The sequence below is a fragment of the Amphiura filiformis genome, chromosome 5 (assembly GCF_039555335.1).
Source record: "Amphiura filiformis chromosome 5, Afil_fr2py, whole genome shotgun sequence".
NCBI classification, from domain to species: Eukaryota; Metazoa; Echinodermata; class Ophiuroidea; order Amphilepidida; family Amphiuridae; genus Amphiura; species Amphiura filiformis.
The window spans coordinates 63756379-63890090 of record NC_092632.1 but is presented as its reverse complement, the minus strand read 5'-3'; the positions used below and the strand labels follow the sequence as shown (position 1 = coordinate 63890090).

The 133712-nt window shown below is 36.9% G+C and overlaps 2 protein-coding genes across 7 annotated transcripts; one reads left to right on the top strand and one right to left on the bottom strand.

Moving 5' to 3' along the window:
* Positions 1-22945: 22945 nt before the first annotated feature.
* Positions 22946-92001, bottom strand: LOC140153523 (E3 ubiquitin-protein ligase pellino homolog 2-like). 5 transcript variants are annotated; one of them, XM_072176303.1, is made up of 12 exons: positions 91730-92001; positions 91315-91494; positions 65507-65674; positions 56278-56407; positions 50952-51053; positions 44775-44972; positions 43076-43261; positions 40486-40584; positions 30939-31049; positions 28876-29004; positions 25537-25652; positions 22946-24554 (listed from the first exon to the last, which is right to left on the bottom strand). In XM_072176303.1, the coding sequence occupies exons 2-12, from the start codon at positions 91344-91346 to the stop codon at positions 24428-24430; spliced, it is 1398 nt and encodes a 465-aa protein (XP_072032404.1). In that variant the 5' UTR covers positions 91347-91494; positions 91730-92001; the 3' UTR covers positions 22946-24427. The 5 variants fall into 5 exon arrangements, with proteins under 5 accessions (XP_072032404.1, XP_072032403.1, XP_072032401.1 ...); XM_072176302.1 differs by having other exon boundaries at positions 91764-92001; XM_072176300.1 differs by having other exon boundaries at positions 91797-92001.
* Positions 92002-98131: 6130 nt separating this feature from the next.
* On the top strand, positions 98132-115853 carry LOC140153518 (fibrous sheath-interacting protein 1-like). Of its 2 annotated transcripts, none has more exons than XM_072176291.1 (12): positions 98132-98242; positions 99679-99864; positions 102463-102523; positions 103274-103530; positions 105655-105799; positions 107636-107791; positions 108450-108583; positions 109693-109797; positions 111533-111688; positions 112382-112537; positions 113333-113672; positions 114948-115853. In XM_072176291.1, the coding sequence occupies exons 2-12, from the start codon at positions 99685-99687 to the stop codon at positions 115730-115732; spliced, it is 2475 nt and encodes an 824-aa protein (XP_072032392.1). In that variant the 5' UTR covers positions 98132-98242; positions 99679-99684; the 3' UTR covers positions 115733-115853. The 2 variants fall into 2 exon arrangements, with proteins under 2 accessions (XP_072032392.1, XP_072032391.1); XM_072176290.1 differs by having other exon boundaries at positions 114945-115853.
* The last annotated feature ends 17859 nt before the right edge of the window (positions 115854-133712 follow it).

The window sequence follows — 133712 nt, the reverse complement described above, 5'->3', positions numbered from 1 at the left end:
AACTGTGCCTCTGATAGATGAACATGTTGTGGATCCTAGTGTTTGGGTGCAGGTGGCACCCTATGTGTTGTCCATCCCCATCCGACTCCACAGGAGACATGCATGCTTTGGTGTTTTTTGGACAATAGTCGCATTGTATGGGCTTATGCAGCTGATTACTATTATTGCCCATTTGACAGATTACAGTATAGTATGTTGAAAAAAAAGGAGAAACAAAATTGAGTGGTTTCCAAAATTCTGATATTATACAACAATATTTCATACTGTAAAGAATGATTTAATACAAACTAAGTTGACTTCTTATGACCATATCATGACTCATACAATTGATTTATTATTTGTTTGTGAAGTTCTGACATCTTACACAAATTTGTCAATTAATTGACTTCAAATTGATGAAAGAAAAATCATGTGAAGCACATTTAACCCCATGAGAACTACCTGCCTATTGGTCTAAAAGAAGTTTCCATTATCAATTGGACCAATCAGCAACATTGTTACAATAATTTCACCATGCAAAAAAATGGGACAAATTATTTGCAAAACTCCATTGATTGGTGATTAAAATGAAGATATCATTTAATTGACCAATCAGAGGTAATGTTAGATCGGCAGGTAGTGCTCAGGGGGTTAATGTTGTGTTTCATTATTCTTAATAGACTGCTAATAAACATGTAAATGGCAAACATAACAGCAGTTTGATAAAGACATCAACATTAAGGATGAGAAAACAGAGTGTACTATTGCACAAGCGAGGCTGCTGAATTCGGAAACTGGTTTACATACAAACATGAGCAGACAACACTTTTGATATACATTGGTTGGCCTAAAGTTTGATAGTGACATAGGTGCATATTTTGTTGTTTGCAGAATTGATCACGCATATAAACTTAATCGTGCAGAAGGTACACCACGCATGTGTACAAGAGCAGTTTGTCAGCATGCTTGCGGCACAACCGTGAAAATGCATTGATGTCACTACCAAACTTGAGGTGAACCGAGAATTGTTCTTGGTTTATAGAAAGTAACACTCATACTATGAGTTGTTTGCAATGTTTTGTGAAATATGCATGCAGGAGCTATTATGATCATTGATCAAAATTGCCTCTTTATGCATTTTAATCATTAGGTGCATCAGTGATAGTAGAAATTTTATTTGAATGAACACAGCTGCCAACAGCGCGCAGCGTGATGATTCCCTGTGTACATTTTGTGATGAACACCTGCGTGTACGCAACACGGAGCGGCAGAAGTGAATCTTACCATGCCAACTTAATTAGTATTTTCATTATTGTATCCTTGGTCGTGCGTTCATATTTTGAAATAAATATGCCACATATGATCGCAGTTGGATCGCGTACAGCTGTTGGCAGCTATGTTCATTCAAATGAAATTTTTACTGTAGACAAAATGTTTTGAACAGTAAAATTTTGATTACCACTTTGTGGTTAATTGCTGTAAACCGTTGACAAGAGCATTTTCTACTTTGTACATCACATATTCACTGCTTTAAACGTGTTTGTCTCTGATTGGCTGCTGATGCGATCTGCTGGTGTTGAGTCACTGAACTGTGCATGGTATGCATTGTTAGTTCCGCCTTATCAACATCGCTGAAGTACGCTTTCATAAGTTTAAAGCAATTTACTATGATAGTTCACTTTGTCAAATTTATGAAAGAAAACTGCTGTGAAGTAATGTTGTTTTACAGCATACCGTAAAAACTCGATAGTCAGCATATGTGCTTACTATCGAGCGCTTTTAAAACATGCAAACATGAAGAGCCCCATCCACAAAAGTGTAAAAGGGTTTTGAGCAAATCGTTGATACACATAGTTATATGCAAACAAGTAAACCTGCAAATGTGTGTCTCAACCCCATTAGCTCAGTTGGTAAAGCGCCGGACTTTGGTATAATTTCATATTTTCAAAAGCGCTCAATAGTAAGCACCTCATGTACTTTTGGCCCTTGAACATGAATAAAGCCTTGTAGGTGTATACTTTATATTGAAGAGTTTGCTTTATCCATGTTCAAGGGCCAAAGTACATGCAAGAAAAAACTCATTTACTTTTGGCCCTTGAACATGGATAAAGCCTTATAGGTGTAGACTTTATATTGAAGGGTTTGCTTCATCCATATTCAAGGGCCAAATGTACATATGAGGTTTTTCCCACCCAGTGACGATATGAGATGTCATACATTCCACAAAATTAACAACTTGCAGCCTTTGAAATAAGAAAAATCCATGTATGAAGATAACAGTTTGTACAGTGTAGAGATGATGGCAGTATTATGATGTAAAGAAAATGGAGAGAGAGGGATTGATGACTATTCTTTGACAATATTGCCATTGCTTTTGTGGTCACAATGTACAAAAGGATAACACCATCATCTTTAACAGACCGGCTGGATGATAATTGCCATCAATCTTTTTCAAAGATCACTCTTTGAAGTTTGATTCAACAAAAAGTTGGTGTCATTCTTGTAAGGAAAAGTCACAAAAATAACATGTGATGAGGTGAAAATGCTGCACAATATGTGGCAAACCCTGGTTTGCTGGATTTAAAGGATTGAGTTTTAAATTTTTTTGAATTCTGCTGTGTAGAGTGTACAGCATTTACTGCAAATGGCACATCAGTAACAGAGCTGTAGGGAGACCTTCCAAGACCCTCGGAGAAGATCAGAGAAAGAAGGACATGCTTCACTGGACATTGCTTCAGGTGTAAGAGTGAACTCTGCCGCCAATCGGATCAATAGGACACATAAGCTTGGAGCAAGAATGATGGACCATTCCTTACATATGTGACCTGATCCAGTCCACTCGGGCTAAAGTATTATTTTTTCATAATTGAGTTATTAACAGATTTATATGAGGTAAAAAATTCCAAAAATTCCAAAACCCCATGTTTATAACTGATTTGGTTGCAAGGTTAAAACATCTTTAAATATTGATACTAAAGCCTTAACCTATTCTGGCTTTATCGGTTTTGTATTTCCCAACAACATAAGCCTGAGCTGACTAAATTGGGTCATATACGTACACATACTCAAGCAGGACACTGGACTGGAAGCATCTGACCTGCAAACTGCAATGTACATTATAGGACAGGATACGGACAGCTGACGTGGTTCATGAAAACCACCCGAAATTAGCAAAGGCATGGCAAGTACAATGTATAGTGATAATACAGTACTACACAATGTAAATATGTCAATTCTGTGTGTAGTAAAAACAGGTTGGTTCAACACAGTGTTCGAAATATGCCTCAAAAAGTTACAGGCCAGCCGGGCTTGACCTTAAAAAGTTACTGGCCAGCCGTGCCGACAACTATAGATGCCAGTCAGAAAAGTTACCAGCCATGCCAAAAGTTACAGGCCAATGGCCGGCTGACCGGCCCTATTTCGAACGCTGGTTCAACAACAAGAAAATGATTCAAAGAACAAAATCAAAGTACTATTATAGGTACATACATCAAACTGATAAATGCTATTAACACTCGCCATGTGATGTGGGTGTTGACTGCAGACGACACATTTCAAATTTTGCTTAAAAAATCAAAAAAATTTCAGGCATGTAAATTTTCATGACCAGATTTGGAATCAGCATGAAAAGTGCATTAAAATGAGTACAAACAAGCCTAGTATTCAGGGTTCGCAGGTTTTTGCCGCAGGTGGAAAAACCCGCGGTTTTTTCCACTTGGCAAAAACAGTTTTTGCCGGCAAAAATGGCAAAAACTAAAAAACTGATAAATGTTTCACTTCTTATCATTTCAAAACAAATTATTAAGTCACAAAAATAATTTCCTAGATTTAATACAGCAAGATTTGGTAATTATAAGTAACATTTTACAAAATTAAATGTATGGATTTTCATTGCTCACTAGTGCACTTAGCATGCTTAGTGCATAAGTGTCATATCAAATTCAAAATGTTTTCATTTTAAGGACTTGATAAGACAAAAAATATGTTTTAAATGATTACTGTTACTATTTATGAGCTTTCTGTGTTACTTTTTAATACTTGACTGACTATATGTGAGTTTTTGCCAGGTTTTGCCGGTTTAAACCAGGCAAAAACTGGCAAAAACAGGTTTTTGCCAGTTTTTGCCACTTTTCCGGCAAAAACAGGTTTTTGCCGGCAAAAAACCGATCCCTGCTAGTATTGGTTCAGTGGTTCTTAAGATAGCTTTTGATATTTTGAGAAAATATCTCAAAACTTTGGACTTTTTATGTTGAAGCCTATATGGTTAGCACGCAGAGTATTAAACTCATATCATTGTGGGTGTGTATGTCAGCGATTTCAGTGAACGCTAGCGATTTGAAGGTGTGACCGATTAAATGCATGTTGACGTCACATCAGAGTGGAAAATTATCGTTCACATTCCTTAAATTGACATTTACCTATAAATATTAGAGAAAGATGGTTTACATCCCAAAGAAACTCACAACATTTTGACTGGTTAAAGTATTATTCAGTTAAAGGTTTTAACCTTTAACCTTAAAAGGTCTGTGACTCTGGTGGTGCAAGAGGTCCTAGGTTCAATTCTTGGTGGAGACAAATATTTTTTTTAAATTTAACTGCTCTCATCATTACTGCATTTAAATTGTGGGGCAGATGTAGTGTTTAACAAAGATCTCCCTGCCAGTTCCTATCAGGGTAACATCTGAATGATTTACTCAGGTTAAATAAGGATTTAAATCGAAAATAAAAATAAATAAGTGAATGTAATGTTTTAATTGTCCAAAAAAGTATGCTGATACAAGTCTTTCACAAATAGTGGGGCTAAAAAATCTTGGTACACTTTGTTTGGCAAATTAAAGCATTAGCGGTTGATGCACAATAATATAGATTATACACACAGTTTGGTGCTGGGGCAGTACCTACTTTGTACTTACTTTGTACTTTTGCTGGTTTCCTCCGGAATATTCATCTTGGGAACTTGGCTAGGAGCTCGCTAGAGTGGTATCTTGGCTAGGAGACCTGTAGCTAGAGGCTAAAGTACCCATGCTAACTGGTGCATACTTTGGAAATATTTATGTAAGTAGGAACTTCATCAATGAAGTGTATATTCACAAAACCAAACAACTGCCAATTACATTGGTGTTGTACATATGTATGCCAAACAAAGTAGCCTATACTTGTCAAAGAGGCATGGGTTAAGGTTCACTTTCATCAACACAGTTGTGTAAGTTTATCGTAACAAGGATTTACGGTGAAATTGAAGAAAATGTATAAAATTACCTGCCATGTAGGACAAATTGAAATAATGCTTTTGTATGTTTAGCCATCCAAATGATGGTATGGTTTCAATTCAATAGAGTACCGAAGTGTGATGTCATAAAATTTTCTTTTTTTGCATTCAGCATTTTCATGACCATATTTCAGTAGAACATAATGAAAAACATCCACAGTCAAATTTGGTGGGAATCGATCGGATCATGAGGGTCCGAGATATGGCGCATGAATACCTAATTAGCCCCATTGAAATCAGTGTAAATTGGCCTGGTTCATAACTGTTTGGAACCAGGCCAATTTACACTGATTTCAATGGGGCTAATTAGGTATTCATGCGCCATATCTCGGCCCTCATGATCGGTTTCCCACCAAATTTGGACTGCGGATGTATTTCATCATGCTCCACCGATACATGGTATTCAAAACACTAAAATGCTAAAAAAAATTTCTATGACGTCATCACTTCGGTACTCTATATGAGGTGGTTTTTTAACTGAGAATAAGATTAAAATTGTGTGATTTATACTTGTAAATATGAGATATATCTGTATAGCGAGAACTATTTTTACATGTACATGTACTGTTATTATATTACCATTGATTACCACTATAATAACAAGGAAAATTTCCAACTGTGCCTTCCATTTAGGGTGTAATTAGTGCGCTAATCAGCTACATTGGGCTATTCCATTTAAAATCCATACTACCCCTGTGGAAGATTTTAGAAATATCTTTTACAGAGGGAGTATGAATTTCAAATGGAATGAGCACATTAGGCAGAATTAAATTTGAATTCCAAACACCCTCTGAGAAAGATTCAACCTGGATCTTCCACAGAGGGAGGGTGAGTTACAAATAGAGCTACTAATGTGTTCATTCCATTTGAAATTCATACTTTCTCTGTGTAAGATATTTCCACAATCTTCCACAGGGGTAGTGTGGATTTTAAATGGAATAGCCCATTTGCCTTTGTTTATCATAGTAGAAATTAGTTTATTTGGTCATTGCTTTCATAGAGAAAATCATGCCTGTTACTTCGTGTTGTAGCCAGAGATCAGCCCTGGGTTGACAAAATTTCAGTCCATTTTGCAGGCATTTGCACTTGAAAAGTCACACAAATGCCATTGCAAGTCTATTTTGTCTAAAATTTTATGATTTTTTTGTGATTCTTTATCCAAAAGTTATTTTCAAAAAACTAAATGATTTACTGTTTCAGAATTAACTGAAAAGGGCTAAATTTGAAGTGGCCATATCAAGCTTGGCAGGCACAGCAGCTTTTGCCCACCAGACTTGCAGGCTAAGCCTTTTGTCAAATTGTGGGGCAATAGTTCAAACTTGTCCTATAGGCTAATTGGGCTACCAAATTGGGATTTTGGCAACTCTGGATCTGCCTACAAATATTTTTGATGGATAGTCATAAAAATGGTCAGCAGGAAACGGCACACAAGACCTTGCATCTAATTGGAAATGATATAAAATATGTTTATGCACTATGTGATAGGAACACTTTGTGATCCTTGAATTTTTATTTTTTTATTTTTCCCAAATGCATGAAATGTTTACATTACCAAGCACTTTGGTCCACATCTTGTATGTATGTATGTATGGATATATTATAATCTTACAGCGGAGGGGAGCATTACCTAGCGGTGTCTATGCTCAAATATTGAGACAAGTAAATATGATACTCTATAGGAAAGGTATGGGTTCTCTATAGAAGATCCCAAGGCTTGATAGGAGTGTCATTTCTGCCCCATGTCCATGATTTTTTCTTTGAGAGAAGGAAACATCCGAAACTTTTGTTCTGGTATTTTTTCGTTATGTAATGCAGGCCCTATTTAAGAGTCCCATCCACAAAAGTGTAAAGGGTTTTTTAGCAAATCATTGATACCCATGTAGTTATATACGAACAAGTAAACCTGGAAATGTGTGTCTCAACCCCATCAGCTCAGTTGGTAAAGCACTGGACTTCGGTACAATTTCATGTTTTCAAAAGTGCTCGATAGTAAGCACATATGCTAACTATCGAGTTTTTACGGTAAAGCATTTATACAGCTATACTATGTTCAACATGTAATAGTGGAAATAAGTTCTGTCCCCAATTGTATGTTTGTCATTGATTACATGTATGTCTTCGCTTATTACAAGTTGAACGAACTAGTGCATTTTATTATGTTTCGCAAGGTCCTTTTTAAGCTCAAGTCGTCGCATATACACACGCGGCGTCAAATGGTGTGTGCATAGGACCTTGTGCATAATGGTGCACTGGATGGTTAGCAGTATGCTTTTAATTTGTAAAAGGAACTCGGTAAAACATTTTTATAGGGGTCTATAGTAAGCTGTTTTGCTGTTTGCCCTTTCTTCACCAGTGCATTGTGGACAGGTGCTGTTTGTTTTGCATGGGAAATACTGATGTTTTGATTCATTGTGTTGATGGCATGCTCTGCTTCTGATATCACGTGCCGTTTGATGTGTTGGACAGGAGAGGGCGGTTTTAATATTTGATCATGATTTAAAGTTTGTTCAAGCTTCTTACTTTTTTAAGAGACTCAATTAGGATATTATTTTGCTGTATTTTAAAGGCTGATTTGCCCTGAATTATGCAGTTCACAAATTGCCCATGGAGACCCATTATTTTGTAGGATTTGTGCATGATTTAGTAGACACAAACGTTTCCAAGCTGACCACCCTATCAGGCACATTATGAATAGAATACATGCTTTTATATATTGATCGCCACCCTGCTACGATAATTGCATTTAACTAACTTTTCAGCCGAGTGAGCCTTTTGCCTAAATCATGTATCTATTAAAATAGCATGTGCACTTGCTGTAATAACACCACTGACATTGACCAATCATAAAGGAGATTTTTTAACACCAGAATTTAATCTGAAGATTTTTCTGATTTTTGCCTAAGTCACAGGCTAAAGTCACTGAAAGTCACATGCCTCAGTTATGTAATCACCCTAATCGTTTCGATTATTCCTTTTAATTTGTCTCGTTATCATTTGTTCTTATCAAAAGATTGGTGAATAAATATGTTTATATGCATCCTTGAACCATATTTTGTACTTTTTCTCAAAACTACAAAAAATGAGTTGGGCAATTATTGTAGCAGGGTAACAATATTATTGTGACAATGCATGATTTAGATGTAAAATAGATTTGGCAAATCATTACATTAAGAAGCTTCATTGGGCTATTTCATTTAAAATCCACACTACCCCTGAGGAAGATTTTGGAAATATCTTCCATATGGGGAGTATGAATTTCAAATGGAATGAACACATTAGTAGCTCCATTTGAATTTCATACACCCTCTGAGAAAGATTCAACCTGAATCTTCCATAGAGGGAGTGTGAGTTTCAAATAGATTTGATTAATGTGCTAATTCCATTTGAAATTCATACTGTAGAAGATATTTCCCAAATCTTCCACAGGGGTATAGTGTGGATTTGAAATGGAATAGCTCATTTAGCTTGTGGCCAAACTTTTGATTTATTTCAACTTTGTGCACTGTTGTAAACATTTTCTTTGTTGTACAGATAACAATATTGTAATTAATTTTTAAATATCTGTACATAGAGAAACTACTACTTGCTGTTCAGTGAATTTTATTGAAATATATATTATGAATAACTTGTTTATGTAATCTGTTTTCTAAACATCTCTATTGCACAATAAATGTGTATACACTTAACAAAGTTTTGTAAATTATGTGTTTTTCTCTGAATCTGAGGTCTCTCCACCCCCAAGAGTTTGAGAAGCCATTAGTGCACATCGTCATCATCCCTATATCTTTGTGTTAAAAATTGCCGTGATAGTACAGCGAATCCTCGTTTTTTAACAGCTACGCATCGCGATTTTGTTCGAGATAGGCCGAGCGACTCAGGCTAAGCATACCATGACTATCATATGAGATACCACAGCATTTCTATATTCTACACATTATTACGATTTGTGCATGCTCTAGTACCCCATATGATGTTTCTATTACAAGAAAAAAATTTGTTTTCAGGTAAAACCAGGGTTTTGTTTCCAGTACACTCACTCGAAAAGCAATACACTAATTAGCGGGGCCTTGCAGCTTGCTGTGGATATCTTTTACTGCATTTTTAAAGTAAAAATTTTGAAATCCAAAGTAAAAATTGAGATATATTTAATTTTGAGAATGACAATTACCAAATACGGTATACTTTATAGGTATAAAGGAACGCGTTTAGCCCATCAGTTAAGTTCCAGGTGCATGTCCTATAACACAATGCATATGTAAACTTTCTTTATCTGTGTCAATAATAGAATATTGATTTCAACGGAGTATTGAGCTGTATGGAAAAAATATTTATAATACAGGGTGTTGACACTGTGTAGTGTCTATGACAAGTTATATTTGTAAGCTTCACTCCTGGTGAGAAAAAGTAACAGTGAATTAACATTTTCAGAAATGTCACGGAAGTACAAATGAATCAATGCCGAATCAATACGATATTACAAATCTTTCATGGTTTTTCATTTTTCGCACACGGTGAGCCCTTGTCAGCCAGCACCGTCAGGGGGAAGTATGGGCGTCATTTCTGTGATTATTGCCTTAATTAATTTTTTTAATCGTTCATGATTTTGGCAGAACGCTGAATAATGATTCGTCTGTTTGTTAAAATCAAGTTATGCATGTATCACTTAAATTAGAGAACTGGGATCAGAAGATGCAGCACTGCACCATTAACTAGCCCTGTATGCTGCCCTCTGTAGCCAGGGTCTTAGCTAGGATTTGACAAGTGCCTGTCATTTTCACCAAAACTTCCTGTCCAAAATTTAACACTGAAAACATAAACCACTGTTTTAAAGATATCGTGAAAGCCAAGGTTTCCATTTTGCTGGATCTAATTTTTAACAAACTAAAAACAAATAAAACAGGTTTTCTAGTTGAATAATTCTATATTTGGAAACACATATTAAAATCTATTCATAAACTCTTCGATATCAAGAACTAATTGGAGCCTATGTTTAAAATTGCGAACCATGCATTGATTGTGTATATGCAGGGGTACGTACCCGTGTTTTTTTCTTGTGGGTTAATGCATTTTTATTTGCTTTTATAGTTTTTAGTGACAATTTTTTTCTTGTGTATGAAATAGGTTAAGAAATGTGTATCACTTGTTACTCGAGTTGTACAAAATAATGCACTTGTACTAAGATGCTGATGTTGATGCATCTAATGCAAGAGTCCCGCAAGGGGAATGCATTAGGCGCATCAACATCTCAGTACATGTGTATTATTTTGTACAATTTCACTCCTAACAAGTGATATGCATTTCTTAACCAATAATTAAACCGGTTGTTATATTCTAATTTGTGTTGATGCTGCAGAAAATCAGGAACACACTGGGCTATACCAGTTGAAATCCATACCCCTTATGTCTTTCTGATATCAAATAATTTTCATTTTTGAAATTCACGATATAATACAAATTTTATGACAAATTATTAAAATTTGATATTTTTCAAATTTTGATATATAACAGTCCTCGAAATAATTTTTTATAAATCTAATGATATATTCTTTAAGTGTATGTAGCTGGGAAAAGCCGACAATCAATTGAAAATTTTGATCATATTGAAGATATGGATTTTTTCCCCCAAAAGACCTATTTTTTTTTGGTGTTTTGGGAAAAAAAATCCATATCTTCAATACGAAAGGTCAAAATTTTCAATTGATAGTCGGCTTTCATCCCACCTACATACACTTTAAGTATAAATCATCAGATTTATAAAGTTTACTTCAAGTACTGTTAAATATCAAAAATATCAATTTTAATGATTGTAATTTCAAAAATCAAAATTATTTGATATCATCAGGACATTCTTCGTATTCAGAATGCAATTCGATATGTCTGATGTGCTCTAATGTCCCACAATAAATACTGTCCAAACGTTCATACCACAGCCCTTAACCTTCCACACAGGGAGTGCAAATTTCAAATGGGGTTACCAAAATGGGTGACTCCATTTGAAATCTACACTTCATGTGGGAGATTAAGTGTATGTCTTCCATAGGGGGTGTATGGATTTCAACTGGAATAGCCAATTTATACGGTCCTAGGATGTAGAAACAGTTTCTTTCATGACATTTTAAAGAACACCATAATCCTCAATAATAAAATTTTAAATATTATGTCTCAGTTACTTGATATTGAAAGGGTCAGGGAAATAGGCCCACATTAGCCTATTATAAGTACTAGCACTGCTGATTTACACACACACCCCCTACGTGCGCAGGCATTCAATGCGAGGACATGTGATACACTTGTGTGTACTGTGTGTCTGTCCCGGCATTCAAAGCGAGGACATTTTTACGAACAACGCATTCAAAGTGAGGTAACCTCACTTTGTCTGTAAACACGCATACAAAGGCCTATACCCCCTATAGGAAGAGTGCTATCCAATCAGGCCCGTATGCAGGATTTCATTTGGGGGGTGCTGCTTTTGAAAAAGTGGACTTTTTTTTTTTTTTTTCCAAGGGGGGGGGATGATTTTGTGAAAAGTTGACTTTCTTCCCAAAATTTGTACCTGTTTTGTCCAAAGAAGCGTACAAAAAACCCTGATTTTTTTGTGGGATACAATATCTTGTTCTTGCTTTGAATTGCTCGGCGAACACACACACACACCGACTCCTCCCTGGAAGAATACAGTGCTAGTAATAATGAAAGCAAAAAATTAACACAAATTTGAATCACACATTCTGAAAAATGACATCCATTTTATATTTCACTCTTAAAACAACAGCTGTACTATACATATCAAGGGAAAATGTCCAATCCTAACTATATCATGCAATATTTCAACTTATTTCTTCTTGAATGTCTAATAATGTAATGAAATTACTAAAACTTTATTAAATAAAGTGTTTTAGTTGGCTTGCAAAAAAACACCCAACATTTGATAAAAATCTTACCCCACATTAAGTTTCCTCTCTGTTTTAACAGCATTGTTATTCCCACAAAGAATTTCACTACTTCAAAGTCTTCTTTTATGATTCAAATTTTCACCCTCAAAAATAGCCTGCCTCATATTTTCAGAGGTAAAGCAATAAATAATTTCATAAAAATAAGATGGCTCTCTATTTCTATCAGCAAAGCAAAATGCTGATGGAACAGATGCCTTATGTAAAGACAAATTTTTTTCAGAACATTTCAGTACAGTATTACAATTTGTTAACTCCCATAGAATAAATTATGTTTAAAACTAGTTGCAATCTTTATCTGACAATATCTTAGTTCACAGCATATTATGTGAAAATCTGATCTAATTGGACTGAAGACACCAATTGTGAAATTGAGATGCAAGAAAATACCATCCAGGAAGCATTCTTTTGCAACTATAGTATTCGGTAAGGTCCTTCAGCGGTGTCCAATAATTGCTCTTCCTGATTATCGCATGAAAATAACTAGGCGAATGAGGTGCTAATGTGATGATGACGTGATTCAATTAGCTAATCAGAATCCCACTTTCCAGCTTACGCTGTCAATGGCGTCAAATTGGTAGACCGCTGAAGAACTGGGATATAAAGATTACAGCATTACTTTATTGGTTACATGACAAGTTCATCAGGGCTGTAGGAGTGGAAGTGGCAACAATGGGCCACCCAAATTTTGGGTGTGTCCGTGGTATAAGATATTCATGAGTTAGACTTGTGTAAAGACTCCATTGAGGAATTTAGCAACTTCAAAATAAAGCTGTATAATCCTTCAATAGAAGACTTCTGTGCTAGGCTAATTCTGGGCAGTATTATAGTAAGGATAACCCCAATTTTAGAATAATTTGTTATATATTTCTTAATATATACCACATTTCGTCAAATAGTCACCCCCTCAAATAAACGCCCCCCCACCACTTTTTTTTTCAACCAAGATGTTTCAAAAATACCGATATTTCCATGCTAATTGTGTAGTAAGCTTACCAAGTCACCCACATGGTCGATTATAGCGTCACTTTTTGGCGAATATCTGGATTGGAAACCCGGAAGTGAACCAGAAGTCAGTGTTTCTAGTTCATAGTTCGTCATTATAGCGTGAGTTTTAAGTTTACCTAATGATTTTAACGGGAATTATCGTTCTAAAATTGACCTTGAATAAACGCCCCCTCTTAGGAAAATGTAACGCCCCGGGGGGAGTTTATTTGACGAAATACGGTATTTCTTAATATAACATCAGGTCAATTTGGACACAAAAGCTTATATTGGCTGCCCCAATTTTTGATGGCAGCCCAATATTTTCCACCTTGCCACAGGCCCTAGAGTTCATGATAAGCTAAATTTTCAAAAGTGTCTCCTTTGGTCCAATTAGATCAGATTGTCACAACTGCTTTGTCATTTCTACACTTGTTGGCTTCAGTGTCTTAAAACTATATTTTGTATCATTCAAACACAGCAAGAGTGTGACTATGCAAACAGTATGCAATCTCAGTCATATTTCCAGTATTTATAAATCAGTGCTTGAGTTTTGAGAACACTCCTAAAAACCACCATGTTAAATCAGGTTGTTCCAGTTAAAATCCATACACCCCGGAAGACATGGCCTTAATCTCCCACACAGGGAGAGTGAATTTCAAATAGGGTTACCTGAATGGGTGACTCTATTTGAAATCTACACCCAGGGTTTAGGCCCTGTATCCATAGGCTGTTCCCTTGTGGCGTGTGCCCTTGTTCCCATGTGACCTGCCACACAGACAACGAACCTTTGTTTTGCTTAGTGGCCGTATCCATAGGTCTGTGTGGCAGATCACATGGGAACAAGTGAACACGGAACAAGGGCACACGCCACAAGGGAACAGCCTATGGATACAGGGCCTTAAGGGATTAAGGTCACATCTTCCATAGGGGGGATAGCTTTCAACTGGAAAAGCCAATTGATTAGGAGTGTGATTCAAAGCTGTATGTTGCCAAAAGAAATATTAGGCAACTTGTAATATTTTACTGAGAGCTCTCCTTGATAACTCTTCTGAACAAAACCAGGCGAGCAATGTGTCAACCTCCTACAACTTTCAAAACCCAAGCACTGATGACTCATATCTTCCCTGAATATTGCCTTTCAACACACGGCCTCCAATAAAATACATCATTTACATATTTATAGTGCTTCTGACATTGCAATATGTTACAAACTTAAGGAGGCATCTGCATGTATCAAAGTCAGGTTAATTTTATAATGTATTTGAAGATTTGACATATATTTTTTGCTAATCGTACAATTATTGATGTTTGGTAACTTTTAGTTTTACGTTACAATGTGAAATACATGTACATGTTAAAAATAGCAGTGCCTTTTCACTATACGCTGACTAAGTGACGTAATAAATTGGATTAACTACCATAGCAATAGGTGAAAACAATTTTGAATATATCGGGCTGTACTACAAGCATGTTACACTCATCACCTGTGTATGTCTGCAATCATAGGTTGAATACAATGCCGGTCTTTTACAGGTGCGAGTGATCAGCATGATGTGGTTCAATGCAGCGGTGCAGTGTGAACGTACCAGTGCAGGGCGGTATATTGAAAAATTGTTTTCACCTATTGCTATGGTAGTTAATCCGATTATTACATAACTTCGCCAGTGTATATGTAATACTTTTGAATCTTGGCTGATTACAACCCAAGATCCTGCTTTTATTTATAATAGTTACATGATCATCTTGAAACGATGGCTTTTATATCATATTGCATTTATAATACTGTTAATCAACCAATGAGATGCCAGCTATCATGCCTCAATTCCAACATGATCATCCATCAACCAATGGGAAGCTACCTATCATGCCTTGATTCCAACATCAACCAATGGGATGCCAGCTATCATGCCTCAATTCTATCTCCATATTTATGCACTTTACACACTACATTGGTGAAAATCTACTCAAGAATTATGATGCACAATAACAGTCCTTCAATGTTTGACTGTGATAAACATGTGTGGAAAATGTGTTCATTTATTATTAGTAGTATTATGCGAACAGCCCCAAACTGCAGAATTCCCCAACACTTCTTAATTAAAGCCATATTATAACATTTCTTTAAAAATAGATTAGTATTAATTTTCAATAAAATGTTAGCATTTACTGTCAGATATGTCCCTTTTAATTTTGAGCCGAACAAGTGAGGTAAAGCAAAGAAAATCGAATTTACAACTAGCGCCAATGCATGTCACGCTTGGCGGTTGTAATATGGTACGACCCTCTGGCGTGTGTGTGTGTGTGTCCCAGACGCCGTGTAATACGTAGTACTGTGTTGACATCGCATGCTGCGTTCGACTAATATTTCAATCGTAATAATAAAATGCTGATTCAGGCGGTTTATTCAAAATCTTGGATTTTGACAAAACTACAGCACCTAAAGTCTTGATTTTTGCAGAGAATCTTTGTTTACTAAAGTACATTACAATCGTGTAAAAACCTGAATTTAAAAAAATTTTGAGAGCGTTCTCCTCAGCAAATGTTATAATAATATGGCTTTAATATGTATTTCTAAAATTGACAGGCAATAATTTCCCTCCAAATGCCAACATTTCCCTGGACCATGGTTCCAAAGTTCCCAACTTTTTCCAGGCATGGTGAAAAACACTGATCCCTACCTAAGTATGTTTATGCTTATTTTGCGTGCATGTGAAAGAACATGGATGGATCAGATGATAGCTAAGTATCATAATATTGGTTTAAATATAAGTACAGTGCTTGCTTGCCTACATTAATCCATACAGACATTTATCAAAATGATTGGTACCCATCAGTTTTCAGTGATTATGGACATGACAATACTGCAACATAAAAACCACCTTGTTTGTCGATTCATATACATTGTGGAGCCCAATTCACAAAGCCTTACGGTAAATCTTATGTTTGATTTACCAGACATAACCCCATAATAATGGGCTATTCCAGAAATTAAAGGCACCCCCCCCCCTAAAGAAGACATGGGATTCCCAAAAATATTCACCATTTTTTGCTCTGGGAATTCTCCCCCAAAATGGTCATCTTTTCACAACCCTAAAAAAGACATGGGAATTCCCAAGAAAAAGACACCTTTTTATTTTAGGCTTGGTAATTCCCAAAAATGTTGGCAAAATTCCCAGGGACACTGGGAATTCCCAATTCTTAAATCATTTTATTGTCAAAATGGGAATTCCCATTTTTTTGGGATAAAGTTTTGGTCTGGGAAATCCCAAAAATTTATGGTACAAACTTACATGTCTTCTTTAGGGGGGTGGGGTGCCATTAATTTCTGGAATAACCCAATCCAAGCGTAAGATCTATCACAAGTCTTGTGAAACTGCACATTCATGAGGATCCGACCATGGTTGCATTCTAAAGAATCAGGCTTTAACATTATCTTCAAAACTGATGGGTACTCATCATTTTGATGCAGCCTGTACTCTGGTCCTTTCCTAATGCTTACAAGAGCACCACCAGTGTTCAAAATAGGGCAGGTCAGCCGGCCATTGGCCTGTAACTTTTCTGACTGGCTCTAGTTGCCGGCCCGGCTGGCCGGTAACTTTTTAAGGTCAAGCCCGGCTGACATGTAACTTTTTGAGGCATATTTCGAACACTGAGTACATCCCATCAGCTCTTGCTGATAAAAGAATGCTGATTCATTGTCTACGCCTGCTACATTATATTTTGGTTGTGTATAGTTGGCTTGTTTCAACAATTTAAGCAATATTTAATTCTCCAAAATTACATAATTACTGCTTTTCACCAGTTTTATATATTACACCCTTGAAACTTATTTTGATTCATAATCTATTTGCCAAAATGTTGTTCTTTTTAGTATGTTTAATTATGTTTCATTCTTTTTTTTCTATATTTATTGCTCTAATTCCATTGATTTATTGAATACTTTTAAGCACCAAAAAAATACTCATTACACTACAAATGTATCACTTGGACATTTACAATCCTCTGACATACACATCATGGCTATCATGATGTTATATCTTCAATAGTATTAAATATAAATTTGGATGCATTGTTCTCACTTAAGTTGATCCTTAGGGCAACATTAGACTATTCCAGTTGAAGACCATACAACCCCTATGGAAGACATGGTCTTAACCTCCTACACAGGGAGTGTAGATTTTTAATGGAATCACCCATTCAGGTAACCCCATTTGATATTATTCACATGCCCCACATGTGGTATAATTGAAGACCGAACTAAAAAGACTAGTTTGAGTCTGACGTCCTGTAAACCAGACCAAAAATGCTGTACTGCGCAGTTTAGCAACCAATCGCACTGCGCCGTTGCCCTGACGTCCAACGCAAACTAGTCTTTTTAATTCGGTCTTCAATAGATTAAGGTCATGTCTTCCATAGGGGGTGTATGGATTTCAACTTAAATAACCCATTACCATTTCCCACCAACAAAGGAGAATAGACTTAAAAGCTAATGAACTCACAATTGCCTCCTAGATTGGTTTGTCACACATGGATACTAAAATAGTGTACCTCTGGCATTAATCAGGAATGAGAATATATTTCAATGGAAAAACAGGAAAATAAAGAAAAAAGGGGGGAGTGCATAAATTACGACAAAAATGCTCAAAACAGGCTAAAAAGAAATAAAAACACAGCAATTTGGGCAACAAAAAGAAAGAGGAAAATCCTCATGCCTGATTAATTGGCACACACTACCGGCATCAACACATAAACAAGCACAAAGTACTTGTCAGGTGCATGCCGTAATAATTGGTACATACACTATTTTGTCCTCCATGAGTGACACACAAACATGGCAGAGTCCAGTATTGTTTGATTAAGTCCAATCTCTTTTGTAGAGCAACTTATGTGTGAATATTGCCAATTGGATAATATCCTCTTAAGAGTCATACCAAAAGATTCATGAAGTCATAATAAACTGAGCTCAAAAAGAAACTTATATTTTTTTACAACTTGTGAATCACAAGGTCATATCTTAAAATACTGTCAATCAAAATGAACCAAAATTACACACAGGATTACTTTAATACTCTACTCGAAACACATGTCAGTAACCAAGCAGTTGTCCAACTGACACAACAGCAAAATGCACTGTCATGGGACAGCTTCCTGGACTTCCTCCACTTCCACAGCCCAACATTTGACACACAGCACAAAAAATCTGTGAGAATGCACACAAGATCCTTGCACAGATGATAAAATGGTGCTGCTTTCTGCTTTTCATACACTTTTTTCATGAAACAGGGCTGGGCTGTGAATGTGGTCCAGGAAGCTGTCCCATGTCAGTGCATTTTGCTGTTGTGTCAGTTGGATAACTGCTTGGTTACTGACATGTGTTAAGAGTATTGAAGTAAACCTGTGCGTAATTTTGGTTCAATTTGATGGACAGGATTTCAAGATATGACCTTGTGAAAAATTATAAGTTTCTTTTTGAGCCCAGTTTAGTTTCATATCACCTCCCTCCTGTGGAACTAAACTGCAAGTAGGTCAGCATTTTTTCAGTATATTCAAGAAATTTTTAACACCCCTCCCTCCCTAAAACATCAGTGTATGCCAGAAACACAATTGTATCCCCTCCTCATAACAAAACTAATTTTGTTCATAGGACCAGTGGCGTAACTGGGGGGCTGGCTACCCTTAGGGGGCGCCAAACTGACCAATTCAGCATCGATTCTGCGCCCCTCCAAGCAATGAAAGTCAAAATTTGTGCATGATTCGCGCGCATTTCAACACAATATCAATTGAAAGAACATTTCAAGACCAATATTCAACTTCTAGTAACCAAAATTAATTAGTGGTAGGCCTTATTTGTCCAAAATTTTGCAATTGTTTCAAGAATTGAGGGGGGGGGGGCTTTTATGTATCCTTAGCCCTGGGCTCCACAACCCCCTAGCTACGCCACTACCCGCGTCTAAGGGGCTGTGCAATAATTATGAGCCCCCCGGGGTAAAATTTCCAAACAGCTCGCCAAAAATCGCTTGCCCTCCCCTCTCGGCCTTCCAAAAAATTGCTTGCCCCCCCCCCCTGCACATGCCAAATTTTTGGGATCCCAATTTGCAAACCTTAAATGATCTGTATACATGTTGCGGCGAAAGGTAGAAAGTAGCAGGAAAATTTGCATATTTAAGCGTGTCCGTACAGTTTTCCTACGCCTTTTTAGAGCGTTTTATTTCAAAGGCGCCCCAAGAATGTGTGCTAAAAATCACTTGCCCCCTCCTCTCGGCTTGCAAAAATTGCTTGTCCCACCCCCTTTTGGCGCGCCTTAAATATTTCTTGCCCCCCCCAATTTTACCCTCTCCCAGGGCTCATAATTATTGCACAGCCCCTAAGATATTCTAGGGTGGGGAAGGTAGGGGCGCCAATTTTGTTTCTTGCCCCGGTTGCTACCAACCCTAGTTACGCCACTGCATAGGACTAGATCAATCTTTTGGTTTGTTCCCTAATACATCCACCAGTCCACAAGGCCAACATAACTATTTATAATCCACTCTCATCAGCATTGGGTTGACATTAGAGGACATTACCATTGTATATGCACATTACCATTGCATTATGCACAGATATGTATATTTCAGCCTCGAGGGAGTCCTTTAATGAACTGCACATTACATTTAATACATTACATAGAACAGACCCTGATATAAGATTCAAAACACTCAGAAGCACCTACAACTAGTTCACAGAATAATGTGCAACTTAGCGATAATACTGACAAGCAGACACCAACAAATAATAAAAAAAAAAAATTGGTTGGTATCTATCTAGACTAGAGTGGCAAGTTTTCCGTATCACGGAAAACCGGTCAAATTCACGGAATTTAAGAAAAAAAACGGAAAACACGGAAAACGTGTTGTTCCCCGAGAAAAAGAAAAATAAAGAATAATGAGATGTGAGGTTGAAATAATGAAAATGAAGTCCGTTTTCAAACATATCAGGCTTAAAAAAACTAAAAAGATAATGCTAGTAACTTCTTTTTACCCCGAATGTGAACACGGAATTGAAATTAAATCACAGAATTTAGTATTTAAAACAACGCACGGAAAATCATGGAATTCTGTGCTTTAAATCACGGAAAACTTGCCACTCTAATCTAGACCCCAGTTAATCAAACTGGTTGAAAATAAGAAATCAGATTGCACCACAGACACACTCGTTAGATCGAGTCTATGGACCCATCAGACACTATTCTATTTTCCCACAATGTGCATGTTTGTTACCAATAAATGGTGTCATTTGGTGCTTGGGACTCAATTTGTAATGCACAAAACAAGTTTTAGACCTGGCCTAACTAAGGAGATTAGTCCTATTGAGAATTTTTTTTTTGTATTACATACCCTTGATCTATATTATTGTAGATTCTATTAAGAGCAAATACATGTAGCTTAATATTAGATGGTTGCAAGAGGAAGAGGAATAGAAACAAGTAAAATGATCCCTCCCTAAGTCCAACCTCCACAGGACTCACATTAGACCTGGTCTAACTTGTTCTGTGCATTAGGGAAATACACTATTCCACAGGGTACGTCAGTTTGCAATATTCTCATGTCTGCGTTTCAATGACTGATTTTATGAAAGTATGCAACTCCACGGAATAGTGTATGATGAGAAATAGGGGAAAAGTCTATTGTTATAATCGTAGCTTGAGATAAATAGAAACTTAGTTTTTTTGTGAAGGCACCAAGTCAACAATGCCTAGAAAAGTTGCTTTTTGCAAGTACCAACATAATTCGCCATTTCTGTGATTCCTTTTATTAGGGCAACAGATGAATCAACTTCCCTTTATGCACTAATAAGCAATCGCAAGCTGTGGGGAATTTGATTGACAGGATCATCAGATGTAAACAAGTTTCATTATCTCTGGCTCTGATTATAACATGCATAACATGTAGTAAACTTAGAATAATGCATGATGGGAAAAAAAGAAGAAGGGACAAGAGATCAACAGCAGGTCCAGCCCAATACGGCAAATTTTCAACAATTATCACAATATACCAAACAATGAGCATCATTCTCATTTCCCAGTATCATATCTTGGACAAAGCTCCTACATTTTTCTGGACAAGGGCCACATTGGATTGGACCAACTATAGGAATAACCCTGCATGATTTGTTTTCAGTATTAATTATTATAGTATTCACAAACACACATAAACAAACAAACAAACAAACAAACAAAAAGGTCACAGGAATTACTACATTACCGTATTCGTCCGAGTATAGTCCCACGTTTTAGTATAGTCCCACCCCCCCTCCCATTTTTCGAAAAATTCCAGAAATTGTAAAAAAAAATAAAAAAATTTTTAAAGTTTTTTTTTTTTCGGTTTTGAGTGTCCCTGGACCTAGACCTACATGTAGATGTTAGATTCATTCATGGTTGACCTAAAAAAAAAAAAAACTCTATTAATGATTTCAAAATGCATTCAAATTTTTTTTTTTTAGGTCAACCATGAATGATCCTAGGTCTAGGTCTAGGGACACTCCAAAACCGAAAAAAAAAACTTTACTTTTTTTTTTTTTGAAATTCAAGTATAATCCCACCCCCAATTGTGAACAATTTTCACCTAAAAAACGGGTGGGACTATACTCGGACCAATACGGTATATCAGAAAAACAAGGATGAAAGTTAACTCACTTCCAGTCTAGTCTATGCCGCTAGACCCTGTTCACTTTCAATCCTTCTCCTGACACAACAGCACTTGGTGCTATGACATTGGTGACTCACTTCAATAAATGGCATCTAGTGAAACTGCCTTCCCTCCCCAAACATGCCCAATTCCTAATCATTTGCATTCACCCGATTAATGGGTTCATGGAAGTGAGCCACCAATGTCAGACAATTATGATAGTAATTTAAAAGTAAATTAATCATGGTAATGGGATTTTGTGATGAAAAAAGTTAAAAAAGAAGCCATTTAAAGAGAATATATGTTCAATGTAGGGGGGGCATATGTAGATCATGTTAAACCTTTCATTTAATATATCAGCCACTGAGATAAAGGAGAGGAAAAAGAAACAGGAATTACAGGTGTAAATCTGCACAAGTAATATGAAGACAATGGCAGCAGGTTAAATCAACTTACTACTTATACCAGCCCAACAGTTGAGATTGGCAGCTTTAATGTTGGCCTGGTAAAATTGCAAATTTACATGCCCGACTGGCTACATGTCGTTATTCATTCCTTTCGGACTGCTAACTTTTATTAGTTATACAGTAAACTGTCTGACCGGTTAGTGTCACTGATTAGATTTGCATGTTCACTTTAATTACCAGCAGTTTACAGCAATGAATGTGTCAACTTGTTTCACAAACTATGTTCTCAAAAAATAATGCAATAAAACTGAAGAAAACAAAAGTTAACTTATAAAATTAAAGATGCAAGCTCTAAAAGGGGGTTAAGGGGGTACTACACCCCTGGCCAATTTTGTGCCTATTTTTGAATTTTTCTCAAAAATTATAGCGTATTACTGACAAGTAAGATATGTATATTATAGGGGCAAGGACTACAACTACTATACTGGAAATTTTATTTCAGCACAGACAACAGTTGTGGAATTACAGTCAAAAATGAGGGAAACCCAATATTTGATCAATAAATCAATAACTACCTGCCTTTGAGTTGCTGAATTTTCAGTACAGTAGTTGTAGTCCTTGCCCCTATAATATACATATCTTAAATGCAAAAATAGGCACAAAATTGGCCAGGGGTGTAGTACCTCCTTTAGTCACAAAATCATGCAAATGGGTCAGTTTCTGCTACAAGGGGTTATATACACCCTGTCACCCTCTGTGCAAGATTCATAGTGAAATAATGTTGTAGAGCATTGAAAACCACCTCCTTGCATTGAAACTACATAGCCATAAAAACCTTTTTCACATTTATCTCCAATTCCACTTGATGTGACTTAAAACCCTTTTAGAACTACAATCTTCAATGGGCTATTCCAATTGAAATCCACACTACCCCTGTGGAAGATTTTAGAAATATCTTCCACAGGGGGAGTACGTTTTTCAAATGTAATTGGTCAGAGTTGATCATTTTGATATCCCATACTCCCCTGTATTATAGCTTTACCTATATCTTCCACAACTGGAGTGAGTGTTTCAAATAAAAGTTACCCAACTGTCTATTCTAATTGAAATTTATACTCCCTCTGTGGAAGACTTTAGCTAAATCTTCCACAGGGGTAGTGTGGATTTTAAATGGAATAGCCCAATTGTCCTAATATTACTTGATCATAAAAAGTGTGTCAATTAAATCTTAGTGCATTACATGTAAAATGCAAATTTCCAGTCTTTCCATCCTCCAGGGGAAATCAGTCGGGTTTAGTTCTCCAATGGCAGCATATGAACCATGACTATCTCAGTCTCAGTGTTGTTGCTTCCCACATGTAGTTATTCCAAGACACTATGGACCACAATCGCCTCATCCTAATGGCATAGTTCAACAACCTCAATAAACAATCATAGTGCAAAATTTGATCTCAAGTTGCAGAGTATGAGTTTTTGTACCCAAATTGTCAAAGTTCATTCAATGAATGTGCAGATGATTTGGGGTTAAAGAACTGTGCCTGATAGATGAGCATGTTGTGGATCCTAGTGAGAATCTGGCCAACCACAACATGAATAATCATATTACAACTTGGAGCCACTATTAACATATTGGCAGGCCAATTGTCGTGACTTGGACCCATAAAAAACAGTTGTGGCTTACTCATATCTGGCAGTATTGATTATAAAAAAAGACATCAAATCTTCTTCTGCAAGTCATCGATGCAGCAAAAAACCAACATAGAAATTCATTCAGCAACAATAATAATAATATTAATAATTAATAATAGTAGTAATTACATACACAGACATTGATTCCATGAATCTTGATTAACAAAGTTCATTGCAGTGTTAAGTTGGTGGTCCGATCACACTTATTTTGGCCAGTGGGAGAGGTTTTTTTTATAAGCTAGCTGTTCCTTCCTCGAATAAAATCGCTCATGTTGAGTCCGATCACTTGGATGCAAAGTACAATTGCACACATCCTGATACACTTGTGAAAAGTGCACACACAAAAGACGATCCGATATATGCACACACATAACTGCTGACCATATGTTCAAACAGGTGCATCAAGCAATAGCATCCCAGGCTTCAAGGAAGCTTGCTATGACTAGCTAGCTAGCATCAGGGAGTTGAGCCAAGAAACTCTGGATGTTAATCGATAGCTTCTTGGAAGATGAGTTTGATAAAGCCTTGGTCTCCTGCTAGTGGTGTGGCACAGAAAGGACAGGCAGCCTGGAATGCATGAGTTCCATGGGGTAGGGGAACTTGTGACCAGTACCTGAAAGGAGAAAAATAATACAAAAAATATATATTATTTTCAAAGTCATCAAAATTACTTCCCTATGTGATTTTTACAATTAGTTTCCAAATGAAGAATGAAGTGAAGTAATTCTACACAGCCAGTTTCGCCAAACGTTCAGCAAAAAATTGCCGATCACAAACGTTTATCAAACATTTTCGTAACTTACGTTTGTGATCACTAAATGTTTGCCAAAAGTTTGGCAAAAGTGGCTATGTAGAGTGCAATAATTGAGTTAAAGAATGTCAACCATTTTTTCACAGAAAACACTGTTGACCATAATATTAACTCTTGTTTATTTGAAATTTGTGGTGTTAACAGCTCTTATTTCATTTATGCCTACAAGTATGTTTGAAAACATGGATGTTTATGACCCATTCAAATTTGAAAAGATTGGACAGTTTAATTTAGAGAAATATTTCTGAATATGTGAGTATTTCTTCCACTACATTTTTCAATTGGTACAGTTTTTACATGTACAACAGAGCATCCTTAGTGAATAATATTTACAACTTGAAATGATCAACAATCCTGGATACAAAATCCACAGATAATCCTGGATCTAACATTCATGGATTCAGAGGCCTTGTGTGGATTTGGCATAGTGCGATATAAATTGCTAAAGTTTCCTTCTTGTTAACTATAAGCACAAAGTTAAAGATACCTAACACCATGTCTTACACTTCTATTATTTGTTTGGTCACTTTTTTTTCAATACTGAAACTATTGTCATTTTCACCAAAGACAAATTCAAGGATCGGTGATACTCATTTAAAGTTGCAGGATTTTACCAGGGAAAATATGTATATGGAAAAGAAACATAATATTCAATTAAAATGTAAACTTTGGATCATACCCCCAAGATTTTTGCAATACAGCAATAATTATACTGAATTTTACACACAAAACCTAAAGGAACAAACTTCACGGCCTACAAGTTGCGACCTAGGTTTGTACTTACTTTGTTGTCTTTTCAGAGCAGACATGGCCACACGGGCAAAAGGCATGTGTCGGTGAGCTGGAATCCACATAAAAGCTTGCCTCATTTCCCATTGTAAGTGCCTCATATGGACCAATCTGTGAATGAATTGATGATTGAATACAGAGGTGAGAAGAATATTTCAGGAGGGAATGGTATCCAAGATTTGACATGTAACAATAAGCAGAGCTAAAAGAGTCCAATGTCTGCATCATATTACTCCTGATTCCAGAAAAAGACCGCACAATTTTTTTTTAATTAAAAAAATATTATCTTGTTTGATAAATGCAACAGGTAGCTAAATCCTAATCCTTTAGTTGGTTCTAGCTAGCAATAAAAGTCAAATTTTAATTTTGCAATCCAAGGGAAAATGGTCTTAAAACATGCAAATATTTTGCCGGTTTTCTTTAATTTTCTAAGATTTGGCACAAGTCAAAATTTTGATAATAGGTTAATATTTAGCTCATAATTTTAATATTTGAAAATATTTTATCCAATTTTTTTTCCTGGTGTCCGCAAGTAGTATGGGCATTAGAAATAATGGGAATTTAGACGCAATAACTCAGTAAGAACTGTGGAAAGGTCTAGTGTAGGTCCATATGGCCAAGCCCCAAGAAGTTCTGGGAATTTACTGAAATTGAAGGGCAAAAACCCAACTAGAAATTATAGAAATGTATACAAGAATACAAATAAGCCTGCAGGCATTTACACTCAATAAAAAGACATTCAGCCTAAAAATATTTTAAATCTGGGTAAAAATAGAGAGTATAGGGCTTTAAAAAAACTATATATAAGGAAAATAGGTTAATCCTGAAAATATAGGAAATAGAGGGCCACAATTCAATTCACAAAAAAAACTTTCATGCAAATATATGACTGACACTGTCTGCTGCACGCAACATTGGAATTTGCAAATAATGTTATCCATGGCTGCTTCGTATGAAATGAAATACTCTCACACTATGAAACTGTCTCACATCACATACAGTGAGGCAAGGTGTTTGTTTTTTGTTTTACTCAATGAAGGCTGTGATGCCAATGACTTTTAAACAATCCGTAATGCATGCATACCGATGCGATTCCCTGTGCACAAATTAGGGAATTGATGATAGGAATTTTTGTTTTTACTCTTCCTCTACCGTGTGATAGACGACATTGCGCTAAAATATTGGACCTGTCGTCATCTATCATATGGTAGAGGAAAGTAAAAGCAAAAATTTGTATCACTTATGCTCATTCTTAGTCAGTAATAATTAGTTATGTAATAACTATAACCTACTTTATTGAGCAAAAATTATGTACCATCATAAAACTCCCCTTATTCTAAAATGAATGAAACTTCACGTCTTCAGTTGCGCATACTGCAAATGTATTATGCACTAAGTCTATGCATACGCACTTTATACGCCTTTACAAGGGTGTTACACATTATCAATACACAAGATGATGTGGTGTCATCTATAGCCTGATAGACGACACCTGAAATCATGCGATTGTCCAATCAGATTATCTGTCTACTAAATAGACCCCTCCCACTGACTAAGAATGTACTGTATTCATTCCACTAAGTTAGTCAGTATTGGTGGGCAACAGGGATTGAGTGTGATCGCACACCTTAAATTGCCTGTCCAAGAGCAATTTATAGCACACCTCACTTCCTGAACTTCTTACAGAGTGCAATTCAATAGCACACCTGACAGCCCACCTTAACATTTCCAGAAGCGCAATTTATAGCACGCCTGTTATTTTCAAAACTCAACCCCCGGGGCACTCAATTTTTCCATTATTTACAATCATAAATCCCCAACTATAACCATCTTGGCTCCAGTCGGGTGCCATCTATTGAAAGGGACATTTTATGGCCTTTTTGGTTGCTGCAAATATGGCAACAGCGACAGAAAGTGTTATGAAAAAACACAATGATGAGGTTAAAATGCCATGCAATTTGTATTTTGACATGAAAATTCATATTTTATAATATGGCTCCTCTCATGAATGGAATCTCCACTATAAATATGCATCATTTGGAAGTTTTAATGAGGAATTTTGGCTGGCAAATATTCATGTTAAATGGCCATTACTTTGCTTGGAAAGTAAGTTTATGGAATTAATCGGAGAGGGCGGCACTTAATAATGGCATGTTTTGCACGTAGGTAAGTCACTGGGTGGGCATGGGCATTTAACGGATTGGGGAGCACAGTTGTACTTACATCTCTACACATTGGACATGTCCTGTCTGTCCTTTCAGACAGGACATTGGGGAGCACAGTTGTACTTACATCTCTACACATTGGACATGTCCTGTCTGTCCTGTCAGACAGCACATTGGGGAGCACATTTGTACTTACATCTCTACACATTGGACATGTCCTGTCTGTCCTTTCAGACAGGACATTGGGGAGCACAGTTGTACTTACATCTCTACACACTGGACATGTCCTGTCTGTCCTTTCAGACAGGACATTGGGGGGTACAGTGTACAGTAGTACTTACATCTCTACACATTGGACATGTCCTGTCTGTCCTTTCAGACAGGACAATGGGGAGCACAGTTGTACTTACATCTCTACACATTGGACATGTCCTGTCTGTCCTTTCAGACAGGACATTGGGGAGCACAGTTGTACTTACATCTCTACACATTGGACATGTCCTGTCTGTCCTTTCAGACAGGACAATGGGGAGCACAGTTGTACTTACATCTCTACACATTGGACATGTCCTGTCTGTCCTTTCAGACAGGACATTGGGGAGCACAGTTGTACTTACATCTCTACACATTGGACATGTCCTGTCTGTCCTTTCAGACAGGACAATGGGGAGCACAGTTATACTTACATCTCTACACATTGCACATGTCCTGTCTGTCCTTTCAGACATGACATTGGGGAGCACATTTGTACTTACATCTCTACACATTGGACATGTCCTGTCTGTCCTTTCAGACAGGACATTGGGGAGCACAGTTGTACATACATCTCTACACATTGGACATATCCTATCTGTCCTTTCAGACAGGACATTAGAGAGCACAGTTGTACTTACATCTCTACACATTGGACATGTCCTGTCTGTCCTTTCAGACAGCACATTGGGGAGCACAGTTGTACTTACATCTCTACACATTGGACATGTCCTGTCTGTCCTTTCAGACAGCACATTGGGGAGCACAGTTGTACTTACATCTCTACACATTGGACATGTCCTGTCTGTCCTTTCAGACAGGACATTGGGGAGCACAGTTGTACATACATCTCTACACATTGGACATGTCCTGTCTGTCCTTTCAGACAGGACATTGGGGAGCACAGTTGTACTTACATCTCTACACATTGGACATGTCCTGTCTGTCCTTTCTTGGTTTGAGTTGCTATCCCACTGGTGATATCCATGTACATGGCCACACTTTAGATACGCATACGGTTGCTTGGAATTTTCTTCTAAAAACTGCTGCTCAGCAGGAGATGGAAGGAAAAAAGAAAGAAATTTTATGACGAAATTGTTAAATAAGAATTTTAACTTACGTAAATTTGACGCGATCCAAGGAGAATAAGTCCAATGTTTCAACTTAAGCTATTGGCAAATATGGTGCCTATTATATTCTTTTGTTTCTTATTTGTTTTTGGCTCTGATAGCTCTGATGAATTTCTCATAGCTTAATAACTGGATGTTCAATTTTAATGGGGGTGTCTTCAAAATGTGCTATTATGCAGTCCAATCCACCACAACTGTTTGGAGTAACCTATGTATTATTATCAATTGATGTGCTCACTGACTTCATACTATGCAGTTAGGAGGAGATCAATTAATACTTGATTCCGTTACCTTTTTCGGACAAAAGTCAAGGTCCAAAATACCCTTTAACCTTTTCCCAACACTCCCAATGTATTATGAATCTATAAGGGTAACTGATGCTAAAAAACTTGAAATTGAATCTTTTTGACATTAGGCTCATTTTTCTTGACCCATGTCACACATACGAACAGTAGAAAACTGGTGATGATGATGAACAATGATGATATTGATTATATGCAAATTTAAATCTAATTAAATACATGAAAATTGTGCAAACAGGATTGATATCTCATAATTATTTATTATTTCCAATGAGTCGGCAACAGATAATAAATTCTACGAGTCTGTTCTTGCCAGACATTAATCAAGGGCACTGAACACATTACAATTGATTTTCTATGGTCTTAATGGTTTTAATATGCAAATCATTGTATAATGATACTGCTGATATACAAAATCAATGCATATTAACTCTTTCGGGTATGAGACAAAATCAACATTTTTACCCATCTCTAAGGAACAGAAAAACAACATGCTGTCAAGTGTTTTATGGATACAATATAATAACAGGATTGTACATGTTGTACATCATTAGTTGAAATTAACAACAAATTGAAGTCCAAATCAGGAAGATAAAATATTTTGAAAAGCTGTTGCCCATTTGTGCCACCTGCTAAAAAAAAGCCTTATCCTATGAGAACTACGTGCCGATTGGCCAAAAAGAAATTTTCATTGTCAATTGGACCAATCAGCAACATTGTTTGAATAATTTCAAAAAAAAAAAAAATGGGGTGAATTATTTGCAAAGCTCCATTCTGATTGGTGATTCAAGTGAAAATATCATGTAATTGACCAATCAGAGGCAATGTTAGATCGGCAGGTAGTGCTCAGGGGGTTAAATGGCTATTCCATTTGAAATCCATACACCGTATTTGTTCCATTAACCGCCCAGGCCGCTTCACAAAATCATTTTGGGTGGGCGCTTAATTTTTTACATTGTTTAGCCCAACAAGACGTTTAAAAGGCCCAAAATATTCATCTGTCGTCATCAGTGTGTCATGTTTCAGACCATGATTTAGATTTGCATAGGCAGTTAATAAACTAATATCAGTTTGCTTGTTGTAAAGTCACTGGGAGTGGGGCACTTATAGGGGCATGGGCAGTTAACAGCATGAATATAGTACTTCCTATGGAAGACATAACCTTAATCTTCCACACAGGGAGTGTGAATTTCAAATGTGGTTACATGAATGGGTGACTATTTAAAATATACACTGTAGGAGATTAAGATCATGTCTGCCATGGGGGTTGGATTCAACTGTATTTAGACCACTAATCATTATTTGACAAAATTTATAAAATATTTTCATATGGGTACAAACCAACCTTGTATTTATTCAGTGAGTTTTCACATCCCATGTACAAGGACTGGGGGAATCTCACACAGCGGCAATCTTTAATGCCAAATTTACATTCTTTTATACAGTCATGTGCATATAGTATTCAATACACCCTAGCATTGAATAACATATGGTGTGACACTGTTCAATCTCTCCATGTTATTTTTCCTTGTGGCACATAATACTTACTTTAGCTGTTTGATGTCTATGTTTTGGTAAGACTAATGTGTTGAATCCGATAGGACACTGCGGTCTTGAGTCGTTTATTCCTTGTCGTAACTGCTCTAGATGCTTTTGTGTCTGTAAAAATATCAGATTTCAACATTTTTTAGTGTTATAACTCAGCCATCTTGAATATTTCATAGAATGTACTTCTTGTAAACAAACTGTGAGAAAAAGAAAGGTTAATTATATAGCTGCCTCAGGGCAAACTGAATGCAAGAAAGCTAAATAGCTGCTTTTTGCGATTAAATTGGAGGTAAAGGGTTGGTAAAAATTCCTTTTTCAAGGTATACGCATCTGCCATCATTGTGTATTGACTGGGCATGCCTAAATGCTCGTGCCGAAATATCATGCCATGAGCAACAAATCAGGTGCACCGAGTAATTACACAACATTTTTGAGTTGGCTTAAAGGAGGATTTCGTGATCCTAACATCCTCTTTTTATTACATTTTTCAGTAGATATTCACGAATCCGATTTTGCGTTTGTGAGTTATGCATGATTATGTGTATTACACTGCTCCATAGGCGAGTGTTGTAATTTCGTTCTTTTTGGTACATAAACATTATATAGCCAGAGGTTTCCAGTTGTATAAAAATCTCAACTCTTTTTGAAAAAAGTGGGGGGGGATGAGGCTGTGGATCACTTAAATGCCCTTTTAAGATTTGTTTTCTGTATATATATTATTTTCCAAAGATACCCAATTTTTAAAAAAGTAGTTTAGATTTGTGGCACAATGTACTTCAAATCCAACCAATTCATTGTCAACATCTGTGCTAAGTAGGTTAGATGTAAAAAATATACCTATTAGGAAAGCTAGATTGATTTCAGACATTTATATTGATTTCATCTCATTTGCACGTCACAAACTAATGTTATTGGGCATTTTATTCAGGAAAATTAAATTTTCTATGGTTTGCAAATGCAGTAAAATTGTTCCAAAAAAACAAAGTGTACAAGCCCTACAAGAAACAAATTTTGTTTTATTTAGCTTTATCTGGTGAAAGGAAATTGGGCTATTCCAGTCTAAATCCACATGCCCCCTGTGGAAGACATGTCCTTAATCTCCCACACAGGAGGTGTAGATTTCAAACAGAGTCACCTGTTTAGGTAACCCCATTTGAAATTTGCACTCCCTGTGTGGAAGATTAAGTTCATCTCTTCGATAAGGGGTGTATGGATTTCAACTGGAATAGCCTGATGTTAATAAACCTAACAGTGATTCTTAAGATACTTCCTTCAAATAATTTTTTTTTTATTCCCAACTTGGTATTTTTATGGTATTTTGAGAAAAAAAGTCTGATTTTCGCCGACTTTTTCTGGAAAAAAATAAAAAAATAAAAATTTTGAAATAAAAATTTTTCTGCATTTCTTTTTTTCAAATCGCACAATTTTACAAATGCGTGCGCAAGCTTTGAGACAGACCTTTTTTTGGCCTAATCAAGGATAGAAGCAACTATTTTAATTTTCCACAAGTTTCATTCATGCAAATCTAACACACTGAAATTCCAACTGATATTGGACTATATGGAATAAACCAAAGGATCGATGAAGCCCTATGTACGAAACTAGTTTTATTAGAGAATGACGGGCCTTTAACTGGCAATTACATTTCTCATGTATACTAATAAAATATCAGCCATGTTATTCTGACCCATTTCTGGTTTCATTACTAGGTGGGAGAATGTCAGAATTATATTGTTTACATGGCTTAATCTACTATTTAAGTTGTTCCTTTGCATTTGCTGGGTAACAAATAATGCACCAAAAATATAATAAAGAATTAAACTGTTCCTTTGGTCACATCTCAAACCAATTTGGGCCAACGAGCTATTCCAGTTGAAATCCATACACCCTCCTATGGAAGACATGACCTTAATCTCCCACTCATAGATTTCAAATGGAATAGCCCACTCAGGTAACCTCATTTTAAATTTACACTCCCTGCATGGACAAATAAAGTCATGTCTTCCATAGGGGTGTATGGATTTAGCCCAATCATCTCTCTTGATGTGTGTGACACAAAGCACCCACTGCCTATGTGACTCTGTTACTCCAACGTAACATTTTAATCCATATTATAACCATTCTGAAGTAAACATTTAATACTACGTCATATTTATGCATCATAAGTACATTATTTCTCTTTCTTTTTAATTTTCAAAATCACTCCCACCTCTAATTAATTCTACTTGTGTTTCCCACCCACTCATAAGTAACATGATGTAGTACTTATGTCCCATTTCAGTGGCGTGTTGGGGGGGGGGCTTTGGGTGCAAAAGCCCGCACTTTGTTAAAAATCATGTAAAATCAGCCGCCGTTTTTTGGTGATTTTACCCATTAAGCCCCCTGCATAAATCTGAAAGAGGGGCTGAGCCCCCTGCAGGAAAAGATCCTGGACATGCCGGTGCATTTATACATGTCTGCTCTCAGGAAAAAAACACAATAACACCAAAAATAAGAACACATTGAAGAATTGGTTATATATTATCATAATTATGCTCCATGAAGTAAAATGTAATACTCATGTCATGCTGTTGCATAATAGCTAAATTAACCATACATTTTCACGGCAATTGCTTTACTACTACAGAATGAAACTAAAATATTACATAACTGCTCTACATAAGAATGTACTGCATCTAATCAATGATAATGTGGGCTAATATATTATGCACCCCATCTTTGTTAATAAACAGTGGGTAACTTCACACGAAAGCTTGGTCCGCATTAAAACGTTTCAATGCGATCTCATACTGTGCATTCATAGTAGCAAAGTGTCTACACGTCACTCAAATCCGCATCCGGTTAATGATCGTGTAGAGCACACATTTCTTTAAAAGTGCATTACAGTGCATGTAGGGTGCTCACAGTGCATAGGGTGATCACGGCGCAATACCATGTGCATGTAGTGTGAAGGCAGCTCATGACACAATGTCGTCTGATCACACAAGATGAGATCACAATGAAATGCATCACAGGAATCTATTCCAATGAGCTATTCCATTTAAAATCAACACAACCCCTGTGGAAGATTTTGGAAATATCTGCCACAGGAGGAGTAAGAATTTCAAATGGAATGAGCACATTAGGCAGCTCCATTTGAATTTCATATACCCTTGAGAAAGATTCAACCTGAATCTTCCCCTTAGGGAAGGTGAGTTTCAAATGGAGCTGCTGTGTAATTCCATTTGAAATTCATACTCCCCCTGTGGAAGATATTTCCAAAATCTTCCACAGGGGTAGAGTGGATTTTAAATGGAATAGCCCAATGCGCATCACACCACTTGTGTGAAGTAACCCAGAATCTGTGATAACGCATACTTTCCTTGGGTACAATTTTAATATGAACTACCCCAAGGCATACTCTATGATGAGGAAAGGTATGGAATTTGCAGTTGTATTTTATTTACAACTATTATGTTGTCATATGTGAAAAAGAAGTCGTATCACAACCTATGTGTAACACAACTGATTTATTAAAAATTGTCTGTACATATAGATGTCCACATTTAACATGTGTGTTGTACATTTTAACATATGTTTTCTAATCTGCATCTGTGTTTTGAATGTATTGAGCCATTTGTACTTTTGATACTGCATGTATTAAAGGTGATGCTCACCAGTTCAGCTCTTGTAACTGTTATTTCACATAAAGGTCTTATACTTTACTTTTATTGCATCATGGGACCAACTCATGATCTTATATTGTATGTCAGGAAAGTTATAACTTCTGGACAGTGCCGGAGCAAAAATAAATAAGACTTGAAAGAATACAAGGCGGTTCTTGAACCACGAGTCTGGAATCCTTTTGCGCCCGCCTACTTTTATGATTACCTTTGGTTACTTATTACAGAAGAAACAAAATAAGGACAAGGGTCTCAAATAGATCGTCAGAATAGGTGCAATATTACACTTTATAGCAATTTATATATTAAAAGTAAAATTTTGGTCTGAAAAATGGCAACAATTTAATGTAATACACACAATAAAATTTATGAGTTGTACACAGAAGGTCGTCACAACAACATCAGTGTTGATAAAGAAATCTGACAGATTTTGAAACGTCCACAGTAAGTGCTGTTTTATTGGACAAGAACTATGAAATACATCTCTAAATTCTGTCTCTATCAAATATGTTGAGGTCTTAAGTAATAAATTTTGTAATGATGATTTAAATGGTAAATTTGTTCATAAAAACTCATAGTAAAGTTGATAAAAACATTGCCCTCCATGTTATCTCTATGGTATGTGTATAGTTTACCACTGAAAAGTGCATGTCATCCTGGGCTTCATATAACAATCAATGCTATGCAGTTATACAGCAGAACCTTGGACAAGTAGTTCATGTTTAGAATACACAATATCGAGAGTTCAGGCACACAATGGACTATTCCAGTTGAAACCCATACACCCCCTGTGGAAGACATGACCTTAACCTCACACACAGGGGGCATAGACTTCAGATGGAATCACCCATTCAGGTAACCCCATTTGAAATTCACACTCCCTGTGTGGAAGGTTAAGGTGGTATCTTCCATAGAGGGTGTAAGGATTTCAATTGGAACAGCCCAGTGTTATGTATGCAATGTGTTGCTCATGATACTTTCATGATCAATATATTGCTATTCACAAAGTGTAAAAATTGTTTTATTGTTAATAAATTGTTTAAAAGCGAAGGATTAGTGGTTAAAATTGTCATTTGGTATTTTTGAAATGAAAAATTTGGCAAAAAATGAAGAAAACAGCAGTATTGACAAAGTGGAAGCTCTTTTCAAATACATGTAGCAAATTTATATACTGTCAGTATATAAATGACATATGTAAATGTCTTGTTTTGTCTGAAATACACAGCTTTCGGCTGAACCACTAGCAGGCAATGTTAGCACATCTATGACAATGACAAAGGTACCAAGATCTGAATTTCAATGATTTTTATTATCGTCCTGATGAGCAAATCAATGAATGGACCTTCAAATAGTGTTTATTTTTAATGTCATGAAGGTTTTAGTAAGTACTGTATTCATACTAATCGGTGCCACTCCCTAAATTAAATGAGTGCTTACAAACCATCTCATTTAATAAAATTATTATTACCCTAATCTCTCTCCAGTTGGTTTGGGTGGAGGTACCCTAATGTGTTGTCTGCCTCCGCCCTACAGAGTTGGGTTTTGTTGGACTGAGGCGACTTATGATTATTAAATTAAGGGGTGTGACCCAATCAACAGCGTCATCCCCCAATTTTTTTCTTTATCAAAAATGAAATTTTGGTATCAGAAGCAAGCTCATATGTGACCATCCATGACGAACCCAGTGTAAAGTTGCAATTTTGAGTATCTTGAGTATTATTGAACAGTTAAAATCTCCAGAAAACAATCTTTAAAATGATATTTCACTTGTCATTTGTGTGGGAAATCAAGTTTGCTCTTGAAATTCTGTTATGTTCTGTTGATTTCTACAATGCTCATTGGTCCATATCTCTGAATAAGCACTGGCGACTTTACACTGGGTTTGTCGTGGATAGTCACACATAGTTTTCATTACCCCAGTAAAAATTTACCATCCAAGATATGTTTCGTTTAGATGTTGTGAACAAAAATGATGTGAATTGTGGCAACCAAGACTGGAAGTATGTACAATCCTCGGGCATTGTTGTGTTTTTGTTTCTCATATCAACATTGCTGGAGCGTAACTCAACATTTAATTTGGAAACATTGTTTTAATGGTAGGCCTCAATGTAAGATAGAAAACAGAACAAGAACAAATCAGACCATGCCTCTTTAAACAAATAAAGCAGCTTTCAGATATATCTCTTCACATGACATGGAAATGTATCGAGATGTGCAACATTTTATATAATTTTTTGAAATGTAAATGAAGTTATGTCCTAGATGTTAGCAATGATATCAATGTTATAAAGTGCACCTGCATCACTGCATTTAAAAAAATGCAAATTTCATATTTTATCAATGTTTAATGAGCCCAGGGCATCCATCGAATATTGGGCTAATCCAGTTGAAATCCACACTACCCCTGTGGAAGATTTTGGAAATAAGATTTTGGAAATATCTTCCACAGGGGGAGTATGTTTTTCAAATGTAATTGGTCAGAGTTAATCATTTTAAAACCCATACTCCCCCTGTATTGTGGCTTTACCTATATCTTCCACAACTGGAGTAAGTATTTCAAATGGAAGTTACCCAATTGTGTATTCTATTCAAAATTGACACTCCCTCTGTGGCAGACTCTACCGAAATCTTCCACATGGGTAGTGTGGATTTTAAATGGAACAGCCCATTTAACAGATACTGAAGATAAAATATTAAACAAGACATAAATATGCACTTTTAATCTGAATAATATTTAAGTGACTGTGAGAATCAAAACTTCCCTGTATGATTGAAGTAACACTTTGAAAAATGACACCTGATCATATGATAAAACTTTAATGCAGATTTTTGTTTTGTTTCTTTACATGCATTTCAGATTGTGAATTACTAATGTAATGCAACATTGAAAATCTTTTTATATTGAATAAATCTTAACAAATTATAAATAGACATTTTTAAGTTAATTACTACACTGAATTTAAAATCAAGCCACAAAAAAATCCCCAACATACATTGCACAGTGTCTTCGACCCTATATCTTCACGGCAGGAATCGCCATGGTAGGTTAAATCCACAGCCACGATTAGCCATTTGGTTCAAACCTTTAAAGCTCTTTTAAACTAATAATTAGTCGAGGGACATAACTAAGGCTACTCACAATAGCCGGGTAATCGATCTTGGTTGTGCGTGATTAAGCTTGTATACCCCATTGAGGTCAATGGTCATCGACTTTTATACTGCCTACAGTGAGTGCAGCTGTACTACACGCTGCACGCTGTAGTCCATAACAGGACCAACGCAATATAAAATGGTCAAATTTTGAGTTCAAAGCGCACGGCCAATTTTCAAAGCGCATTCTAGTGACTATCATATCTGTTCAACACGTATTTCCAAGTTTATGAGACCAAATCTGGTTTCTTGAGAAAAAAATCATGACGGAGATATTCATCATTTTCTAACCCGGTATCAGAAGATTTTCGTCTGATATCAAAATCGTGCATAGCAATTCACGTGTATCGATCCCGTGTATTCATTTTAGTGTCCCTTCTGCACCAAATAATTATTAGCCAGGCGGTGTCGGTGTGCATTGTACAGTACTTCGACAACGTTACTGGTTTATGCATGTAGCCACTTTTTGTCACATCAATAGCTTTTCACATCCCAGTACTGCTCAAAATCCAGGGGTTTCAGTGCAACAGACTTGATCTCTAGACTACGTTGAAGTCTTTCAAGCATGTCTACAAACAAAATACACTGCAGTGTGTACACATCAGTTACAATAAGAGAACTTTTTTAAGTCTAGTCAAATCAAGTGAGTCAAGTGACTCAGTGGATGTATGTACAATATGACCAGTTTCATCGAGGGATAACAAAAAAAAAATTCTGTCAAAACAATGACTGGAAAAAATAGTAAGACAATCAAATATCAAACCACACATCATGAATAATCGGATTTCTAATATTATCTAATATCCTGGGAAGTAAAAATCAGGCTGTTGTAATTTCAACTCAGTAGTGTCATGAAAGTCCCATGTGGGCCTGAATCTAAAGTTGTCATTCCACATGTATATACGGAATCAAAAGCTTAAGCTTATAGAGCGAACCTCATTACTGGCTAATGCCAGGGTTGCCAAAAGATTTCAGCCCGAATCGCGGGTCAAATAATCGAAAAGTCACCCAATTTTTTTTCTTTACCATTGGTTTCTATGGGACAGGAAATTATCGGAAGTCATGAGCCAATGTTGAAAAGTCGCCAAATTTTTTCTTAACCGTTGGTTTCTATGGGACAGGAAATTGTCAAAAGTCATGAGGAAAATCTTCAAAAGTCGCCTAATTGGGCTACCAAATCATGGGTTTGGCAACCCTGGCTAATGCTTGTTATGATCCCTATTATACATATGGGTATTGAAACACATACTAATAATATTCCATGTTGTAATCCTATGTATGATAACACATTCCAAAGCGGCTTATCAACAACATTTATTAGACTATGTTGTAATATTACTGCACAAGGGTTTCGCACATATGTAGAATAGTGCAAGTCATTGAGGCTCATATGCAGAATGATACATACTCCCACCCTCACTCCCCCTAAACCCCCCCCCCCCCCCCAAATGTTGATCTAAACGAGTCATACACAGGTATTTTTTTTATATAGCAGGTATACCTGACTTTATAGTGGAACTATAGAAACAAGTTTACACATGAACTTGTCACATTTCCCACCCCGGAGGCTATAGGCAGACTCCGATGAGGTCCCTGGGGCATAGTAGGGGTTTATAATGTGGGTCTGACTGAGCTGCACCAAGACTATGCAAACACGTTTCTTAAGAGTACCTGTTACGTTCTCCAGCCCCCAGGCTAGGAAAGAGCAGACGAGGAGGAGGAGGATCAACCCTGGAGAACGGGGTAACATAGGTGTTGTGAGCTACGTTTATTGACAAGGATTATTTAGTTTCATCACTTGATACTGTAAATCACATTTATTTGGTTTTCATTAACACAATTGGCGAGATGTTTCTTGGGAGGGGAGACAGGAAACAAGTAACAAAGAGATATAGAGAAGACAATATAAAGAGAGGAAAAGAGGTGCAAAAGAGAGAGAAAAGGAAAGGAAAGGAAAGGAAAGGAAAGGAAAGGAAAGGAAAAGAAGAACATTTGACAAATTAGTGGTAAGACGACGAAAAATGACAACCCAAATTTCAACAAATATCAGAAACAACTTTTTTTGTATTTCCCCAAATTGCAAAATATTACAGATTTTGTTGATTTTTGGGGTCATTTTTCAACAAAAAAGGCCTAACCGATCGACCCTACTTGAAAGGTCCATCTGCCCAAGGTTTTTTTTTTGTTGCCAAAGTGTTAAGGTTTGAGAATCTCCTGCTATTTTAATATGCTCACTGCTAGATAAAGTAAAGACCATCATCCTGGAATACTTTTGATGTAAAAAGGATTTTTTCTGTGTTATGTTTATTTTTGCGTATTTCCCAACTAAATCAGAATTAATTTTAAAATATACTGGTAATATTTTACGTAATTTATGTAGAGTGAAAAATTAAACTCAGAATTCAAGTAGGCGAACATTTATCTTCTATCATAGCACTTAGATCATAATTCTCAAACGTGTCATAAAATTTAATGAAATGAATGGTCTGAAATTGCCAAAAAAAGTGCTTAGAGACAAGAAAATAAGAAAATATTCATACCTTTGGCACCAAGGGTCCAATTACAGAGGTAGTTGGCTTTTTAAGTGGATAACAAATGCAATGGAAGTATGGAAATTGATTTTCCTCAAAAATGACTCACTATGTTTGATCCCATCATGGATACTATGTAAATTTCAGACAATCTGTGAAAAATTAAACGAATCATCGTATGACCATATATGTCTGGGTACTTACCGGTGTTCTTAATAACCCAGTAGCTGACCTCCATAATAATGTGGCTCCACAAAGGTCTATTAATGTGCCGTCTTCTAGTATGTTGTTTTCTGATTCAATCTGGTGATAGACAACAAAATTATATGAAAATATTTATTAAAGACAACATAATTGTATAAAAAGACAACAAAATATGCAAATTAGGGCTGAACCGAAATGACTGTTATTCACCTATCCCATATTGATTTTATGGTATTAGCCGATATATATTTTATTGCGTCTCTTTTTGTTGTTGCAGATTTGGAGCATCCCAGGACTTATAGAGCCATTTTCTACAATCAAATTTGGAAGAAAAAAATACCTAAAATTAAAATTTTGTATCCAAAATGACCAATGTTATAATTTGTGTTCACCTTATAATCTATTAAAAATTTCAAATACAGTTGACATTTATTTTGGATGCATTTCTTATCTTTAAAAGATTATGAAGTGAACACAAATTATAACTGCCCATTTTGGAAACAAACAGTAATTTGTTCAAATATTGTTACCACAATTGAAGGTCCAGGGACTCTCTAACTTATGTGAAAATATTGAACAAGTAAAGTTTCAGAGAATTTGTGAATCAATGCTCAATCAGCTTTTTTATGCTTTTTTGGTCAAAAAAGGTCAAAATTTTGGGAAAAAAGTCCACTTTTGCCCTAGACTGTCCCACAGTCTCGGTTCCATCACTGGGTAAATAATTAGAACTAAAACCACCTTCTCCTTCACTCCAAATATTAATACTAACACACCACTAAGCCCTAAATACCAGCAACAAAGGAGCACTGTGTGTCAACGAAAACTCAATCAATCTACAGACCAACTTGTTTATTTTTTTATAATGCTCTCCTAATCCAAGACTGTTCCGCTTTGATAGTAAACTCCCTTCCAAATAATTATCAAGCTATGTAACGCCTACACATTGGGAGGGTCCATGTATCGGGTTTATTTAATGTTATATAATCTACATTACCAGTCGTTCTCCATGGAAATGAGGCAGGGTCTACTTTTGCCCCCTCTCTTGAAAAAAGTCCACATGTTCAAAATCAGTACCCCCCAAAAAAAATTGTTGATGAAATAGATCACAACATTCCCAAACACATTTTATAATACAGTTTTAAAAGGACAACATCAAGCATATGAAAGAGCAGATATCAATTGAGGTATGTTTTAAGTAGGTCAATTTTTATACATATTTTGACATTTCCTGTATTACACTAGGATCTACAACATGCTCATCTATCAGGGCAGTTCTTTAACCCCAATACATTTGTACATTCATTGAATGACCTTTGAAAATTTGGGTACAAAAGCTCATACCCTGTACCCTGAGGTCAAATTTTGCACCATGATTGTTTAATTGAAGTCATTGAACTATGCAATTGGGATGAGGCCATTGTGGTCCATAACGTTAGCATTAGTCAACATCTGACTCATCTGGTCCCACTGCCTCACATTATTCACAGAAACACACCAAGTAATCATCTACAATAAACCCACTCAGTCACTCTTCCTGGAAAGTGTGCACAAATAATATTGTACTATGAATATAAATCAGTAATTAATGTTCAGCACTAAATCAATCCTGAAAACTCATTAGGTGTTCACATTAATGAAACTGAGCACCATTTTGTAAGAAGGCACCAATGTTCATTCATCATTCTGTCAGAGTGTTGCTGGTAACACACATGTGCACCACATTGGATTTGGTGTCAGAATTTATTCCACCAACAACTGTTTCATATCCTCATTTTTCAGGATTATAACAATGTCATTAAGGGTGCATGACCCGATTGACATCTCATCTCCCACTTTACCCCATCAAAATGCACATTTTGGTATCAGGCGAAAGCTCATATTTTTCTCATTAGCATATTGAAATTAGACATTCCAAATCGGTTTATTTCTGAAGAAATCATCTGATAAAAATTTGCTGTCAAGAAAAGTTTACATACACACCTCACATATTTTCAAGAAATTATTTTGTAAATCTGATATAGTACAGGTATCACTAAAACTAGATCGTCTGAAACCAAGATCAAAATCAAGTGTTCCATTTCAAAGCCCAGATGAGTGTCTATATTATGATTTCCTCACTTTTTTTACCCTTTTACTTTTTCAAGAGCAAAAACAGGTTCAGTACTAGACATGATGAAGTTACAATGTCTGTGGGTGCTAATTTGGAAAGGGCCACTAAGGCACTAACAGGCCTCCAAATAAGGCGGGACCATAGGCTAAATGCCCTTATAAAACCCATATCATTCATCTCAACTTTTTGTACAATACTTGTCTATTAACTTCATAAGAAACACCTGCCGGGCCTGCAAAAATGCTGACTTACTTTTAAACCCAGCTAGTCACTACTAATTAAGTTGACTATAATGCCACTACTTGCATTCCCCACAAATGAGACTACAGACATTAGCAAACATTAAATTCACATTATTCAATAAGCATTCCGCAACAAATATCACATACACCACGCATGCATACCCTTAGCACCCACACACATTTCCATCGCTAGAGATCAACCCGCTTCACTATAAAGACTGATGGTGCATCAACTCACCAGTTTTCCCCGTTGTTGTGACGACCTTGTTTCCCTGAGGGAATAGATGTTTCCACACACTGATACTTCTCTCCACACACCGGGTTTGGCATCCCCTTGGAATCCCCCTCTTGGTCTCATTATTAACACACCGTTGGTTGTTAAGCCGTCCATGCCGGGTTCTGTTTTCCACTTGCACGCTTTCTCCTGTCAATGATTTTATATGTGTTGAAGAAAACATGTAAACATTTGGTGTTGAAATTCAAATGCGTAAAACATAGAAATAGGGGACAAAGTCTAACACCTTTATTTTTCTTGGAGTTATACAAAAAGTACTAACAATTTTTCACATTTTTACTCCTGATTCTAAATTGTCATTGTTACAGTTCAAGCAAAATCAGCCGATGGGTGTATCCCAGGGCTCGATTTAGAGGAGTTTTACATGCACAGATTCATATAACATTGGTTCTGTGCATGTAAAATTTTGTCTGTGTATGCAAAATTGTGTGATATTCAGCCCATATTCAAGGAAAACTGCAGTAGTGCATGTAACTTTTATGTTCTAAATTGACCCCTGGTGTATCCATTTAGCAAGGTATTTACATGCATAAGGATGTTCTGTAATATGTGACCATCCAGCACAAAGGGGCAGTAATGTCAGCAAAGCAAGTTCTGAGATAATGGGCCAATGAATATAGGAAACAACAAATTTCCCAATGCAATTATTTTTTGTGTACCAAAATCCCTTTCAATCAAACAGTAGGGATATAGCTTAATTTCAGAATTTGCCTGTTCAATATCTCAAAAAGTTCAAAATGTCGACATCACAGCCAATTTGTGGTGCACGGTCACATATTGACATCAGAATGAAAACATACTAAATACACATAAACATCACAACTCTTTAATCTAGGTCTCGGCTTTCTTCTCTCTTCATTATTGGCCTCTTTACTATTTATTATTAATTGATGTTCTAAATGTGTTTTAAATTGGTATAATTAAATGAAGGGTTCAATCAGACACCGGTTGTCTACATCTGATCTAGCAAACATGTGTAGCAAAATCACATGTAAAATATCTTGTATATTTAAATACTTTTATGCAATTTAGTACATTGTATTCCATCCACATTGAATAATGCAAGGCAACTTGCACCTAAAGTTTTTGCCTAATAATAGGCAAAAATTATTCAATTTTTGTTACTCGTATGTTACTCGTTTGCGTGTATCAATTAAGTCACGCTCGCGTAAATTCACATAAGTGTGTGCCAGTCATGTATTACTCAATGCATAACTAACTTCTATATCAATACATGTTATGAGTCTTATTTATTTCGTCCACTAGAAGCCGAACAAACTTTAACAAATGTATATTTCCCATCAGCCATGACTAGCTGAATCAAAATAAAAACAAAATATTTATTTTTTATACATGCCTGCCTACAACACACTGAAACTTACACATATTTCTGCCACATGGGAGTTTACATGACAAAAATATTGACAAAACTCCTTGTCTGCATCATATCGTTAATTAGCACATATAATACAACAGAAGCTACCACTAGAGACCCACTCATGGACAGCCCGTGTGAAGGATGTTGTTGAATGTACAATAAATTATAAGATAAATGACCACCAGGAATTCATGTTGGAACATGTAATCACAACAGAACATGATGACATATCGCATATTTATCTATCTCTCTCTCCCGACTTACCCCAAGGAATATATTATTAGTTGAATTAAATCCTGCTGCGTAGATACGTGACGCGTAGGGTGGATCTCTGTCCACTATGATCCGACAGGCAAACCTTGATATCGTGCTTTCTAGGATGGTGCATTCTTCTTGGGACTTGGCTCCCGGGACGGTATCCATCACTACAAAGTCGATGACTGGCTCCGTGGAACGACCAATCTGAGAAAATTAAAGAGGGAACTTCAATTATTTTTTGGCTGTTGGTTTGTCTGTGTGTCTGCCTGTAGGAAGATGTGTAGGGGTGTGTGGGTAGGTTCATAATCATCCACTTCTGGGGACTATTTGCGGGTTTGTTTTTATCAACCATGGACCCTGTTCACATTAGAAAATGTCTTCATTCGACAAAGATAAGTTAATCTTGATTAACTAATTAAGCATGTGTACACATTACGCTGAACGAAGATCGAACGAAGACATTGCACTGTACACATTTCATGAAAATTAACGAAACTCGAACGAAGCTATCATCTGGATTTCTTCTTTGAAGAAAACATTTACCAGGGCTAACTCTTACTCTTCTGTCCACGTTTTGCCCCGTGTGTCATCAGCAATGGTTAATGACTTCAATTGAACACACTTTTCAAGCTATAAATTTTAATTGAATAAGTGGGGAAAATTCAATGAAAATGTTTAAAATAATCCGGGAAAATAATAATATGGTGCGAGATGAATTGAGACAGCATGCGAGAGACAGCTGAGATGTATACGACCTTTGAACTAAGCCGGCGAGGGTCACTTGTTACATGATCGCTTTCCTCGAACGAAGTATTCCTTCGTTGAAGGAAGCAATTTTAATCTTTGTCGAAGGAAGAAAAGTGCATACACATTAGGAGAAAATGATTTTTAATCTTCATTTGCGATTCGTAGAAAGAAGAAAATTTTCAATGTGAACAGGGTCATGGACTCAACTAGGGTTAACACCAGTTGGTAGCACTTAAATCCTCAATTCCCCACGCCTAAATACAATAAAAATGTCTAACCGAGGACCACACACGGATCACCCACAGTGACCTCATTCGGTCAATAATGTTTGTTTCTATTGTAAGGCCATTACAGGCACACACACAACACTTGAGTCCCTCGATTTGGATTGGGTGTGTGAATGGGGTGTAGGTGGGTGGGGGTGGGTTGTGCATGTGTGATGAGAAAAAGTGAATGTGTGGGTTAGTTTTATTGTCCTACTGTCTACATGTGAATGCTAGCATCCTTCACAATATTACCTGCTAACTACCGTAATTTGTATCTGTCTGCATACATTGCATGTACTGTAGAAGTGGTAATTTTCGCGTACAGTTATTTTCGCAATTTGGAGTGAGAGACACATTTTCGCGAAAGTTATTTTCGCGATTGCCCAGTCCTTCCCTATACTTGTAATACATTATTGCATACATTCGCGAGGTGTTATTTTCGCGGTTGGAGCTCTAATCGCGAAATTCGCGAAAATAAAACCCTCGCGAAAATTACAACTTATACAGTAACGCAGCCATCTTGGATTGACAAAAATATGGCAAGTGTGTCAATGCTTAATAACTGGCAACTAAGCAGTATTGAATTCTATATTCCCTTAAGTATACCCGCACATGATAGGTATGTAATAGATACCAGTACATCATCTTAATAGGCTGACACAGGCGAGCATTACCGACTGCCATGAATTGACAAATTTTCCCTTTCAAATGACAGTATGACAAATTGGTACTTATGCTACTCATCAAATAAATTACAATGTGAAAGTGAAATTGTTTTACACATGTACCATTCTTGTATTCCTCGCTTTGCTGAAACTTGCATTTGCTAAAAAAAAAGAGATCAAGCAAAATGAATCATTTGTTGCTAAAACCTGATGTTGAGATATGACCAAAATGGGTTTCAATTCTGACATATTTCACTGATTTAAGCAACAAAGTTAACCATATTTCAGAATCTGTAAGCACAACTGGTACAGAAAACTCTCTGCACCTGAAGTTGTGAGGTTAGGGTAGGGCTGCTAAGAATACGCAATTGCGTTATTTGCGCCGCAATTTTTTTTTTTTTAATATTTTTTTTTTTTTTTTGCGATTTTTAATTTTTTTTTCGCGGATTTGGAGAGTCACTGGACCTAACATCAAGTGCTACCATCATTTAAAAAAAAAATTGGAAAAAAAAAATTGGAAAAAAGATACAAAAAAATTACAAGTTTGTATCCAAATGGGACCAATTTGTAACTTGTGTTCACTTCAAAATCTATCTAAGATACAGACTTGTGTACAAAACCAATGCATTTTTATATCTTCAATAGACTATGCAGTGAACACAAGTTACAAATCGGTCCCATTTGGATACAATTTCCAATTTTTTTTAAATCAGCCACAAATGATTGCCGTACCTCACTCAAGGTCAAGGGACTCTGTAAATCTGCAAAATATTTGTTAAAAAACACAATTTTTTTTTTTTTTTTTTTTTCAATTTCTTTTTTATGATGGTAGGCCCAGGGACTCTCCAAATCCGCGAAAAAAAATTAAAAATCGCAAAAAAAAAAAAAAAATCGTGTATTCTTAGCAGGCCTAGGTTAGGGTTAATACTCTGTGTGCCTGCCATAGGCTTCAACATAAGAAGTCCATATTTTGTGATATTTTCTCAAAATATTAAGAGCTTTCTTAAGAACCACTGAACAAATACTTGGCTTGGTTGTGTTCATTTTAATGCATTTTTCATCCTGGTTCCAAAGATGGTCATGTCATCTGCAGTTGTATTCTGCAGTCGACACCCGCATGGAGATAGTTACGGTTTGAGATAGGGTTTGATTAGGGTTAGAGTTAGTTTAAGGATTGATTACGGTTAGTGGAGGGTATTCTATGATTATTCCTGCCACTTTCAATGTGATATTCAGTATGAATATGGGGAGTGGGGAGAGCGTGGCCTCATGGTTAGGGTACTTGCCTTTAGTGCATGAGGTCCCAGGTTCAATTCCCGGCGGTGGAAATTTGCTGGGATATTGACTTGGAAAAAATTTCTGAAATTAATTGGCAACATCTGTAGATTAAATTCAGACTTCCGCTCTCCCCATGGTTCATTTAGAATTGGGTAAATGAATCATGAAAGTACTCTGTCCTTCGGAGGGGACGTTTAAGCCGTTGGTCCTGTGTACGTAGAGCAATACCTGTACATGTATGTATTTTGCAGCCAATTTCGAAAAGAGTAGGGTGTTAACCCCTGACTGTTCCCAACCCGTCCCGGTGTTTAAATGGACCCCAATGGAAATAAGCTTCAATACAGGCTTTCTTGGGTTATCCAGTTGTCAAAACTCGAACAAATCAAATCACAAATATGATAGCTTGCTAGATGGGATAACAAGAATATTTGACAATTTATTTTGCTTTACAATTGACCCACTTTGCTTTATCTCATAATATTCTGGATGTTATTAATACGCTTCAGCCAAGCACAATGAATATCAAGAGCAGGTGTCATCGACAAGCCTGAGTTACCATGTAATGATTATATTACATAGACTTAAAGGTAATTGTCCCCAGCATGTTTACAAACATTAGCCATGATGTTAGACCAATGGACACATCTTACTGAGCCGAGCAGGACTTTACAATAAGAACTGGTACTCTGTGGCTTTATAATCAGTGTTAAATGTTATGGACAGTGTTAAGGATTTATAAGTTCTGGTAGAAGAATTATAGGCTCATGATTTTTAGGGCTATTGTTAAGGAATAGGTTAGGTTGAGCCTGGTGTTTGAGATTTGGGGTAGTGGGACCTCATAGAGGTTATCCGTGTTCTATAAGCTGCATATCCTATCAACGACTGCTATACCTTGTTTAGGACTTTCAAAAGAAGTACCTGCATGTGCAACAATGAGTGTTTCAAAATAGCCCGCCAAAGTCATGCAGGTAACTCCGAGGTCGTGCATTGAATTGGTTTGAATGAGGAATACTACGCGAACTAGTGCCTTTTGTTAGAAGTCACACATGAGTTAAGTGGATAACCTCTATTGTAAAGTTGAGTAGTTATCAAATTCAGTTAGTCACAGGCAAATAACCAATCTGGTCATTTTGAGGGAGCAAAAGTCTTGTTTTTGTCCCGGTTGGAAGGCAAACAGTATCCATAAACTGACAAAGTTTACTTTATACATGTGTGAAGAAGGCAATGAATCAGCCAGTCACTACTGCCTGAGGATGCTAACAGATCATGTACTGAAAATATTTGCGAGGTAAATTTCCTTCATTAATTTCTGTTGAAAATTTTAAAACTACTTTAATTTCATGCATTTCCCAATATCAGCTGGAAACTTTTTTCCATGTAGGCGGTCTGCGCACTCATCCCCTGAATTAAAAATTTGTGTTTTGTCAAAGGTAATTAACCGACTGTGATCAGCAAAGCATACAATGCATACTTAAAAGGGTGTGTGCTAACTGTGATAGAGTACCCTACTCCCAAATTATTGTACAATCAACATTTACTTTGAGGTCAGTGGTTCATGAGATAAACCTTGTCGGTTTGGATGAACATTGCAACCAAATAACTTTTGTGCAGTGATTTTGTTAGGCAGTGATCACAAAAGTTATTTAGGTCAAACTTATTTGGTTCACAAGTTATCTGGTTTAAAATATTGCACATTTTAAGGCGATAACATGACAATTTTTCAATTACAAGTAACATCCTCCTCAAATTCAGAAGTTTTCAGACAGAAATCATTCATTCCCATGTACTGCTCATGGAGAGAGCATCTCAGATAGGTTCTGCACTTCTATCTTAGAAATATCTTCTTCTGCTGATAAACATATCTTTCATATGATTGGTATACAACAATTATTATACCAAGAAAACAATAACCAGATGCCTTGGTTGGGTGCCTCCAGCCTTTTTGCCTTTGTGCCCCCTCCCCTCCTCAAAATTTTCCTCAAAAAAAAAGTGTTAACTTTGGACACATCTGCCTTGGCACCCTTGCAAGCTTTTGCCAAATTGCCTACATGTAGCCAAAATGAAATTTTTACCCCAATATTAATTTTAATATTTACAAGGGTCATTATTATTAAATATAAATATATTAATAAATAAAAATAATAAATGAATGAATGAATGAAATAAAGGGTTGATTTTGGCAATGGAAAAGGTCCTCTAAAGGTAAAGGCTATTTCAGATCATGTAACAAATATTGTTTACTTCTTTTTTTTTGCTGCTTTAAAAGCACCAGTCTTTCTCTTTAACGTGACACACACAGTGACAAATAAATACAATTAATAAAAGTCTGATGGTGCATTACAGAATAGATTGCTTACAGGTTTGTAATATAGATGAGCAAATATGCATACATGTACAATCTAAACAGTGTTGGAATTAAGCATTTTTTTATGCGTAGCAAAATTTGCTTTCATTATTTTTCTCTTGGTACATTCACATACCACAGTTCAGTGTGTAAGTCTATTGTATAAAAATGCTACTCAACTCTAAAATTGTGTAGCAAATTGATAAAATTGTGTAGCTTTTTGCTATGTGATACCAGCTATTTCACAACACTGAATCTAAACACGGGCCAGTAATGAACTCTAGAAGAAAAAATAGTATTTTTATTACAAGAAACATAAAATCTGATGATCTGATGAAAAAAGGATGAAATTATAGTACTAATTTGTGTTTCCAATTTACTCATCCATGTGCAATCTAAACACGGGTCATTTAATGAACTCTATAGAGAAATATAGTTACCGTGAACCACTGGGTATAAGCGCCCCCAGATGGCAGATTTCACTTCAAAATGGGGTGGGCTTATAAGCAGGGAGGGGCTAGTACTTAAATTTAAAAATAAGAACAATCATCCCCATTTGTATATACCGGTACACAACATACCAGTAATTTCTATCATCTATGTCAATGTTTTTCATTGTAAGTATGGAATGTTAATTATCAACTGATATTCTTTTATATTTGTTTTTAAATGCAAGAGAAAAGCATTGATTTGATTTAAAAACTTAGTACTTATTACAACTGGGCTTATAGCCAAGTGCACCCTTGTTCCCATAATGTTTTGAAAAGCTGAAGGTGGGCTTATACCCAGGTGGTTACAGTATATTGAAAATGTGAAATTTAAGAATGAAATAATTAGCACAAAGTTTAGCTTTCACAATGTATCCAATCTATGCATACTTTACCTGAAACATGTCTGTATTTTGGTCAGCCGAATATTCCACTACTATGGTCTGATGTCTGGATAATGTGTACGATATAGTGTGCTTGCCTTTGCTCTTCACCGCCTGAGGATAGGGAGATATTCATGCAACAACAAGACGTGATGAGCAGCAGGAAGTAATGGACATCTGCATATTTATGCCCACAACAGTTTTTGCTACCTAAGGGTTACTTTGCAATGGTATTTTCTTTGTGCACCAACTATTCTAGTTGCATGATATTATCTGGTAGTTTGTTACATTGCAAACCTGCATGTAGTTTAAAGAGGCATTTTTATTTCGTCAGAATACCCAAATGATTAGAGGTTTTACTACCTATATGTAAGGCGTAACTTTGCAATGTTGTTTTCTTTGGGGCACCAAATATTCTTGTTGCATGAAATTATCTGGCAACTAGCTTGTTACATAATATTGCAGTCTAAATTCAATGGCATTTCCTACTTTGTCAAGTGACTGAATGGTTGTACAGTCATACAAAATGTTGTACCATTATTTTCCAGCAGAGGTTTTCGTCTCAGAATTCATTTCTAATATTGTTTGGTTGTCCAACCAAATGTAATTATTTGCAAAGACAAATCTATCTATCTATCTATCTATACTACTAAAATAATAGCCGTTAGATGTGTGTGTGTCTGTCTGTGTGTCTGTCCGGCTATGCGTTTCGCCGCTTCGACGCATGGTTCAAATTTCAGACATATATGCATCGGGCGGCGCTGTTTACCGGGTAGTTTTCAAGGTCATCGGAGGTCAAGGTCAAAGGTCAAGGGTCAAAATTTGAAACTTTGTCCGATCGGGCCCAAACTTGGTGGGTGGCATCCTTGATACGCGGCGAAAATATGCCCGGAATGAAATCGAGGTCGACCGAGGTCAAAGGTCATTACGGAGGGGTCAAATTTCAAACTTTGTCCGATCGCGGTCAAACTTGGTGGGTCGAAACCTTCGTATGAGGGGAGCATGAAAAACATTATATGGAGGTCATCCGAGGTCAAAGGTCAAAGGTCATGGATTTCAAACTTTGTCCTTTCGCGCCAAACTTGGTGGGTGGAATCCTCGATACGAGGGGAATATATATGTGCAAACAAAATTGAGGTCAACCAGTGCTCTCACAGCATCAGGGCTCTCACAGCTGCAGGTGCACTAGTCTATACTATAATAATCATAAGCGTTATCTGTCCGTCTGTCTGTCTGTCTGTCCGGCTATGCGTTCCGCCGTGCTTTGACGCATCGTTCCGATATTTCACACATAGATGGGTATCGGGCGCGGCGCTGTTTACCGGGTAGTTTCAAGGTCATCGGAGGTCAAGGTCAAAGGTCAAAATTTCAAACTTTGTCCGATCGGGCCCAAACTTGGTGGGTGGAATCCTTGATAGGAGGAGAATATAATGCGCAAAATAAAATCGAGGTCAACCGAGGTCAAAGGTCATTACGGAGGGGTCAAATTTCAAACTTTGTCCGATCGGGGTCAAACTTGGTGGGTCAAAACCTTTGTATGAGGGGAGCATGAAAAACATATGGAGGTCATCCGAGGTCAAAGGTCAAAGGTCATGGATTTCAAACATTGTCCTATCGGGCTCAAACTTGGTGGGTGGAATCCTCGATCGACACGAGGGGAATATATATGCTAAACAAAATTGAGGTCAATCAGTGCTCTCACAGCATCAGGGCTCTCACAGCTGCAGGTGCACTAGTACTACTAAAATAATAAGCGGTCTCTGTCTGTCTGTCTGTCCGGCTATGCGTTCCGCAGCGCTTCGACGCATCGAGCCAAAATTTCGGACATGGATAGGTAACGGAAAAGCATGTTGACCGGTGGTTTTCAAGGGCCCCTCGAGGTCAAAGGTCATCTAGGGGGAAAATACCCCAACTGGATAGCAAAAGCAGCAGCAAGTGGATACAAATATGTGTACTGGGCAACTCTGGACATGTTTCATCCAGCTTTTGGCTATCTGCCCAATTTGAAATGCACTGTAATGTCTACCCACAATGCATTGCTGCAAATAAATCTTAAATTTCAAACTTCGTCCCATGCTATAAGCGCCCATACCCCAATAAGTGCCCACACCCCAATAAGCGCCCATACCCCAATAAGTGACCATACCCCAATAAGTGCCCATACCCCAATAAGTGCCCATACCCCAATAAGTGCCCATATCCCAATAAGCGCCCATAGCCCAATAAGCGCCAATACCCCAATAAGCGCCCATACCCAATAAGCACCCATGCACCAATGAGCGCCTATATACCCCCAATAAGCGCCCACATACCCCAATAATAGCTAAAGGGTCATTATAGCTGCAGGTGCACTAGTCTATACTATAATAATCATAAGCTCTGTCTGTCCGCCTGTGTGTCTGTCCGGCTATGCTTTCCGCCGCGCTTCGACGCATCGTTCCGATATTTCACACATAGATGGGTATCGGCGCGGCGCTGTTTACCGGGTAGTTTCAAGGTCATCGGAGGTCAAGGTCAAAGGTCAAAATTTCAAAGTTTGTCCGATCGGGCCCAAACTTGGTGGGTGCAATCCTTGATAGGAGGAGAATATAATGCGCGAAATAAAATCGAGGTCAACTGAGGTCAAAGGTCATTACGGAGGGGGTCAAATTTCAAACTTTGTCCGATCGGGCTCAAACTTGGTGGGTTGAAACCTTCGTATGAGGGGAGCATGAAAAACATATGGAGGTCATCCGAGGTCAAAGGTCATGGATTTCAAACTTTGTCCTATCGGGCTCAAACTTCGTGGGTGGAATCCTTGATATGAGGGGAATATATGCGCAAAACAAAATTGAGGTCAACCGAGGTCAAGGGTCATGTAGGGGCTAAATTTAAACTTTGCCCTGTTGGGCTTAAACTTAGGTAGGTGGAATCCTTCGTATGAGGGGAGCATGAAAAAATTACACCGAGGTCATCGGTCATCTGGGGTCAAACAGTATCGCTATCATGCCAGTGCTCTCACAGCATCAGGGCTCTCACAGCTGCAGGTGCACTAGTACTAATAAAATAATAAGCGGTCTCTATCTGTCTGTCCGGCTATGCGTTTCGTCGCGCTTCGACGCATCAATGCGATATTTCGGATATGGGTCGGTAACGGGAAAAGCATGTTGACCGGGTGGGTTTAAAGGTCATCGGAGGTCAAAGGTCAAAATTTCAAACTTTGTCCGATCGGGCTCAAACTTGGTGGGTGGAATCCTTGATACAAGGGGTGTATATGTGCGGAATTAAATCGAGGTCAACCGAGGTCAAAGGTCATTATGGAGGGGTCAAATTTCAAACTTTGTCCGATCTGGCTCAAACTTGGTGGGTTGAATCCTTCATACAAGGGGAGCATGAAAAACATTACATGGAGGTCATCCGAGGTCAAAGGTCAAAGGTCATGGATTTCAAACTTTGCTCTATTAAGCTTAAACTTGGTGGGTGGAATCCTTCAGTATGAGGTGAGCATGAAAAAATTACATCGAGGTCATCCGAGGTCAAAGGTCATCTGGGGTCAAAATTCCAAACTTCGCCCAATCTGCCTAAAAGTATTCTCCATATCACGGGAGCATGGACAAAATCAAACCGAGGTCACTCTAGGTCAAAGGTCGTATGGGTCAAATGTTGGAGTATGCCCAATTGGGCTTAAACATGGTAAAAAGAATCATTGATGTCAGGAACATGTCATAAAGTCAAAAATGGTCATCAGGGGTCAAGCAGTATCTCTATCATGCAGCTGGAGCCCTAATGGCTACAGGTCCATTACAGCTGCAGGTGCACTAGTACTAATAAAATAATGACCTCTGTCTGTCTGTCTATCCGGCTATGCGTTTCGCCGCGCTTTGACGCATCGTTCCGATATTTCGGATATAGATAGGTATCGGGCATTCCACGTTTATGGGGTAGTTTTAAAGGTCATCGGAGGTCAAGGTCAAAGGTCAAAATTTCAAACTTTGTCCGATCGGGCCCAAACTTGGTGGGTGGAATACTTCATACGAGGCGAATATATGCCCCAAATAAAATTGAGGTCAACAGAGGTCAAAGGTCATTACGGAGGGGGTCAAATTTCAAACTTTGTCCGATCAGGCTCAAATTTGGTGGGTGGAATCCTTGATACAAGGGGAATATATGCCCGAAATAAAATTGAGGTCAAGCGAGGTCAAAGGTCATTACAGAGAGGTCAAATTTCAAACGTTATCCGATCGGGCTCAAACTTGGTGGGTGGAATCCTTGATACGAGGGGAATACATGCCCGAGATACAATTGAGGTCAACCAAGGTCAAAGGTCATTACGGAGGGGTCAAATTTCCAACTTTATCCGATCGGGCTCAAACTTGGTGGGTGGAATCCTTGATACAAGGGGAATACATGCCCGAAATAAAATTGAGGTCAACTGAGGTCAAAGGTCATCACAGAGGGTTCAAATTTCAATTGTCCGATCAGGGTCAAACTTCGTGGGTGTAAGCCTTTATATGAGGGGAATAAATAAAACTTAAAATCAAGGTTATCCAAGGTCAAAGGTCATCCAGGAGCTACATTTTAAACTTCGTCTGATTTGGCTTAAACTTGGTGAAAGTAATTCTCCATATCACGGGAGCACTATCACGGCTACATGTACAGTACAGGTGCTCTTACAGCTACAGGTACTCTAGTTATTATAAATTAATCCCATTGAACATCACAATACTGTTCCATAAGAAGAAAGAATATTACAAATTATCCTGTAAAAATATCATTACATTTTCCAACCAGGGCCTAGATTTCGACAAGAATCACAGAATTGATTCTTGTAATGATTCTTGTAATCGGTTGCAAGAATCAACTTCTCTCATTGTATCATACACTAAGTACAATGACTATGATGGATTTTGATTCTCGCAAACCAAGACGAAATCTAGGCCCTGCGCAACACATATACGCCACTCCTGGGAAGCCACTCCAGTCAGCAAGGACCAAAGCACAGACCTTAGACCTAGGGTCTGTGACCAGAGTATACATTTCTAGAAATATGCACACACAACTTCACATTTTCTGAATGTAAATGTCCTGGTTTCTCTTTCCTTTGCATCTTGAGTACCAGGATTGAGTACTTTTCTTTCCAGTTTATAACAGATCACATACATGTACAATTTTCTTCTGGTTTTTCCACAATTTCTGAATTCTTTTTTCTACCAAGATGCAATCTAAATCTGCTTTTATACCTCACTCTATTCAGTCACAAATCAATTTCAATTTCCTTACTCATATCATGGACTTGAAGTGACTGCATAAACAAATGGGCAAAACTGAGGACGAAATTTATCGCAAAAATATAACTCACCTGTCCCGGTTTTTGAGGACTAACTTCATACTGTTTGTCTGGTTTCACACCATTTGGAGTTTCCCTTTTAAATAGCTTAAACCTACTTCTCCCGCGCCCTCTATTGCCCGATGGAAGACAGCCATTATATCTGTAATGAAAAAAAAAAACCCAAACATTTCAAAATTGTGTGACAAGACTCAAAAATTGAATTGGTTATATGCTTGGTCCATACCCATTTTGGATACATCAGTGTAGGAAATTCAGCAAAAATCCTAACTAGAGAGCAAAGGATTGTTTGCAGCATTGGCCATAGCCGGTAATGCGGAGCAAAATGCTACATGTACTCAATTAATTGATCACTTTGCTACACAATTTTGGAAATGTGTAGCAATTTTATGCCATAGACTAATACAGTGAAGTGTACAAATGTAACAAAAATCAAGTAGTGCAAGCTGATAATGCTACGCATATAAAATGTCTTATGTCCAACGCTGAATTTGTTTGATTTTAAAAAGTAACATGTACACAATGTACATGCTCTGGCTAAAAGTTGAACCTGGTCTCACACTATTTTGATGAAAAAAGGGAGATGGGCACTGTCTACATCTGTGATCATTACAAAGAAGGGACTTCCTTACTTTAAAGAGGAACTCTTTGACTTTGCGAAATGCCTCTCATCCACAAAGTACCACACACCCACACTTAATCATTTAAAGTCCGATATTCAGCATCCCATATTATTTGTGATGCTGAATATCGGATATTAAATAAAATGACCAAGAAATGGACTAAATGAAAGCAGTAGGAGAACATCATTTTTCTATGAGCTGTATTAATATCCATTATCCATTACATTGTAGTTGTACTTTTGAAATCAATAAAATAGTTGAAATATGGCCACACCTTTAATGCTCACTCAATATATGGGAGGGTACATGTATTTTTCAACACATTTTTGTCTACAATTAAAACCATAAACATACAAAAAGCACAGGATACCATCCTGGGCATCAAGAATAAGTACACACACACCACTGTACACTGTACAGATTGAACATACCAGGGATGTGAGAGTAGACTCACATCCCTGAACATACACACAGCCACATCACACCCACAAAACCTGATCACAATAAAATTACAAATTTATACAAATGAGTTTGCTACTAGAAAGCCTGAAAACTGACAATTACTCATTGCACAAATTATCCCAATGATGTGATCAATATTCGTATAAAATGTCACAGTTAGGAGGAAATTAATTCAGTTGTTATGTGCCAAAAATACATGTAATATTACAACAATAGACAACCCTTGCAGCCAATATTTTTTGTATGATAATGTAACTACATGTATGACTATGTATCTCTCAACGTGCACATCTCAATCTGATCTCATATATGCTCATCCATCAGTCCACAGTTCTATAACCCCAATAGGCTTCTACATGCATGATATGACCTTTGAGCATGTCAGGTACAAAAACTCATACTCTACTACTTGAAGTCAAATTTTCAGCTATCACTGTTGAATAGAGGTTACTGAACTTCGCCATCGAAGGTGAGATCATCTTGGCTGATCTAGTGTAATGTTTTCATTGTCACCTTGCAATTTGTACCACTGCAAAGTCATTTGCTATAAATGCTTTGCATTACCCCTTGAGCACCTTAAGTAATTCACACTCATACTTTAGCTGGTTGGGATGGGAGGTTGCAAGAAGAGCAGCTTTGCTATTTATAGTATACATTCATTATACAATAGCATACAAATGAATGTTACTTGTTTATTGATGTATAGGCAACTGAATATATTTTAAGATGGAGACATCATGTCATGTAAATGTATGCACAAAATATGGAGGTCTGCCAGGAGAATCCTAAACCTAGCCCCCCCTCCTTTTTTGCCTGTACTACTCCATAGCTACTTGGAATACTTCCCCGTCATAAATATTTAACCCTCGTCTAACCAAGAGGGAGGTTGCATGAATACTTCCCATTTATTGATGTATAGGAAACTGAATATATTTAGGGAGGCATTTGTATATGGGGGTCTGCCAGGGGAATCCCAAACCTAGCCCCCCTCCCCCTCCCACCCAAGTTTGCCTAAACTACTCCTTACCATAGCTACTTGGAAAACTTCCCTTTCATCTAGTTGCATGAATGTTTCTTGATGTGTAGGAAAGAGAATATATTTTGAGATGGATACATACATAATGGATGCACGTATGACATGTGGGTCTGCCAGAGATATCCCAAACCCTTCACCATCCATTGTTTGCCTAAACTATTTCTAACTAAAGCCACTTGTAATACTTCTGTCATAAATATAACCCTTGTCTGATCAAAAGGGAGGTGCATCATAGACCATCTTACAGGGTCTATGGTTGCATGAATGTTTCTTGTTAATTGATGTTTTAGGAAAGAGAATATATTTTGAGATGGATACATACATAATGGATGCACAAGATATGAGGGTCTGCCAGGGGAATCCCAAACCTCCCCCAGTGTGCCTAAACTAGTCCTAACTATAGCCACTTGGAATACTTCTCTGTCATAAATATATAACCCTTGTCTAATCAAAAGGGAGGTGCATCATAGACCATCTTACAGGGTCTATGGTTGCATGAATGTTTATTTTGTTAATTGATGTTTAGGAAAGAGAATATATTTTGAGATGGATACATACATTATAATGTATGCACAAGATATGAGGGTCTGCCAGGGGAATCCCAAACCTCCCCCAGTGTGCCTAAACTATTCCTAACTATAGGCACTTGGAATACTTCCCTGTCATATATATGTAACCCTTGTCTAACCAAGAGGGAGGTTGCACAGGGTTTTCCCTCTTCTCTACTGTGGGAAGATGTTGGAACAAATTATCACCTAAGGGATGAAATCAAACCTCGATCAGTGGTTGACCGCTGGTTCAGTCCAGTTCTGCCAGGTTTCTATCGTTCCAAACAATGGCAACCGCATGGAACCAACGGTCAACCGCCAGTCGAGTGTTGATTTCATCCCTAAGTGGGTCATATACGTTGACTTAGGAAATAAGTGCCCTCCTCTCTATTCATGGTCTTTGTTCCCCTCTTTCTGATCTCCAATACTTCTCGGACTTCTCTAGACTTTCTGACATGCTCCTTGCCAAGTATCTTGGAGTCCTCCCAATTGACGACATGATTTGCCCTTGCGATTTTTTGATTTGCCCAAATTTTTCATATAAAAGCATTTCAAGGACACCATGTGTCATGTGTGTACTGTCTACTAATAATCCTTTTTTCTAGTTAAAAATGTAATTCTATTTCACAATCAGCAAAGAAAAGGCTGGTAAAAATCATATTTTATTATTTTTAAGCCAAACATAAATATCTGGCATTATATTCCACACACTACTTAAGACTCCCCGATTTGCAGGGTTGTATTCACATGAGTATAAACTCATTATACATATGTACAACATACTTTATACTGAACACCTATCATCGCATCACCACGCTCTTATTACCCCTTATTTTTGATGCGTGTTACCGTTAAGTTGGGTTCTTTCTACTGCTCTGTGAAGGCGGGTAGACATACACCAGAGAGTTGCAACAAATTTAAGAGAGCTGCCTTGTTACAAAAATACCTCGGTAGACATTGACATAAAACATGTATGCTTCTTTTGAACAAATTAATTGCTGTACCATACAGCACGTACTGTACGGTTTTTTTTAAACACAATTTTAATTGTACATACCCAGAAGTAATTTCATTTACACATGAACACAATTTTACCAAATTGCCAATTTACCTATCATCAGTGAAAAATAATTTAGTCATTGCCAGGGGTAGCGCGAACTTGCGCCATGGGGGTCATAGGCACATTGTTTTAACTTTTGGCGCACAAAATTACCATTTTGAGGTTGCTAAAGGGTCATTTTCACCCTTTATTTCTATTGTTTCGGATCCATAGCTTCACAAAATTCAAAATTTTTGACCCCTTGTTTGAAAACCTAGCGCTACCCCTGGTCACTGCTTATAGATATAATTGGGGAAATTACTAGTTTTTTGTTACTGCACCTATCAGTAAAGTCCCAACTTATGCTTGCATAAATTAACATAAGCACGCATCAGTCAGGCATTCTGTAATGTGCAACTATACTATAATCAGCTTGTAATAGGCAAGAATTATTCGGTAACGGTAAGTCCCAACTTATGCCTATATAAGTTCACAAAGGGCGGTTCACATAGGTGGTGCGCCAAACTGTTTGTACACTATTCTATATCAATCTATGATGTTTTGAGTACCGCCTATTATGAGCTGATGAGAGTACATAGAGTAAGTGCTGGGCCTACCTGCATCCATGAGCGCGTAACCAAGACATTTTATACCAATACAAAATGTTACGTGCGATTTGTTTCGTTTTTGCCAATTATAAGCCGAACAGACAATATACTCTGCATCCTGCTCCATCGTGCAGTATAAAACATGCAGAACTTGTGAGGAACCCTTTTCACTAGGATCCATGACATGCTCATCTATCAGGGGCACAGTTCTTAAACGAAACCCCAATACATTTTGTACATTCACTGAATGCACTTTGAAGTTTTGGGTACAAAATCTCATACTCTGCAACTTGAGGTCAAATTTTGCACTAGGATTATGTAATTGAGGTTATTGGAGTATCCATTGACATGAGGCTATTGTGGTCTGTAGTGTTTGGCATGATTGCATTTTCTATTTCGGCATTTTTTATGGCTCTGATTTTTGCATCTCGATGTATCATGCCCTAATTAAATGCACAAGTTTGCATTATTCATAATTTTTAAACACAAGATTCTTCCTTGACAATAACATCTCTATTCCGTACTACCCAAGGTTGTTTTAAATAAATGCGGACAATTTGCTGGGAGTTTTTGTACAAAATAATGCACGCATACTTCTGAAGCATCTAATACACGAGCCCCGCAGGGGGAGTGCATTAGATGCATCAACATCTCCATACACGTGCATTATTGTGTACAATTTTGCAAGCAACAAGTGATAACGCATTTATTAACATATTGTATAGCCTACACAAGAAAAAATCCTGTGATTTCTGCTATTTTTGCTATTCTGCAAAATTGTCACTAAAATGCTGGAAATGCAACATGCAAGGTATTAATTAAATGCATCCCCATTATTCCCCCCGCAAGAAAAATAAACGCGTCTGTAAGCATTAAGCGTAGTATGCGCCCGTACATTATACATAATTAGTGCACTCCAGGCATTTGTCTAATAATTGTTGTGATTGGTTCTTGCTATCTAAGAGTATATGAATTGAAAATGTAATAAAAATTAATAATGTACTATCCTGTTGTACTATCCCTAGTTTGAAATAATACCATGCACTGAATATTAAAGACCCATTCAGTGATCCCAGCGCAAATGTAAAAAAATTAAAATTTGTTATAAATTACTTAAAAGTTAAGGATAGGCCTAAGCCATTCAAATTATCATTTGGTATTTTGGAAATGACAAATTTGGCAATAATTTTTAAAAGATTAATATATATTTTATAGGTTCCTACAAACAAGACAACATAATTGGTGTCTACTATCTATGGAAAGCATTTGACACCTTTCGGTCATGCATCGGATGTTGGGACCTCATTTACCTCATTTGTATCACACCTCAAAATTGTTGTGCTGCACAGTTAGCCACCTGAACTTAGTCTGATTTAAACAGGGGGGTCTTCCTGGCTGAAAGTATATGAGGATGTGTCATGGTTTTAGGGTACCGTACCTTTTTAGCAATTTCAGTATAATTATGTATCAATCGGTGGGTTTCAGTGGAGACCATTTAAGTGGCGCATTTAGTCAAAAGTGTCCCTAAAAGCGCCTAATTAGGGCACATATAGGTGCTTCGTGCGAAAAATTGGTATACTGATGGGTGTCAAAAACAGCAAAAAAGTAGGTATAGAAAAAGTCAGCATCAAAAAGTCTGCATGGCACATCCCCGTACAAATATTTTCGAAACATTATACCAAGGGCTGAAACAATCGGGCATCAAAAGGCAACTTCCTACTCCCATGAAATATTCGGCCTTTGGGAAAAAATTTAACCGTTAGAACAAAGATGTACTGGAAATTGTAAAATATGTTTTGTATCTTTGTGGGAAATTTTGCTTCTGCAAAATTACAATATACAGGGAAAACATTTCATGATAAGGTCTTAAGGGCAGAGTAATGGGAGAGAACGTGGACCTTTTCGGGCTTCATTATTTCTGAATTGTATGTCCAAAGTATATAAAACTATACATTTTTGGAAAGGAAATGAGTCAAGGAATCCCATGGTGACGCCAGATTTGTTCAAAAATCTCAAGTTTTGAAAAAATCACAAAAATTCACTTTTTTACCTCATTTTTTTTTTTTTTTTTTTAGAAAAAAATCCTTTTGGTGTAAAAAAAAATTCAGTTAGCTTTTCATGAAGAAGAGACATGAACTTAGGGAAGGTTTTTTTTTTTTTTTTTTAATTCGTCTCTTTTTTCGAAATATTGAAAAAAACATGTGAAAAAAGCCATTTTTGTCACTCTATTAAGCTAAAAATTGCACATAATGGTGTATATTTTTGTTTTTAAAAAACAAATATTTTGAAAAAATGAAAAATCTTCCCTAAACTTTGATGTACTCCAACGGATAGTGCAAAAAGTTTACCCTTTGCTTGCATATCTTTCGAGTTATCTTGTCACAAAAATCGCGCAATATTGTCAAAAGTGAACTCAGAGAAATCGATGTTTTAGTAAAAAAATGTCAAAATTATGCACAAAACGTCCTTAAATTTTAAAACGGTAAGACTTTCACACTTGTAAAAGCTGTATCTGGTGCATGGTCTATATATGCATCTTTTTGCACCAATGAATCTATAATGTCTGCTTTCAGTGCGCCAAAATTCATAATAATTCAAAATCTAAGTGGCATTTTGACTGCAAATTTTTGTTTTGTTTACACCACATTTGCTGGCGTGAACAACATACCGAACGCGCCTTTGACTGCGTTTGACATACGCGCAAGAGAGTTGCGCTTGGCGTCATGCGACCTTAATCACGCAGCAGTAATCACAATATTTCGCATTCGCAAGCATTTCTGACTCATTATTTCCCGCCAATTTACTAAGCTGTCTTGAGCCATGTGACTTTGACTAGAGTTGAAAAGAGTGAAATAAATCAAGCAAAAATACGAATAAATATTAGCAAGTTGTATTTTATCAGTTTCAAGTGAAAGAATACATCTTAGTGTTGATAAATATCAAAAAATCTCAAATTCGGTCGTGGACGAATGTGTCTTCCATTAATATTACTCTGGCCTTAACCCTGGAATTATGGAAACTTTTGGGCCTAAATAAAGGATAAAAGTATACGTATTTAAGAATTGCAAAGACTTGATAAATTCATCTGTGAGGTCAAATTTGGGCCAAAATGCTCATTTTTGGAGAAAATACCAAAAAAACAGTTTTTTGGCCTAAATTTTTTCAGACCACGTAACAGCAAAATTCTTGAGTCAAAAGTATTTATTTATTTAAAATTTTTAAAAACTAAATAAATAACTGAGCATTTTTTAACATTTATTGGTGCAAATTTCTCAAATATGAAATCATGTTTTAATATACTCAAATAGACTTTGTATTTTAAAAATTGCAGTGGAGTGTACATAACCAAAAGGGATTACAACACAATGACAGGGTGCTGACCGTGTGAACGCTCTTATCGTTCATTTATTATTGTGTCAGAATCAGGAAATTATGACATAATAATGACAAAATTATTAGTGTGGACTGGGTCTAAGGCTAGATTGTAGGATGTTTTGTATTCTCACACAAGTCACAAACCTCTTCTTGTCTCAACCCTGAAACAGAGGAGACATACATGTGTATATCGATGCCATTCCCAGGGAATATGCACTATGGACCACAAGAGCCTCATCCCAATGGCATAGTCATAATATAACCTCAATTACATAATCATGGTGCAAAATTTGACCTCAAGTTGCAGAGTATGTGTTTTTGTACCCAAATCTTCAAAGGTCATTCAATGAATGTACAAATGCGTTGGGGTTTAAGAACTGTGCACCTGATAGATGAGCATATTGTGGATCCTAGTGATGAGTAGCATCAAAAGTATCATCTCTCTATCAGAGTAAGCTTGCACTTGCACTTGTTTGGTGCACATGTAATACATGAATGTAGTACTCAATGTACATGTATGTATTGACAAGGTATATTTTCTTCAGATTGTTGTGTCCAATCCCCTCAAAATATCTAAATACTAAATAAAACAGGGGGAAATAAGACCTTTCTCATCCATGGAATGAATTAGGACCTAAATATCTGAAAGAGTATGTCTTATCATTAGCAACTAGCGGGACATCCCCACTAGATGAGTAAATGGGAGCGTTCACTAACTGTCCCTTCTTACATTTCCTATTTTTTTCATTCTTTTCAGTTTCTTCTACACGGGGCTATTTTGTTCTTTTAGATTTATATCGCTTCATGTTGTTTTTATACTTTTGAACAAACACACATCTTTTACCCGTATTTATTACGTCCTCTCATAGTGTGTCTGCGGTCGTATACCCCTAATATCATTACGTGGCTCTGCGTCGTTTACGTGCGCGATGGAGTAGTGCTGCGTTACCTGTGCGGTATTGCTGCGTTACGCGAGCAGCGCAGATACGCCTGTTTTGTAGGACGCGCGTGGATAGGTTAGCAAGCTACTACTTTCCTCTGTTTACATAGGATAGCAACCGATTACATTTTCACTGATTTTCACCAATTCTTGACTGTTTTCAACCAAATTTTCGCATTACCATCTCGGTATATTTCTCAAATTTGGCTACATTTGAATCAAAACTAACGGAGCCATTCTATACATGCTCACATAGTCAGTCAGTCAGTCAAATTTAATTTTGTCTGATTTCTTTTCAAAATCAGTTGATACTAAAATCAGTTGATACTATGTGTTAGACCAAATCATGAATCTACCTGAAATGATATTTTTTCCCCATCACATTTTCCTGCAATGGGCTATTCCAGTTGAATCCATACCCCCCCCCCCCCATGAAAGACATGATATTACTAAATCTTCCACACAGGAGTGTGAATTTCAAATGGAATTACCTGAATAGGTGACTCCATTTGAAATCTACACCCTCTGTGTGGGAAACTACGGCAATGTTTTCCATAGGGGGTGTGGATTTCAACTGCAACAGCCCAATTGCTCATTTGATTAAACTTACCCTAAGATAACTAGTTCCCCAAATTTGATTGTCGATGCTCCCAGTGTCTTCTTGCCTTCGTCGTATTCATCTAAGCTACATGAAGTCTGTATGGTTTGACTCATTTCTGTTATGTGTTGGTGGTACTTGGTAGAGCCTGGTGACTTATTTTCATCCTCGGATGGATTCCTGTGTACACATCAAGAATATAAATTCAATTCATTAGTTTCAGTTTCAAGTTCAAGATATCATCGGTTGGCACATGTTGGCATATACAGGACATATCCAGTCTCCTATATTCCCATCGACTTACTAGAAAGGGGGAAATGTCATGCTTTTTGCAGTTAATAATATTATTAGAACAGATAAGAAAAAGCAAAAAAAAAATTTTTAGCCAGGATTTGAAGTGTAAAACTGCTCCGAAATGCAAAATTTGTGAAAAATTACTAGTACTGCTAACATATTGTACCATATTTATTTATAGTGCTAATTTTCATGATGGTTCTATTTTTGCAAATATGTTGCAAATTTTTAACAACATGAGAATATGGAAAAATATAATAACCTTGTTAAAGGCACAAATTTCGTGATTAAATACCAATGTGCAGTCACATACTGTGGTCCCATTTGTTAGAAATCGTGAAAAATATACAGCAAACGTGTATTAGGCCAAGTAAAATAAAAAATATTGTTTCACGTCCGGGTTTTTCGAAAAAAAGGAGGAAGAGGGGGCTTTTTATTTTCTATTATTTATTGCAAAATCGGTTGTAAATATCCATAATTAAGCTGTTTTAGTGTACATACAATAATGCATGGAAAAAGGAGGCGGCCTTATTTTTATTTTTTTTGTTCTGAGAAGTAAGCCCCTTCTAATGATATCACAAAACCTTCCAAAAGTGTTTCTTGTTTAGCAAGGCTTATAGAAAACATCTCAACTTCCTAGACATATTTTTTGAAAAGTTTCAAAAAATAAAAATATAATTGAAGAAACTTCAAAAAAGGAAGCGGGAGGGGACGTGAAACATGTTAATTTTTTTTTTTATTTGGCTTTACCCCATATTCGGCCCATGTATAATGTACATGTCAACATACAATGTAGTTCAATGCCCTTATTCTAATTCCTCCAAAATGAATAGGCACAATACAGTTGTGGATAAAAAAAATAATTGTTTAAAGTTCAAATTCCTAAAGGGCTTAAATTGACCCTCATTAAAGGGTTATATGTTGACCTGAATACCAAATTCTGCTTCCTGCTCAGCATCAAAATGCAGTACAGTACTAACAATCTTGAATACTTGGAACCATCTCTTATCATTTGCATCCTGGAAAAATCATACTGTCCAGTCAACAACTGCAAAGCATGAAAATCTAAAGCATGAATGTTTGTGCGCAATTTTGTCAGTGCAGTTGATTCGCAAAATATTCATGGATGCAATTTTTTTTCTTCCTATATTTTCATGTTTTCACCCCGTCCCACCCCATTTTTGGGTGAACATTTTTTAATTTGGGGGGGGGAGTGGGACTATACTTGCGTCAGTAGGGGTAATTTGTATTTTGATGAAGCAAAGGGGTTCTGGGGCGCGCAACATTTCAAGACATGTGTTCCAAATGATATTGTTATCAATGCCAAATACATGTACCAGTTATATATGCTTTTGCGAGTAACAATTTCCATGATCTCGTTGTGTGTTCCAGCAAGATCAATCTCACTAAAACACACCTAGAGCGTGGTCTAGCGAGATTGTAAAACCGGCAATCAGTTATCGTCACCTTTGTTTATAAATTTGATAAAATGGCATCAAATCGGCGAAAAATCTTCAAAAAGGAAAAAACCAAACAAATGTAACTATGCAACAAGACTTGTGTTCTGGATCCGGGGGGAGTAACTCATATGTAAAGGTTTGAGCTCTTGAGCTCAAATTTGGAAAAATTTGAATTTGTTTAGCTCCGAAGCCTATAATTTGGCTCAATGTTAGTTCACAGACCCTCACAAAAATGTTGAAATTTCAGTTCATCAAGCCCCTATTTTGCCCCAAAATCAGTTCTTATTCCCAAAGTTCAGTGCTCCGCACCACACACCCCTATCAAAATTTAAGTTGGGTGCCCCCCACCCTGGGTTCTGAAGATGTCCAATTCACTCAAGGGAATACTATATTATGAATTCTGCATCATGTGTGTCGGTACTAAGGTGCTATTTTTTAGGTTGCAGAATTTGTTGTTAAAAGAAAAACCCTTATTTTTAGATTAATCAAGGGGGGATAGGAGGTTTTCAAAACCCCTTATCACTTTCAAACTTTGCGAACCCTACTTTACAGTGCCCTGAACTGCAATATATTATAATGATTTTAAAATGATTTGAGGAACAGGTTTTATTCATTTTTTATTGACCTTTTTCAAGTGCTATAATTTGCACTCTATTGTGAGACTGTTCCCATCATTATTATATTCACACTGAGCACTGACCCAACATAATCATGATAATCACTGGATTACTAATTTTAGGGTAGCTTTGGGTCAGTGGACATTATAAAGAGGACATTAGAAACTGAAAGAGAACCTTGATGGAATAGGTCACACAAAGTTTCTTTTCAGCATGCCACTAATGCTCAATGGCTTTTAAAAGGCTAAACAGTTCAGGCATTTCTATGATACAAAACATTATTAACCTTAATCATGAATTAATAATTACCGTACTGACGCGAGTATAGTCCCACCTTCGAGTAAAGTCCCACCCAAAACTTTCGGAAAATTTCAGAAATTTTTTTTTTTAAGTTATTTATTTTTTCGGCTTTGGAGTGTCCCAGGACCTAGACCTAAATGCTAGGATCATTCATGGTTGACCTAAAAAAATTTTTAAAAAAATATAAAAAAAATTTCAAGATGTTTTGTTATTTTTAATATGAAAATTGATAATTTGTATTCATGTCATACTCTATTAATGATTTCAAAATGCATTCAAATTCAATGCATTTTGAAATCATTAATAGAGATTTTTTTTTTGAAATTCGAGTATAGTCCCACCCCCCAATTTTGAAAAATGTTCACCCAAAAACGGGGTGGGACTATACTCGCGTCAGTACGGTACTAGCGTAAATTAAACTACAAGTACATTTTAAGAAAATTTGAGACTATACGTAAAGTCATCAAGAGAGGGGTGCTTGTCTTTTTAGGAGTTAAAAATATTTATAGTTTTCAGCACAGTTCTTCAGCGGTCTGCCAATCTGGCGCAGTTATAGCATAAACGGAAGAGGGGTTCTGATTGGCTAATTGAATCACATCATCATCACATCAGCACCTCATTCGCTGATCAAGCTGCATAGTATCATGTGAGCTACTTCTTTTTACGCGATAATCAGAGGGACACCGCTGAAGGAATTTATTGAATAGTACACATTTGTATGTTTCTAAGTCATATACCCTCTAATCATAATAGTACTCAGGCAATCGCAAACTCTGGACAGCCTGAAAAATGCTACATCTTGCCAAAGTGCCGTCCATACCCCGTCTGTTAATTTACAGGAGAATTTTGTTCAAAATGTTTTTACAACCATACATTTTTTGTTGAGCGAAAATAGTACCGAGTACTAACATGTATTCGATATATCATGTACAAGGCTGTATTTTTGGGATCAACCTACATGTAACTATTTGAATGTGGAGGGATAAAGCAATTGAATTCCTGAGTGGAAGAAGGGCCCAACTCCATACAACACTTTTTTTGAGATGTTAACAAAAAAAACCACAATATTTGAAAAGTTTTAAGAGACAAGACTGTTTTCATCTTGAGAGGACCTTTAGTACTGTACATTATAATATAAATGAGAAATGATTATATGTTGCAATGGCAACGGCAGGTAGGTCTTTTAAATACGATAAACTCATTTGTGTAAAATGGAGTTGAGCCCTTCTTCCACTCAGATATTCAATTATGAAATTGTGAAATTGTCCTGTAAATCGACCCCTGATTTCAACATGCCACAACAGGTTGTGCAAGTACTAGTCCATATTACCAGCAGATAAAACAGCTCTAGATAATAAATCTTGTTTTGGTTAGAACTATTGTATTTATTTATGTACCTGATTGTACCAACAACCACAGGAAATATGTGTATTGATCAAAAATCAATGCCTAATGATAATAATATTTGCATTACAACACATAACCAATGATAACTGTACTCTGTAGTTTGTGGAACACACATCCTAGTCTTCACATAAAATACACCAGAGTCTGATCAGTAATAGTGACTGTACATTGCTCTGGATCATCAGTCATGCATGGCAAGGCTGTCCCTTAAAAAATAAGCAATTGAATGGATTCAAATTCGAGGAGAACCTGAGAACTGGTTCTCCTGAAGGTTCTCATTGGATTACATCTAGAAGAACCAAAATTGGTTCTCATACATGTAAGCTCTCTAGACTTCTCCGTAGTCCAGTTGCCCATTGTGCACAATATTGCATTTTAAACTCTGATAAATTTGTATTAATTTGTGTACAATTGATAGATTGTCACATCTGATCTTTTCAGTCACGACACTGTTATACATTGTACTCCCTCTGTTTGTTAGTGGACTACTGACTTTGGATTGCCGTTTATTGTCTATGGATGAGACTGTCTAAAATTGGCCATGATGTAATACATCTTCAAATGGATCTGGCTTGTGATTGGTCGCTGAGTTCTTGCTATGGTTTAAATCCTCGCTATGGTTTAAATCCCCCTTACCATTAACTACACCAAACACAAAAATCTGTGGGATTTGTGCCGCTTTGTACTGGCGCGAAACTCTCACTTGGTGCATGGACATACATTTAGCGCGTCTTGTGCTTCCATGCTTTGTGTTTGCGGTTAAAATTGGATTGATAAACAAGTACGATTGACAGTGTGTGTTAGGGACAAAGTCTTGCTAAAATAGTAAAAATCCAAAGTACATAATCAAATTTTTACTCAATAAACTGATAGATTCCAAAATCAGAGTTGTTCAGTATTGAAGTGAGTCAGTATAATTATGCCAAGATATGTTGCATTCAATAACATATACACTAATTAAACTTTTTTGACCATTAACTATTGTACTTTAATTCTAATTATTTTAATAAACATCAGTATAATTTCGAGTACAATACGCTGGCGGTCAAAACAACTTTGAACATATCGCGCTGCACTACAAGCAGGTTGAACTAATCACATGTGTACATGTATTAAGCTACTTACTGCAGTTCGCCATTATGCATATGTGGGAGAGCCTCGAACTGGCAGCATACATGAAAGGAAGAATTATGTACCCTTACACAGAACGTTATGACTAGTTCAATCCCGTTCACGTATGACTGCCAGTTCGAGGCTCTCCCCGCACATAGTGCATAATGGCGGAACCGTGCAAGTAGCGAATGTCTGCAATCATAGATTGAATACAATACTGGTCTTTTCAAAGATACTAATCTTACAGGTGCAAGTGATCAGCATGATATGGTTCAATGCAGAGGTACCGCGTGCAGTGTTCGAATTGAGGAAAAATAAATGGTTGTCCCACGGACAACCAGGTTACAATTTCTGGTTGTCCGTCTAAGTGTTTGGTTGTCCTTACGTACAAAGGTCCGTTTTGGCTAAAGATTTATGGTTGTCCGACGGACAACCGAATCAGTATTTTTGGTTGTCCGGCGACTTTTTTAATTGTCCCGGGCGAACGGACAACCAAAATTTCGAACGCTGACCGCATGAACGTATCAGTGCAGCGCGGTATATTCAAAAATTGTTTTGACCTATTGCTATGGTAGTTAATCCGATTATTACGTAACTTCGCCAGCGTATGGAATGCATTCATCATGATTAAAAACTTTTTATTTATCAAAAATCAACTATGGCATCTAGTCTACCAAGTCTCAGATCGCATGTTGTTAAATATTTTACCTTTCTGCAATGGAAAAGTCGAAAATATGATTTAACAATCTCATTAATCCAAAAATATAATTCTGAAATGTTGGGAAAAAGGCAAAGTTTTCTTCATTTTAGCTGTCAATTTATTGTACGACACATTTTTTGCTAGAATCCAAATCACTGGAGCATATTCACTAAACAAGAGCACCAATGGCGCTGTGGCTCTGTGCTTTTTTGAATGTGAAAGTAATTGCAGTCGAATGTGCAACAGGTGAAATCATATACATTGTATGTGCCAGATCACACGCAATCATACATCTTGCTGGTTGGTAGCTATATCTTATTTGCAGAGCATAATACATCCATCAATAAGTTTCATATCCACATGAGGTTTTAGTAATTTGACCACAGATGACCCCTGAGTGACCTTGGATGACCCCAAAATGACATTCCAAAAATTTGGCTTGAAATGTTGACTGTACCCACCAAGTTTCATGCCCATGCGAAGTTTTAGTAACTTAACCTCAGATGACCCCTGGGTGACCTCGGATGACCCCGAAATGACCTTCCCAAAATTTGACTCTAAATGTTGACTGTACCCACAAAGTTTCATGCCCATACAACAGTTTTTAGTAATTTGACCTCAGATGACCCCTTGGTGACCTCAGATGACCCCAAAATAACCGTCTGAAAATTTGACTCTAAATGTTAAGTGTACCCACCAAGTTTCATGCCCATACAAGTTTTTAGTAATTTGACCTCAGGTGACCCCTTGGTGACCTTGGATGACCCCGAAATGACCGTCCGATAATTTGACTCTAAATGTTGACTGTACCCACCAAGTTTCATGCCCATGCGGCAGTTTTTAGTAATTTGACCTCAGATGACCCCTTGGTGACCTTGGATGACCCCGAAATTACCTTCCAAACTTTGACTCATAATGTTAAGTGTATCCATCAAGTTTCATGCTCATACGACAGTTTTAGTAATTTGACCTCGGATGACCCCTAAGTGACCTCGGATGACCCCAAAATGACCGTCAGAAAATTTGACTCTAAATGTTAACTGTACCCACCAAGTTTCATGCCCATACGACAGTCTTTAGTAACTCGACCTTAGATGACCCCTGGATGACCTCGAGTGACCTTCACCCACTAACCAATACAAACTTGTTCTGTCTGGGGTCAAGATGCACCCGCCCACCAAGTTTGAAGAATGTGCGACCCCTAGTCTCAGAGAAAAAAGGTTTTTGCATATTATGCATAAATTATGCAAATTAGGTAGGTAATTACCATATTTTGCGCTGAAAATCGAATCAGGTCGAGATCCTCTGGTCATGCTACCCCCACCACGTTTCATCATCATAGGGCTTAGCATTCTTACGGATCCCCAGAAACAGCTTCACAAGGCGGATTTCTTCAGATTTCCAACCATTTTGTAGAAGTTGCCCGCATAAATTATGCAACTTAACAACTAAATGCGCATACTTTTCGCCAAAAACTAATCAGGTGATCAGCAGGTGCGAATCATTCCTGTCACAATGGTTCGTTACTATGCACCGCTATCAATTTGCGCTGATATTCGATAAATTATGCAAATTAGCTATGTTAATTTGCATATTTTCACCGAAAACATACAATTACGGAGCAAACTTGGATACCCTTCCTCCCACCAAGTAGCGCCCCGTAGGTCTTACGGTTCCCCAGATACAGCTCCGGACAAACATTCGGACATCCCACCCCCACACACAGACGGAAATAGTGATTACTAAGTCCCATCCTGAACAAAGTTCAGAAATGAAATTTTATCAATTTGCGCTGATTTTTGCATAAATTATGCAAATTAGCTATGTTAATTTGCATTATTTTTCACCGAAAACATACAATTACGGAGCAAACTTAGACACCCTTCCTCCCACCAAGTAGCGTCCACGTACTGCGTAGGTAGGTATGTTCATAAAATTTTGAAGTTCAATATTTTTAGGTGAAAGTTCTTTCATTTGAAAGAGAATCAAATTACCTAAACAATAAGGGGTCAACCATGTTTCTAGTGCATATACTTTTGAAGTTACTGACAAAAATAGTGTCACCAAATTGTCCAAAATTTTGTATGTGAAATTGTGACAGCAGGCACATGTACAATGTACACTACTGTATGTGACCCCAGATGACCTCCTATTCTTTACTGTAAGAAAGCTGTTTTGGATGGTCTTGATTTGCACACAAATTGCTTTTGCGCTTTAACGAGCGTCCACTTGGTGGAACATAGATTGCACTATGTGATAGCTTATGAATCCAGTGATGTTGACTTTTAGTAATTTTTTCCATTGAGCCCCACAGTAAAGCCATTTTTGGACAGACAGGCACATTCCACTTCCCTATGGACTGAATAGCGCCACCTATAGTGTGTGATGTGAGCCTGACTAGCGTAGGTCTTACAGTTTCCCAGATACAGCTCCAGCGAACACACGGACATCCACACCCCCGGACAGACAGAAATACTGAGGCGAGACAAAAAATGAAATTTATAACAAATTTTTGTTTTTTTTGATCATTTGCATTTGTTTGTAAACACCAAAACTGTTCTGTCTTGACATGTCTGTTGTGTCATGTGTGTTGAACCCGGTCCAACCGAACAATCGTAAGTTCTGTTCGGATCTGGATCTCAGCTCAGTGCCTGGTCTGGATGCTGTACTCCGATTAAGCAGGACTAGCCTACATCACATCAGTGTTTATTTCTGATAGATTTCACTTCATGATTTTTTCTTCAATTTCATCACTTACTTAAAGTACAAAAGTAGACAATCTAGTAGTCAGTATAACCTCGGAGCAGTTCGTGTGAGACCTACGTACATGGAATAGTAGTACATGGCTTCCGAATTTGGAACTTCACATGTTCAACTTGTCATGCCGGTCGAGTCCCGCGTTTACAACTAAAATCAAACCACTTCTATATTAAGTCCATCGCTGAATTTTACAAATAACTTAAATAAACATCTTTATATTTAATAAAAAAATATTATGGTATGCTCGTAAATGCTTGAATGACATTTACCAGAAGCTCATGAGCTCAGAATGGTAAACAAACTAGCGTATTTTCACCTCGATTATGCACCGTAGCTCTCTGTGGTTGAGTTTGCAAGGTCAGTGGGTCAGTGAACTTAGTCTCCTATGCAGCCAGTTTGGTTACGCTCCCTCCACAAAAATGTTTGTGTGGAAGGGACGGAACCAAACTGGCTGCTGTGGAGACTACTGCAAGAATCGATCAATCACACAAAACTGTTTGCTGATTGGTTCAGAAATGGTGATGTCATCAATCAAGAAAAACTAATCGATTTATTGGTTCAAAATAGCCTCATAGAAAAGTACGAAGTTTGTTGAGCATCGCAGCTTATCGGTAAAAACGTGACCTTTAACAAAAAAATCGGCACAGTGCTTTCGTACTGCACTTGCGCAAGCCAAATAGTCCCCAGAAAAGTCATTTGTTCAGATTTATTCGGGATTTATTCAAGATTCAGACATGTTCTTGACTATTTTTTGACATTCCTTACCTATCTCTTTATTTAAATTATAAAGAAATAGTGAAGAAAAGTTAAGAAGTAGTCAAATAATTTCTGATCTGAACTAAATCTTAAGAAATGTACCTCCATTGGTTTCCGTCTGTATTACGCATGTTAAATTATACAGACCAGAATAATCTCTAGCACACACAGGGAACCAAGATATAACTCGATTATCGTGACTATTTTGGTCTTTTTACCCAAAAATAATACTTTTATCGCCTGAATTTCAATAAAATCTGGAGTGCAATCGATTCGAAAATAACTTAGCCAAACTTAGAAACGAAACTTAAGTCTTCATATCAGTCATTAAATGATCCTTAGCATAAAAACCAACAGCGTATTGTGGCCTGAAAATGAATGCTAGTTAGTTGCATGACAAGGGCACTGATAAGCTCCGCTCAGAGCCAAAAACTGGGAATAAGAATACCGTATTTCGTCACATTAACGCCCCCGGGGGCGTTACATTTTCCCAAGGGGGGGGGCATTTATTCAAGGTCAATTTTAGAACGATAAAAAACGCTAAAATGATGAAATATGAACTAGAAACACTGACTTCAAAAACAAATGTAACTATACTTAACAAGACTTGTGTTCTGGATCTGGTGGGGGAGGGGGAGTCACTCATATGTAAAGGTTTGAGCTCTTGAGCTCAAATTTGGAAAATTCACAGAACCCCACAAAAATGTTGAAATTTCAGTTCATCAAGCCCCTATTTTGCCCAAAAATCAGTTCTTAGTTCCCAAAGTTCGGCGCTCCGCACCGCACACCCCTATCAAAATTTAAGTTGGGTGCCCCCCCCTGGGTTCTGGAGATGTCCAATTCACTCAAGGGAATACTATATTATGAATTCTGCATCATGTGTGTCGGTACTAAGGTGCTATTTTTTAGCTTGCAGAATTTGTTGTTAAAAGAAAAACCCTTATTTTAAGATTAATCAAGGGGGATAGGAGGTTTTCAAACCCCATCACTTTCAAACTTTGCGAACCCTACTTTACGGTATCCTGAACTGCAATATATTATAATGATTTTAAAATGATTGAGGAACAGGTTAAATTCATTTTTTATTGACCTTTTTCAAGTGTTATAATTTGCACTCTATTGTGAGACTGTTCCCATCATTATTATATTCACACTGAGCACTGACCCAACATAATCATGATAATCACTGGATTACTAATTTTAGGGTAGCTTTGGGTCAGTGGGCATTATAAAGAGGACATTAGAAACTGAAAGAGACCAGAACCTTGATGGAATAGGTCACACAAAGTTTCTTTTCAGCATGCCAATAATGCTCAATAGCTTTTAAAAGGCTAAACAGTTCAGGCATTTCTATGATACAAAACATTATTAACCTTAATCATGAATTAATAATTACTAGCGTAAATTAAACTACAAGTACATTTTAAGAAAATTTGAGACTATGCCTAAAGTCATCGAGAGAGGGGTGCTTGTCTTTTTAGGAGTTAAAAATATTTATAGTTTTCAGCACAGTTCTTCAGCGGTCTGCCAATTTGGCGCAGTTTATAGCATAAACGGAAGAGGGGCTCTGATTGGTTAATTGAATCACGTCACCATCACATCAGCACCTCATTCGCTGATCAAGCTGCATAGTATCATGTGACCTACTTCTTTTTACGCGATAATCAGAGGGACACCGCTGAAGGAATTTACTGAATAGTACACATTTGTATGTTTCTAAGTCATATACCCTCTAATCATAATAGTACTCAGGCAATCACAAACTCTGGACAGCCTGAAAAATGCTACATCTTGCCAAAGTGCCGTCCATACCCCGTCTGTTAATTTACAGGAGAATTTTATTCAAAATGTTTAACAACCATACATTTTTTGTTGACCGAAAATATTACAGAGTACTAACATGTATTCGATATATCATGTACAAGGCTGTATTTTGGGGATCATCCTACATGTATTAACTATTTGAATGTGGAGGGATAAAGCAATTGAATTCCTGAGTGGAAGAAGGGCCCAACTCCATACAACACTTTTTTGAGATGTTAACACAAAAAAACCCACAATATTTGGACAAGTTTTAAGAGACAAGACTGTTTTCATCTTGAGAGGACCTTTAGTACATGAACATACATTATAACATGTACGGTATGCGAAATGATATATGTTGCAATGGCAACGGTACACAGCGTCATCATCCCTATATCTTCGCGTCAAAAATTGCCATGATAGTACGGCGAATCCTCTCGTTTTAACAGCTCGCATGGCGATTTTGTTCGATTTACACGATGAGATACCACAGAGCCTGCCACAGAGTTTCTATTCTACACGTTTTTACGATTTGCGAATGATCAGTACCCCACATGGTATTGCCATTACAAGAAAATTTGATTTGTTGTCAGGTAAAACTGTGAGGTAGGTAGGTCTTTATGATAAACTCATTTTTGTAAAATGGAGTTGAGCCCTTTTTCCACTCAGGTATTCAATTGTGAAATTGTACTGTAAATCGACCCCTGATTTCAACATGCCACAACAAGTTGTACAAGTACTAGTCCATATTACTAACAGATAAAACAGTTCTACTAGATAATAAATCTTGTTTTGGTTAGAACTATTGTATTTATTTATGTACCAACAACCACAGGAAATATGTGTATTGATCAAAAATCAATGCCTAATGATAATAATATTTGCATTACAACACATAACCAATGATAACTGTACTCTGTAGTTTGTGGAACACACATCCTGTCCTCACATAAAATACACCGATCAGTAAGGCTAGCTTCAGACTCCGTATTGTACGTACAATATTGTATGTACAATACTTTTCGTGACGTCAAAAAGTATTACACGTGCAATAAATATACGTGCTACTGACGAGTTGAATCAGATTAAATAACGCGCTTTAACCCTTACGGTTCATTGTTTGCTAAATCCAAGCGAGGTCACCAGAAAATCTATGCAAGAGAAATTTCTACTGCTGATGATGAAAAATCCTAGAGTGCGTTTGGAGGTTTTTTCTGCACTTTACCAGTAGCCCTAATAAATTCATAAAACAATAAAAATCAAATAAAGATTTAGGGCAAATGTTTTACTCACTGCTCATCTGATCCACTTTCCTAGGAAACTAAATACCGATACTCCTTAGTTTTTCCCTGACTTTCCAGACATAATTATGAGTAAACATCAAATTTAATGTTTACAAAACAATCAAATACGGTATATATACATTCTTTTGCATTTTGTACATAAATATTGATATCAATAATGTAGGCCTACAAACATTAAAAAAAGGGGGCCTAAGAGTATGTCTATTTTAATCATATACTAATTCCGCCATGCCCAAACATATCTTATTATGAAATCGTGTAATGGAACCCAAATTCCAATCAAAAATAAAAACAAATTTGTTATCAAATACACTAGGCCTATACATTGTATTATAGGAATTTAATAGATGGTTCATTTTAATAAATAAATAGATTAACACGGGTAATGGACAAGAAATATTTGGCAATACCGGATTTACCAGAGAGCCAGTGGATAAAGAAATTAATTAAAATTAAAACAAATTAAATGAGAAAATGAAAGCAAGGACATTTGGCGAAGTATTGTTTTAGAATTCAAGGAGTCCTAAATGTTATCCTGGCCCCAGGACACTGATTAATGTAAATTCGACCCATAGTTATTTTATCTACTTTTGCCAGCATTCAACCTGTTCAATGTGATTTATGCCTATTTTAATAAAATTCGAAATCTGACGTATCAACGTTGTATCGTGCACAAATTATGATTCGAGACTATTTCATTTGACACGGTTGTATGGATTTCAGAAGATCGGTCCTATAATAGATATTGATTAGAGAATTACAGCAAGAGGCTTTGAGGATGCCGTAATCCTCTTGACCATCAACCAATCAGAGAGACATATTTCAGAAATATATTCGTAGGGCTGAAACTCTTTCAACTCTGAAATATATATTTCAAGTAATCTCGTTTCACACTTTGGCTTTCAATAAAGCCACGAAGGGGCGGTAATGTTAATATACGATTTCAGTCAAATATTGGTGCAAATATACGAAGTCGGTCAACTATTTGACTATCCTTTGCCCAAAATTATGAAATGTTTATAAGTAACAACAACTCTTAGGACGGTTTTCGAGTAATTTTAGCGAAATAATGAGGTTATATAAAAGAAAACCCACTTACAATTTTGGACGCTTAACTGTGGTGTTCTAGGGGAATTAAAAGATCACAATTAACATGTTTAATTCAAAATCGTTGTCCTACAAGCACATATTCAGATTGTGTGAACATTACAAATACAAACAATAAGGTTGAAAAATAAATAGCCATTTAAAAATGATTTTAAAAGATCGTCTATTTTGTAGCTTTATGACACTGAATAGGCCAAATATCTGCCTCTGACGAAAAAAAAATGTTTTCCATGCTGATTTGTTTTTGTAACAAGTACCGTATGTCATTTCAAAAAGAAAGAAAAAAAGGCGGATATTACTTTTTAAAAACTCAACGCATTACTATTAATACGCCTATAATTAATGAATGAAAAAGTATAGAAGGCGTTGCATCCGGTTCTGATGAGGGGGGGGGGGCACAAGCCGTTTTCGGCAGTTTTCCTATGGGATTTTCTAATATTTCAGATCAATGGGGGGCTTCCGTGCCCCTAACGCCACTGGTTACTGCATTAACACGTTTATGGATGTATTGTGATGATCATAAGTAGGCCTATCATAACATGCCTCAACGATATCAATATGTAAAAAGGTGTTGCAAATTCATAACACAGCGTGTTATAATGTAACGAATGCTATGCCAAAACTTTAAAAATTAACAAAAATATCAGTATCAATAAAATCAGAACCAGAATAAATACAAAGGCCTACAAATAATACTTTTAAACTTTCTAAATCAATATATGACTAAATATCAGGATAAATGAATCTCTAAATCAATTAATCAATCAGTTATCAATCAATCAATCAATAAATAAAGAAATAAATAAATAAATAAACAAATAAATAAATAAATAAATAGGCCTAAATAGATAAATCTATAAATAAATAAATAAGATCTGAATGTGCCATTTATATTATTATTACAATTTTAATATTATTAATATTAGTATTAATACGACGTATTATTAACTTTAAAAAGTTGCCCATTGATTATATAATAATTCAAGTACAGTTGAATCATGGTAGGTATTATGATACCTACCATGGTTGAATACAAGAAGACATTAAAAGATGTTCATCATTCCGTGCATTCACTAAATTTAGAACTCTTAGAAATTTGGCAACTCCGTATCAATTAAGCAACCAATGATTGTAGCAAAATATATATTTTCCCGGTACATACTATTTATTGCACGTGTAATACTTTTTGACGTCACGAAAAGTATTGTACATACAATATTGTACGTACAATATGGAGTCTGAAGCGCGCTTAATAGTGACTGTACATTGCTCTGGATCATCAGTCATGCATGGCAAGGCTGTCCCTTAAAAAATAAGCAATTGAATGGATTCAAATTCGAGGAGAACCTGAGAACCGGTTCTCCTGAAGGTTCTCATTGGATTACAACTAGGAGAACCAAAATTAATAATAATAATAATAATAAAATGCATTTATAAAGCGCATCAAACTAAAAGGTCACTATGCGCTGAACAACTTAATTACACTTAACTTACACTACAAAATGCATGAAAGAGCAAAATATATAACAGCAAACAAAATAAACGATAATGATTTTAAAACCAACTGCCTCAGGAAACGAGCAAATGACACAAGAGGAATGAAACAGTGGATTAAAAGCATTAACAGCATGGCAAGATTTAAAAACAGCAAAAATAATTTAAAAAACAGCAATTTTTGATTTAAAAATTGGTAAGCAATATATACAACCAATATAATAATATACACAATTAAATCAAGTTAAAAAAAAACAGGAGCTGCAACAGACAAGCGGAAGACATCGGCAAGAGGTGTTATTAAGTGTCATACACAGATTTAAAAGGTGAGTCTTCATGCGCGATTTGAGTTGTGCTGTAGTGGCAGAGTTTCGGACGGAATCCGGGAGGAATTCCAGAACTTGGGCGCTACAACCGAGAAGCACCTTCCGTATGTTACAGTCTTGCTGGGAATTTCAGACAGCAGATTGCGTGACGAGATCTCAAGGTCCTTGATGGAATGTAGCGCGACACAAGATTAGAGAGATATGCGGAGCTTCACCGTTGAGTATCTTGAATGTCAACAGAAGAATTTTATAAACAATCCTTTCTCTTACTGGAAGCCAGTGGAGTTTGTACAAGACATGGGTTATATGGTCTGATTTCCTGGTGAGGGTTACTACACGGGCAGCCATGTTTTGGACACGCTGTAGTTTGAGATATCCTTATCGGGTAGACCAACAAGAATACTATTACAGTTGTCTAACCTGGAAGTGACGAACGCATGCACTAATTTCTCTGTATTGTCCGAATCTAGGTAACGCCGAAGTTTGCCGATCCTGTGAATTGCATATGATGCACGGCGACAAATGTCATTTACGTGGCTGACCATTTTGAGATTTTCGTCGAACAACACGCCTAAGTCGCGAACTTCCGGAGATGAAGCAATAGTTGCATTGCCGATGGTAATGGAGATATCCTCAGGCACAGATCTTGCATAGCGTGATTTGACATGCAGAAGTTCTGTTTTAGAGTCATTCATCATGAGCTTGTTCTCAGTCAGCCATGAGTGGATGTCACGTATACAGTCCTCTAGCTCCGATAACATGCTAGTGCGATCACTGGGCTTGATTAGCACATACAACTGCGTGTCATCGGCGTATGACATGCTGCAAAGATTATGGCCATTAATAATGTCTTCAATTGGAGCAGAGTATGCAATAAACATCTCGGGGCCAACGACAGAGCCTTGCGGCATGCCCCAATCGATGGTCATAGGATCAGATTGTTCGCCGTCGATAAGCACAGATTGCTGTCTATTGTCCAGATAGGAAGCAAACCATTTATGAACAGGACCTTTGACACCATATCTCTCATGTAGTCGACGCAGCAAGATGTTGTGATCGACAGTGTCGAAAGTCAGCGGACATATCCAATAAGACTAATACAGCCTCACCGTGGGTATCAACAGCTTGGAGCAAGTCATTGTTAACTCTGACAAGGGCAGTTTCAACGCTGTGATACTTTCGATATGCCGATTGATTTTTGGTGTACAAGTTATTGTTCATCATGTATGACTGGAATTGAGAAATAGCAGCACGTTCGACGATCTTTCCCAGAAAAGGCAAATTTGAGACAGGTCGAAAGTTTTCATTTCTTCAACATCAAGACCTGCTTTCTTAAGCAATGGCGTGACAAGGGCTCGCTTTTAGGCAATCTGGGAAAACCCCTGACTGCAGAGATTCGTCGACAATAGTGGTAATATGAGGAAGCAATTCAGCACGAACATCCTTGGTAAGGCACGCTGGTAACGGATCTAGAGAGCATGTCTTAATCTGCGAACACTTGATGATCTTTAGTACTTCCTCACATTCAAGCGGTTGGAAATCGCTCAAATAGCTCTCACAATGACGCTTATCGCTGATATTGACTGAAATTGTAGATGGAGTAGCCAAGTCCAGTGCAAAACGGATTTTTTGATCTTTTCATCAAAAACTTGCAGAATGTATTGGCAAGATCCTTCTTAGAAGTATGCGATGGAAGGGCATTAGATGGTTTGTAAACCGACAATCTGTTCACCAGACGAAACATTTCTTTGGTGTCACAACCAGATATTTGATCACAATAGTAATCCCGTTTGGCACTGTGGAGGTCATTCTTATATTGGCGACACTTTTCGCGATGGATTTCTTTGTCAACAGTCAATCGCGATTTCAGCCACTTGCGTTCCGCTTGTCTTTTCTCTGTCTTAGCCCCACGTAGAGACTCAGTGTACCACGGTGCATTTGGTCTTAGAGACACTTCACGCGTTTTCTCAGGAGCATGAGCATCAATTAGTGCACGAAGCGTGAGAGTCGTAAGATAAAACCATGGCATTCACGTCACTTGATTGATCTAAATCCAAGCAGTCGGAAACTTCTTTACGGAGAGTTTCCATGTTGATTTCACGAAGTTTCCGGAGTTGATAACACGTTTAGATGTTTCAGGTCGCGAAATCATGACATCAGATATCACCGCAGCGTGGTCAGATGGAAGTCCCCACTGAACATACGTATTGAATACATAATCATAGTGAAGGTCACGGGTAATCAGAAGATCGAGCATGTGTCCTTTGATGTGTGTTGGTTCTGTAACATGCTGAGTTACCCCCGCGGACTGTAAGATGTCATTCATTGTTCTGGTCCCAAGATCATCTGGGACATCCATATGAATGTTGAAATCGCCTGTGATTATCAGATGTTCGGAGGCACCAGCAGTAGATTCAAGTAGACAAGAAAAGTCACTGAAAAACTGCTTTGTAAGATTGGCTGATCCAGAAGCGATATATAACAATCAAGTTAACGACATCTTTTAGGCCGTTAGATATGGATAACTCAAGGCATTCAAACGAACTGTACTTGTGTGGTGTAATTTTGACGCCATACCCTTTGCGTAAGATGACACATATACCGCCACCGCTCTTTCCAGATCTGGGCAAATAGTGGATTTGATGGTCAGGAAGAGTATTTGTAATATCAGCAAGAAATGTATGATCACGCTCATCACCCTTCCACCATGCTTCAGTTATGGCAAGGATGTCCAACTTCTCATTTAAGATAAAATCACACACATCTGCAGCTTTTTCGATAACCGATTGACCATTCCATGTCGCAATACGACTTTTTAGAACAGGTTTTGATTTGCTTATTTGAGCGCCCGTTTCAAGTTTAATAGTGACCAACTCCTTATGACGATATTGTTCAGATTGAAATTGCTTGACCGGACGATTATTAATACACACAGGAATAGATCGTTGTTTTCCTTTACCGGCTCTACATCCTCTACGAGTTTGTTTGGCAATTTTCAGTTCTTTCAATAGATCCCATACTGGTTGCTTTATTCTACAACTTTTGTTCTTAATCACCGTCTTGCGTAATGAGTAGAGTGATTCTCTACCATACATGAAAGGTCTCATAATGTCAGTGAACTGAGATCAATTTTGATCGATGATTTCATTCACACACAGTTCAGCGTTGTACAGAATACTATAGCATAACATACCATATGAAAAATGAATTGAAGCGAAAAACGATTTTACCACGCAATGTTGTAGCTTTCACAATATAAAATGGAGCATTATAACGACTATTACTCACATAAGTCCATATGAAAAATGTACACAAGAAAAGTTCGACGGAAACAGTTAAAATTCGTAAAATTCACGGAGAACGATGTGGAGTGCAGCCACTAGTGACGGGCGCTCATTTGACCTTATTTGACCTGAAATTGGTTCTCATAAGCTCTCTAGACTTCTCCATAGTCCACTTGCCCATTGTGCAAACTCTTGCTATATTGCATTTAATCATAAAACTCTGATAAATTTGTATTAATTTTTGTACAATTGATAGATTGTCACGTCTGATCTTTTCAGTCACCATACTCCCCTCTGTTTGTTAGTGGACTACTGACTTTGGATTGCCGTTTATTGTCTATGGATGAGATTGTCTAAAATCTTCATCATTAAAAACTTTTTCATGGTCAGAAATTCAGTGAGAATCTGAGAATCCATTCTCGCAAAGATTCTCGTCAACAAAATTGCAAGAATCTAAATGGATTCTCGTAAATGTTTCAATTTATCATACAAAGTTATATGGCGAGAATCCATGGATTCTTGCAAAATTCCACTGGGAGAATCCAAAAGGATTCTTGCACTTGGTTGCGAATTTCTGACCCTGTTTTTTATTAATCAAAAATCAACTATGGCATACATGTAGTCTACCAAGTCTCAGATCGCATGTTGTTAAATATTTTACCTTTCTGCAATGGAAAAGTCGAAAATATAATTTAATAATCCTGTTAATCCAAAAATATAATTCTGAAATGTTGGGAAAACGGCAAAGTTTTCTTCATTTTAGCTGTCAATTTATTGTACAACACATTTTTTGCTAGAATCCAAATTGCTGGAGCATATTATTCACTCATTGGAATAAGAATATATGATGAGCCTCAATGAAAGCACAAATAAGTGTTAAGGGAAAATGCTGACCAATGAACAAATTTTTCATCCTGTTTTCAAAATGAAACTTGGAAGAAACAAGGATTTTGATAAATGAAATCAAAATATCAAATAATTGTTTACGCATACTTGACAGATAACGATTGGCTTCATTTACTCAAGCGCTATTTTTTAGTTTTATGATCTTGTAATTAAGATACCTGGTGATTTTATTGTCTCATTATGGTCAACAGTTTGGATTATATTTAATTACAAAGCACAGACACACGACGAGTATGCGACACAGCGCTTTACTTTGTTGTATTTTATTATCTTCGCTTGTGTTCAATATCGGGTAACTGCATTATACACATGTACCATTATGTCAAGTTTATGGAAATACTGAACTATATTTTTAAGGCAGGGAGAGAGGAAGGAAAGGCAGATATAATAAAAAATGAAACAGAAGACCGTTTTTAAAAACTTTGAAGCAAAGCCACTAACAAAAAAGTAGTAAAAAATGGTAAAATGCATAAATATTTGACACTCCGATTCAAAACCTAGAAGAGTGCATACAAAAAGAAAAGTGCATCAAACAGGAGTTCTGCATGCTTGATATTTCCACTACATCCTTGGGGACCGTTCACAAACACTTGTTAGGGGGACCTGATGCAAAAAGGGGGGGGGCCTGAAATTTTTTGGCCCTCCTAAGGGGGAGGGGACCTGAAAAAATGACCACAAATTTTCCTGGGAAATTGAGTTTCATGCTTTTCTATGGGGTTGACCCATAATTTTCATGTCAGAAAGGGGCCCCTGAAATTTTTGAGGTCTGTAAAGGGGGGCCCAGAAAAATTTTCGTGATGAAAATTTTTGCATCAGGCCCCCCCTAACAAGTGTTTGTGAACGGTCTCTACTGCTTCTGGTAATTATACAAGGTTGTGCAGTTCGCAGAAAACCTATCCCTGTCAAGTCAAGTGAGTGATCATTCCCTCAATTTATTCAACTACAAATTTGGTGTAAATGACAATTTGAATGACTTATGGTACCAATATACAAAATTTGTAATTTAGAAAGTAAAAATTTGTTCATGAGAGCAAATGTTGCGGGTGGGGTCAATAAAAAAAAAGAAAAGATTGCAGCTTACAAAATAGCAAGATTATTACCCTTTTTCATACTGAATGTGCATTTTTTAAGATGTGATGCAACTACCATAAATTTTGCAACATGCACAGAACGAAGTAGGCCTACTGGGTAGTACTGGCCTAAGTCCTGAATTTTTTTTTTTGCTCTTCACTTTTTCAAACCACCGGAAAAAAAAATTGGGTCAACCTTTTCCGACTGTTGGGGGGGGGGCGGCAAAATTGAATTTTCTTTCAGCCCCCCCGGGGTTGGAGCGGCCACGGTACGCCACTGCATTGGGTCACTTTCTCACAGTCTCATGCCAAGTTAGTTAGTATAATGTCACGCCTAGGACAGGTACAAATGTAGTATAATATCTCACGCAAAAAACTGGAAAATGAGTAAAATCTCACGAATCGTCAAAATAATTGCGAAAATGATCGAGTAGGGCTTTAATACAACATTGTGCAAATTCAGATCTACCAAAAACGTTTCAAAAGCGTAAAAAGCGGCCAAAGTTTAAAAATCTTTCCTGTGTGGCTTTTCACCCTTTTTAAACTTGGTCCCATTTATGAAAGTTTTTAAAGACCCATACTTAAGTCATCTATAGGCTACTTGTTGGTTTTCTTAGTTGTCAATGTTTATTTTGTAGAGCAAATGAATTAATGTTCGTGCGTAATTGAAGTTTTTTTTTTTTTTTTTGTTATAATGTATTTTGTAGCAAATACTCACTTTGTTAAATTCTTCATCGTCATGTGCGATTCTGTGCCTTATGTACAGATGTAGGGCCTATATGTAGCAGGTTGACACACAGTCAATTTGCTAAGTATATATAATACTCTACTACTCTTTATGATCACGCAATATAATAAAACATAAACCTTGAAATGTTTTTGATAATACATACTGGTAGCCTACGTCATATTGCACCGCTTTCGAACAGTCTTAAACCTATAAGAGTACATTGTTGCATGTAAAAATTAGGACTCATTCTTCATGTTAATACTACTTTACTAAATGGGACCAAGTTTAAAAAAGGGTGAAAAGCCACACAGGAAAGATTTTTAAACTTTGGCGCTTTTTACGCTTTTGAAACGTTTTTTGGTAGATATTAATTCTTTTTTGAGGTAAAAAATATTATTGCGCTAAGTGGTTCTTTGTAGCCATGCGAGGTGAACTAGTTGGATATCCATATTTCGCGGTTAATGGTGCTTTGTAGCCCTGCGCGGGCAAACTAGTTGGATATCCATATTTCGGGGTGAGTGGTTTTTGAAGCTCCGAGGGCAAACTAGTTGGATATCCATATTTCGCGGTTAGCGGTTCTTTTGTAACCCTGGGCAAACTAGTTGGATATCCATATTTCATGTTAGTGGTTTTAACGACCCGTAACCACCCCAATCAGCTGCATACCGCATCCAGCTATTTTATTTATCAAAATACTAGTTTTTTAATGCTATGGGTTAACAGAATTATTAAAAAAATTAATAGCTGAACCCAATAGTTCAGCCAAGGACTGGAAACGACATATTGATGACTTTATATAGAGTGTATTCAATAAACCCAAGGCGGAACGAGAGTTGCTAAGTAACCGCTATCCGAACCATAAAACACACATGCATGATCAGACAACGAGTATTCAATTTCCTCATAGCATCCCACGTTGTTCACACGTCAGTCGAATTTGGCGGTGTTGGTTTGTTAGCCCTCCAAGTTATAACATCGTTCACTTTGTGTTGAACATTGTATGTGAGCCTCGCTGTAATAACATAAAGATCAGTCTGATCAGTGTGATATCACAGAGCAGACCCTTGAGAGGGCACTTGGCTCATTTGCATGGCAGTCGGACTCTCCATTGTATTTGATCATTTGTGTATGGAGTGCAATGGCGACCCGTCATTGTATTTGTTCATGTGTGTATGGAGAGCCACTCTTGGAGCCCATGGGACTTAGGCTAGGTCCTCAGGTAGAGTCAGACGCTGTATGTACTAGAAACGCCTATTTTTGATTCTGCGTTCATTCAATGTTAGCATTAAATTTGTATTGCCCGGCGGCCCCGCGTAATGGAAAAACCTGAATTTGTTACATAAAAAGAAATGAAAATTAAAAAGGCAAGGTTCCACCTGAGTACATATTAAATGGGTGTAGAATTTTTTTTCAAATATATATATGAATTTAGACAAACATACGGGATATAATGAACCTTTGACATGACGCCATGATGACATGATTTTATTAGTCGTTTTATATATCACCTATACCGTGTATCATAATACCAGTATTTGTAATTTTATATTATATAGAACTAATATTTTGCATCATAAATGCGCAGTTCATATGCACAGACGATTACTAATCTTCACGACTTCAAAATAACATGTTACAAAGCAGGTAATAGGTGCTGGCCTTGTCCTATTGTACTTGTTCATTTGTGTATGGAGAGCTCACTGACCTGTTAATAGAGGTCAATGGAATAGCTTCTTTATGGGGCACCTCTCCATCGGTTTCAGGGGGCAGTTCATTGAACTCAGCGGGATTCTATTGCAAGTGCTTTTATATTATTACAAAACGGATCGTGGTTATTGCCTTGACAAACCTAATAAATAATTCATACCAGGGATGAATAAATCCAGGGGTGCGGACATTTCATTGGTTGCAAACCATCGGGATTCGATACAAGTTTGCGTTGTAAATGAATGCGTGAATAAGAGTGTCATCCCTTTGGCGCGATATTTGATTTCTGAATATACTCAAGTTGCCGTTGAAAATGCCTAAAAATCATCAAGATATTGCAATACTGTCTAAAGTGATGTAAAATTGTGGCACATTTGTATGATTTATCGCACATAATTTCTGCGTAGCGTGGAGAATCATTTACATAGGATTTTGGAGAAAAAATGTGATAATTTTAGGGAAATATAGAATGGCGGAAGAAACAAATAAAACATTTTCCTGGAATGTGTAGACCATACTCTTTCTGTTCCTATTGATTTCTATACTGAAATAATTCTTAAAATGAAGTTGTTGGATGATTTTAGTTGGCATTTATAGAACGTAAACATGTAGGCAGATAGTAGAGAGGGCACTCTATTCACGAGATTTCTTTCCAACGCCAAAATAGCACTAATTTTGGTGGTTTGCGAGTGAAGAGTGTCCGCACTATCGATGGACTACGTAATTGTTCAATAGGTTTTTGTAAATGAGCTAGTATTAGTGGGTAAGCTGTACATCTCTTTTGCATTGTTAAGACAACCACGCTAGGTTTTTCGATTATCGTACTATGCGTGTTTGGTCAAGCGAGGATAATTTGTAAAGCAGCAAGTAATGGTGAGGATGTTGCCCTTTTTAACTACTTCTGACTTTTGATTTAGCCCAAAATGAATCAATAAAATCGTGTATAAGATATTTGTGGGGATATTTGGGCGCTATTACAACAATTTAAATAAATGGGCACTTCTGGGTTGGATATATTATAGACTCTATAGAATTTAAGTATGATATATTTTCGATGGTAAATATATTTTCACTTTCAAAGTTTGTAGTTTTCATAATTGCAATTTCTTAATATTATATAAAAGGTGAGAATAAGACTATAAATGTAAGAGTATGGGATAATTTTGATTGTTAATAAATGCAAAGCGTGAAGTGTAGACATCAGCAATATCAGGGATTGCCGCGATTCTTGCAGTAGCTTTTATGAATAGAATACAATAGTGGATACAATAGCGGAACAATAGAGCTCTCTTACGGGCAAATAAACCTCATCGCGTTTTGCTAAATTTCACTTCTTCTTTTTCATGAACTAACCGTTATTTTTTTAAACTTGTGGCAAAACTTCGACCGAAGTTTTTAATTAATTTTCTAAAAGTATAGTGATAGCCCGGGGGCCACTCATATGAAGTTGTAAGCATCCGTGTGAAAGAAAACACGGATTTAGGGTGGTTTTGAAAAGCAAAACGAGGATCCGCGCTTAGGGTCTCAAAACACTCATTTTAGTAAAAGAAGGGGTGTTTTTTTAAGGATGATCCTCGCTTAGGGTAATTTTTTTTTAATTACCAAATTAACAAACATTTATCCAATTATTCGGCACAAAAGTGTGGTTTCTGAGCAATTTTACCAACCAGATTTTTTTTTAAATCTGAGCCGATTTCAACAGTGCCAATTTTCAGCTTAGGCCTATGATATCACTGTACCGACACACGCAAATATGTTTAGGGGCAAATTTCTAACCAATTCCTCGCTTAGGGTGTTTTTATAATGTCTATTCATAACCTCATTAAATATACGCGAAGCCTGTAATCCAATCAAAAGAAATTGATTGCCTGACTGCGCACTAATTGCGAGGTCATTAATAAATCACAATGACTCCGGGCGCGCAACAATGACTTCTGCGCGCGCATGCATAAGTTACGCGTTATGGCAACGCACACGCCTACGCGATGCCGTCGCGCTTCTGTGATTGGTAGCTCTTGTTGTCGGCGCGAATGTTATATTCGCCTGGTTGATTTTTTTGTAGGGTAGGTTACAACAAACTGGTTATAAACAGCGTTTTATGGCATAACATAAAATGCCATTTTGCTTTGTTCAAAATGTTAGATATGATGGTATCCTCGGGAGCCACCGCTCCCTCGGAAAAATACCTCAGCCCAAAACAAAACCCTCCGATTTCACACAATGACCTCAAAATAGATGGTGCGCAGTTATTATTGTCTAATTGTTTTAGGGGTAAATTTCAAAACAATTCCTTGCTTAGGGTGTTTTTATTTCAGTACAATCCTTATTTAGTGTTAGTTTCCTAGCTTAGGGTCATTTTGGAAAGTCAATTCACGCGGATGCTTACAACTTTTATACATGAGTGATCCCCCCGGGAGTGATAGTCGCATCCAGCGCAGCGTAACATTATTTTCAACGGTGTATCATGCGGTACATGATCCGTACATCATTCAAAAAATGCTGCGCCAAAACGGCAAAAGTGCCAAACTTCTCTTAAACATTTTAAATACCGGATACCGTACATACAAAACAAGACAAAATTTATGAAGCGTGGAGCTTTCAGACCAGTTGAAGCAACTAAAACATGAAGCGTTCAAAAATAATAGAGAACAGAAAAAAGGTAAATAAATAAAAAATACTTACAAAAGCGGCATTCTTTGAGTTAGGTACAACATAAGACAAGTAGATGAATTCGAATCTGATCAACAGCCTTTCACTCCAGCAACAGAACAATCCTTGCGTTGATAAAATATATTTTTCAAAATAAAACGTCAAATGATGTACGTCGACAACAGCAAGCAAGCAACACCAGATAATCTTGAGCTAAAATAAAAAATATAAACAAATCAATCGTGCGAATGCATGGCAAAGAAATTGCATGAAATGGATAAATAATACTGCCAGAGTAATGTTCCAAGCAATATCCAGCGAATTAGTCGTTTTACCAATATAAATACGAATCAGATGTATTCAAAAGAGTTGATTTTATTAGGGTTTACGACTCACAGACTAATCATCAAATTGAGTCAATCAACCCGGCCCTATGTTATGTACGTACATGCACACACGTATTTTCCAAGTATCGTACGTACGTAGTGCTGTTCTGACGAAGCAAAAGGTCTAACCTCTTTCTCGGCACATCACCGATTTTGGTGGATAACAAGGCGTTTGATCCCTGTGTTTTATTATTCTATATCATAATAGAATAGTGTGTTCCAATCCTTTGTATCCTGTCGAGAGGAGTAAGGAATATCATGATGATTTGCGGTTGAACTCACGAAAATATTTTCCAAGAATAACAAAATCATCCACAAACATCCATCCACTTTTGCTCGCATATAAATGGTCTCGTTCCCAGGATTTATGAACGTAGCATAAAACAGATCAAAAGATCGAAAGGAATTAATCAATAAAATCAATCATCAACTATTAATTTATTATAGTATAGTATTCAATAATAATAATAATAATAATAATAATAATAATAATAATAATAATAATAATAATAATAATAATAATAATAATAATAATAATAATAATAAAATGCCCTTTTAACCTGCAAGTTCAAATAAAAAACTTTTCTGCCCCCCCTCCACTTTGATTTAGGTGCAAGGCCTACGAACTTCAAGAGCCCCTTTGTTGTAACTTTTATGTAGGCCTAGGCCTAGGCCTGAGACTAGTATACCTAGTCTCAGGCCTATGCCTATAATAACACCCCTGTGTTTCAAGTCCCGGCCACGCTTTGCCCTCCGCTCTACCCAGCCCAGCCCACCACCAAGTATAGTCAGTAGGCCTACTAGGTATTTCCAAAGATTCTAAAAATAAGGATCTTTGCATGAATATAGGCCTACTATACTATCCAAATTATCTGAAATATCCAAATCATCCTAATTAGCCATATCCAAATTATCTAAAATACCCAAATAATTATCTGAAATGTAAAAATATCCATTAGGCATGTCCTTGATTTAATATCGGAAATATCCAAATATCTAAAATATCAATAAATGCAACTATTATCCAAATTATCCATAATATCCTTATATCCAGATATCTTAAATAGCTAAAGCTAATTAGACATAATTTTTGTCAGGATAATTTCCCGCACATAGGCCTAGGTGTGGGATTAGAGGTCATTACAGTCAGTCCACTCTGAAGTTCAAAGTACCGACGCGGACGCACACATTGTGCCGACTTTGAAGGCACGCATACCTCAGCAGAGACGCAGCACTGCGCACTGTTTACGCGCTGTATACGCGAGCGTTGTCACTTTGTACTTCAGAGTGGACAAACTGTAGAAAGCCAGTCAATCACCAGCCTTTCAACACCGCGTGTCCTAATGTGCTTTACCGTTCATAAACGTACCACAGAGACTATGCTTTTAAATGGCTTGATTGAAACATTGTAAACAATGAATGCTCTGCGAGCATAGTGAATGAACCATAATAAACAGGTCCGGATTTCAATATAAAAGTAAAAATGATGTTTATATAGCATCATGATTTTTTTTTTTTTTCATTTTAATTCCCTGTACTTAGATCTGGTGGTGGGAGAAAAACATGTGTACAAAAAATGGCCTATCCACCAGACCCCTTATATGTAAATTCAATACTGACAGTATTCAATATATAGCATCATGATTAAAATTTAAAGCCGTACTAGTAGTAGTATAGGCCCTAACTATAATAATGTATGATTTTGCTATTATTCAAAATGTTGAAATAATAGTAATATTAGTAATAACAGCCGGGAAGGATTGCTATCCATTAAAGCTGAAATAAACGGAAATCCCATGGCCATCATATTAAGCTATATTAAACATGCAGTTCTATATGGGAAGACATAAAGTCATAATAAAAAAAAATATGACTTTTATGTTGGGGTTTCCTCTGTTGACCTGCAAAGATTGGCCGGTTCCAATAGGGGCATGTATAAACCCCGGGGGGGGGCACTCAACACAAATGACCATACGGGTATGCTCCCCGGAAAGACCCCCTTTTGGGTTTCTGCAGCTCCGAAAGACCCCTATATTTGACCAAAATAAAGCTCCGAAAGACCCGTGATTTTGATAATTTCAGCTCTTAAAGACCCAAAAATTGCTCATTCCTCATATTTCTTGTTTTTTCAGGCGATTTTCAACCAAAAAGCCAAGAAAGACCCTTGATTTTGACTTTTTGCAGCTCCAACTTAAGACCCCATTTTACTTGTTCATAGCCCGGTTCGCAGCTCCGAAAGACTTACCGGTACGCCGTCAGCTCCCAAAGACCCACCACCTCAAAATTCCGGGGGAGCATACCCACCAAAAATTTTTGATGTGCCCCCCCCCCCCCGGGGTATAAACATTACAAATAAAAAATCAGGTAGGCCAATGAAAAAAATCATGACCAATTTCATAATCATTTAAATGGCGGCATAAAACATTAAGGTGATTAGCTGTGATTTGAGGTGCTGAATTCAAAAACGTTGGTTATCACACTCAATTTATTTTACAATTTTTGGCGTATTGACCCTGAAAAATTAAATTCAAAATGGTTCAATTCAGAGGATACATGCATGAGAAATATATAATAAAAGAAAATAAACTTATTTTGTCGGCAAAAGGTGCTGGATTCACTGGACTTCTAGAAATTTTCTCCAACCCGATGTCAAAAAGAAATCTATGCCACTCACGGTTAATGATGTATATTTTGGTTTCTTTTTTAGGACATAAAGGGGGGAGGGGTCAAAAAAAAGGGGAACAAAAAAAAATCCACTCTTTTTTAGGGGGATCAACCATTTTTTGATGTCCGAGGTTCCAACTTTTCCACTGCCCCCCCAAAGGATTTATGAACACTCCTTTGCGGCCTATTTTGTATAAGGCCTTGACCTAGGCTACCCATTGAATTTCATTTTTTAAGATCAAGACGCCAAAAAAATTGAGCGAACATTTTTGAATAGAGCACATCACCTGAAATATGTATATTGTTTATAGTAGGGGGAAGTGGGGCAAATTGGCCCACCTAATGTCCCATTTTGCCCCACCAGATTTTACTCGGCTATAATACTAATACCCGGCAACTTGCGACAAGTGACCACAACAAAACATAATGTACATCGCCAAGAGTCTAGTAGACTTACGTTTCACAAAAATTGGTGCCGGTCGGCTTCCGGCTTCATTATTTTATTAAGGTGTCTTTAAGGCGTCCCATTTTACCCCACTGCAACATTTTTCTGTAACAGAGGCTGGGGTAAAATGGGACAGCTGGGGTAAAATGGGACGCCATTGATTTACTATGGGACTTTTTTTGTTGGGGCAAAATGGGACAGTTTGAGTTAGCACACAGTAAATCAATGGCGTCCCATAATCCCATTTTACCCCAATTTGGCATATTTCTAAAAGAAAGCTTATCTTATAATTCATTCGAAGAAAAAAGTTACAATTTTTGTCTTATTTAATTGAAAGGGTAGCTTAGAAGTTATTTTTTAATTTGAGAAACACTAATCCGGACCATTGATTCAGATATTGAGCCACAAGTCGTGACCTCTGCTTAGACATGACAAAAAAATGGAATACTTATTTTGATGTGTTAAGCTTACGGCCCTCAGAAGTTCCTGTTTAATGAAGAACGGTACTTTTAAACGGTTTGAAATATAAATAGACATTATATCAAAGTTATTTTGTTGCAAAAATGGACAAAATTGGACTATTTTAAGGTATAAAAGTATTTCCGAAATCACTGTCCCAAATTACCCTGTGTCCCAATTTGCCCCAAGTTACCCTAGCTTCCGCATAAAACATGAAATGAACCACGGCTATGACATAATGTGCTCCAAGAGCGCGGTTGCTTGACAAAATCTCAAATGATCGAGTCACTGCGGCCCTACTTTAGTTCGACCCTGACTAAACTCGTCACAAATTTATTTATCTCCTCTCTCTCTCTCTCTCTGACTCTCTTTTTTTCGCTCACTCCTTGAATTTTTGTGAAGCTAGAAAGAAGGAAAAAGAAACGGACACAGTCTGAAAAGAAATAAGCAAACAAAAGTATATAATATAATCCAAGAACAATCCAATCAAAGAATAATTACCCTGCCTTAGCCCTGCCTATAATTATATATAATATACAAACAACTTGGTTGTATTTTATAGGGTTTGCTTGCTTGTTTCTTTGTTTTTCCCAGATTACATTATAGTGTGAAGGTAGTAATTGACTATTAATAGAAAGGGTTTTTCCTAATTCTTCACAGTTTATAGTGTTGTTCTGGGCTAGCTAATGTGCTTACAGTCCAATTCCTTCAAAGAAAGGGAAATTGCGAACCAGAAATATTTTATGTATCAATGTACTACTATACTGCGCAAAAAAAGTATCCTTACACTTGAAAGAAGGGTCCTGATATTTTAGAACTGGGACATGTTTGGGTAGATTTGTTTGTTTAGTGGATGCGCTGTCTCGTCCGGCACATTGTGACGCCCCATTGATTCCAGTGTGACTTCGAGAAGCAGAATTGCCACGGACTCTGGTTTCATTTGAGAGTGGTGAATGCCTAATTTATACATGCCTTTAATTTGAAACAAAAGGAACAAAAGAAAACTAAGCAAAAGAACTGACAAATAAAATGAAAGTTATCAAAAGTACAGAGAAGTAAAAACTGAAATAAAAACTGCTTTAAATAAAGCTTATTGAAGAACTGCGTTGTCTCTTTGTTGCACTTGTTGGAATCTTTTTGCAACTTGTATTGGCCAGTTTGTCACTTTTACTGGACCTTGTCTATTCAAATGCTTGTGGCTTTGCTTCTTGAGGATTAGATGGTGCATCTATTGGAAAAACACATTTATTCCAGCATGGTTCAGTTTTGGAATTGTGATTGTTTTTCCAAGTGTATAAGGATTAAGGATACCTTTTTGGCGCAGTATACCTGCATGCGTTGTTAGTCATGTTAGTAGTGTCAGAGAAGATCTAGTTTATGAGCTTTTATGTCACAGTGCGTACCTCTTCCAATGCAATACAGGCCTGTTTCCTAAAGAAATTGTGTGAATGGTGAAAATAGCACCATTTTGGAGATAGCCAACTGTGCGAGGATTTTATGCCAAAGGATATAAAAGTCTTCAGTGGACTTCCCTGAACAGTGATCTTCGCACTTTCGCAGGACAAGTGAGCAGGATATGCATCAAGAACAATGAGAAATATAACTTTACAATCATCAACAAGAAGAAGGCTGCTGGCTAGCTAAGTATTAAACAGTGACAGTGTATTTGATTTTATTGATTATATGTAGGGTAAATTGGGGGTAAATAGAACGCTGAGAATACAATTCCCTCAATCAAGAAAAAAATTGGGCAACATCATACCGAGTGTTCCATTTACCCCAACGCCATACGTTCTGCTTTCGTTTCATACCCCAAGCGTGGGTTTACTCGGTATTTGAGTGGAAGAAAATCTCAAATGTTGTCACTGACCATGAAGTGGTGCTACGGTTCAGTGAACATTACTAATTTAATTGATTCCTAAATATTTGAATGTTGTGCTGAGAGTTGTCTTACAATATTGGCAATATGTTTGTTATCTACAATAACATAAATGTTTTAAACAATAAAATAGCAGATTTTAATGATGAAATTATGCAAATTAGCTAATTAATTAGTTTGGTGTTCCATTTACCCCACAACAGATCCACTTGAGGTAAATGGAACACGGTTGACTGACTTCAAATATATATAACATGTTAATATTTTTTTTACTAATTGGTTTAATTATTATGAAATTATATACTACAAATAACTAATTCATGGTAGATTAGGCCTCCTTTTTTTAAAAATCTCAAAAACCATTTTTTCTGTTATGTACCGAGAGAAAGTGTTTTTACGTGGTATTTTACCATGTTTATAAAAAACATGAAAACAAAATTATTTGTGTTAATCTTTTGTTTAGTCACAAAATATATGTTAAATAAAATATTCTGATGTCTTTTCAATGTAAATATAGCTATGAATGTAGGCTCCTTGCAAGTAATGCCCCTTGTTCCAATTACCCATCCCACTGTTCCATTTACCCCAATTTGTTGGGGGTAACTGGAACACCATGACCATGCATGTATTTGGACCGATACAAGAAACAAAGCCATAAAATGGGAGTTTATCTGTTAAAACAAGTTGTAAAAACATATTATCTACTTATTGAAACAAATAAAAATCATATATGGATACCCTCCTGACCACAGAAAGTCATTAGTGATTTATTGCTTAAGCGTTCCATTTACCCCAATTGTGTTTGTTCACTCACAGTATAATTGTCAAATCATATTTTTACTTTGATTAAAGACTTAGATATTGTTAACATAAATTAATCAGTGTGTCTTATTGTGCATTCATGCGGGCATTGATGATGCAATCACATGGAATTTTGTACAAAGAAAGAGACCGAATTGGGTTATGGGGCGAGTTTATTTTGGGCCGGGTTGAATGTGGGCCAAGTTGACAAGACGCCAGCTAACTTCGAAGATGGCGGCGGATTGGTTGCTTGGCAAAGGGAAGCTTTTTTGGTACCTGATGACTAAATAAAACTACGATTTGTGCTGTGCCATATTTCAAATTAAGGTTTGATATCAGTTTAAGTGTTTTATATTCAAGTAACTTAAATTTTCAGAATAATACGAGCCATGGAGTCTAAAATTTATTCTATAAGTACGGTCATGCGATAAGCTTACTTCAACAGTGTTCAATAAGTTCAAATTCTTTTGTGTTAAAAACCTTTCTCATATTCAAATTCTTTATTTCTGGTTCTGGTTGAGTCGGCATTGCCAGACATGCTGTACTTCACCAACTTATTTATCATGTTTATATTATAATTAGCCCGAAACATCATGGCTCCTTGTTCCTGACCTTGGCTTGCTCACCAGGGCCGTGAACGAGGTGGCATGGGAACTGCGGAACTCAGTCCTCAATGATAGTCAGTCACTTATCATTTGGTCGTTATATGACTATCATTTGAGGACTGAGTTCTTACCATACATCTTCCGAGGTGCAGTTTCAGACAATAGCTTGGGATTATTGGGGCAGAGGTTATCTTTTGAATTCTTTCATGACCACTGGTCGAAGCAGCCATAGACTAGTCAAGCCTGTCAAGGACACTCGGCGTGAATTGAAAGACCATGTCACTCGCCACAAAAGAATGTCAAAAGTCACCCGACACCAATTTGGTGTACTTCCGCGCCTCAGAAAATGATGCTTAGGTCTATGACTGCTAGTGGTCTAAGGCGCTGGACCATTAGGGAGAGTTGAGCGAGGGGTCCGTGGTTCGAAACCCCATCCTGCCCGATCCTTGTTGCTCTCTCTAAATAAATAGAATGTGCAGGTATACACAGCAGTGGGTGCCCGCCGGCCCGGCGTCTCGTGGTTCGAAGGGTCACATAAAATGGCGGTGCCGTATGTCAGACGATTCAAACCTGAGGCTGTGCACGTAAAAAGTTGCAGGACTTATCGAAAAGAGTAGGGGGATCATCCCCGGTAGGCAGGCTCACCTCACACACTATTGGTGGCGCTATTCGTCCATAGGGAAGTGGAATGTGCATGTACGGTCCAAAAATGGCTTTACTGTAACAGTGGGCCTCAATGGAAAAAAATCACTAAATTAATTTTGACAACTAAAACCTAAGTGATGTTGACTTTATACGTTGGTACTGGCTCTTTACCAATTTTCAGAATTTCGAACCAGCGCGCATTAAAAAGCGTGGACTGCCGAGTATGTGTTCTCTAGCCCGGTGTCTCGTATGTGCGATTGCCGGGTAGGGAAAATGAAGGAAAATCATGTTTATTTAATATTTTGAAAATGCACCATAATTTTTTTTTGTCAATGGCAATTACAAAACAACAGATGCGCAGTCATTAACCTCTAATCGGTGAGCAAATTCAAAGTTCCACTTCTCGAGTGAATGGACCATACTTATTTTGTTGTCAATGACGATATTTTTCTACTTGAGTGATTTTAAGAAATATTAATGTAATGACCTGTATTCTTTTGTTTCCAAAAAAAGTTTACAATGGAAATAACTAGAGGGGGTCTTGATGAGATCACTCGGCCACCTAGTAATCCAAATAACAGGCAACGACCTGGGAGCAGAGTTTCACTGAATAGTGCAAGATCATCATCTTCCTACAGAAGCAATCTGAACACTGAAAGTTCACTTGAAATTCTTCCACCTGAGGATATCTCACAAGAAGTAAGCTAAAATAAAGTTTGTCTTAGAAGACAGCATAATGTGTAGCTTTTAAAATTAAAAAAAAGAGTTTTTATGCCTATTACCGTAACCACTCAGGTATAAGCCCACCTTCGGCTATAAGCCCACCCCCTATTTTTCAAACCATTCAGGGAACAAGGGTGCACTCGGGTATAAGCCCAGTAGTCATTTTGGCTAAGTTTTAAAATCATATTAATGCTTTTCTTTCACATTTAAGAACAAATATTTCAAAAATATCAGTTAAAAATTAACATTCCATACTTACAATTTAAAGAAATTTGACAAAGATGATAGAAATTACTGATATATTGGGCATATACAAATGGGGAAGATTTTTCTTATTTTTAAATTCAACTACTAGCCCTCCCCGGTTATAAGCCCACCCCCATTTTTGAAGTGAAATTGCCCATCTAGGGGGGTGGGCTTATTATACCCGAGTGGTTACGGTAAGTTGAACAGATAAAAGGTTTGGCTGCATCATTATGTCATTATGTCAGGCGGATTTATCCGCCTGATATACTGTGAAGCTCTCAAATCTTCTTCTTTCTTCTTTAGTAAAACCAAAAATTGCTACTAGTGCCAGACGCTTGCACCAATTTTGACCAAACTTGGCCACAAGAAGCACTGACCCAAGCTTAATATAACTTCTACACGGATAGGGGTCAAAGGTCACATAAGGGTTATTAGGGGTCATTTTGTGAAAATCTTTAAAATGCTACTGCTCCTTTAAATGACATGCTATGAGCACCAAACATGGTCAGCAAGAACCGCTGGCCCAAGCTTCAAATAAGTTGTGCCACAGATTGGGGTCAAAGTTCATGTAAGGTTTGATAGGGGTCATTTTGTGAAAATATTTGTGTGAAATGTAATGAAGCAGCTATTATTAGAGGCAGCAATTTGGCAGTTAACTTAGGCAGGGAGACAGTTTGTCTGCTGTTTTGATAACGAGAGATAAGCATAGTAAATATTTTGAAAGTCTCAACATATTAAATCTTAACCACAGTCTAGACCAAACTGAACATGTCAGAGATTGTCTAGTGTAGGGGTAGTGGTGTGCTTTTGGGAAGATAGAGCAGTGGATCTCACATAAGATTTTCTTTCTTTTTTTTGGGGGGGTTATTTGCTATATGGACCAAGTAATAGACACAGGGAACTGTGTTAGGAATGCACTTTTGCTTGGTTATATGGGAAAGTGCGGGAGGGCAGCGTGGGTAGGGGAGGAGGGGGAGTCAGGTCAAATTCAAAGTTAATCCGATGGGGCTGTAACTCAGGGAAAACAATCCCTGACACTTAAGGAGTATAAATCCATAAAGGTCATCTGAGGTCAAAGGTCAGGTCAAATTTTAAGTTGCTCCGATTGAGCTGCAACTCAGGAAAAATGATCCTCGACACTTCAGGAGTGTAAAACCACAAAGGTCATCCGAGGTCAAAGATCAGGTCAAATTTAAAGTTGCTCCAATCGAGCTGTAACTTGCAGAAAATGATCCTTGACACTTGGGGAGTATAGCATGAGTTTACCCGAGGTCTAAGGTCAAACGATGCTAATCAGAATCAATCACCGCCTGACATTCGTGGCTCGTGAGCCACAGTAGCTCTAGTTTACAGCTGTGTGTGTTTAACAATAAATTCATGTCCAAAGATGGGAAACTATTTGCAGCAAGTAATCCTTTTTAAAGTTTAAGCCAGGTGGGCTGGGGCAGTGGGATGGATGGGATAGTGAACCTGACCCTGTAAAACCACAAACGTTGATGCAATAAGACCTGAGCGCAAGAAGACCATAAGTCCACTTGGCCCTTTAACACATATACATTAAAGTTGCGTATAGTTTCGTATAGTTTGGTAATGTTTTATACATGTTCAGGGGCCAAAACAAATCTTTCACAACCTTTCATGATGTTTTCACCCTGGAACATGTATTAAACATAAAACGCTAAGGAACTATACGTAACTTTAGTGTACATACATGTTGAGGGGCCAAGTGGACTTACGGTCTTCTTGCGCTCAGGTCTTATTGAAATGAAAAGATGATGATAATTTAAGGTGAATGAGCCCTTTTTTCAGGCAGAAGTACCAAACTGGTTTTTTGGTTGTTTTTTTTCACTCAGACTGGCTTCATACCCGTTTGGGCAAGTCATCATTGATGTGCTCTACATAATAGTTGATGGAGTAAATTTGCTAAGTTTGACACCTAGAAAAAAAGTAACTTATGTACCGGTGTATTGATTATCAAATGAGGAAAATAAAACTAGAAGAATGAGCAGGCCTGGAAAAAATGTTAATTTCTCAAGAATGTAGACAAATTTCTCTTCAACATATCAGGATTTCCCATCATTTCTTCTGTATTTCTTTACCCCCCCCCCCCCCCAAAAAAGGCATGATTTACCACCTCCAGCTCCAGATTACCAAATTTTCCAGGAATGAGATTCCTGAATTCCCCATTTTTCCAGGCCTGAGAACTCAGAATGAGAATATGATAGCACTCATTTTTTCAGCAGCTAGATCCCTGGAGAAGAGAGTTAACAGAGTGCCGATGTTTGTCTGTTTGGACTGATGTAACATTAATTTACTTTTGTTCACTAGGCTCATGATATTGAGGTTCTAGAGTTTTCAAGTGGAAGTGGTGATGATGAAGGCTTAGCAGGTAAGTCTCAGGGTTGCCAAACCCGCGATTTGGTAGCCCAATTGGGCGACTTTTGAAGATTTTCCCTGCAACTTATGACAATTTCCTGTCCCATAGAAACCAATGCTTAAGAAAAAATTTGGGCGACTTTTCAGCATTGGCTCCCACGACTTCCGATAGTTTCCTGCCCATAGAAACCAATGGTAAAGAGAAAAATTGGGCGACTTTTTGATTATTTGACCCGCAATTTGGGCTGAAATTTTTTGGCAACCCTGTTTATTCTGTTAGAAAAGTGACACTCTTTTAGGAAACCGACATTTTAGGCTAAGCCAAAAAACGGACCACAATTTTCCAAAAAATGAGAAAAAAAACACGATTTCTCGAAAAAGAAGTTATAAACTGTAAAATACTTTGTTACTCAAGGTGTTTACTTTAGGCCATATTCTTTGTAAGGTCTGATCATAGTAAGCAATTGCAAGGAGTGTAGTGTCTTTTGTGGTGTAATTTCCAAGCCTTTATCTAAACGATAAGTCGCTAGCATGCCGTAGCGTCAAGTTGCAAGCAGTTTGACATTAAGGCAACTTTGTCGTTATGACGCTAGCCACCACTGAACGCTGGTAGCGTCTTTACTCCAAAGTAATTTTGTTTGATATTACATTATCCAAAATAGTATGGTCCAATTGCCTTTCAGCCAATTATACTTTGTTCCCAACTGAAATAGCCCAATGCATGCAGCCTTCTTAAAGTTGAGAATACCGTTTCTTTTCTCAGATATTCACAATGGCGACTCCGATCTTCATCATCAACTTGTTCTTGCTTTACAAAATGATGAATCGGGACAAGAGACTGCATCCTTGGACCCTGATGAGATAAGCAACAATGATAAGACTAGTGAAGGTGGTGTTGACAACGATGCAGAGACTGACGATCTAAACACTGACAGTGTGGATCCCAAGATAGAGGAAGCTATGCGTAAAATGAGACAACTGGACAGAATTCTAGCCAAGAAAGTGAAGAGAGAGAAAGAGGTAATGCTTATCAATGTCATTTGTATCAAGTTCAACCAGCGTTACTGTACATGTTCGCAAGATTCTTATTATGCGCTTTTCATAGTTAATGTTAGTAGATTGAACTTAAATCTGAACCCCTAGCATAATCATTTACCATGGCAACCTGCTGAGTGCAAGGGACCTTTATGTGAGACCCTGGATTGCACTGATACGAAACCTAATACTACCTTGCTAGTTTCCACGTATAGGCCAAGGGCTCACTCCTCACGGTTACTCATACACATACATCCCTACATACATACATGCACAATTCTTTTATAAAGCGCCGTTACATGTAGACCACAGCGCATAAACAAATTCAAAGCATAAATACAATATAACAAACAAAGTGAGCAATAAAAACATTCAACGTTTTGGGAAGAGATATGACTTCAGTAATTTCTTGAAGACTGGCAATGAGTTTGCAGTACGAATGGTGATGGGTAAATTGTTCCACAGTCCAAGAGCAGCCAGAGAAAAAGCTTTATTAGCGGCAGAGTGGAGAGATTTGGCATTTAATTTATGTACAGTAAGCCGAGTTGTATCTGAATCATGGATGCTATTGCTATATAATAAATGCTTTTTAGATAGTATAATTGCTGATGTGTCTTCACTTTGTGTAGATAGGGTTACACAAACAGTTAATTTCAGAACCGCAAATTTAAAAGCCTGCAAAAATATTTGTGACATAGGTTTTAATATGTAGATGTTTGACATATTTCTGATGCAGGATATTCATTTTAGACATCGCAATGGCAAAGTAGTGCATCGCAGACGTGCACAAATGTGACCCTGCTTCCCTGATATACTAGAACCCTAGAATTCCATCAAACATAGATACCTCTAAATAAGGGGTTTTTTTTTGGACAAAAGAGACAAAAGGCAGATACCTTCTTCAAAACATTACAATAGATTTGTCTTACAATAATTCATGTTTGTACAGCCACCTGTACCAGTAATATAGTTGCTCAAAACTCCAAATAATATTTTAGTGGAGGGTGTCTGCCTTTTGTCTCTTTCATAAAAACAAAAATACTTGTAGATGGAATTCTACAGTAATTATTATAACTAGCGGGACACCCAGCGCACTGCTGGTCCCCGCTAGGTGAGTAAATGGGGCGTTCACTAAAGCGGGAGGAATTACTGAACAGGTAGAATCATTGAAAAGGTAAATTTCATTTATCTGAGTCTGACCCTCGTTAAGCCTAAGTTTCCATTTTAGCTTCTTTCTTTCTTTTTTAGTTTCTTCTACATGGGCCAATTTTGTTCCATTTTTTAAAAACATTTTGCTGCTAAGCTTGCAAATTTCCGTTACCATGTTTTTTATTTACTCAATCCCGTTCCCATTATTTTCTAAATCTGTCCTTTCTTACATTTCCTGTTGACTTCCTTTTTTATTTGCTGCTTAGCTTGTGATTTCCCGTTTTCATGTTATTTATTTAGTTCTGTCCTCAGTTTAATAGCTTTTTTTATTTAAATCATCTAATTTTATTAGATTTTATTATTATTTCCTTCTTTAGCCTATTTTATTCCCGTTTTCATTTTCTTACTGTGACTAACTGTAGGCTAACCCACATACTCGTAGGCCTACCTGTTTGTCCTCATTTTGTTTTCTTTTTTAATTACAGTAGGCCTACCGGTACCTCTTCATGTTGTTTGTACTTTTTAACACACATCTTTTCCCCGTATTTATTCTGCGACTCTACGTCGTTTACTGTGACATGGCGTAGTACTGCGTTACCAGCGCTATCGCTGCGCTTACGCGATGGCTTGACATTAGATCATGCCAATACGACGCGCACGGGCTAGCTTGACAACTGACTCCCTTTTTGTTTACCCAGCATAGCAACGTACCACATTTTCACTGATTTTGAGGCCAATTCTTGACCGTTTTCAACCAAATAAAGTTTAAACACGTTCCCGTATATTCATCGATCTCCCGTATGAATTTGGTGACATTTGGATCGAAACTGACGGAGCCTTTATAGCATACATAGATAGATAGATACATACAACATTCCCCTATTTATAGTAAGATTATATTATCATAAAAATATACTGGTGACGTTCTGGTGTGTTTTTTTTGTAATTATCTACCAACAGGTGAAAAGACAGAGATTGGAGCTGCATCGTCAATTACAGAGAGAACTAGATGGAGTGAAGCCAGAAGGAAGAGATGAACTCAAAGAAGTGTCAGATAACACCTCCAAATTTCTAGCATTGATACCACCTACTAGCCATAATGAAGGCAAGACAAAGCTAGATGTTTCTTGCATGTATCACTTAAAGCCATATTATAACATTTGCTGAGAAGAACGCCCTGATTCAGGGTTTTACACGATTGTAATGTACTTTAGTAAACAAGGATTCTCTGCAAAAATAAAGACTTTTATAGGTGCTGTAGTTTTGTCAAAATCTGTGATTTTGAATAAACCGATGGAACCGGCGTTTTATTATTACGATAGAAATATTAGTTGAATGCGTATGTGTTGTTCATAACACAGTACTACGTACACGGCGTGCGGGACACACACACACACCCCCCCACACACGCCAGAGGATCGTACTGTATTACAACCACGGAGTAACATGCATTGGCGCTATTAGTAAATTCCAATTTTCTTTGCTTTACCTCACTTGTTCGGCTCAAAATTAAAAGGGACATATCTGACAGTAAAAGCTAACATTTTATGGAAAATAAATACTAATCTATTTTTAAAGAAATGTTATAATATGGCTTTAATGTTTCAATTGTATCACTGGCAGTTGACTAAACAAAGGGCAGTTGTTATTTACCAGCTACAGAGTTCATGTTCACACAAAAATAGTCTTTCATGATATTAGAGATACTAGATTTTTTTTAAATGGTGTGAATGACCACATAACAAAATAGATGACAAGATGATTCAAATATTGAATGCTTAAGAGTGTGATAGTGAAAAATATATCATGAGGTTAAATTTTTACTTTTCTATTTATCAAAATTTGACCAAATGATATATTTTTACTATTGCACTAATTAAAGCAGTCAATATTTGTTTTATATAACAATTTCACACAAGAGTTTAGTGACAGTGTAATAATGCTGTGCAATGGAACAAAATAATGCATGGCTCAATCGCATCGAGAGTTATATAAAACTAAAATAAATACTTTTTGTAATTCATGTTTGCCACCAGTGTGTAATCAAAGGTTGTATGTGGCAATTTTGGCCCAGTAAAAAATAGAATTGGGGCATAGAACTTTGCAATTATGTATTAAAACGAGTTTTTGAGCCAAATTTGGGCAATATGGTAAAAATATGCTTCATTTAGCGCACTCAATTTCCCCCGCAATTTCCACAGAGAGTAAACACTATTTGCCACCATATATTTACAAGAAAAGTGTAGTGTAACATTATTCATTCTCTTCTCTATGCAGAGGTGTAGCATGAGTCAACCAGTTGGGATGGGGGGGGGGGGGTGGGGGGGTGGCACCAGGTTTATTTTAAGAGGGACTGAGCTTGATAGAGAGGAAATTGCCATTTGTGGGATTTGGGCTATTCCAGGTGAAATCCTTATGCCCTATGGAAAACACAACCTTAATCTTCCACACAGGGAGTGTGAATTTCAGGTGGGGTTACCTGAATGAATTGAAATCCAATTGAATTCAACACCCCCTGTGTGGGAGATTATCATAGGTCATGTCTTCCATAGGGGTGTATGGATTTCAACTGGAATAGTCAATTACCACATTTTCCTTGGGGATGCACCTTCTTACTATGCCTCTGTATTTGTGATACAATATGAGTAAACGAGGCGCTTGGCGGCAAACACCATTTTGATATATAAGCAGAAATGTGGAACAAGGTCAAATTTATTCAACGTTGGCAGCAAACTGATTTTCAACCATTCATTACTTTTGATAGGAATGCTGTGTTATGTTGATTTTGGTATCAAAATGTTCATTATTTAATACAGATTATGAATATCTCAATTTGGATATTTCTCTCAATGCGCCTCATTTACTCATGCTGGGTCAAATGTGTTTACTCTATACCTTTCAATATTCTCATTGGAAGATATATTTTTGTATCGCTTTTAAGGTGTAGATTTGGAAGACGACTTGCCTTCAGTGAGTCCAGTATTTGCCACTCAACCATTAGATACAGATGCTGCTGCTAACAGTGGACGAAGTCAAGGAGCAGATGGTAATGATACTGGTAGAGATACTGGCGATGGGGAGTCTACTAATAGATCAGGTAACCAATCAAGGAATTATAAATGAGAGATCATTTATTTACTCAATTATGTTTAAATGTCACTTGACGATGGCATACCTTTCGTAAAGATTGTTTCGCCATACCCAAAGTACACTTCCATTGAAGTCCATGCTTTTCTATTGAATGTATGTATGAATGAATATAATATTGAAGTATGTTCCATATTGTTATGCAACCTAGCTCTACATGTATAGGTTTCCTTCATGGGGGTCTTCTTTTTATACATACCCTGAGTCTCTAAGATGCAAATGCTGGTAGTACAAAATGTAGACTTTTTACAGTTTAGTTTTCATGTGTGACAATCCAGTAGAGTGCCAAATTAAAGAAACTTCAAGCCAAGTAGAAGATTTGTGACAATTGCAGCTTTTGATAATGAAATTGTGTTATGATTTATGATACCCAATTACTAAACCTAGAATGAAACAGAACTAAACCACCAATCATACAATAACACCGGCTTAGTTGAGGATGGTGTTCAATTGGCGGGCCAAAATTCAAACCAAACTGCTAGTAGTGGCACATCCCCATTAATAAACTCTTTTCCCAAGCCTAATGAATGCTTTCAAGCAGAAATGATCTTTAATTAAAAGTTAGTGTTTAGCAAAGTTCACAATATCTCCCAATTTTTGCTTTTCAGTACCAAGGAGCGGGCGTAATGATCCAACGGGAAATGGGAAAAGGGGTAGCAAGAAGAACAAGAAGGCCAAGGGGAAACGATCACAAGATGGCAAAGACGAGAACAAAGACAATTTCATTAGGAGAAATATTGAGGTATGTGGCTTTACAACTATTTGATGTATCATAAAACTGTTATGTAAATCCTTTTGTAATGATCGGATCGACCTGAACTAGCTCCTTCTAGAAAATTCATTGGGTTAATGGATCAGGAGAAAAATTTTTGATATTAATTATTTAATTTATACTTGCAGACCAGGTTTAACTGCATAAAGTAACAATTTGTGGGTTTTTATCGGGTTCGCCGTCAGACTAGTGTAGAACTGTCAAGCTTTCGTCAGGAGTAGCTCTGACTTCTTCAGGACAAAGTACCTAAGAATGAGACATGTAGGCCTGCCCCTTGCCTACTGATGGCACTGAAAAGAGCCGTTCTCCCCTTGTCAACAGAGAACAAGCAGATCTTGCCTATCTGCTAATTTAAAGGTTTGGTGGCTCTGAAAAGAGCCGTTCATTGAAGACTACCCCTTGTCTACAGAAAACAATCAGAAAACTCCTGACGAAAGCTTGACAGTTCTAAACTTGTCCGACAGCGAACCCGATAGAAATCCACTAATTGTTATGAATTCCTGTCGTAAAAGCCTATCCCACAATTTGTGTAAAGTAACTCCATCCTGAGGATGTTGTAAATATACATCCTGAAAACCTTAAGTGCTTTAATATCTCAATACAGAGCTGTTACAGATGGACATTTCAACTTTTATAGATCATATAACTTGGTTCATCTCAAGTTCGGTAGTGATGTATGTGTGCATTTCGCACGCCGCAGTTTAGATTTGTGCGAGTAAAGTAACATCCTAAGTGTACCCACATGCGTACAGGGGCGGTTTGTCGAGATGCTTATGGCGCAACCGCGAAAGAGCATTGATGTCACTACCGAACTTGAGGTGAACCAAATTATAGTACATGACCAATAAGAGAAACTTCTGATCTATATATGGTTTGGTTTGGTAGGTTATACCTGGGAAGTTGTTTACTTTCTTGCTTCTAGAATGCAAACCGTTGGAGCAATTTAACTCAAACTCAGAACTGGAAATAAGAATTCTTCCTTACCCAGGCTTCCTTACCCAGGCTTCCTTACCCTACTACTGGCTAACAAAAGGGACTTGATTGTTTTATTGTTTATTTCTTTCATTTTTCACATACAGCTTGCTACTGATGCTGGTAATGTGATTGCTATGACTGATGATGAGAAGAAAAGATTGGAAGAATTGCTTCAAGAAGTTGAGATGCTACATGACGAGGAGGAAGAGGTACAGATATTATAACTACTATCAAAGACAGAGATAAAAAGATTTTATCGCGTCTGACATCATCTGTCAATCAAACTCGAACACGGTTTGTTTACAAGTGTCGTGATGATGACTTGCTGAACGTGGCAGTATAACTGGGCACCTCATTGTTGCACCTTCAAACATGCAAACCATCTCAAAAGTTAGGTCTTTGTAGTAGGAAACTTTATTTCGCAATGCCTAGAAAAGCTGCTTTTTGCTTTGTAAAAGTACGTAATTTTTCGCCATTTGCTGCTATTCCTTTTCTCCTATCGACAACAGATAAATCGGCCTTCCTTTTACGCGCTATTAACCTGTGTAAACCAATCAAGGATCATAATTGACAGTGACATCAGACGTGGTAAAATCTTTTTATCTCTGTCTTTGATAATATCATTAGTTTCTTTTTATGTGCAGTGGTGCAAGCAAGGGGTAGTGGAGGCTACAGCCCCACTTTTGTCAGTCAGTCGAGGGAAATGCACCCAGTCAGGGAAAAATTGTGAACAGTCGGGGGGAATCAAGACCTGTGTCCCCCACTTGAAAACCTGCACACACTGCTGTTAATGTGGGAATGAGTTGTAGATGTTGCAGGTTTGCATGTCACTGTTTTTTGTGTTGCAATTTTACCAGTTTTAATGCAGCAAGATTGGGTATTTTGAATGTTTTGCTCAAATCAGACTCTTTGCTAAGGCAAGAAATTGTTTCACATTAAAGTTTACATTGTCTATGTTGGAAAGGTTTCAGAATGTCATTAAGGGGGTACTACACCCATTGCATTTTTTTTGCATTTTTTTGCATTTTGTGAAGAAATGGGAAAAAGAAATTGGACAAAGTGGTATGCAAAATGAAGGGGCAAATCTTCTTGTTCAATTGGTGGCATCGGTATCAATGAAGCGTACATGCTTCTAATGGTATAAGCCAAAAGGTGGTACATCACTGATGTTTTAAATTCACTTCATTTTGGAAAGCTTACTATCAACGGATTTCGTATTCAAAATTGATGCCTGAATTTGACCTGAACCAATTGACCTATAACCTGACCTTTGATGACCTTATAGCCTTTTTTAATCTCTTTTCCTAACAACAGATTATGATGCATACATGGTGTAGTATTAAATTGTCTATGTGGAAGAGATTAGGCCTATTTAATTTATTCAGTGTTATAATCAGTGAGTACATTTCTATAGATAGTATAACAAAGGATTTAATGTATTCTATTCATGTATTCTACTTGGACATGTTGAATAGAATAAATTATGGTTTGTTATGAAACACACATTTGAGTTACTAGGATACAGTAAACAAAAAATATATAGGGCTAAAATGATTTTCTAAAATGGTTTAAAAGCACTTTGTATGCAGAGATATTTTATAAGTTCAGGACATGAGGTGATGAACATATTTATATACTTCATAAATTTGCAACAACAAAAAATGGAATAGCCCAGTCTCTGTCTGGTGACTAAATTCATTCTGAGCATATCCCAGAAGTAATCCCAGATGGCTCATTCAAGAAAGGGAGATAAACAAAGATGATGAAAAAGTATTGGTATTTGAGCCCCTTTTTGATCATATGGCTTTGATCCATAATTTTTTTTCTTCGAAGTGATTGGGTTGGCTATTCAGTATGTACCTGAATATAATATTTCAAATGTGCTATATGACTAATTCAATCAGACACCTTGTATGATAAATGTGGTATACTTGTGTATTTCAGGCAATCGACATACCACACAATCAGCTACAGCTTGCTGCTGGCGTCGGCTACCTACCAGATGATAATGAACAGAAGATGCTACAGGATATCGATGCCAAGCTCATGGCTCTGATGCCTTCCAAAGATTTCATGAGTATCTGCAGCACACCTATAGAGGTACATAAAGAAGATGTTGATGGTCTGTCATATCCATCCATACACAGTACTGACAGTAGAAACACAGTACTGACAGTAGAAACACACCCCTGAGTGTTGTGTCATTTACCACAGTTGGTATAATTCTCGCGTTTCACAATACAATGTGCCTCCAGCGGTCGCTGGGTCGAGGCCAAAATACGCAGGGCATCGTGGGAAAATGTCGACATCCAAAGCCCGCGTAATACAAATACAATACAGGAACATACATTGTGGGTTTAAATGTCATTATAATGATCTTATATGCGAATGCACACTAAAACAACAATTTACCATTATAATAGATCCATTTTCTATCTATTGATCACAGGGAATCCTTTGTGGAGTTGTTTTCAACATATTTATGATCACACTTGCGTGAAAATTCAATAGCAGCTGGCACAGTGATGTCGACTCTGGAGTCAAAAAAATTTGACTGCCCAGAGCAACCGCTGGCGGTGCATCGTATTGTGAAACGCGGGAATTTTGATGATAATGCAGAAAACGAGTACTCCAAATCGAAAAAAAAAATTGAATTTTACTTATTTAAAAAATTTTTAAATTAAAAAAAAAAAAATATTGGTCAGGCCTTAATCGGAGGAGCGGGCAGTGGAGGACAAACAAACAACTTTTTTGGCCTTATTAAGATGAATGCAACTTGTTTCTCATTGACAGGAATCTGTTAGCAATGGTTTCAGTGAGATGTCAGCAGCAATGTTTGACCTTGGTGAGAAGGTATTACAAGATACAAAGCAAGCCAGATCACAGCATGAGAGATTACTGAATATTGAAGACGAGTTAGCCAGGATGCAGAATGCTGTGGAACAAGAGGTGAGTCAGCAGGTGTTTTTGTAGTTACCATTAATTGGGCCATTCCATTGAAGATCTAGCTAACGTCTTCCACAGAGGGAGTATAAGTATAAAATATAATAGACAATTGGGTATCTTCTATTTGAAATACTCACTCCAGTTGTGAAAGATAAAAGTAAAGCCATAATACAGACAGGGGGGTATGAGTTTCAAAATGATTAACCCTGACCAATTACATTTGAAAAACACACCCCCCTATGGAACATATTTACAAAATGTTCCACAGGTGTAGTGTAGATTTCAACTGAAATAGGCCATTACCCTAGCAGGGCATAGGACAATGCAAGACACACATAATAATACAAGGATCAAGAATAAATAATGCAAGCCCAAGAAATTATGATTTAAATAACTTTATGAAGCTCAGGGAAACTGATGTATAATAATATAATATTCTTCACAATCACAAAAGGATTTTGACACTGACAGAAAGGTCACAATTCAAAAGTGATACCAATTACAAGTTCAGAAGGATTGATAAAAATGTGTTTGGAAGACCTCGGATTGCATTTGCCTGTTAAGACAAAAACAAGCATACGGGTAATGAAAGAGCCTTGATAGGAAGTTCTACTCACATTTAGTTAAAGGGGATATAAATTTGCCAGCAAAAAATATATTTCATTTTCGACATCCTAAAAGAAAACCAAATCTTAGAGCTTTTCACCCCAAATAAGTTTGATTCAAGGAGAAAAGAGTATTAGAACTTGAAACCGTTAAGAGTCTTTACAATTATTTTGTACATCATGTGCTTTACAGATCAAGTCACCCGCATCTCAAACGAAGCGCCTTGCCGAGATTCTTCGCCAGTGTGACGATCTGAGTTCCAGAGCCACATCAGAAGCGTCCTCCTACATCAGGTCATCAACATCACCACGTAATTCCCACACAGAGACCTCCGACACCGCCATTGTGGAAGTCCCTAAGCTGCCGGATGATGTTCTAAGACGTCTCCTGGATGAGGCTAAGGAAGCTGGTATTAACTCATCAAGGTCATCTGGTGGTATCACTACCAATAGATCATTGAGTACTGTGAATGAAGGAGAAGAGGAGGATGAACAGGACCTTGAGAGTGAAGCTTATACCGAAAGCAGTCAAGGTGAGAAGCTTTCTAGGTGATAATCATTTGAAGTATAACTTGCCACCAAAAAACAAGCTGAATGGGCTATTCCAATTGAAATCCTTAAACCCCTATGGAAGATGTGATCTTAATATCCCACACAAAGATTTCAAATTGTGTTACTTAAATGGGTGACTCCATTTGAAATGCACACCCCCTGTGTAGGAGATTAAGGCCATGTCTTCCATAGGGGGTATATAGATTTCATTTGGAATAGCCCATTTTGTGTACAATTATTTTGTTGATACATAGAATCTGTTTGAATCTTTTACCTGTTTGCCATTGCAAATGTAATAACTAGTGATATCACACGGTAGACTGTAAAATCGCACCAGCCAAATTTGCACGCTACACAGCCTGAAAAAAAGATCCCGCGAACCACAAATTGACACACGTATGGGCGCTGCCATGGGGTGCTAATGGGGTGCTGGGGTGCTAATGAACGCGTCGCCAGCACAAGTCCAACGCGATCAATAACGCGATCAATAACGCGTATAGGGCGATACAAGTGCGCCTCTGCCGGTAGTTCCTGGATACACGATCACAGGGTCAATGGCCGCTTCCACGCAGTAACATACTTCTGAACTGAGTGTCAGGGCCCTGGTGATATACTCAAGACTTCCAAATCTGAGACAAAGACCAAGATCTTTACTTTTGACCGGGACATGCTAGTAGACCTTGCTTTTTAAGACCAAGAGCTGCACCTTCAACACAGATACCTTGATATTCAGAAACCAACACTAAGATTGAGATCAATCATTGTAAATCAAGATTAAATATATATTTGAAGTTAAAACTTGTAGATGCAATCTTACCATTTCATGTTGGCAAACATATCAATTCTATAAATAGTTCACTGTTACAGCATTTTTTCAGCAAATGTGTCACCTCGTGTCATTATGGATGCTTACATTATCTGACACAGGTCTCTGGTTCAAGACCAAAACCTTTTTTCTGACACTGAGACAGAGGCCAAGAAATGGGCTATTCCAGTTGAATTCCATACTACACCCCCTATGGAAGACATGACCTTAATCTTCCACACAGGGAGTGTGAATTTCAAATGGGGTTCCCTGAAAAGGTGACTCCATTTGAAATGTACAATCCCTGTGTTGGAGATTAAGGTCATGTCTTCCGTGTATGAATTTCAACAGGAATAACCAATGTGTGAAATGCTTTTAGAGGGTCTGAGACCAATAAAAGCTATGTCTTAATACAATAATATAACCATCTCATTTATTTCTTTTTCAGCAGGTGCGCTGGTATCATACAACATGATTCAAGAACTGCTGAAGAACCCCCGGGCTACGTCAGTTACATCCCCACAAGCATTGGAGTATCCAAACAGCGATGCAGATCAGGCGTCTTCAAGACTTACCAATGACACACAACATCTGTCTCCAAGATATATGTCTGATGGAGATGACGACTCTCGAAGTCCAAGGAGCTTCAACGGTGGAGATGACACAACACCAAGGTCTGTCAATGGGAGAGTCAGAACACCTGTCTCTAAGTCTCCAAGAAGTGCAAGTCATGGTTTGGCAACATCACCATATGGTGCTGAACCTGGCACAGATATAAATCTGATGTATAACAATGAAAGAGATTTGCAAGACCAAAGAGCACCCTCAAATGTTGATCGTATCTCGCGCAACAGTCAAATGTCAATGTATGGTCGTGAATATGCAAATGTAACAGAATCGAGAGAGTACATGAACTCGGATGATCTACTGGCAAGATTTGCAAATGTTTCGTTAGAAAGAAGCTCGCTGCAAGAACCATCAATTGAGCAGAGGCTGTTAAAAACAAGGGGCTCATCAAGAATTGCCTTTGCTGAAACAGCGACTAATTCTCAGTTTGATCCCAGTATCAATTCTAGCATAACCTTTTCCAGAGCTGATCATAGTGGGGATATGTCCAGACCATACAGGATTCCTACACCGCCACAGGCGTCTCAGTCATCGTCAAGTCCACGAAAAAAGCAAACCACTGACTTCATCAAGAAGCAAGAAGTCAAAAAGTCGTGCTTCTTGTACTAGGTATAAGTCACCATCGCAAACTGGACCTTCACCGGAACGCGACATGAGAATTGAGTCGGTGTCAGCAAGCGCTTCCTATACGTCAATGACTGATCGCACCGATTCACAAGCATCCACAAACACTCTTGTGTCGTCTTCAGATTTCGAGTACGAGAATGACGACGAAGTGCAACAGCAAGTCTTGAGGGCCACACCAGGGGATGTCAATCAGGAAGGTAACTCAAGAAGAGTGGAATCAGCAGGAGCAACAAGTGATGATGATAATGAAGAACTGGCTGCTTATTCTAAGCCGCAACCTAGACTTCAGCAGCTTAGGAAAGGCAGCAAGCATAAGCCGATGTTGCCTTTGGATAAACAAAAAATTCATGGAATTAATAGTTATGCAAAAAGCGATGATGACTCTGATAAACCTTTCAGTCCGATTTTCTTTTAAGGTGTTGATTCATTGACTTTTCTGTGTGCCTTTATGTATATTACAAAACATACTTGTTTCAGTTGAGTGTTTTGTCATTTATGACAGTTGGTATAATTTTGATGATAATGCAGCTTCCTGTCATAAACCTGGGTCAAGATTCATTGACTTTTCTGTGTGCCTTTATTTATGTACAAAACATACTTGTTTTAGTTGAGTGTTTTGTCATTTACCACAGTTGGTATAATTTTGATGAAAATGAAGCAGCAAGTAGTAGATCATAAACCTGGGTCAAGTTGTAAATGCCTTCATCTCTGTTCATGACATTTTGCCCATCTGCTTGATCCTAATTAACATTGGGCTGAAATTCCAGTTGAAACCCATACACCCCCTATGGAAGACGTGACCTTAAACTCCCACACAGGTGGTGTGAATTTCAAATGGGTTACGTGAATAGGTGACTCCATTTGAAATCTACACCCCTCCTGTATAGAAGATTAAGGTTAAGTCTTCCAGGGGGTGTATGGATTGCAACTGGAATAGCCCATTTTTAAAGTCAATAGTCATTGACTTAAATCTCACCTAAAACAAGTCAGTTTTAAGGTCAGTAATAAGGTACAGTTACCAAAAAATTGTTTTATTTGTGTGTGAAAAGAAATACATAATGTAATGTATAGGCCTACATAATCTAATGTATCTGAATTATGTTTATAGAACATTTAATTTTTCATAGATCACTTGTGCAAAAATTAAATGATATTTGCAAAATTGGTAATTTTTCTTTTTAAAGTTCTAAACATTTGAAGCTTTCAATGCCTTGCTGTATTTCCATTTTCCGTCCATAAAATGAAAGTGCAAAATTAAGCCACCCAAAGAATTTAGAAATTTGTATGTATAGTACTTATCAGCATGTACAGCCAATATTCCGTCCTGTGTAACTTGTTACTAAAGTAGTTAGCCATTGTTCTGTATAAATTTTTATGACTTAAATTAAGTGTCTGTGTCAAAAAATATGTTGTAAATTAATGTATAATAAATTGTTTATTTATAACTAGTTGCAATCTCTGTTAGTATAACATACCTGAATGTTAATTGGGGAGCTGACCCAGGGGAGCTGATCCTGGTTGCGGTGGTTATATGTGCCAGGTAGACTAGGAGACTGCACTTAATATTGAGCCCAGTGTTTCATTTAGTCGGGTGCACTCATGCACTGGTGCATGCAGTTTTCTATACATGCACAGTAAATTTTACTCACAGCATATGCTAAATTAAGCTTACAGAAGAATAATAACTTTGTTACCTAAATCAAAATCAGTGTAATTTTGCAGAAAATTGACCTGAGATTGATTAGGGTTTTCATAAAATGTAATAAAAAGAATGTCCGTATGCTTTGTACGTTGTAAACAAAAACTGCAAACCATATTACGTTATTTTTGGCGAGCCCAAATGATTGGGCCGCCTTATCCAGTGGCGTACCGTGGCCGCTCCTATCCCGGGGGGCTGAATAATATCACATTTTGCCACCATTTCCTCAACAGCCCGAAAAGGTTGACCCAATTTTTTTTGGTGGTTTGAAAAGTGAAGAGCAAAAAAAAAAGAAGGATTTTAGGTGCTAGCGCCCCAAAAGCAATGTATAGTACCATTTTTTCACAGTTCTTCAAATTTGTTCGCCCTTTTTCTTTATTAATTCTTTTTACCGCCCCTTCTTCTTTTTGCCGCCCTTCTTTTTGCCGCCTTCGTTTTTGCCGCCCTACTTTGACCCGGGGCTGGCGCCCCAAAGCCCCCAAAAAATATCGCATGTTATCACTGATGATAATAGTACAGAAAAGATGTGACATCACAAAAATCACTCCCCATGGCATAATTCCTACAGCTGTATTAGCTTCAATGGGTTTATCAGCTTTTGCTATATGTGCAGTGGTGTAGCCAGGGGCAAAGGGCAGCTCCCCATGTCCATGTGAGAAGTCTTCACCCCCCCCCACCCCTGTGGGTGGCCTTTTTGTAATTTTTAGCCCATTTTTGACCATTTTCATCAAAGTTTTCCCCCTGGAAATTTGCCTTGCCCCCCTCTGAAAAAGTCCTGGCTACGCCACTGTGTCTGTGTATTGTGTTCTTTGTCATAATGGATCACTTCTGATGCCAAAGCTCCAACCTTTTATCATTTATGTCTCAAAATTTTACTTTATAAACTGTTCTATAAATAACAATATTTTTATTATTGTGTAAGTTCTATTTCTATTCTAAAAGCTACATTTGTGAATAAGGGGGTAATGATTGTAGTCCAGCACTACCACTGGAAAGTATGTGTGAGATAAACATGGCATAGAGCCATCGTCAATGTCTTGCGGAATTTCTTCAAACACAGCATCATAATCACTTTCATACCTGGATTGAAAGTGCTTCGGGCGCAACCGAGTGCACCACAATCGGACAATATCGACTGACCCATGCTACTGGAGTAATGGTTACAGCGTGATGAGTTTGACAATGGGCCGCCATTTTTTAAGTCAACATCCATGCCGCAGATACCCTGATATGTGCTTGCTTTTGAGCTGTCCTTAGATGACATACATTCAATGACTGGTGAAAGCAGTTTTGTGTACAAGTCTGCAGATCGCAAGGTGTCAAATCTTTCTTTCTCACGCTTAGGGCTGTTCTTTCCCTCCTTCCATTGGAACTTAGTTGACTCCTGCATTTTTTTTAAATTGGAAAATAATTGAAATATTATATTAATTGACATGAAATGAGGATACTCTAAAAAGGTTGATGTTTAGAGAATAAAGGTATTGTTTTAGCTGCTGCATCTCATATAACAAAGGTGATATTATGCCAAAAAGTGTTTTATGCCAAAAATAATGATGTCGCCTGTGTTATATGAGACGATAGATGCATGACAGCGGCTAAAAACAATATCTTTATTCTCATTCTTAAACAATTTTATTCTTGAATCAATTTAAATAAAAAATGTCATAAATTTACCAAATTGTAATCAAAGTAAATCATTTTACAAGGAATTACCTATGGTTTAGAATCGATCAGTCCTGTTATTGCTATGTGTCTCAGATTGGTTCAAATAGCAAGTGATTATGCGTATTATGTCAACTTGCATGCCCAAGATTGCAGGAACTTTCTCAAGTGCTTAAAGAGGAAATCCTACGAGAGCGGGTTTTCTGGGGTGAACCAAACCTGCCTGGTTATCAAATTAATCAGTTACAAGGTTGTCTTAGAATTTGACAGGTGCTAATTGATGCATCAATTAACATGTGTCACATTCAGAAATAACCTTGTCATTGATTAAATTGATAACCAGGTAGGTTTGGTTCACCCCAGAAGAACTGCTCTGGTGGGGCTTCCTCTTTAAGAATATACAATATAATATGGGGACTTCAAAATATAAAACTGGTATGGAGTGTTTGTAATAAATCTGGTTTTACATAAACATAATTGATTTGAAACAAATGTATTGTACAGGTATTTGTTTTCTCATGTGTGATTTGTGATTATGTAGTATTATTGCAAGGATTATTAAGGTTGTGTCTTCCATAGGGGGATGTATGGATATCAACTGGACTTGCCCAATTACGTATGGGGTGTGTCTGCATGTATGTCTGCAAGCTTTTTGTTAAGGTTGGTCTTAACCCTGGAATTAAGGAAACTTCAGGGCCTCATAACTGCTAAATTGTTGGTCTAAAGTATATAAAAATATACATATTTAGAATGGCAAAGACTTGATAAATTCATCTGTGAGGTCAAAATCCAAAAAAGAAATGATTTTTGGAGAACATTTTTTTAAAAACACTATTCTTTTTAAACCAATTCCCTGAAAATTACAACCCAAATCTAACCCTAAAAGCTTGCACCCAAATCTGTATAACACATGCTCGGTACCCACCTTTCTACTAAGATCTCTACCAGGGGCGGGCGTAGCTATATTTCTTGGTGTGGGGGTGGGAATAAAGATCATCAAATTAAAAATAATTTCCTGGTTGCATCGTTTTATCCCGATATTATAGGTGGTATACCGGGTTGTTTTGAGAGAATGTAGACGTCGAGCTTCCAAATAGGCATTATTACGATAATGTGCGGACGTAGCACGGAAATATTTTGGCCCATGATCAGGATGAATTTTGGTGAAAAACAGGCTCCTTTGCCCTCCCAATTTTCTTTTTGTGTGAGGGGCACTTTTCTCTTTCATCTTTGTCAGAGGGGGCACTCTTCCCCCTCCCCCACTGGCTACGCTATCATGTTGGTATACCTGGCTCTAGTCTTTATGATTCTATATAATTCCGATCCTCTTGATCTTTTTATCCTTTGTGTGATTTTGCAAAATCAGCTATTGCTGCCAAATGCCATACAGCGCAAAGTATACAGCTATCACCCTTTAAAATAATACAGTGATTATTGTGCTATCTTCAGTAGATAACAGCCTAGTTTCCAATATTTTGCCTCTAACAGTAACACTCCCTCTACCCCGCCCACCATTTTCTCTCTTTTTTTCTTTTCTATTGTAGCAAAACCTAGTTCCGTAGTACGGTCTGTATCAAAATGAATGGTGAAGTTTGATATTTATTGCAAAGCCTGCCTCTATAAAATGCAACATTGGATACTCTTGAATATCCAGATGTATAATAGTTTTTTATGGCAATTAATTTATTTGGATCTCAAGTTCGAATTTTGATGTGTCAGACACGTCCATTATCGATAAAAAGTGATGGATATTGTATGAAAATGAACTAAATAAATAATGGTCGTAAATTACAAGGCGCAATTATTTCATCCACCCAAATTCATTTATTCACGGATGAGCAGAAAGGACGAACTCGGGAATTTAACCCGTAGAAAGAAAACTAGAAAGAGAGATGGAGTGAAAGAATAAGAAAGAAACTAAAGAAACATGGGCATGGTCTCTCTTCAAGTTTTAACACACTCCCATAGCGACGCTTGTGTCAACAGAGAATGTTAACCTTAACCATGTTAACCACTTTCGTTTGTTCGTTTCTTAGCACATGAAGAATTAGTTTTATATGATTAAAGGTTTAAAAATCTTTGCATAAATAGTTGGACCTTAAGTCATCATGGTCATGCTTGATTATTTCATTCATGTATACAAGTTATATTCAGTTATTCACGGATATGCAGAAATGAAGAACTCGCGGAAAAAACGAATCGTAGAAATAAATTATCTAGAAGCTAGTAATAGAGAGAGCGAAAAAGAGATGGATATAGAGGGCTGGGAGAAAGGGCATACTATTATAAGAAAGAAAGAAAAGAAGCAAAGGGCCCATTAATAATACGATCGCTTAACTTCTCTCTCTTCAAGTTTGTTACCACACCAACATAGCGACGGTTCTGTCAACGGAGAATGTTAACTATTTTTTGTTTGTTCGTTTTTTGTATGTGACGAAGTTTTAAAGGTTAAAAAAACTTTTGCATATAATTCGACCTTTAGTCATATTTGACAAAGTGATTAAGTAAGATGATTTAATACAACTTGCATTCATCGAAGAGCAATAACTGAGTAGGCCTACATGAGTAGGTTTACTTCAGACTCTCTCTTTCTCTCGCACACACCCTTCATGTCTGCTTCGTTGGCATCATACAGGTGAATTCCGGGGGTGAATTCAACTTGATGACTCAAACTTGAGAGGATCACAATCTGTGACTACATTTCAATCCAGTGAGTTGAGAAAGCATTGCAGCCAGGAGAATTTTAGCGTGTATTTCAAACCCGATTTCAAAGTAAGTGACTTAATTTTGATGACTGAAATGCTGTTGAACACCGGGGTTGAACCATAATATTTTCATAATCATTTCTATCATTCGGCGCCATTCGCTAACAAAAGGTTATAAAAAGTTTGTCAGAAATGTCGGGTTATATAAAGGGTATAAAACGTTTTCATAACATTAAAAATCATCCAAACGTTCATATTAATGCCTAAAGTTAATTGTGCTTTAAGTTAATAGTTATGGCCACTTAAAGCCAAAATGTATGATTTCGTCAAATTTTGTTATATTTCTTTACCAAAACTGAAATTACCGATATTAGTAACAACTGATTAAGGCGGTATTCTAACCCAAAATAAAGAAGAAAAATGATAACCATTTAGCTCTATGGGGGAATTGGCTAATAAAATCGAGGATTCCCGGTTTATTATAAAACTGTAAAGCACAAAGTAGAAATTGGGGGGGGGGGGTTGAGGGCGTCGGATGTGGTGCAAATCACACATTAAGGCTCTACTTCCAACTTTTTTTGTTTCGTATAGGCCTACAGCACTTAAACAGTGTTTAAGTAGATCTTCAGTGTTTAAGTAGTTCTATAAAGAACCTGATTTAAATAGGTCTAACTTTGGCATTCATTAATTCAGGGACTCATCCAACAAAGTTAAGAAAAGTGAAAAGCAGTGTAAATCGTTATTGGTTCTAAACCATTTCTATTTGTTCTTTATAGAACCGTAAGCTTGAAGATCATTCAAAGGTTCTATGCTAATGGATGAAATTAAAACTCGACCGGCGGTTACCGGCAGTTGAACCGCGTTCCATTGTTTAGATCAAAAGAAACCGGTTCCAACCGGACCGTACCGCCCGGAACCGGCAGTCAACCGGCGGTCTAGTTTTGATTTGATCCCTAATAAAAATTCCTTTAAAAAGGAACAGGGCGAGCAAATGAGGAAGTGTCAAGATAAAGGTGTAGTTATTTTATTGTTTGAACTGTTTCTATAATTCGCATCGATCATGATCTTGCAATGAGACTGTACAGTGTATGGACAGTGTAGCCTATTTGTCTAATCATTTTGACTATTTAATTCTGACCATTGTGATTAAAACAGGCTTTCAGATTGATGAACCAATATGACTCGAAATTGCTCATTAATATTCAATAACATTTTTATTTAATAGAATACTGGTTTCAAACTTGGTCAAAGTGTTCCTAATGACTTCCAGATAATTAATTAGTTAGCTGCTCTACTTTGCATAATTAATTTTTCTATTTAAAAGCTGACAGGGTAGTATTTGCACTTATTGAGAACATTTCATTAGTTTCCGCTGAATGTTATATGCTATAATAATGCGCATGAATATGCCCCCATCATCATTATTAATGTTTACATGATAGGCCTACGTCTGTTTTACATGTCAATGTCGTTCCGCGGTTATTCGTTAAAACGAAAATAATTGCACCTAGGCCTAGATAAAAACATTTCTTCTTTATCGATGAATGAAGAAATGAAAAAAATTATCGAAGAAATTTATAAAAAAAACCCAAAACAAACAATCTTATCAGAGATGTGACGGCCATACTATGAATTCAAAAGTTCAAAACATTACATGATGTTCCGAAAGTCATAACAGAAGAAGATCAAAAGAAGGTTGATTAATACGGTTGTGGTAATGGCCCAGAACGGTTCCGAATGTCATCACAAAAGATGCCCCATCCCATTCCAAAAGAAGGTGCTAAAAGTCATCACAAAAGAAGGTTGATGTTTCCAGTTTTTTCATCTGTTTTACATGTCAATATCGCTCCGGTTCGTTACCAAAAATACTGGCACATACCTTAAAGGTCCACCATCGTTGGCCTGGTCAACTGGCAGGTTTATGCAGGAACTAAATACCAACAATTACCAAATGTTTATACCCCGGGGTTTATACTAGGATTTGGGCAAGTAACCTTGTCTTTACATATCACTATGTTCTTTTAGATGGTCAGGACTTTGGCGAGTTGGACAAATTTATTATCATGGATTATGTTATGCTATAAAATGCTAAACTTGTGTAACATTTTATGAATAAATCCAGATGTGCTGGTACCTCTTTAAAATCTTCTGAAAGTCACAAACGGTTTTGTCTCAGCCATTTATTAATTTCTAGAATATGCCTCAAATACCACCTTAAGATCCACGTATGACGACATCATAAACTTTTTTATTGTCATGCATTGCATGCAGTAGGCCTATTTAACTAATCTACTGCTAGCAACATTTGGCATTTATTGAACATTGACTTCAACGTATACAGCTGTATACCACCACACCAGGTTCAACCAAGTTAGCAGATAAAGGGCAACCAGTTATTGACTTTTCTCCTGGTAAATTGGTCAATAAGCAAACATTCTTGGTCTGAGCAATCCGACAGCCTCGTTAACTAATCTACTGCTACACTGTTAGAAAAAAACCTGTATTTTACCGGTAAAATACCGGCGTCCCAGCTGCCAGTATTTTACCGGTAAAATACAGCAACCGTAAACAAGAATTGACCGTTAATTGAACAATTCGTTTGATTTTTTAACGGATGCTGTATTTTACCGGTAAAATACTGGCAGCTGGGACGCCGGTATTTTACCGGTAAAATACAGCAACCATAAACAAGAATTGACCGTTAATTGAACAATTCGTTTGATTTTTTAACGGTTGTACGTTTTCTCCTAAAAACCGGGTTTTTTCCTTCGTGCCCGTTACTGGTAAATTAACAGTGGAATAATGCAATAATACGACTTTTAACGTTTTTAAGAGGTCCTTAAATTCTAATAACAACGTTAATTAACGATAACAGTGTTATTTTATGGTACTTTCTACATAAATGACCCGTTATTTGGAGTATCTGGGCAGTATAAATGCCATCTTCAGCCGTAATATAACACTATACTATCTCTTAATTAACAACATTTTAGGTAAAATGACGCTTGACAATGTCAACAAACGATGTTTTAATGTTATTTAACAGTTGGCGTGAACATACATGATAGATGTTATTTTACTGAGATCGTGTATAATTTCAGTTCTACTGTAAATAAACGTGGCAGAATGTTATTCCATAGTAAAATTGTATATTTCAGGGAGTAACGTAAACAAACTATTGTACTGTAAAATAGCGTTGAAGGCGGTTATTTTACAGTCACTTTGTATATTCCACGTCAGGTCGTTATTTCACAGTCAATTTGTATATTCTAGGTAGCAACGTAAATAAACTTTTGTTATGTAAAAAAATAGCATTGAAGACGTTATTTCAGGGAGTAACGTAAATAAACTATTGTACTGTAAAATAGCGTTGAAGGCGGTTATTTCAGTCAATTTGTATATTCCACGTGAGGCCGTTATTTCGCATTCAATTTGTATATTCCAGGTAGTAACGTAAACACAGGTTTGTACTGCAAAATTTACAATACAAACTAGTTTATTTACGTTTAATTGCAGACGTTGCTACAGGTAACGTAAATAAACATCTGAAAATTAAAGTTGTTGACTGATCATTAATTGTTATAAATCATGCCTTCGTAACACATTCATGCTGTGAGTACTCAGCAAACTAATTTGAAAAGGAATAAACAACAAATCACACGAAGGTGTTTTCACAATCTGTTTATTAATCAGCACAGCTGAGATAAACAACAACAAACAGATGAACAAGATCAGTAAAATCTTATAAACATTGGTTTCCTCAAAATGCAGAGAGCCCTTTGTTGAACTAAACCCTCGAAACTTACACATGCAACAAATACAATGTATCAATATACATGTAAATCTGTCAGTCTATATCAAAACGACTTTTGGTACAATAATACAGAGTATGAAAAATGAAATTAAAAAGATTAGTCGTGTCCACACAGTAAGGTTTAAGACATTTAAACCCAGGTTTAAATTCAGATGGATTTAGCGGCGGGTTTAAATTGCTGTCTGAACGATCATCGGATTTAAGTCTAGCAGATTTATCGAGCCCTAAATCCGCCAATTTAACCCTGCTTTTGACCAGGGTTAGTAGCGGGTTTAAGCTTAAATCCGCTGTGTATGAACGGTGTTCGTAGAGCTGTCGGGTTTAAGGGGTAAAAACTAACATAATGCCCATTGAACTACGCAGTTTAGATAGAAGCGAACTCTATTACATGTATTATGCCTATAGGGTGCCGATTTCATGATGGAAGCAGGTATTACGAGTTGAGTTATAAATTTTAGAATTTCATGTTTCATATTTTGATCGCGTTAGGCCCTACTATATAAAAGTCACGGTCAACGTTTTTAGCTATTCGGGGCAGCAGAGGAAAGGGCAAATTTTCATCATGCTGTAGGCCTATATCATTCGAATTTCAACAACGGGTATTTTCGTGCCAAAGTATTGCTTTGAACTTGAAGATAAAACATCGAAAATTGTCATGTGCACACTTGTACATTTCGTATAATCGAAAGTTCTAAGGAAATATGCTCAAATAGCACATAGTCTAAACCCGGGTTTAAGCTTATTGGATTTAGGCACTAAACCTGACTGTCTGGACGTGCAGAGATTCTATCGGATTTATTTTAATTGCAGCGGATTTATAGGTGATAAAGATAAACCTGGATTTAAATACATGTGAGAACGCAGCTTAAGTTGACTTATTTCCTGTGTAACTAAGTAAATAAGCATTTAATTATTACAAATTTGGTAGCATTTTTAGGAAGTGAAATATAAGTAAAAGTAGGCCTTGATGATTAACTAAGAGTATCTGATTTCTTATTCTCAGACCAAGTCCATCGTTTTGATATGAATTGACACAAATAGCAATAGCAATATAAATAACGTGCTATTTTTTATATTTTCAACAACTTCACTTTCACATAATTTGAGGCCAAAAATATAAACTCAAACATAGAAAATCATGTATAGGCCTGCACTGTGAATTCCCTTCTTGGAATTTGTTCATTGAATACTTCTTGATATCTTCTTAATGTTATTTTTGATATTTTTATCAACTTTACACTTTCACATAATTTGTGAGGCCAAAATATAAACTCAAACATAGAAAATCATGTATAGGCCTAGGCCTGCACTGTGAATTCCCTTCTTGGAATTTGTTCATTGAATACTTCTTGATATCTTCTTAATGTTATTTTTGATATTTTTATCAACTTTACACTTTCACATAATTTGTGAGGCCAAAATATAAACTCAAACATAGAAAATCATGTATAGGCCTAGGCCTGCACTGTGAATTCCCTTCTTGGAATTTGTTCATTGAATACTTCTTGATATCTTCTTAATGTTATTTTTGATATTTTTATCAACTTTACACTTTCACAAAATTTGTGAGGCCAAAATATAAACTCAAACAGAGAAAATCATGTATAGGCCTAGGCCTGCACTGTGAATTCCTTCTTGGAATTTGTTCATTGAATACTTCTTGATATCTTCTTAATGTTATTTTTGATATTTTTATCAACTTTACACTTTCACATAATTTGTGAGGCCAAAAATATAAACTCAAACATAGAAAATCATGTATAGGCCTAGGCCTGCACTGTGAATTCCTTCTTGGAATTTGTTCATTGAATACTTCTTGATATCTTCTTAATGTTATTTTTGATATTTTTATCAACTTTACACTTTCACATAATTTGTGAGGCCAAAAATATAAACTCAAACATAGAAAATCATGTATAGGCCTAGGCCTGCACTGTGAATTCCCTTCTTGGAATTTGTTCATTGAATACTTCTTGATATCTTCTTAATGTTATTTTTGATATTTTTATCAACTTTACACTTTCACAAAATTTGTGAGGCCAAAAATATAAACTCAAACAGAGAAAATCATGTATAGGCCTAGGCCTGCACTGTGAATTCCCTTCTTGGAATTTGTTCATTGAATACTTCTTGATATCTTCTTAATGTTATTTTTGATATTTTTATCAACTTTACACTTTCACATAATTTGTGAGGCCAAAAATATAAACTCAAACATAGAAAATCATGTATAGGCCTAGGCCTGCACTGTGAATTCCCTTCTTGGAATTTGTTCATTGAATACTTCTTGATATCTTCTTAATGTTATTTTTGATATTTTTATCAACTTTACACTTTCACAAAATTTGTGAGGCCAAAAATATAAACTCAAACAGAGAAAATCATGTATAGGCCTAGGCCTGCACTGTGAATTCCCTTCTTGGAATTTGTTCATTGAATACTTCTTGATATCTTCTTAATGTTATTTTTGATATTTTTATCAACTTTACACTTTCACATAATTTGTGAGGCCAAAAATATAAACTCAAACATAGAAAATCATGTATAGGCCTAGGCCTGCACTGTGAATTACCTTCTTGGAATTTGTTCATTGAATACTTCTTGATATCCTCTTAATGTTATTTTTGATATTTTTATCAACTTTACACTTTCACAAAATTTGTGAGGCCAAAAATATAAACTCAAACATAGAGAATCATGTATATAAGCCTGCACGGTGAATTCCCCTCTTTGAATTTGTTCATTGAATACTTCTTGGTATCTTCTTAATGCTATTTTTGATATTTTATCAACTTTACACTAAATTCATATAATTTGTGAGGCCAAAATATAAACTCAAACATAGAAAATCATGTATAGGCCTGCACTGTGAATTCCCCTCTTGGAATTTGTACATTGAATACTCCTTGGTATCTTTTTAATGATATCTTTTATATTTTCATCAACTTAAGGAGGAGCTGACCCTTCGCGTTTTTTTTTTCATGCACCTAATTACTAACAGTATTCCTGACTATATTCTGAAGAATTGGGAAGGGCTACAAAAACCAAAGTTACCATGACTATAGCCAAGATTACCATCATCATGTCTATGAAGTTTGATTTTGTTTAGCTTTTACAAATTTTCTTCGAGAGTGTAAAATGTTCGAAAAACAAAAGTTTTGAACATTTGACACTATATGCGAAAATCAATAAAAGCTAAACAAAATCAAACTACATAGGAAGGATGGCAAAAACCTTAGCTATATTCATAGCAACTTTCATTTTCTAGCCTTTCCCAATTCTTCACAATACGGCGACTAGAGTAGTACCGCTAGGTGCACGAAGGGTCGGCTCCCCCTTAAAACTTTCACAAACTTTTTGTGAGGCCAAAAATATAAACTCAAACATAGAAAATCGTGTATAGGCCTGCACTGTGAATTCCACTCTTGGAATTTGTTCATTGAATACTCCTTGGTATCTTCATAATACTCCATGACTTAAACAGATTACAAAGACTAGAATAAATACTTGATGACAGAGGCCAAGTCCCAACCCAAACTCACTCCATAAGTAAGCAATGTGCTGGTGGTATGATTTGAACCCAGAATCTCCTGGTCACTAGTCTGTACAATTAACATGATTAATGGTACGGTACTGTAGAACTAATCACAGTAATGCTAGACAAAAAGCATTGATCACTTTTCAATTAGTTTTGAGTGGAATTATCAATCTGTCTTGAGTTTTGCCATAGAGTAGCCCATGTCTCTCACTGGTGAACTATCAGTTCATTTGTAATACTTTTAGCTCCCTTATTTGTGAGTCTCACTATGATTGGCTACTTGGGCAACTGGTGTGTTGCAACTGGTTCGACCACGTATTGTTCGTGTATTACACAATAAACAGTGGCGCAATATTGAACCAGCACTTTTGTTTCACGATTGCCGAAGTTTGAACCCAATCATAGCTCTAGTAACCAGTCACATTTCTCAATTGTTGATATAGATATATGCAACAACCTACTCTGAACAGAATACATAATTCAGAACAGTAAACATCAATTCGACATCTGATGATTTAGATGATAAGATATAGCTTCCTTTATCCGTTCAATTTCAAAGTCTATAGCCAATCACTTTCAAAGTCTTTCAGTTTGTTACTTTCAGCGTGTTTCTACTGAGCAGACGGTTGCGGGTTAATTCGAGTGAATTCGGGGTGATGCGAGGAATACGCGGTAACGGCCCCAGCAGAAACAGATCGGGTGAAGGTTAATGCGCGGTAATGCGAGTGAATCCGTCAACCACCTATTGAGGTGGTTAATACGCGGTAACGTCCGCAGTAGAAACAGTACGGGTGACGATTTTGCGGGTGACAGCGGAAGTTAGCCTATCACAATACAGTGTGAGCATTCAAAATTTGACCTTGAAAGGTCACAAAAACTATTTGCTGGACTTCCGCCTTCCCCACTAAATATGTGGGTAGTGAATTGTTACCCTGCATTAACAGCGCAGTAGAAACGACCCAGTGAATGCGAGAGGATTGAAATGCGGGTGAAGGTGAATTCGCGGTAATGCGAGGTGCTCAGTATAAACACGCTGATAGTTGGAGGACTTGTGGATGAACGGCTGTCTTCTTGCCTTTCTTTTTACTTCTCTTGGACCCTTGACTAGGGTTGATGCCAAGGAAGCACCTGAAATCAAATTCATACATTCATATCAGTTCATTCAATATCAGTGACAATACATTGTAATTTGTAGTTTTATTATTGAATAATATTCTATGTAAAAGATTTTCATAGACATTGAATGCTGTTAACATAAGTCACAAACATCTAAGAATATGGTTCATTCATATATCAAAAGGGTTTTGCACTAAATTATTACAACGAAAGGTATTTAAGTTGAAACTTATGCACTACATGGATTTTTCATATTAGTTTATTTTGAAGGACTGTATAATTTTAACATTTTTGACCTACTGTGGACTAACCACTCTACAAATTATGATTTTCCCACTAGTTACAGGCCCATACACATCAACTGACACTGATTGATGATCACATGATTCAGGTGTTTCTGTTTAATGTTAAGGTTGGATTCAGGTACAGCAATTTGTCCCAGTTTGAACTGTTGTTGAAATCTATACAGCAGATTTGCCAATAATAAAATGAATATTTTAACTTGTTTCCAGCATTACTAAAAAAAATATCATCAGACATTGGAAGCAATCAAAATATGCACATTATTTAGTTTTCATCATTGTTATTATAATTAATGCAATGTGGGACGTTAGCCCTTTGTAAGTATAACATGTCCTTATACATGTGGGAACACAACAAGGAAATCTTGAATTTCTGTCATGGATGTGACTTCTACAATGATTTACATACTTTTTAATAGTGCTTGACTGTTTACCACAAATGCTACAAGTAGGTCGAACAATTGGCATGTTTATTGTACTGCCACTAGGCCTACTAGCACTAGTAGGCCTACTGTCTGGTCCACATTCTCCTGCAAGTTGTGCAACTGAAAAAACTGACCCGAAATTGAAGTTTGAGAAACTGACCCAAATGACCCACAGAAAGATAAGCATTGATCTATGGTACCGGTACATGGGCATTTAGATCGTACCATGCACTTAAACCATGTGAACTAAAACAACGAGCGTTTACTTGCCTGTCTCTGTTAAAGTTGACCAGCAAAGAAGCGATCTAGCAAACTTATAAGTAAAACACTTCGACGCCACGCGTCGGTCGTCTTTTTCAAGTCCTATCGGCCGATATACGTCTCATTACAGCTTGCAACGGCTACTCCCCGGGGGCTGCTCCTCTGCATGCGGTATTCTGATACTAACAGCGCATCCTCAGTTCAATCAATTATGCATAATTACCCAGGGAAAACGGTCTATAAAGTATTATTACAGGAGACCTGTGAACTTACGGGTTTTCAAAAAGAAAATACATTTTTTATTTGTTTGTTTCTGTAAATTTACGGATTTACCAGAACATCCATATTTTTTCTGTAAAATAACATTAATTCCGTAAAAATACGGAATGATTCCGAGTTGTTTGGAATATTTACCGTTAAAACTCTACGGAATATTACGAATATTCTGTATTTTTAAGGAATATTTTCCGTAAGAAACCTCGTTTTATTCTGTATTTTTAATGAATAAGTTTTACGGAATGAATAAATTACAATTTACAGATGTTCCGTAACCCTGCTGCCGGAATGTTCCGTAAAATAACGGAATAGTTTGCTTCTATAAAACTATGAAAATATATCTCAAAACACTTAAAAAGTGAAGTATAATGTTGAAAAACAATTAGGGTCCTATGTGTTTTTACCTGCGGTAGGATCAATTCACATTTATATTATGATTTAATTTGATATTTTTAACAGTGATGGTGTTAATTAAAAAAAAATGGTGAAAGTCATATTTTACCTGTAAATTAACTTCATACTAATATTTTAACGGTTTAAACGTATGTTTTATTTGTAAATAAACAATAAATTACATTAAAATTAAATTATAAAAAATTTGCAGATTGTATCGTTAAAAACAAACTAAACTTTAGATTGACAGGAAAACGTTAAATTGATGACTTTAGCGTCTTGAAAACGGTAAAAACTGTTAATTTTTCATGTAAATTAACGTTGAACTTCAATTGTGGTACGGGAAATTGTAAATTTACGGTTGTTTACCATAATGTTGTGTAAAATTTGTTCAAATATAGTATAAGCCGTATTTTTACCTGTAAATTAACATTCTAACAATTTTTAACAGTGTTAGTAATGCACTTTTAAAAGAAACTGTAAGAAAACGTTCAAACGCATGTTTTTATATTTAAATAAACAGTAAATTACATTAAATATACAGTCATTTGTTTAATTTTGCACATTACATCGTAAAAAACCGAAACATTACATTGACAGGAAAACGTATAATTATACTGATTTTTAGCGTCTTTTTGTATATAAATTGTTTTGAAAACGGGAAAAACTTTTAATTTTTCATGTAAATTAACGTTGAACTTCAATTGTGGTACGGGAAATTGTAAATTTACGGTTGTTGACCACGATGTTGTGTAAAATTGGTTAAAATATGGTATAAGCCGTATTTTTACCTGTAAATTAACATTCTAACGATTTTAACAGTGTCTGTAATGTAATTTTAAAAGAAACTGTAAGAAAACATTCAAACGCATGTTTTTATTTGTAAATAAACAGTAAATTACATTAAATATACAGTCATTTGTTTAATTTTGTATATTGTATCGTTAAAAAATAAACTAAGCATTACATTTACAGGAAAACGTAAAATTGCTGATTTTTAGCGTCTTTTTTGTGTAAATTGTTTTAAAAACGGGACAAACTGTTTAATTTTCATGTAAATTAACTTTCACTTATTTGTGATACGGGAAATTGTAAATATACGGTTATTGACCATAATATGTTGGGTAAACTTTGTTTAAATATGGTAAAAAACCGTTTTTTTACCTGTGAATTAACATTCTAACGATTTTAACAGTGTCGTAATGTACTTTTATAAGAAACTGTAAGAAAATGTTCAAACGTATGTTTTTATTTGTAAATAAACAGAAAATTATATTAAAATTACAGTAATTTGTTTAGTTTTGTATATTGTTATCGTTAAAAAATAAACTAAACATTACATTTACAGGAAAACGTAAAATTGCTGATTTTTTAACGTCTTTTTTGTATATATTGTTTTAAAAACGGGACAAACTGTTAATTTGCATGTAAATTAACTGTCACTTCAATTGTGGTACGGGAAATTGTAAATTTACGGTTATTGACCATAATGTTGTGTAAACTTTGTTTAAATATGGTAAAAACCGTATTTTTACCTGCAAATTAACATTCTGACGATTTTTAACAGTGTCGGTAATGTACTTTTAAAAGAAACTGTAAGAAAACGTTCAAAATTATGTTTTTATTTGTAAATAAACAGTAAATTGCATTAAAATTACAGTTATTTTTTACTTTTGTATATTGTATCGTAAAAAATGGGATATTTGATAAAAACATTACATAATACAGGAAAATGTAAAATTCCTAATTTTTCACCGTATTTTTGTATATA

Bases quoted from the DNA above. Each gene is read 5' to 3' on its own strand.
- LOC140153523 (XM_072176303.1), bottom strand. From the start codon at position 91,346: ATGTTGTACCTAACTCAAAGAATGCCGCTTTT. The intron at 40,585-43,075 runs GTGAGTTGATGC...GTCTATCACCAG, and splicing joins CACAACAACGGGGAAAACTG to ATTGAATCAGAAAACAACAT. The intron at 24,555-25,536 runs GTAAGTACAAAC...TTCTCCTTTCAG, and splicing joins TGCTCTGAAAAGACAACAAA to GTACTGGTCACAAGTTCCCC.
- LOC140153518 (XM_072176290.1), top strand. From the start codon at position 99,685: ATGGAAATAACTAGAGGGGGTCTTGATGAGATCACTCGGCCACCTAGT. The intron at 103,531-105,654 runs GTAATGCTTATC...ATCTACCAACAG, and splicing joins AAGTGAAGAGAGAGAAAGAG to GTGAAAAGACAGAGATTGGA. The intron at 111,689-112,381 runs GTACATAAAGAA...TCTCATTGACAG, and splicing joins TCTGCAGCACACCTATAGAG to GAATCTGTTAGCAATGGTTT.